The sequence below is a fragment of the Rana temporaria genome, chromosome 10 (assembly GCF_905171775.1).
Source record: "Rana temporaria chromosome 10, aRanTem1.1, whole genome shotgun sequence".
Taxonomy (NCBI): domain Eukaryota; kingdom Metazoa; phylum Chordata; class Amphibia; order Anura; family Ranidae; genus Rana; species Rana temporaria.
The window spans coordinates 27772859-27917037 of record NC_053498.1 but is presented as its reverse complement, the minus strand read 5'-3'; the positions used below and the strand labels follow the sequence as shown (position 1 = coordinate 27917037).

The following is a 144179-nucleotide window of genomic DNA, read 5'->3' as shown; positions in this document are numbered from 1 at the left end:
CAATGGAAGTGAATGGAGCCGTCTTAATGTACACTACTGAAGTCGCTCCGACTTCAGAAAAGTTTCCTGTACTACTTCAATCCAACTTTTAGGCAACTTGTACCCATTGATTTCAATGGAAGTTGCCTCAGAAGTCGGATCACTGTCTTAACTAAAGCAACAATACAGGAAGATAACATACATTTCTCAGGCAAACCCCTCCCTCCAGCTCCCTCCCACAGAGCGGATTGTTGTTTGGCCACTGGAAAGCCTCCTGTCCTGGAGGCAACTTGAAGTTGCCTTGTACTGTCCTGGAGGCAACTTGAAGTTGCCTTGCAAGTTGCCTGATGATTCATACTCAAGTCGTGTCCAAGTTGCCTCCCAAAGTCGTGCTGGAAGTCATGTTGCCCCTGTGTGAACCGGCTCTAAAATGCATACAGATACTGAGATAAAACATATGCTCAATTACATACAGTACATGCACATACTCAGATACATATATACACACTCAGATATATACAATCAGATACATATATACACACTCAGATATATACAGTACACATGCTCTGTATTTATACATGTGTGTTGTGTGCATGTATATACCGTATTTAACGGCGTATACACGCACTTTTTTGCCCTGAAAATCAGGGCAAAATCGTGGGTGCGCGGTATACGCCGATACCCGCTTTCCCGCGCCGAGTTTGAATACTGCGCCGACATATTCCGAGCGCAGTACACTCGTGTATTGTCGGGCAGTCTCGGGTCCTCTCGCGTTGAAGTCCTGGACGTACAGGACGTCAGCGCGAGAGTTGCCGAGCCTGCCCGACGATACACGAGTGTACTGCGCTCTGTATATGTCGGCGCAATATTCAAACTCGGCGCAGGAAATGAGCGGGGAGGACGCGAGGACGCCGCAGAAGGACGCCGGACCCCCGACGAAGAAGATACCCGAAGCCGCAGACGGACCCGACAAGGCCGCCGATGGACGCCGCGCAAGACACCAAAACTGTAAGTACAAAAAAACTTTTTTCCACAGGAATTCGGGGCAACATTAGGGGTGCGCGCTATACCCTGATAAATACGGTAACTAACACTAGACATAACCACAACATACTGTGAGATGGAAACTTACATATGTAGTCTAGTAATGGGCAACCAGCTTCTCTCCTCCCCTCTCTGCCCCCCTCTTTCCTCACTCACAGCTCCTTCCTCTTCCCGCCCAGCTCCTTCCTCTTCCCGCCCAGCTCCTTCCTCTTCCTGCCCAGCTCCTTCCTCTTCCCGCCCAGCTCCTTCCTCTTCCTGCCCAGCTCCTTCCTCTTCCCGCCCACACACACAGCTCCTCTCGATCTGTCAGAGTGAACAGTCCTGAGAGGGCTCCAGTAGCCAGAACTAGAAGCAGAGCATCGGCAAATGCATCCAGGAGGCTCTGTATCCCTCCACAAAGAGAAACAAGTCCCTTGTAATTAGGGCTGTTTCCATCTAGACAACTACAAATATGTGAAGATATGTGAACATTTGATACATGTTATGGAAGCACGATTCGAATTAAGCCTTAATGGGGTTGCTAGGGGGTGTTGGAAGAGTTTTTTGGGGGTGCTCTGGTGTCTGGGTGACAGGCAGTGAGAAACCTGGGCAGAGGATGAAAAAAACGGACTGTCTGGGTAAATCCCTGACAGGTGGCAACCCTAACTGGGGGCTGTCTATGAGACCGCATGTTATAGTCCACAGGAATTATGGGAAGCTACAGTACCTTTTTAAGCAACAATCTCTACCTACCTTCAGTAAATTATTCACAGATACCAATTATATAAAAGAGCCACTAGATGCCGATATTACAATGTATTTTACATACCATTGGCATATTCAAGAATTCACAATGAACATAAGAAAACCTTGCTGAAGGCATGACAGAGGCTATATTGGTCTCATGTGGCTAGCTCTGTCAAATTATACTGTTGTAACTAAGTATTGTTAAGCAAATACAGTATTTTGCAACCAAGAACAAAGCTTCACCATGAAGAAAACCTGAGTTACAGAGCTTCACCAAGAAGAACACCTGAGTTACAAAGCTGAACAAGAAGAACACCTGAGTTACAAAGCTGAACAAGAAGAACACCTGAGTTACAAAGCTGAACAAGAAGAACACCTGAGTTACAGAGCTTCACCAAGAAGAACACCTACGTTACAAAGCTCACCAAGAAGAACACCTGAGTTACAGAGCTTCACCAAGAAGAACACCTAAGTTACAAAGCTCACCAAGAAGAACACCTAAGTTACAAAGCTCACCAAGAAGAACACCTAGGCTACAAAGCTCACCAAGAAGAACACCTAGGCTACAAAGCTTCACTAAGAAAACCTGAGTTACAAAGCTTCACGAAGACTAACAACAAGGCTGCAAAATTTCACCAAGAATAACACCCTAGGGCTAGGCTACAAAGCTTCACCAAGAAGAAGCCCTGAGTTAAAAAGCTTCACCAAAAAGAAAACCTGAGTTACAAAGCTTCACAAAGAAAAAAAACGGGAGTTACAAAAAGTACGACATTATTGGACAACCAGTGCAAGAAGTGTTAGCATACAAGGTTTGTATTTAATGAGCAACACTCACTAAATGTCATTGCTGTGTGTCTACTACATTGTATGATCATTAGATGGCAGTGTTACGTTTGTGAGTTCATGTTTTGTCTATGCCTCATAAGTAATAAAAGAGTTCCTGTTCCTGTCGCAGTTTTATCAGAGAAACACCAGACTGTCTTGCTTGTACTTTGTTTAGCCCCTGAAAGATTATATCTAACAGGTTATGGGCCCAGGACATGTTACAGAAGCCCAGGATATAATACAGATTACCCCTGGATATAGCCAGATACAGTGAGCTAGAGCAATTGAGTGCAGGAGACAGCAACAGAAAGACAAACAGCAGAAATGGCTGCTGCCATCCCCTCAGCAAATTTCTCCATTGCAAATCTGACGAATCAGAACTACCAATCTTGGAAATTCAAGATGAAAATGCTGCTTATAAGAGAAGGTACGTGGAAATGTATAAATGAACTAAGACCTGCACAGCCCACAGAGGAGTGGTTAGACAGAGATCAGAAGGCCCAGAGCACGATCTCCCTGTGCATAGATGATCATCAAATCATACATATATGTAACTGTCAGACTGCAAAAGACATGTGGGAAGAGTTACAGAAAGCACATGAAAGAGTTAATCTCAGCAATAAACTGTATTTAATCAGAAAGCTCTATCAGACTAAGCTACAGAAAGACCAGGACATGCAGGACTATATAAGACAGACCTTAGAGATGGTGGAGAGACTGCGAGGGATTGGAGAAGAGATAAAAGATTTCCATGTTGCAGCGCTATTATTAAGTGGACTTCCTGTAAGTTATGAGACACTTGTAACAGCACTAGATGCACGTCCAGATGATGATCTAACACTAGAATATGTTAAAGGCAAGCTTGTGGATGAATACAAGCGCAAAACTGAAAGCATGAGTAATGTGAGTGTGTGTTCAGAGACGGCTTTAAAGACGAAATACAAAAATAAACACAGTAATGTGCAGCTAGAAAAGCGGGAATGCTTTGTGTGCAAGAAACCAGGACACCTAAAAGCAGATTGTAGAATCTGGAAAGCTAGAATGCAAAAACAAAGTGCATTGCAACAAGCTAAGAATGTCATAGAAACAAAGGAGTATGCATTCGGATCCAAAAATGGTGTCACCTCTGTGCAAGCATGGTGTGTGGACTCCGGTCATTTGTCATGTGACTTGTAGCACCTAAGTTTCTTCGCTCAGCTTGATGAAAGCAAAACAGAAGGGATAACTACAGCTAATGGACAATTCATGAAATCAGTGGGAATAGGAGATGGCTTTCTATACTGTCCTATCTCTCCAGATATCACTAAAAAGATCCATATGAGGAATGTTCTGTATGTGCCAGATCTTGAAAGCAACCTTTTGTCAGTAAAGAAACTCACTAACCAAAGCAATGTAGTCACATTTCAGGGTGACAGTTGTATCATAACAAAAGGGGATTGCTTGCTTGCAAAGGCTAATATCATAGATGAACTATATCAGCTCAACTGCAGTGAAATGGTTAAAATAGCCAAAGAGGATAAACATTCAAACTGCATCCACACTTGGCACAGACGATTGGGGCACATAAATTCTGATACATAGTTATTCTCAACTATTTTCTTTATTGTAAGTGGTATTAAGATTAATCCATGTGATCACATTATGATTTGTACCAGCTGTATTAAAGGAAAAATGGCAAGGACACCTTTTCCCAAGCAGACCAACAGCAAAGCTCAAAAACCTCTGGACTTAATACATTCAGATCTTTGTGGTCCAATGAAAACTATGACTCCAGGAAAGAAAAAGTACTTCCTGACCTTCATAGATGATTACTCCAGATATACCACAGTATTTCTACTTCACAATAAGAATGAAGTGCCAGAGAAATTAGAAGAGTATCTCGCTCAAGTAAATAATATTTTTGGCGGAATGCCCAGAGTACTACGAACAGATAATGGCTCAGAATATACAAGTGGTAAAACACAAGCCATTCTCAGGAAGCATGGAATTATGTTCCAGACAACAGTTCCATATAACCCGGAGCAAAATGGAGTTGCAGAGAGAATGAACCGCACACTGTGTGAAAGTGGGAGGAGTATGCTATTTGATGCTGATATGCCAACTACATACTGGGGAGAAGCTATCACAACTGCATGTTATCTTCAAAATCTCTTGCTGGGAAAAGCAACAACAAAAACTCCATATGAACTGTGGAACAAAAGGAAACCAGATTTAGGCCACATCAGGATTTTTGGAAGTAAAGCCTATGTACACATTCCAAAAGAAAAACGTACAAAATGGGATGCATGTGCAAAAGAAGGTGTACTTGTGGGGTACAGTGAATCTCAAAAAGGATACAGGATTTTACATCAAGACACGAACAAGGTAACAGTCAGCAGAAGTTTGATTATTGATGAAACTTCTTTGTGCTCAAAGTTTGAACCACAGACACAAACTATTCAAACTGAGAAAGAATCAACATCAATCACTCAAGAAAATAAGGAAAATGATACAGAAATAGAAATTACTGCAGAAGAATCAAAACCTGAATCTGAACCAGAAATACCTTCAGTCAGAAAATCAACCAGAATCAATAAAGGTGTTCCAGCTGAACGTTTATCTTACATAGCTCGCAGAGCTGTTCAAACTGAACCAGGTTCATGGAAAGAGATGCAGAAACTGCCAATGCATGAGAAACAAGTATGGAATAAAGCCGCTGAAATGACATCACTCGAAGATCTCCAGACATGGACACTTTCAGAGCTACCTCATGGTAAACATGCCATAGGATGTAAATGGGTTTTTAAAACCAAATGTAACTCTGAAGGGAAAGTCTGTCAGTACAAGGCAAGGCTGGTTGCTAAAGGTTACTCACATAAGTTCGGTGAGGACTATGATGCTACTTTTGCTCCAGTTGCTAAACAAAGTACTTTCAGAACACTAATGACAGTGGCTGCCATGCGTACAATGATTGTGAAACATCACGATATTAAGACAGCTTTTCTTAATGGTGATATTGAAGAAGAAATTTACATGTCACAGCCAGAAGGATATTTGAAAAAGGGACAAGAGCATCTTGTCTGCAAGTTGAATAAATCTCTTTATGGCCTTAAACAATCAGCTCGAGCATGGAACCTGAAGATTAATCAAGTTCTACTAAATGAAGGATTTACAAGGAGCAAAGCTGATCCGTGCCTATATGCTAAACAAGTAGACACTGAGTGGATGTATCTGCTAATTTATGTAGATGACCTGATCATTGCTCACAAAAAAAACAATGAAATTGCAAAGTTAACAGTAGTACTCAACAAGCACTTTGAAACTAAAGACCTAGGTGAAGTGACATATTATCTTGGAATTGACATCCAGCGTGAGAAAGATGGAAGTTTCCTGTTGAATCAGAGTGCAAAAATGTAATCTATTCTTCAGCAATTCAACATGACAGAGGCGAAAGGAGCAAGCACACCTATGGATACAGCCTATCCAAAGTTAGAAGGAGAAGATGATCTTCTCACATCCAATGAACAATATAGACAAGCAGTGGGGGCACTTCTCTACATTGCAACCACTACACGTCCAGACATTGCAGCCAGCATGTCTCTTCTGTCATAGAAAAATTAATAACGCACGTACATAATTAATAATCAGAGAAATATTAATATCGCACGTAAATAATTAAAATAAGCTATAAAAACCTTTTTGTCTATATAAAAATTAAAGCAAAGAATAGCGCTGCGGAAAAGAGAAAAGTATTACATTTATTGATACAGAGAAGAAACTTGTATTACTCCAATATATACAATCATAAAATAACCGATAACACCTTTAAAACAAAGATAATATCCAAGGCACACAATTATACAAACAGTAAGACGGCTAAAATGGATACATCAGTTCTGAAATGACAAGTTACAGGAAAGGAAAAGTTACAGAGATTAATCTTAGGTCCTATCTTAAAATAGGGGGGGGGGGGAGAGAGAGAGAGATGAGAGAGAAGGGAGAGAGGAATAAGGAGAGAGAGAGAGGGAGAAAGGGGAGAGAGAGAGAGAGAGAGGGGGGGAGAGAAGGGGAGAAAGGGGCAGAGAGAATACTTCACCAGGGTTCCCAAGTCAGATCATGATCCAGTCAGCTCCTCAGTCAAGCTAGTACTGTCTCTATATACCCTTCCGATGTAACTTTTCCCGCTCTAAGAATGCCCTTCAGATGTAACTTTTCCCGCTCTAAGAATGCCCCTCAGATGTAACTTTTCCCGCTCTAAGAATGCCCCTCAGATGTAACTTTTCCCGCTCTAAGAATGCCCCTCAGATGTAACTTTTCCCGCTCTAAGATGACAGGAAATTCCTATACTTCCATGAGGGGATACTTCTTTTCAGATCCCCATCCCTTTGAGATAACCTCCCTATGTTATTATAGGTTTATAGTCCTTTTGTTAAAAAAACAGGACAAACGACCAACGACATCCCAGTCTCATTAATAAGAAAAAAAGCCTTGTAAAAGAATTACATATACACCTTCATACAAATCTTATAAATATGGATTTGAAAAATCTCTACCACACTTCTTTGCAGGCGAGTTGATAAACCACGTCAAAGAGACTGGAATGCGATCAAAAGAGTTATGAGATATCTGAAACAGACAAAAGACTTAAAATTGAAACTGTCAGCAAGTGGTGATTTAAACCTTGTGGGATATGTGGACTCCGATTGGGCAGGTGATCACAGCACACGCAAATCCACAAGTGGTTACTTATTAAAATTGGGAGACAGTCCTATATCATGGTCCAGCAAGAAACAGATGTCAGTGGCATTGTCCTCTACAGAAGCCGAATACATATCTGCAGCTTATGCCAGTCAAGAAGTTGTGTGGTTACAGAAATTACTCAAGGATCTTGGAGAAACAACATCAGAACCTACCATCTTATTTGAAGACAATCAGGGTTGCATTAAGCTTGCAACAAGTGAGAAGATTAATGGAAGAACCAAGCACATCGATGTCAGACATCATTACATTCATGACTTAGTTGATCAAAAAGTGATTGAGCTTGTGTATTGTGAGTCGGAAAAAATGATTGCTGATGCTTTGACAAAGCCACTAGCTAGAAACAGATTTGTTAACCTTAGATCAGAAATGGGATTGACATAGATAGTAGTTGTTGAGTGGGGGTGTTGGCATACAAGGTTTGTATTATATAAGCAACAACCACTATATGTCATTGCTGTGTGACTACTACATTGTATGATCACTAGATGGCAGTGTTACGTTTGTGAGTTCATGTTTTGTCTATGCCTCATAAGTAATAAAAGAGTTCCTATTCCTGTCGCAGTTTTTCCACAGAGAAACAACAGACTGTCTTGCTTGTACTTTGTTTAGCCCCTGAAAGATTATATCTGAAGCAACTCTTCAAGACACGTAATTCTTTTTGACATTTATATTATGATTTGGAAACTGTTTTTTGTTAACACTTATCCCTCGAGTCATTTTACGTTCTGTCTGCTGCACCGACACGGTATTATGTTTTATTAAACAGGAACGAGTAACAGCAAGGGCTTACATGCGAAGAGCCATCCAAATCTTCACCTTCCAATCAAACCAAGCATAACCGAAAGGAAACAATTACAGAAAAGTATAACTTTCAGATGTCCAATTAATAACATGATATCCTCATATTCTTTGAAGATATTGACGTCAAGGTTTCGAATTGACTCAGGGGATCAGAGTGTTAACAAGGAACAATTTCCAAAGTGTAATATAGATGCCAAAGAGAATAAAATGTCCTAAAGAGTTGCTTCTTGCACATATTATCCAAAATGGCCCAGATTCACAGAGAGCGGGCGCACATTACGCCGCCGTAGCGCAAACAATGTACGCTACGCCAACGCAGCGCAGAGAGGCAAGCATGGAATTCACCAAGCCAGTGCTCCCAACGCTGCGCTGGGTTTCGAAGGCGTACGCCAGCGTAGGTTGAAGTGGGCGTGAGCCATGCAAATGATGGGCCGAGCGCCAGACAGATACGTATCACGAACTGCGCATGCGCCGAGATGTGGACGCATCCCCCTGCGCATGCTCACAACCACGTCGGAAAAACTGCCTAAACTACGCCAGATCACTGCGTACGGCGTGAACGTAACCTACGCCCAGCCAGACACGTCCAACGTAAAATACGCCGGCTTGTGTTCCCTGGTGCAGACCTTTGCATGTCTGCTGCTGGGTTGCACCTCCTTTATGGGGAATAACTTTACGCCGGACGTAAAACTTACGCGCACTGCGTCGGGCGAACGTATGTTCGTGAATCGCCGTATTTCACTCATTTGCATATTTGAATGGCTAATCAATGGGAGCGCCACCATGCGTCCAGCCTAAATGTGCGCCCACCATACGCCGGCGTAGGCAAGTTACGTCGGCGGGATGAAGCCTGTTTTTAGGCGCATCTTAGTTTGTGGGTCCGGCGCACAGATACGACGGCGCACATTTGCACTTACGTCGGCGTATCTTCTTATACGTCGGCGTAAGTGCTTTGTGAATCTGGGCCAATGTCTTCTTTTTTTGTAACTTGGCTTGTCAGGCAACCAGTTTCTCACTGTTCACAGAACTCCTAGCAACCTCCAGATGAATGCTGGCTGAGAGTTTGGATAAAACGTTTAGTGCAATGTAACACCTTTATTGGTTAAACAGTGCATTTATTTATAAAAGGGACAAATTACCGGTAATCTGGTTCCATAAGTGGTGAGTGACAGCTTCCCCATAAAAGGTGTTGTGATTGATCTATTGGGTTTGAATTTTGCAGCTAAAGGCTTATCTGTAGTTGTCATTGACATCTACAAATATACCCCTTTGTATTCTAAATATAATCTAATTTTAAGGGAACCTGAGAAAAATAGAAGTTCTTTCCTTGCAAATGTGTCGATTATCTTTTGATTTATTTTAATTAATTGTAGTAAAATCTAAGTGAACCTTCACCAGGAAAATAACTTGTTTTCATCTTCCCCCTTCTTCTCCCACAATTACATAAAGATGTTGCTGCAGCACAGCACTTATATACAGTCAGGTCCATAAATATTGGGACATCAACACAATTCTAATCTTGTTGGGTCTATACACTACCACGATGGATTTGAAATGAATTTGAGGGTATTTACATCCAAATCAGGTGAATGGTGTAGGAATTACAACAGTTTGTATATGTGCCTCCCACTTTTTAAGGGGCCAAAAGTAATGGGACAATTGGCTGCTCAGCTGTTCCATGGCCAGGTGTGTGTTATTCCCTCATTATCCCAGTTACAAGGAGCAGATAAAAGGTCCAGAGTTCATTTCAAGTGTGCTATTTGCATTTGGAATCTGTTGCCGTCAACTTTTTAATATGAGATCCAAAAAGCTGGCACTATCAATGAAGCAAGCCATCATTAGGCTGAAAAAACAAAACAAACCCATCAGAGAGATAGCAAAAACATTAGGTGTGGCCAAATCAACTGTTTGGAACATCCTTAAAAAGAAAAAAGCACCGGGGAGCTCAGCAACACCAATAGACCCGGAAGACCAAGGATGACCGAAGAATTATTTCCCTGGTGAAGAAAACACCCTTCACAACAGTTGGTCAGATCAAGAACACAGATGTATGTCAGTGTTGCCAACCGCCAGTATTTTTACTGGCAGCCAGTAAAAAAACAGGCAATTTTCTCCTGCCAGTAAAAGTAAAAGGTTGCCAGTAAAAAATATGGCTGTGACGCTCGGTTTGGTCCGGAGCCGGCTGGGACCATCCGAGTGCTTGCCACAGTGTGATCGGACGGCTCTGGTGGAGGCGGTGCCGGAACAAATGTCGTGTGATGTCATGGTGCAATGGAGCCATGCAGAGCCAAGCACGCTGGGACCAGTGCTGTTTAGACTGGAGTGGACTGGAGGGACAACTTGGCTTGGAGAGAGACTGTCACTGTGACTCAGGAGGGGACGTGTCGGTGAAGTCTCGTCATCATCTGTGCTGCTGCACACTGCTGTCAGTGTCACTGTGGGAGTCAATTTTATGTGTGTGTGCCTTCCCATTGTAATTGCTTGCCCTCCTGAGGCCTGTCCCTGAGCTATTTACTTACTATATCAAAAATAAAATAAGAAATATTTGTGTTGCCTTATTATCTACCTTAAATCATATTGCTAATTGCATATTGTATTTGTTTGTAGCCTAAATACTCTAATTTGCACTTAAAACTGTAATTTTTAGAAATGACAGTAAAAACTTGGCTGTGCCAGTAAGTTTTGGGTGTTGTGTCAGTAAATTTCAATCTGTAGGTTGGCAACACTGATGTATGAACAGATGTGCCACGAGTTCCTACTGGGTCCCAAGGTGTGACAGAGCCTTCGGCACATCTGCATATACACAATCTTTTTAACCACTTAAGCACCGCTTTAACTGACAATTGCGCGGTCGTGCGACGTGTGACGTGGCTCCCAAACAAATAGAGCTTTCTTTTGGTATTTGATCACCTCTGAGGTTTTTAGTTTTTGCGCTATAAACAAAAATAAAGCGCCAATTTTGAAAAAAAATGAATATTTTTTACTTTTTACCATAATAAATATCCCCCAAAATATATATATAAAAAAAATTCCTCAGTTTAGGCCGATACGTATTTTTCTACATATTTTTCATAAAAAAAATCGCAATAAGCGTTTATTGATTGGTTTGCGCAAAATTTATAGCGTTTACAAAATAGGGGGTAGTTTTATGGCATTTTTATTGATATTTTTTTTTTACTAGTAATGGCGGCAATCAGCGATTTTTTTTCGGTACTGCAAGATTATGGTGGACACTTTTGACACATTTTTGGGACCATTGGCATTTTTATAGTGATCAGTGCTATAAAAATGCATTGGATTACTATAAAAAATGCCACTGGCAGGGAAGGGATTAACAATAGGGGGCGGGGAAGGGGTTAAGTATGTTCCCTGGGTGTGTTCTAACTGTAGGGGGGGTGGACTCACTAGGGGAAATGACTGATCGCTGTATGAACAGACGGTCAGGCATTTCTCCCCTGACAGGACCGGAAGCTGTGTGTTTACACACACAGCTCCCGGTTCTCGCTCTGTAACGAGCGATCGCGGGTGCCCGACGGTGATCGCGACCGCCGGGCACACGCACGGGAGACAGGAGTGAGCGGGGGCGCCCCTATTGGCTGATGGGAGAGATGACGTAGATCTACATGCTCTCGCCCAGCAGAGCCGACCTGCGGCGGCTGGTCGGCAAGCAGTTAAAAATGGTGGCTCCAGAGAGATGAGGCAGGGCCATTGTGAGGGTAACTGAAGTTCCACTTTAACATGTTCTGAAAATACACGATGGCACAGTTCTTTCAAATTTAGAAAAATGATCATGAGAGAAATAATGTATAATATATTGTAAGAATGAGATCATATATTTGACATAACCTTAAGGAATGAGTCATATCTAAATAGATAATTGTTCTTACCATTCCAAGACATACATGCAGAAATATAAAGTACATTTGAAAAGAAAAATCATTCATCATGAGCAATTGAAGCGTATCTAAAACTCCTTTAAAGGATCCTTTAACTGTCTTTAATGATTTCTATTTGAAAATCAAACAAAATGTCTCCTTTCTCTCGTTAATGCCTTCCAAGAATGAGTTTCCGTCCTTTTGGAAAATCAGTTTGTACAACATTTGCCAGTTTATCAGCTCTTGAACATGTGAAGAACCAAGAGCCATAAAGAGTTATCACGTCTTTGTCAGGTCAGATAAAAAAAGTTTTCTTCCTATGGTTTGCATTGATATTTTTAAGGTAATCTGTCACAAGCCTGGGCAATTCAAACAGAGTATCTGATGAAAATGTATATCATCAAGGGTTATCTAACAAAATGATAAGGTGATAAAGAGCTATGGGCATAATGATGCAATCTTTACTAGGAAAGCTCAGTGGCTTAGTAGTTAGTTGTGCCTTGCGGCACCGACTCCATGCAGGTAGTGTTCTAACCCAGCTTCGAGTTTGCATGGTTTCTCAATGTTTACGTGAGAGGAAGTCTGCAAATACCTGGAGGAAACCCACGCAGACATGCTTGTAGGGTAATTGGCTCCTGTCTAAATTGGCTCTAGTATGTACCCCAATCAGAAATAACTTTATGGCCAGTGACAAGTTAAGTTAAAACATTGATCATTTAGTTACAATGGCATCTGGAAGTTGGCGGGATAAATTAGGCAGCAAGTAGTCCCTATCCACAAGTAGGGCAACCAGATAAAAGCTGGCAATTACATGCCAGTGAGTTTAACCAGTGGCTTTGCTATGGGGGTGCAGAGGGGAAGAGGGCGGCCCACAATGGGTAACACCGGAGGCCGCCGCTAAACACTATTCTACATTGCTTGCAGCAGAGCAATGCGAGCAGGGCATCCAGTTGTGCGGGGGAGGCGCCTGTAACTCTCCCCCGTCAGGTTAAGCTGTTACTTGGGGATCTCCAATATCAGTCCCGAGGCAGCCAGAGTTGGTAAGTGGAGCTGGGGGTGTGGCTGCCTCCTCCACTCCTCCCACAGACCCCATCACTCTGGCTGATCCCGCAGCTAAAGGAGATAGGGCCAGGACACAGAAGCCCTGCTCGGGTCTTCATCTGCAGGCGTGCTGTTAGTTACTACAAACTGTCCTGTAAGTTACTACATAAAGTCCTAGCCTGCCCTATACTACCCCAACCTGCCCTATACCACGGTAGTTTGCCACTGTACCACCCTATACTACCCTACCTGACACTAAACCACCTTATACTATCATTTACAGGGGCCATTTTGGAGGGCGCCGCCTGCAGGGCAGCCTAGACAGGAGGTAGGTAACACCATGTTTTATGGCACCAGGTGACATTAAACCCTAGTGACGCCACTGAGTTTAACATCAGTTGTAGTCACGTAGTCACGTAGTCATATCACTCCTAAAATGAAGGGTCATTGGTCACCTAAAAATACACAAGAATGGGTTGTGATGTGGATTAGTGACAAATACAAAAAGGCACCAACATCCCTGAATAGAAAGTAGATACAGAGAAGTTTTTTTTTTAGGGGATTTTTAGGAGAGAACCAGAAAGTTTGTACCTGTTAAAAGTTGAAAATTATAATTAGACAAAGAAAAGAACCAAATACAACTTGTCTTTTTGGTGTATCGCACATAAAATTGCTTTCTTATTCTAGACACAAAGGTGGTGATGTTTGAGGGTCTATCCCGACATGTTTTGCCATCAAGGGCTTCCTCAGGAGATTTTTTAAAGTCACTATTTAAAAGACAAAACACACTATAATATACTGTAATGGTATATAATGCCATATAAAGCCAAAACCAAACAAAATATATGTAGCGCCCCCTTGCTTTCAGCATGGGCACTACGCTTAAAGTTAGTGGGGAATGGGAGAGTTAACTTGCTCCCATTCGGTGTTTGTTTAAATTTAGGACTTCTGTCATTCTAGAAATGTCCACTGGGTCAGTCTGTGGTCAGGGGGTACAATGCCACCCCTGGCCAGCAGTTGGCGCCAGAGGGGTTCTAGCAGAGAAGGTCTTCTCCCAGCAGCCAATTAGAGGATGTTTCCCTCGCGGGGCATGCTAGGGGAGGGTATATCTGTGACAGGGGTCATGTGTTAAGAAATCTTTGTGGGGTACCCGTTCCAGGTGCGGTACCCACCTTCAGGGTACGCGCATCCATGGACCCCGCCGGCGCGGCCCACCTGGCCAAAGCTGAACTCTGCATCGAACCTCATCCTGAGGAGAGAAGGGACCCCAGTGCTTTGCTGGGTTCCAAGGTCTGTTGAGAGAATCCCAGTCTGGGATCGGGTGTCCGGACCACTGACAGGTATGCTTGCTGTCATCCGGGGACCCTTTATAGAAAAGTCTACTGGGAGGATTCTCTTTTCCTTATTCACCCAAGTCCTCTATTGAAATTGGCCTGTGGCAGGGGCCCTAGAGTCAGGTCTGTGTGAGAGACCTGTTCCTCCCAGTATTATCCAGAGTGACACTCCGGCTGCCAGGCCTATCATAGGGGTCTGTCCGGGGACACTTCACCCACTCCAAGTAGAGTGGCGACGAGTTACAGAAATTGGTACTATACAGAGCAGTACTGACTGCTCCATTTAATATCCAGGCCTGATACCGCATGGTTCTTTTTCTTCCTTCATCAACCTTGACCTTCCCAATGTATGTTGATGTTGGCCGTGTTTGGCCTGGACAATAAAGCATTGAAAACTCTTTATTGGATGTCTGGACCTCCACTCACTGCTGCTATTCTCACAGTTACACCCCTAGACACTGCCAGGGTAACTTAGTAGGCCGATCCCAAATCAAACCAGCGGCTTCTTCAGGGGTGAGTGCTACATATAATCAGGGGTGGACTGGGACAAAAATTTGGCCCTGGACTTCATCCAGATCGGCCCACTTAATTTTTGCAAACACACACACAAAAAAAGTAAACTATACGCAATTGTCGGCGGTAAAAATAGCGGCGTTTTATCGCTATGGGCGGCTCAGTGTGAAAGGGGTCTAATACATCAGTTACTATGACCAGCGGCAGTGCATTTACCCCCCCCGCCTTGCTGCATATTAAAAAAATCACAGACACATACACTGACCCCCCTCCTGACACAAACCCTGTCCCCCCCCCCTCCTGACACATACACTGACCCCCCTCCTTACACATACACTGACCCCCCTCCTTACACATATACTGACCCCCCCTCCTTACACATACCGCCTCACCAGTGCCCATCAAATGCAGCGTCACCAGCGCCCATCAAATACAGCCTCATTAGCGCCCATCAAATGCAGCGTCACCAGCGCCCATCAAATACAGCCTCATTAGCGCCCATCAAATGCAGCGTCACCAGCGCCCATCAAATACAGCCTCACCAGCGCCCATCAAATGCAGTGTCACCAGCGCCCATCAAATACATCCTCACCAGCGCCCATCAAATGCAGCGTCACCAGTGCCCATCAAATACATCCTCACCAGCGCCCATCAAATGCAGCGTCACCAGTGCCCATCAAATGCAGCGTCACCAGCGCCCATCAAATACATCCTCACCAGCGCCCATCAAATGCAGCGTCACCAGTGCCCATCAAATGCAGCGTCACCAGCGCCCATCAAATACATCCTCACCAGCGCCCATCAAATGCAGCGTCACCAGTGCCCATCAAATACATCCTCACCAGCGCCCATCAAATGCAGCGTCACCAGTGCCCATCAAATACATCCTCACCAGCGCCCATCAAATGCAGCGTCACCAGTGCCCATCAAATGCAGCGTCACCAGCGCCCATCAAATACATCCTCACCAGCGCCCATCAAATGCAGCCTCACCAGCGCCGATCAAATACATCCTCACCAGCGCCCATCAAAAACAGTGTCACCAGCGCCCATAAAATGCAGTGTGGGGTGGGGGATATTTTAATACACATACACATTTTAAAATTTCATGTCAATGATCATGAGAAGGGTTCAGGGATCAGGATACTCCAAAATAACACTAGCGATTAACAGGAGGACAATCTTCAACCTAAATCCTCATAAATGCAGTTACACAAGAAGTTGTCATCACATATATACAATATACAATAGTTTTTATTCACCACATCAGTGTCACCAGGTGACGGTTTTGGGCTCAGCAAACTTCTGACAATATGACAGGTGACCCTGTAATTGCTGCCTGTCCCTCGCTCGCATTATCAACTCTGCTGTACTGTGTGTAAGTGTACCTGCTGTTTGCTTCCTCTGTGTTTGTGCCTCTTCCAGGCTCCACCTGTCCCCAAACCCGGGAGCCGCTGCCAGGTGCCAGTGCCATGCTATATCCCATGATGCACCATCCATGGCCGCTCCAGACATGGGGGGGGGGGCGCTGTGCTGCTGGACACTGTAGAGAGAAGTGAGGGAGTCATGTGGACACAGGGGGGGGGGGGGCACGGCTGCCTTGTTCTGAACGGACAGTGTAAAGGGGGATTGCTGGACACATGTGAGTCACAGAGTCAGATTCAGAACAAGGCAGCCGCGCCCCCCCCCCCCTGCTCTCTGTCACAGTGTCAGAGCGGAGAGCTCAAGCCAGGGGGAGAGCGCTGCTGCTTGACATGTCAGGGCGGCAGCCCTGGTGGATAGTGCAAGCTCCGTGGAGGACAGTGCAGCCGGCCCTGACCCCCTCCAGCAGCAATACTCTGCAGCCTGCGTGCAGTAGTTACAACGAGTGCGGCCACCACCACCTTCCTCCCCAGCCAGCAGTCAGACTCTGCAGCCGCACGACCCGATACCAATGTGCGGGGCCCTTTCGTCCAGTACATAGCAAACACTGCCTGTATACACTCTGACTGTCAGTCAGAGTGTATACAGGCAGTGTTTGCAAATGTACTGGACGAAAGGGGCCCGCACATTGGTATCGGGCTTGCTGCTGCAGTGCCAGTGAGAGTGGAGCTGTCAAATCTAAGCACTGATGTCGGGGATGGGGATGCCCCCGCATATTGGCCCCGCCCATCCCCGACATCAGTTCTTCGTTTTGACAGCTCCACTCTCACTGCGGCCGCACGCCCCCGCTTGCCCACCAATCACCACTGGATGTTTACACTCAGGGCGGACTCCGGGCTTTTTGGGGACCCATTCGGGGCTTTAGCCACCCCCTCCCGACGCCCCTGAGTGACAACTGGCCCACTGAGCCATCGGCCCACCGGGAAACTCCCGGTAGTCCCGATGGCCAGTCCAACACATAAATAACCATTATTGTTTGCCATGTTTAGCCATGTCATTGCTTACCCAGACCAGCCTCCCAGTACTTCCGGACAGGAGCCAATGAGGCAATTCAGAAGACACCAAAAACACTGTGCAGCCGCAGAGGACACACAAAGGTCCAGATATAACATAATGATGGTTTGCATATTACTGAGTAAAAAAAAAAAAAAAAATAAACTATAGTGACACACCAAAAACATAAAACTTTAAAACATACTCACGACAAAAGTTGTTATTGTAGAAGTGACCGAGAGTGGCAGAGGCTTGCAAAGTGCAGACTGTGAGATACCAAGTTGATAGGCAGGATCTTAGTCAGAAGTCCAGGATCGAGGTTGGTAACAAAGTTGAACATTATACACAGTTACTGTATTCAAAGTTGAACATAGGCAGACATGGATAATTCAAAAGCAGGTCAGGTGGAAGCCATGTTGGTAATAAGGTCGGCATGATTTTCAGATAGAAGAATCCCAAGAGAACAGACTGCAGATAATCACTACTGAATAGTCTTTCAAAGCTCAGGTTTAAATAAGCCCACTTGGTGATAGTATCTGTAGTGCACATCTCCGCAAGCTTACATGCATGTGTGCTGCTCCTCAAAGTCACAATCTAGTTAGGTTTCTATGACCGTAAACATGTGCACACTTATGCCAGCCATCAGGCTAATGCACATTCACATATCCTTGATATGTTTACTTTGAAGAGAGGTTCACTTTAAAATTCAGTTAAAAACTGGCACCAGTGACCTGCAATATTGTAAAAGATTTTTTACGAAAATATCGGGACAGAGAGACCAAAACCAGTGGCAACGTCCACTGTGATCAGTGGGCCATATTCTTAAAGAAACTAGGCGGGCGGCGCGTAAGCCATTTACACTCCGCCGCCCCAACCTACAGGAGCAAGTGCTGTATTCCCCAAACACTTGCTCCATAGTTTGGGGCGGCGGAGTGTAATTGGCCCGGCGTATCCCCGCGTATATCCAAGGGGGCGGCTTCTATTTAAATTAAGCGCGCCCCCGATTCTAACGAACTGCGCATGTGCCGGGCTTAAAATAGCCCAGTGCGCATGCTCCAGTTCTCGGCGTAAAACGTCAATGACGCTGACGTGTGCGTCATTGACGTAAAGTCGTATTCAAGAACGACTTAGTAAAACGACGTACCCGACGGGAAAACACGACGCGGACCCGACGCCATACTTAACATGGCCTACGTGGGACTGGCGTAAGGTTACCCCTCATATAGCAGGGGTAACCTTACGCCTACGCAAGCGACGGTTACGCGACGCGAATTCGTTCGGGAATCGGCGTATCAGGCTCATTTGCATAAACAAATGAGACCTGAATGTAAACGCCACCTAGCGGCCGGCGGAGTAATTACATTTAAGATCCGACAGTGTAAGTGACTTACACATGTCGGATCTTCAGCGTATCTTTGCGAAAATGATTCTAAGAATCACTCGCATAGATACACTGGCCAAAAAAGAGAGATACGATGGAGTATCCTGAGATACTCCATCGTAACTTTACTCAGAATATGGCCCAGTGTCATTTGTGGTCTTCAGTTTTTTCTCTTTAATAAGTGAGAACAGCCCTCTAAGGAGTCTTAACTGCCATTTTGTGTAAGCTCGGACTCGGAGAGATTTTCTATTTACAGGATGCTGTAAAACGTCTTTAATTATTTATCATGAACTAACAAAAGAATCTGTTTATGAAGCCTCCTCCATTAACTGTTCACAATGTGTAATCAATGTCTGCTTTCTGATATAGAGTCAGGCTATATTCTATGTTATGCTTAATATCTTTTGCATTAAAGCTGAAGTTGCATGAGCTCTAGGGACCATTGCAGTTGGGGAGTTCAGAAACTAAGAGCTAAGATCAATATGAAAACTGCAATGCATATCAAAGAACACATTAAATACAAAGCAAATTTCTAAAGGTGTACATAGATATTAGAAGGGATTTGCTTCCTCCAACCTTTTACAGCTGGATAGGAAGGCCCAAAGCAAAAAAAAAAAAAGAAGCTTAGGGCAGACATGACAGGGTGAATAGCGGAGGGGGGGTTCAACGCTGTAAAGGGTTAAAAAAAAACTGTGCATAAGGTCTAAAACGTCAGAAAACCTACTGGATTGGTAGTGGGAAAAAAGTTGGGAGGGGGGGTCTTAGGACTTTAGGGGGGAGTGGTGAGCTGCAAGGGTTCTTTTCGTGTGCATCGAAAGAATAAACTTTCCATCCACCCTCGTTTTTTTTGGTTCTGGTTCTGTGGTCGTTATGGCAGCCTGGTGGTTATTGGTCTTTGGAGGAGGTAAAATTCAGGGCTAATAGAATGGTATGGTAATTGCGGGTATATTCCTGTTAAGCAGGGGTTAATTTGGAATATGGAAAATGGAGGTCATTGCAGATAGTGAGGATGGTCTCCAAACCAGTGTGGACTACCTGAACCAACCACTTACCCATATCTATGTCCTAGTCTCCCCCCTTTCCATAAATAAAAACTCCACACATATTATCCTTGAATGGACGTAGGGGTCGGCCACAGCTTTATTTGTTAAAACATAAACAACATCTGTTTAACCTTAATACCATCTTATGGTAAATTACCAAGGGGGGGGGAAGCAACCAGCCAGCCACCGGCCTAAACCGACGGGCATAAAAGCCTTCCCCCTTTTCCTTTATTATTATTACCGCCAGCTGTGACTTAACAATAAATATCTCACTTAGACACGATAACAAGGCCTGTAAAACCAAAGCCATAAAACGTAAACCGTACGGGATAACCACCGTCATAACACCACTGTAACATTTGTTACTCGCACATTTCCATATTTTTTTTTTTTTTTTAACAATATATATCCTTTTATTTCCTTTGTTTTTTTTGTTTTTTTTTTTAAAACCACCTAAGCTGTTTGATAAAACGGGAAAAACCAGGGGAGGGAGGGCGGGAATCTCACTTGCTGGGGGCTGCTGCAGGTAAGAGGAAGAAGGTGGGAGGGAAATCCCCCCTTAAAGCCTTGGTCACATGCTCCCCAAAACCCACCCCCTCGTTCTTGTTTAATTGGTCCTGTCTGCCTTGTAAAACCCACCCTCCCAGAGGGAGGGAGGGAGGAAGGGGGGGAACTAAAGGGGAGAGACACATTTAACCCTTTCCTGGACTGTCCCATTACCTCAGGCAGTCCGTGGCACCTAGCCCTACTTGGGCCGGTGCCCACCAGACTACCTGAACCAACCACTTACCCATATCTATGTCCTAGTCTCCCCCCTTTCCATAAATAAAAACTCCACACATATTATCCTTGAATGGACGTAGGGGTCGGCCACAGCTTTATTTGTTAAAACATAAACAACATCTGTTTAACCTTAATACCATCTTATGGTAAATTACCAAGGGGGGGGGGGGGAAGCAACCAGCCAGCCGCCGGCCTAAACCGACGGGCATAAAAGCCTTCCCCCTTTTCCTTTATTATTATTACCGCCACAGGAGGAGCACAGCCCCTCAAACTGGGCTCCGACCCCCACCCAAAATATAGAGGGCCTGTTCTATGCCGTCCTGAAGACCAGACAAAAAGATATCGAGCCCGATATCGTTAAGATGGACTCCATCCTGACCCATGAGCCGCCTGTTGTCCCCTTCCAGCTGCCTGTGCCTCACCACTACCCCTGATCTGGCCCTGACGTACCGGGACATGCGTGCGTTAATTGTCCTACGAGCCCTCTCAATTGCTGCCGCATCCCTATCCTCCTGCCAGGTGACCCGAGGGATAATTTCAGACCAGACCAACATCATTTCTGAAATAAGAAAAACCATCCGTTCCAAATCCATTCTCATCAGGGTAATGATTTCCGGAACCCGCAGGGAGCGAATGTCGTTCCCCCCTGCATGGATAACCAACACCACCGGCGTCCGAGACACGCCGCCAATTTGAATTGCTTCCATCAGTATCCGCGACCAGGGGAGACCCCCAATACCTCTCCAATGAACCTGCACCGGAAATCCCAGGGACCTGCCGCCCGGCCGACAAATGGCCCTCTGCGCGGCCCGATGGATATAAGAATGGCCCAGAATGTGCACCACCGGCGCACTAGGACCTGAAATAGGGGAAAAAACATTATAACAACAATTCCGGGCGAACATAGCCTGCATAGCACCCCGACTTCCACCTATCAATTCTTTGAATGTCACCCATCGCCAATCCGGCCCTTGCCGCTTCCGTAGCCGCGCCAATTCTGAACGAATGTGTGCCAAAATCGCTCGCTGAAAACCCCGCAGCCACAAGGCAGCGTTTGAAAACCGCACTGAACTGGTACCGCGTAAGGGGGGGGGCCCCAGAAGCATGCACCAAAAACTTTTTCCCAACAGGACTCACCTTCAGGAACTCCGTTACCATGGCAACTGGACAGAGCGTCCCCACCACAGTGAGAGGAAAGACAGAGGGGCAGCTTGAATATTTATGGGGACTCAGCCATGGGCGTCCGCTGAACTTTTTCCAGGGGGGGGGGCATAATTTTACGGTCACCTATGCTCCGCTTCTTTGACAATGTCATGAAGGGGAGGGGCTTAGTCATTATCCCATAAAGCGCAGGCATGTGCCCATGATATGCAGCCTCACTGTGCTGATCAAATGTACAATACAGAGGGTGTACAGTATGTGTATATAGAAGGGGTGGATGGTATTGTTATATAGAGGAAGGAAGGTGGGTATATACAGCTCTATATACAGGACAGATGATGTATATCTGCAGTCAGTGATGATGGAGGAATACAGGAAGGAAGATGGGTGTATATAGCTGTATACAGGACAGGACAGATGATATGATCTTTCCTATATCTGGCACACCCCCCTCCCTTCACTGATCATACCTGTATGCACTCAGCTGCCCCCCTCATCTGTATATATGTCAGCCCCCCCCCCCCCCCTGTACACAAACAGCCTCCTCCCTTCACTTGTACTCACAGCCCCCACTTGTAAGGTCACGGTGGTCTTCCTTCTCCAAGTCCTGTTTCCACATGTCCATTTGAAAATACATTACAGGCATCAAAGCAAACACGAGGGCGCACATACAGGAAGCGGCCAGAGGTGGCAGTAAAGAGCTCTGTAAGCTCCGTGACACTGATCTTGCAATAGCTGTGGAGCCGACGCACACAAACACAGAGAGAGTCAGCACAGCTACAGATAAGAGCATGGCAGACCCTTGTGGATTCCAGGGGGGGTCACTCGCCCCCCCTTAACCCTATGAGCGGACGCCCATGGACCCAGCCAATCCCTGGGGAAATGTATCCAGTGGGTGACTAGAGAGCTCATAAATAGTCTGAACTCTGGAGCAGCAGGGTAGTTGAGTCTTGGGTCCAGCTCTGCAAGAGGAGTCCCCTATCTAAGGGGCTCTGCCTCTTAGGGCAGTCTGCTGTAGATTCTGCTTGAAGATCATCGCAGTACCAGCTCTAGTCTAAGCTGAGGGGCCTACTTCCATAGTCTGGGCTATGATTTTCTTAGGGTCTGGAGAGCTCACTGAAGAGTACCTGGTGGAAGTTGGGGGAAAGAGTGTCCAGCTGTTCTGAGGTATTGTGCGTCTGTGTCTCCCTCACTGAGGAGTGCCTGATGGATATCAGAAGGTGGCAACTGATGATCCTGTGGCATTGTGAGTACTGACCAAAATTCTGTGCCTTAGTGACTGGGTGCAGTTCTCTGTTTCACTACTGGCTGGGACTTTCTTTTGTGGATCTTATGGGAACTCTCAGTCGGGTCAGTGTAAAGTAAGGTGACCAGATTTTTTTTAATGAAATCCGGGGCCATTTTTTACTAGTAATGGCGGCAATCAACGTCTCTCTGCCCGTCGCCGATGCCGCCAGCCTCACAGCCTGTCAAGTCTTACTCTCCGGGCCCCAGCTACTACTGGGTGGGGAGCGGAGGAAGATCACTCCACCAGGGAAGGCAAGGAGATAAGCAGGGAGGCCACTGGTCGGGACTTGAGCCAAGGCAGAAGAACATGCGAGTGGAGCTGAATGGGCATGCGCCCAAAACTGAAGAAATATTCCCTCCGCTCCGACCAGCACACGATCATCAGAAAGGGGCACAGATAATGGAAAATAATACACCCCCCTAAGCTAGTAAGAGCGGCGCAGTAGGGGTGTGTAATTCAGAGTTTTTATTCTGAACTGACTGTCTTTGAAAATACCCCAGCCCCTGTTCAAATCCAATCCAGGGACAAAACCAGGGATAGACTTGGTCCGGGGACAGTGTCCTCAATCCGGGGACTGTCCCCAGAAACCGAGGATGTCTGGTCACCCTAGTGTAAAGGAAAGTGTCCTTGGTCAATTCAGTTTCCTGGGGTATCCCATGCTTCCTCTCACCCTAGCCAGGTTTAATTCTTCAATAAAAATAGAAAAAGGCACCCCTAGGCTGTTCTGGAGCTGGAAAAGATAAAAAGAAAATGCTATGTGCCTGGTTGTGCATGCTCTAGAGAAGAGTTTTTCAACTCCAGTCCTCGGGGCACCTCAACAGGTCATGTTTTCAGGATTTCCCTCAGATAAAACGGCTATGGTAATTACTAAGGCAGTGAAACTGATCATATCACCTGTAAAAAATAATGGACAGCCTGAAAACATGACCTGTTGGTGTGCCTTGAGGACTGGAGTTGGCAAACACTGCTCTAGATTTTGGAGGAGAAATCTATTTGCTATCAGTTGCTCCTATGAGGGTGTTCTAATACTGAAAACATCATGTACAGTAACTCTCTGTAAGGTGCAAAACTCTGACATGTCTGTACATGGATGTGAAGTCAGGTACAGTTCTACAATGCATCACTTCAATGACAGCTGCTGTATGTTTGTCATCTAAATAACGTGTTACTACAATTGCCGCAGGATAGAAAACAACCCATTTTTTACCAGTCATAAAAACAATATCCTGATTAATAAAGCACTTAGAATTCAGCTGTCCTTCAGTATCAGGAACATTCCATTGCGTACAGCAAAAGTGTTATTTACTATCTAGAAATAGAACAGATCCACTCCAGTAATGCAAGGCTTTCTCCCTGGTGTGGAGTGTCGTGCTCGCCCCTCCTTTGGACTACAGCAGAGTCAGGACTCTCTCTACGTTGCAGATAGAGAAAGGAGCTGTGTGTTAGTGGGCATCCTGACTCTCCTGTAGTCCAAGGGAGTGGGCGAGCAAGACACTCCACACCAGGGAGAAAGCCTTGCATTACTTTGTGGAGTTACAGACAGAAGAACAAGAAGTGAGTATTTCTCAGAAGAAATAAGGACATTCAAAAGCAAAATGGAAGGATGAGGTAAGTGAAGGAGGACTACACTAAAGTAAAGGAAGCTATTCAGGGAAAAAAAAATTGTACTTTACAACCCCTTTAACTCTTCAGCTGGCTGAGACAATTTTTCACGTTTCAAATGCCCACAATAAAATGCACATTGTGGACTGGAGAGTTCACAAGAGACTTTGAAAACCACCACTTAGTTCCACCAATGATCCTAAAATTCCAGTATCTCTTGGCTAGTCATTCTCTGAATAGTCAGTAATAGTAAGTCTCTTTTTTAAGACATGGGGTGAGTCCAGTAAAAAGGGTCTCAAAAGGAGAAAGGGGGTCTACTCTTAGGCCGGGTACTAACGACCAAACATGTACGATGAAACCGGTCCGTCGGACCGTTTTCACCGTACATGTCTGCCAGAGGGCTTCTGTACGATGGCTGTACTAACCATCGTACAGAAGTCCGCGCGTAAACAATACGCGGGGCGTGTCCGCGTCATCACCGCGACGATGATGCGGCGATGACGCGGCGACGTGGGCGGGCCTGCCATTTAAAGGCTTCCACGCATGCGTCAAAGTCATTCGACGCATGCGAGGGACGGCGGGCGCTCGGACATGTACGGTAGGTCTGTACTGACGACCGTACATGTCCGAGCGGGCAGGATTCCAGCGGACGGTTTTAAAACACGTCCAGGAATATTTGTCTGCTGGGAAAAGGCCCGGCGGGCAAATGTTTGCTGGAATTCGGCCCGCTCGCGCCTACACACGACCGAACATGTATGCTGAAACTGGTCCGCGGACCAGTTTCAGCATACATGTTTGGTCGTGTGTACGGGGCCTTAGTTTTGCTAATGTAGCCACGTCATTTTGCAACTTAAAGCGGTCCTCCACCCTAAAGTGGAGTCCCGCTGATCGGAACCCTCCCCCCCTCCGGTGTCACATTTGACACCTTTCAGGGGGGAGGGGGGTGCAGACACCTGTCTAAAGACAGGTATTTGCACCCACTTCCGGCCACACGATACGGGCGAAAGACGGGCATTCCGTCACATCCCGTCTGTCGCCCGTTGTGTGCTGGGAACACTCGGCTCCCAGTACACAGCGTGTGAGCCAATCGGCGGGCGCAGCGCGACTCGCGCATGCGCCGTAGGGAACCGGGCAGTGAAGCCGCAGCGCTTCACTTCCTGGTTCCCTCAGCGTGGATGGCGGGGGGAGCAGCAGAGTGACGAGCGATCGCTTGTGCTCTGCTGCGATCGGCGCTGGACTCCAGGACAGGTAAGTGTCCTAATATTAAAAGTCAGCAGCTGCAGTATTTGTAGCTGCTGACTTTTAATATTTTGTTCCCATGGCACATCCGCTTTAATGCCCTAGATACTAAGGGCTCATGCAGACAAAACGTTAAAAAAACAGCGCTGCTATCAGGAAAAAGCAGCGTTCAAAATGTGCTTTTAGCCACAATTTGTTTAATAGCATTTATTCGCACTTTTTAAAGCGTTTTTACAGTAAAAACACCCCTTAAAATGTAAAAATTGCTAATGCGGCTAAAAGCTTGTTACAGCGTTTAGCCATGTTTTTTGGCAGTTTACGTTTTTACAGCCAAACAGCCTTCTGCTCCAGGCTAAAATTTTTTTTTTTTTTTACTGCCCCTAAATGGTTAGGGGCATGGACACATAGGCTAACATGGGGGAGAGTTAATGCATACCGCTGATGATCTCTGCCAGAGACAGATATATCCAGCTCAAGTTTCTACACAAAGCTTACTATACCCTTCAAAGACTGGCTAGGATATGCCGTACACAGTCGGACCGTTGCCCCAAATGTCTGAGTGACATAGGGACCTTCATCCATGTGATTTGGACTTGTCCTCTGATACAGGAATTCTAGAAAAAATGCAGTGGGATAAATCAATGAGATTGGAGGGCTACATATGGCTGTCGATCCAAGGGTTCTCCTACTGGGTATATGTGATACTGTTACCCCCAACAAGCACAAACAACTGTTTATTTTTTACAAAGCCCTCTATGCCAGGAAAACCATCTTGTTTGAAAAGGAAATTAGCCGACCCACCGACAGTCTCACAATGGAGGTCAACAGTTGACGCAGTCTTATCCCTATATAAATTGACACACATGAGCCGCAAATGTCCCAAAAAAAATGATACGATTTGGGGGGCCTGGGTGAGGGCGAGGCGAATCCCAATTAGAGCTCTTATTGGCCGTGAGCGGTGCTCGGAGTTGTTGTGGTCTTCTTAGACTGAGGCCCCATACACACCATTGAATCTATCCGCAGATAAATCCCATCGAATGGGTTTCAGCGGATAGATTCTATGGTGTGTACACTCCGGCGGATATTTATCCGCGGATAAATCTCCCCTGGGATGGATTTTCAGCAGATGAATATTTGCTGACATGCTCAACAAATCCATCTGCTGAAGTCCATCCCAACGGATGGATCCGCTCGTCTGTACAGACTCACCGGATCCATCCGTCCAAAGGGATTCCCCGCACGCGTCGTAATGATTTGACGCATGCGTGGAATTCCTTATATGACAGCGTCGCGCCCGTCGCCGCGTCATAATCGCAGCGACGGCGCGACACGTCATCGCCAGAGGATTTCGGCGCGGATTTCAATGCGATGGTGTGTACACGCCATCGCATAGAAATCTGCTGAAATCCTCGAGAGGATTTATCCGCGGATACGGTCCGCTGGACCGTATCCGCGGATAAATCCTCTCGTGTGTATGGGGCCTGAGATATATGTGGCTCCTGCTCCCCCCTCCCATCCCTGATCCTCCTTACCTTTCCCCCCCATCTGCCCCCCCCCATGCTGATTCCTGCTGATACTCTAATTTGATCCTCTTCTGGATATACCCCTCGAATGCCTTAGAACAGGGGTCTCCAAACTGCGGCCCTAGGGCCAGATGTGGCCCTTTGCTAGTCTTTATCCGGCCCTTGGGGCACAATTCTTCCCACTGATATAAGGCACTATTTACTCTCACTGATGCTGGGCCCATGAAATGTTATGCCCCTGCTGGCCACAATCCAGCCCTAAAGGCCCTTTGTTTGAAAAGTTTGGAGACCCCTGCCTTAGAATCTCAGGTTAATTAAATTTGTATGATTCCTCATTGAACCCTCATGTAATCATATACAGTTGAACCTCGGATTACAAGCATAATCCATTCCAGGAGTATGCTCGTAATCCAAAGTACTCGAATACCAAAGCAAGTTTTCCCATTGAAGTCAATGGAAACAAAAATAATTTGTTCTGCGTTGACTTCAATGGGATGCAATACTGAATGCGGCCAGAGGTGTGGGGGGGGGGGTTGCCAGAGAGCGCCAAAAACGGCCGAAAAAGTTCCAAGGACACTTCGGCTCGTTTCCTGCGCCCCCGTACCCCAGGTCAAATAAGGTACTGCAGGGCTATTTTCGGCTCTGCTTGGCTTCTGCGCCCCCGTACCTCAGGCCAAATGAGGTACTGCAGGCCTATTTAGCTTGAATTCTGCTCGTCTTGCGAGTCAGAATTAAAAAAAAAGTTGCTTGCGAATTAAAACGCTCTCAAACCAAGTTACTCTTAAACCGAGGTTCCACTGTACTGTTGATACCTTTTTATATACATACTTATGTACTGTGTACCTTTCTATTTCTCTTGTAATTTTGTCTGATAAATAAAAACTTTTTTGTTTTTTACTGCCTCTGAACTCTCCCCCATGTTTTTTTTTTATATAACAGAAAAGGCCAGACGCCCCCAAAAGCAGCTGCAAAAACGTCCTGTATGCTTCAGTGCATGAGTGCTTAAAGTGGTTCTAAAGGTTCGAGTTTTTTTTACCTTAATGCATTCTATGCTTTAAGGCTGGCTCCTAGGATCTCAAAGAGGCAACTGGCCTGTTTTCTAAAGGGTGGAAGCCTTTTTTTGGGGCGCACAGACTGTACTTCTGCATTTCTGGCCTAGGCCAGAGTCCCATACCCCATCCAGTGATCATAGTCAGGAGGTCGGGGACAACTGACCTCCTGATGACATCACAAATAAGATGGAGGTGTAGGACCGAATCATGGTGGAACACCACTGGATTTTCTAGATGGGTGAGAATGCTAATCCAGCTCAATCCCCCTATACAAGGATTACTATTATAATTACCGGGGGGGGGGGGATTGATGGGTAAAGTTCCTCTTTAGGTTACTAACCCAGATTTTAGAACTTCTGAAACTTCTGCACATGTGTCCTTTAAAACAGTTTTTAATTACCGCTGTGGTGTAATGGTGTCAGTGCGAGGAGATCGTAGAGCCTTAACAGAGGAAATCCATTCTTAACACGGGTTTAGAAGTGTTTATGAATGTGCAGTGTGGAATGTGTTACTAATTGAGTTGAGTTATGACCTTATGAACACAATAAATGGCTAGACTGTCCTATTCTGTTTTACTTGCTTTCAGCTTTGGAATCTTCAGAACCAAGGTGCTGGGAAAACTTTAGTACATTTTTATAACACTTTCCCAAGAGCAGGAACAACAAGTCAAGAATTTCACAGGTCAGTCCACTTATAACTAATATTTCAGCGATTTCAATTCACCACTTGGTACCTAAAGGCCAAGTCCATCTTTTGCAAAATAAAGCGCTAAATAAATTCACCCATATTTGCAGCAAAAAAATTATGCACTTATTGGGCCAGATTCTCAAAGGACTTACGACGGCGTATCTCCACGTACGCCGTCGTAAGTCCGAATCTGCGCCGTCGTATCTGTGCGCCTGATTCATAGAATCAGATACGCCTCTCTGTTGCCAAGATACGAGCGGCGTAAGTCTCCTACGCCGTCGTATCTTGGGGTGCATATTTACGCTGGCCGCTAGGAGCGCTTCCATAGATTTACGCATTGAATATGTAAATTAGCTAGATACGCTGATTCACGAACGTACTTGCGCCCGCTACGCCGTTTACGTTAGGCTTACGTCCGCCGTAAAGTTACCCCTGCTATATATGGCGCAGCCAATGCAAAGTATGGACGTCGGCAAGCGTATCTTTTTACGTCGTTTACGTAAGTCGTACGTGAATGGGGCTGTGCGTAGGTTACGTTCACGTCACAGGCATTGGGCCTGGCGTATCTAATGGAGTAAATTCGACGTGATACTGAGAATGCGCGCATGCGCCGTTCGTTAGGCGCGTCATTTACATGGGGTCACGATTGATTTACGTACAACACGCCCACCTCTTCCACATTTGAATTACGCGGGCTTACGCTGGCCCATTTACGCTACGCCCCCGCAACTTACGGAGCAAGTGCTTTGTGAATACTGCACTTGCCCGTCTAAGTTGCGGAGGCGTAGCGTAAATAGGATACGCTACGCCCGCACAAAGATACGCCGGGATACGTGAATCTGGCCCTATGTTTTTATATATGAGCCTGCAAAGCTTTGCAACCATGATCAGCGCAATGCCAGGCTCCTGCAAACTTTTCCTCCAGCTCTCTCTTTACTGAGATTTGGGCTTTCTGTTAGAGAGCTCAAGGAAGTTTCAAGGGACTAGCGCTGCACTTGTGTTCCAATGAAAACTACAAATCCACCTGCCACAGTGGAAGATGGAACTTGTAGTTAATTTATTCAAAGATCCTTGTGAGTGAATGACAAGGCTGTGTGGGTGAAACCCTGCACAGCCACACCAATATAAATTCTGACAGCTGCAGCAAGGAAGAAGATGCTGTGCATGCTGTTGAGGTTGGGGGAGAAGATCAGTTTTGGAGTGGAGAGGCCTGCTTTGGACCATGTTACATGTTCCACTTTAAATATGGGTGTAACATGTTTCTAGACATTTCTTATACAAAGAACTTACATCCCCCCTCTGCTAGAGTCCTTAAAATTATATTTTCTATCCCTTGAAAAAAACGGAATGCTTGCCAGCAAACCCACAAGTCTTCATTGGCGGTGAACACCTAGCCCACTTTATGGTCATGCAAATATTTATCAGGTTTACAAGGAAGAGTGGAAAAATGCAGCATGCGTCTGACAGATGAGACCTTCTTAGATATGAGGCCTCTTTAGATATGAGGCCTCTTTAGATATGAGGCCTCCTTAGATATGAGGCCTCCTTAGATATGAGGCCTCTTTAGATATGAGGCCTCCTTAGATATGAGGCCTCCTTAGATATGAGGCCTCTTTAGATATGAGGCCTCTTTAGATATGAGGCCTCTTTAGATATGAGGCCTCCATAGATATGAGGCCTCCATAGATATGAGGCCTCCATAGATATGAGGCCTCCATAGATATGAGGCCTCCATAGATATGAGGCCTCCATAGATATGAGACCTCCATAGATATGAGGCCTCCTTAGATATGAGGCCTCCTTAGGTAGAGTTAGCCGTTAGTAGAGTTGCCACCTCATCCCTTTAAAAAGGAACACATATGAATTACACAGGTTCTGAGGTTAATTTAATGCAGGTAAGGCACCAAATGAGTCTAATTACCACCTTAATTAGCCACAGAACCTGTGTAATTAATATGTGTTCCTTTTTAAAGGGATGAGGTGGCAACCCTAGCCGTTAGCCCATTAGAGAAACATGTTGAAATCTGGCAATTGGTAATGGGGTCGTTACCTGTAATGATAGTATTCAGTTAAATTCCTTCCTAAAGCCCCATACACACGGTCTGACTTTTTCACAACAAACTTCAAAATGAGCAGGTTTTCAAAAAAATCCGACCGTGTGTACGCTCCATAGGACAAACTTTTTCGGTTTTAATCGGACAAAAGTTCGCTCTGCAAGAGCAGAAAAACCACGTGATTTTGGCAAAGTTTATTGAAAAAGTCCTGCCGTGTGTATGCATACCAAGTTCACGGCCAATGCCCTTCAAACAAAAATCCACGGAAAAGTTCAACCGTGTTTATGATGCTTTATACAAAAAAATAAAATAAATGTGAAATAGTTGCATGCAGACCAAGCTGTCCAACAAAATAAGAACAAAAGATGATCAGGACAGCCGCACTCCGTAACTTTAATGTAAAAAACTGGAAACAAGGGGCCATATTCTCAGTGAAGTTACGATGGAGTAAGTCAGATACTCCATCGTAACTCCCTTTTTTGGCCCGTGTATCTATGCTCCTGATTCTCAGAATCATTTTTGCATAGATACACTTAAGATCCGCCATCTGTAAGTCACTTACACTGGCGGATCTTAAATGCAATGACGCCGGCCGCCGCTAGATGGCATTTACGTGAAGGAGTCATTTGCGTATGCAAATGATCCTTCTACGCCGATTCCCGAACGAGTTCGCGTCGCGTAACCGTCGCTAACGTCGTTTGCGTAAGCGGAAACTTACTCCTGCTATATGAGGGGTAAGTTTCCGCAAGTCCCGCGTAGGCCATGTTACGGATGGCGTCGGGTCCCCGTCGTGTTTTTTCGTCGGGTACGTCGTTTACGCAAGTCGTTCTTGAATACGACTTTACGTCAATGACGCACACGTCGGCGTCATTGACGTTTTCCGCCGAGAACTGGAGCATGCGCACTGGGCTTTTTGCAGCCCGGCGCATGCCCAGTTCTTTCGCATCGGGGGCGCGCTTCATTTGAATAGAAGCCGCCCCCTTGGAGATCCGCCAGGCTACGCCGGGACACTTACACTCCGCTGTCCCAACTTATGGAGCAAGTGTTTGGGGAATACAACACCTGCTCCAGTAAGTTGGGACAGCGGAGTGTAAGTGCCCTAAGCGCAGCAGGCGGATATTTAGAGAGAATATGGCCCCAGCACTATAAGTCACAGCAACGGAACCTAGGACAGCTAATTTTCATCGGACAATAGATTTTATAGACCCTGATATCACTCATACTTGCCAGTAGACACATTTCAAGTGACAAACCATCTTCTTCAGAGACAGAGATATTCTGTGTACAACATTTCGTCTTATATAAAAATACTCACTATACGCCCCTCCAATAAGGGAGGGGGAATGGGGGTTAGGATGGGAGGGGGAAAGGGGGGTTAGGATGGGAGGGACCAGAGCCCATCACAGCCACAGTCAACCACTTGAGTCAAGACTCTTGCAAGTGAAAACATACACCTCAACATCAGAACTTACATAAAATGGAAATAAAGATAGAAATATGTAGCGTGCGCTTCAACAGCCAATCAGAAGAGAGGAGGGTGGGGTCGAACGGCTGCTTTCTGTCTTAATGGACACACGGAGCTGCAGCTCAGCTTGGGTGCCCCCATAGCAAACTGATTGCTGTGGGGGCACTCGATAGGAGAGAGGGGCCAGGAGTACAGAAGATGGACCTGAGAGGCTGGGTTCACACTACTACACTACTTTCATCCTACTTTGCTCTGCTACATTGGTCCTACATCCATCCTACTTTCATGAACAGGATACTACTTTGGTCCGACTTCAATGATATTCAATGGGCCTGAAGTAGGATCAATGTAGGACCAAAAGTAGTACAGGGAGAATTTTCAAAGTCGGACCGACTTGTGTAGGACGCTACAAGACGCTCTCATAGGGAAACATTGAACACAGAGCAAAGTAGGATGAAAGTAGTGTAGTAGTGTGAACCCAGCCAGAAGAAGAGAATCTGGGCTGCTCTGTGCAAATCCACTGCAACAGAACAGGTAAGTATAACGTTTTTTTTTTTAAACAAGACTTTACAGTCACTATAACCACTTGCTTACTAGGCACTTAAACCCCCCTCAGACCAATTTTCAGCTTTCAGCGCCGATGCACTTTGAATGACAATTGCCCAGTCATACAACACTGTACCCAAATTACATTTTTATCATTTTTTTCAAATAAATAGAGCTTTCTTTTGGTGGTATTTAATCACCTCTGCGGTTTTTATTTTTTGTTAAAAAAGACTGAATTAAAAAAATATATATGTGTGAGTGTGTGTGTATATATATATATATATTATATTTTGTTATAAAATTTTGCAAACAGGTAATTTTTCTCCTTCATTGATCCACGCTGATGAGGCTGCACTGATAGGCCCTGATAAGGCGACAAGGGTGGGCACTGATAGGTGGCAGTGATGGGCACTGATCAGCACTGGTAGGTTACACTGATAGGTAGCACTGCTAGGTGGCACTGATGAGGCACTGATTGGCACCACTGGTGGGCATTGATAGATGGCACTCGTGGGCACTGGTAGGCGGTAATTGTGGGTACATCTGCCGCCTTCCGATGTCCCTTGCACATAAGTCAGCTATGAGCATGAGGTGAAAAAAAAAACAATTACCAAGGTTTTGTATACATCATGTGATCCGCTGTCATTGGCTGGACAGCTGATCATGTGGTAAGGGGCCAGGATCCGTCCCTTACTTGGATCTGTGATCAACTGAGTCTCAGTGACTCGGTTATCACAGCGAGCGCCATGTGTGGTGAGCTAGAAAAGGGGAGGAAGTCTATTGACGTCCTCCCAGAAATTCAGGTCCACGCTGTAGCCGTCATTTGGCTATAGCGCGGACGTCAAGTGGTTAAAGTGCAATGATCCACAAGAGTATTCAAAACAAGGTTACAAAAGGATGGATGCTTAAAGCGGGGGTTCACCCTATATAAAAAAAATTTTCCCTCTAGCATTAAATCCGGCATAGTAGCGGGAGCTACACTATGCCGGTCTTAATTTTTTTTCCCCCGTACTCACCGTTATATCCTACATAGAAGATTCTGGGGAATGGGCGTTCCTATGGACAGGGAAGGTGATTGACGGCCGGCCGTGGCACGTCACGCTTCTCCGGAAATAGCCGAAATAGGCTTGGCGCTTCACGGCGCCTGCGCATAGCCTGTGCGCAGGCGCCGTGAAGAGCCGAGACCTACTCCGGCTGTCTTCGGGGAGCGTGACGTGCCAGAGCCGGCCGTCAATCACCCTCCCTCTTGCTAGGAACGCCCATTCCCCGCGGCAGACGGAATCGTCAATGCACGATATAACCGTGAGTACCGGGATAAAAAAATTAAGACCGGCATAGTGTAGCTCGCGCTACTATGCCGGATTTTATGCTGCATTGTTCTTAAGGAGGGTGAACTACCGCTTTAAGTACCAGAATCATGAATCTTTGTAATGATGATAGTAATATTGGTATTAAAAGTATAAAGGCCAGATTCACAAAAGAGATACGACGGCGTATCTCGGCTGATTCATAGAATCAGTTACGCATAGATAGCCCTAAGATCCGACAGGTGTAATTGACTTACACCGTCGGATCTTACGATGCAATACTTCGGCCGCCGCTGGGTGGAGTTTGCGTCCTTTTCCAGCGTCGGGTATGCAATTTAGGTGATTACGGCGATCCACGAAGATACGCGCGTTTGTCGCTAGTCGGTTTTTCCCGTCGTAAAGTTAAGGGTGCTTTTTCATGGCTTATATTTAGAACAGCCATGTTTAAAGTATGGCGTCGAATTTCAATTTTTTTTTTTTTAATGCGTAAGACGTCCGGGAATACGAAATTACGTTACGCACGTCGCCGTTCAAAAAACACGTCGGGGCGCGTTAATTTTGCGCAAAGCACGGCGGGAAAATTGCGAACGGAGCATGCGCAGAATGTCCGGCGCGGGAGCGCGCCTAATTTAAATGGTACACGCCCCATTTGAATTAGGCGGGCTTGCGCCGGACGGCTTTACGTTACACCGCCGTAAGTTTACAGGCAAGTGCTTGGTGATTCAGGCACTTGCGCTGAAAACTTGCGGCGGTGTAACTTAAAGACGTTACGTTACGCCACCACAGTTGTTTATGAATCTGGCCCTACATTTTTTGACTCATTTTAACATATTACCATTTGGTAATGCACTGGGCTTTTGTGCCCTTTTGTTTTTTTATCTTAATGCATTCCCTGCAGTAAGGCAAAAAGCGCTCCACTACTTTTCTTACCTCTACAATCCCTGTCAGATCGCTACTCTTATTCAGAGTGTTGCTGTTTAATCTCATTATTATCCCCATGAATTCCAATCTTTTCTCTATAAAGTCGAATCCAATTAGCTTCACCTAGATTTACGTCCCTTTGGCACTTATGTATAAACCGTGAGAAGATTGTATTCTTGGGAAGTTCATGGACTTTTTGGAGTTAGACTTACTAGAGAAAGCACTAAACAGCATATCAGGGGAAAGGAGAACACTTACAAAGTGTGTTATTGGCATGATGTCAAATGCCAGAATGACTGCACAGTTTGTTTAACGTGATCTATGTGTGTGAAGTGCAGCTCCCGGTCTAAGCATCACTTTGTGAAGGGAAGAACAAGGTTAGGACACATCAGGACTTGTTTTCACATGCAGATTCATCATGAAGACGTTTCACTTTACAGATAGCTACTTTTTTCTTATGTCTCAAACTTACAATGTAGTGCAGGGGTGTTCAAACTTTTTTCAAAGAGGGCCAGATTTGATGAAGTGAACATGCGCGAGGGCCGACTATTTTGCCCCGACATTCTTTGAACTATTACATTTCGGTCTAAGTGTGTTCGTCTGAGCACTAATACACTGCCCAACAAGAATTATCTTGCCTTTGTGGCTGTGTGTGGTGAAGAGATGAGCTCGGGTGTGTAATTCGGAATACTGTCTATATTTCTTTTGTGGCCCCAACGAATCCCAGAGCGCTGCTCAGGACTAAGGATGAGCTTGGGCATGTTATTTAGATATACCGTATTTATCGGCGTATAACACGCACAGGCTTAGCATTGCCATGAATGCAGCCTCACCATTGCCATGAATGCAGCCTCACCATTGCCATGAATGCAGCCTCACCATTGCCATGAATGCAGCCTTACCATAGCAACCAATGCAGCCTTACCATAGCAACCAATGCAGCCTCTCATGTGCCATAAATGCAGCCTCACACGTGCCATAAATGCAGCCTCACATGTGCCATAAATGCAGCCTTACCATTGCCATCAGTGCAGCCTGATCTATGCCCATCTGCAGCCTCAGAGGGAAGAGGGAGGGGGGCGGGACGAGTGCCGACAGATTACAAATAGGAGAATCTCTTGTTTACTCTGTGGCCTCTTTAATACAAAGTCCCGCCTCCTATGATAGACAGAACAGTCATCCAATGGCATCCCAGGAGACAGGACTTCCAATACAGACGCTGCTGAGTAAACAGGAGATTCTCTTCATGTAATCTTACGGTGCTCGTCCTGCCTCCTCCCTGTCCCCTCCAAGGCAGCGCCGATAAATACGGTATACATCTTTTGTGACCCTGGGGGCCACAAACAATATATATATATCCAAATCCCCAGGGGGGCCATATTAAATCAACAGGGGGCCGCATTTGGCCCGCGGGCCGGACTTTGGACATGCCTGATGTAGTGGAAAGTACACAAAGCATTATTTATATAAAACTATTTTTGTAGCACCCTGATCCTAAACAGGATTGCTCATAAATTTAGTCTGATAGGTGGTAACTAGCCTGGCTAATTGTTAGGGTGATCTACTGACTTTTGCTCTAAACCTGAATTTGGTGTACCTCTCTCTCTTCTGTCATTAGGTGGCATTGCCACCTGAGGCTTTAGAATGACAAGGGCATAGTGAGTTTGGCTTAGGAGTGGATAGGTTGTCCCAGAAAAATTGGTAGGTGGCCCCATTGACTGCTGGGAGAGCCTATTTATTTGCGAGGAGTCAGGTGATCTGGGTTCTGTGTCACCCCGGATGGCTGTCTGGGTGGACGTGTGTTGTATTGCTCCCGGTTGCTAGGCCAGAAGCCTGAGGCCTATCCGGGAGCACCTGGCTGCTAGGCTGTCTGGGGCCATCCAGAACAGTGAGATGCAGCACAGGGCTGGGGTTTCAGGTCGGGAGCCTAACCAAGCTGCAGAGGTTCAGCCGGACAGGGAACCGAATGTTGTCAGTAGGGTTCAGTTAGTACCAGAACATGCGAACAGGCAAAAAATTCATTCGAACACGCAAACACCTTTAAAGTCTCATGGGACACGAACATGAAAAATCAAAAGTGCTCATTTTAAAGGTTAATATGCAAGTTATTGTCATAAAAAGTGTCTGGAGACCTGGGTCCTGCCCCAGGGGACATGTATCAATGCAAAAAAAGTTTTAAAAACTTCAGTTTTTTCAGGAGCAGTGATTTTAATAATGCTTAAAGTGAAACAATAAAAGTGAAATATTCCTTTAAATTTCATACCTGGGGGGTGTGTATAGTATGACTGTAAAGTAGTGCATGTTTCCCGTGCTTAGAACTGTCCCTGCAGAAAATGTAATTTCTAAAAGTAAAAAAAAGTAATTTAAAACTACCCGCAACTATTAATGAATTGTCGGTCCCGGCAATACAGATCAAAGTCATTGAAAAAAACGTCAGTCATGTCGTCAGGCAGAACAGTGTGCCAGGACCACTGCAGGGGCTTCAATCTAAGATGAGTATTTCAAAATGAGCTAACACGCTATAGGGTTTTTATTTTTGTTTTTGTTTATTAAAGTGGTTGTAAACCCACAAAAAAATAGCAAAACCTATTCATTCAGCTAAATCAATGTAAAAAAAAATTGCGAAATACAACATATATGTAGCAAGGTGTCCCTTTTGAACGTAGCTTATAGACTACAGTTTGTGCCTAATAAGAACTCAGCTCCCTCTGGTGTTGGTTTGAGTTATGTTGCTGCAATTTGTTTGGTTCAGCCATACGGGAACAATGCATGATGGACATTGTGGTACACAGAGACAGAGACTCTATTACTGTAGGTTGGAAATTGACTACAATGCCCACAGTGCCACTATGCTACCAAAGTGCATTGCGCCATGCACAGCCCGCTGGGAGGATTGATTTAAGGTCAGGCGAGGCCCTGTTCTGGTCTCTTGGGATGCCATCGCTCAACAGGCAAGAGGCCTACAGTGAGTGTGCTTAGGCCAGAGAAGCCTGGGCCTAATTTTGCGGGTTGCGGAGACCGGTTCGCCTGAAGGAGGGGTCCTTGCTACAGCCCTGCTGAACAGACCAGGGAGAGAGACCGGCCTACACTCCACAGCATCCGGAGTCGCCTATCCACCGGCACCTTGTAAGCGCCGAGGACCAGGGACCACAAGCTGCAGTTAGACTGAGCACCAAGAGGGTCCAGACGGAGAAAGGCCTTATTTGGTGAGAGGGCACCTGCCCACCAACATAACTAACTGTGCTGCAGGAAGGTGATTTTCATAGTTTCACTTGTACTGCTGGAAGTTGCCGTGCCACAAGTAGGGACACATTGCACCCGGGAGTGACATAGCGCTTTGAGAGAATCAGCGTCTCTCTTGCCATTACACTACGTACTATAGGAGTTTATTCTTTTCTTCACATCTCTTGTTGGATTACAAATACTCATGTGCACCAACAAAGCTAGCAGAAGATTACTTTAAGCTTGAGGCTGGGTTCACACTACTACACTACTTTCATCCTACTTTGCTCTGTGTTCAATGTTTCCCTATGAGAGCGTCTTGTAGCGTCCTGGTCCGACTTTGAAAATGCTCCCTGTACTACTTTTGGTCCTACATTGATCCTACTTCAGGCCCATTGAATATCATTGAAGTCCGACCAAAGTAGTATCCTGTTCATGAAAATAGGATGGATGTAGGACCAATGTAGGATAAATGTAGGACCAATGTAGCAGAGCAAAGTAGGATGAAAGTAGTGTAGTAGTGTGAACCCAGCCTCAGTTGACACAACGGGTCACATGTCAGCTGAACTGCCCAATAGAGGGCGCCAAGGAGCTCACAAACCTATAGGTGTGATATAGCTGTTTGTATTCACTTGTATTGTCGTCTTTGCTATTTCAGTGAGCTGAGTGGGGCTTGGTGGAGAGGTATCCCATTGCTGACATCATTGGATTGGGAGAATCCCTCCACCATGTACTCAGGTCTGACCTCAGGTTGTGTGATTAGGTTCTTTTGTAAACATCTTACCCTTGGTTAAACTACATCTTGTGTGGAACTCTGTTCCACACAAGATGTAGGCAGGTGACCAGCACCAAGGTACCAGTATTGAATTTAATATATATATATATATATATATAGTACTGTATGGTATCATTGTGGTTCCCTACTGCTAGTGGGTTCCACAATCACATTATTGTCCAGTTGTGCCAAGGGAGGGTTCGAGCCAAACTTCTGGGGTTGATGGGCAGACCCAAAACTAAATCAGCAGCTCCTACAGGGGTAGTGCTACATATATAGTTTTCTGTTTATTAGATAACAAAAAAATTAAGTCCAAATAGAAAATTGAAAAATGTAAAGAGACGGCAATATAAGCATGCACCCATGCATGTGCATCCTTAACAAAACTGTATAGATTGAAGCATGATGCCAAACATATTGAAAAATGGATTTTGGGTGTCCAGGTAATGGCCCAAAGTGATACATACAAAAATCTCTTGTTTGTTGGTTTGATGTCACTTAGGTTCATGCAGGGCTGGGGCAAGGATTTTTAGCCCCCTAGGCGAAACCTAATTTTGCCGCCCCCCGGCTCCACCCCTGACTCCACCCCCTTCCCCCATCCCATATAAAGCCTACCTTTTTAATGAAGCGCCCACCAAATGTAGCCCACCAGCACCAATCAATGCAGCCTCACAAGCTCCCATCAAATGCAGCCTCACCAGCACCAATCAATGCAGCCTCACCAGCGCCCATCAAATGCAGCCTCACCAGCGCCTATCAAATGCAGCCTCACCAGCGCCCATCAAAAGGAGCCTTTACCAGCGCCCATCAAATGCAGCCCCACCAGCGCCCATCAAATGCAGCCTCACCAGCGCCCATCAAATGCAGCCTCACCAGCGCCCATCAATGCAGCCTCACCAGTGCCCAGCAAATGCAGCCTCACCAGCGCCCATCAATGCAGCCTCACCAGTGCCCAGCAAATGCAGCCTCACCAGCGCCCAGCAAATGCAGCCTCACCAGCGCCCAGCAAATGCAGCCTCTCCAGCGCCCATCAAATGCAGCCTCACCAGCGCCCATCAAATGCAGCCTAACCAGGTCCCATCAAATGCAGCCTAACCAGGTCCCATCAAATGCAGTCTCTCCAGCGCCATTCAAATGCAGCCTAACCAGGTCCCATCAATGCAGCCTCACCAGCGCCCATCAATGCTTGCTTCCATTCATTCGGGAGTCGGGATACAGACTGATGCTCAGACTGAGTTGCTTGCTGCAGAGAGAAGAGAGTAAGAAAACCAATGGCCGGGCGCCCCTAAGCAGCAAGGCGCCCTAAGCGGCTGCCTAGTTTGCCTAGTGGTAGCACCGGCCCTGGGTTCATGATGATCTTTTGTGGTGGGTTCAGGGGCGGACTGACCATTGAGTCACTCGGGCACTGCCCGAGGGCCCCATGCCACTAGGGGGCCCCATCCGGGTTGCCAGGCTCAGTAAAACCAGGGACAGTATGTAAAAATCTGTGTTTTTTTTTAGATCTGTCCCTGATATGTCCGAAAATGACATGCTTTTAATGTGAATATCCCAAGATTTTAGCTGCCCGCCTCTGCACTACCTCCTGGCGTGGTGGCCATCTGTAAGCCAGAGGGGCCCCATACTCTTCTATTGCCCGGGGGCCCCATGAGTTGTCAGTCCGCCCCTGGGTGGGTTACAGAACTTTACACTTGCTGCTTTGCCCCTGCTTCGGTTTTTGAATAAGCCAGTAGCATGGTGTTCAGTCGTTTTGTCCATTTCAAAAACAAGACTAAGCAAGCATGTGTAAGTAAAAGTCTGCACAAAGATGTGCATATAAACACCAGGATTTATTAAGTTAGTGGTGCAATAACATCGATATTACAAGACAGCAGCAAGCCAGCCTTTCTTACTCTGCAGCTTATTTAAGTCTTGTAGTATTTAATCAATATACTGTAACAGGAACTTCCCACTCTCCATCCATTCCTCTGGGATGACGTCTATCTAATGTAAATATCTATAAACTAAGCACGCACTTGGTTTTATCTAGCTCTAGCTACACATACATTTCTTGCATTTTTTTTTCTCGCCTGATTTAACCATTTTTAAACAATAATGTTTTTTTTAATATGGTATACAGTGGTAAGTAATCAAGAGCTTTATTTGTATAACCATTTTACGCAGAAATGGAAGTAATCATTTAAGTTCACAGCTGAATGCTAAAAGTATTTTACCTGCCAAAAAATACGCAATTTTATTCATCTTGTCTTCTAATCCAGAAAGCACTGTCAGGTCGTGGCTCAACCTTTCCCGGCTGCCTGCAATGTTTAAGCAATTGTAGCTCCCTATATTATAGGTAGGTACAGATTCAGATAGAGATACGACGGCGTATCTCCTGATACGCCGCCGTATCTCTGAGTTCCGACGGTCGGATCTATGCGGCTGATTCATAGAATCAGGTTACGCATAGATATGCCTAAGATCCGACAGGTGTAAGTGACTTACACCGTCGGATCTTAGGCTGCAATCTCCCGCTGGCCGCTAGGTGGCGTTTCGTTTCTTGTACGCGACGAATATGCAAATGAGGAGTTCCGCCGATTCAGAAACGAACGCCCGCCCGTTGCTTTTTTTTTTTTACGTCGCTTGCGTTCGGCTTTTTCTGGCATATAGTTACCCCTGCTATGTGAGGGGTATCCTATGTTAAGTATGGCCGTCGTTCCCGCGCCGAGTTTTGAATTTTTAAGTCGTTTGCGTAAGTCGATTCAGAATACGGCCGGACGCAAGCTACGCTCACGCCGAAACCAATGACGTCCTAGCAACGTCATTTGGAGCAATGCACGCTGGGAAAAATCGCGGACGGCGCATGCGCTGTTGGATCGGCGCGGGGACGCGCCTGATTTAAATTGTAGACGCCCCCTAGCCGCAGAATTTGAATTCCGCCAGGGGATTTACGATACGCCGCCGCAAGTTTTGAGGTAAGTGCTTTCTGAATACAGCACTAGCCTCAAAAACTTGCGCCGGCGGATCGTAAGTCAGATAGATTACGCGGATCTAAAGATCCGCTAATCTATCTGAATCTACCCCAGTGTGTTTTCTGTAAAGTGTTGTGGAAATAGTCAGCACTGTAATCAACAATTTTACAAATTTTTAATTTTAGCTACTAACTTATCTTCCCATTTGCCACAGTGGATTTATTGATCGTTAATGCACAGCCATGTTTCCTGCCTCAGCAGGCATAGCTTCCAGCTAATGGCTGTACAAAATGAGCCGTGTCAGAAAACAACATGCTCAGGTAACTAGAAGAGCTTTTAATAGACTTTTATATTGTTTGAAGATAGCTGAGTAAGATTACATTTCTTTCATTTACTGCACTGTAGAACAAGTGTGTCTGACATCTGTTGTGTTGTCAATGACTGTAAATTAACAAATGAGCTGTACTGCATGCCATGAAGTCATGGTTAGTGAATGAAATGAATGAATGAAAAAAACTTATATAGCGCGGCACATGCGAACTGAATCGCCTCTGGGCGCTAATGAGGTGAGTGAGTTCACAAGCCGGTAAACTTTGTAAAGAAAGTTAAAGTAGAACTATGGGCAAAACTCTTAGGGCTAGATTCTCGTAGACGGTCGTAAAACAGCAGCGGCGTAACGTATCTCATTTACGTTACGCGGCCGCAAGTTTTACGGGCACAAAGCACTTGCCTGTAAAGTTGCGTCGGCGTAGCGTAAATTCTCCAGCGCAAGCCCGCCTAATTCAAATGATCCAGGTAGGGAGCGTGGATCATTTAAATTAGGCGCGTTCCCGCGCCAATCGTACTGCGCATGCGCCGTCCCTAAAATTCTCCGACGTGCATTGCGCTAAATGACTTTGCATGGACATCATTGGTTTCAACGTTAACGTAAATGGCGTCCAGCGCCATTCACGGACGACTTACGCAAACGACGTACTTTTTAAAATTTCGACGCGGGAACGACGGCCATACTTAACAGTGGTTGTCCCTCATATAGCTGGGGCAACTTTACGCGTCGCAAAAGCTACGGAAACGTCGTAAATTCTCTGCGTCGACCACGCGTACATTCGGGAATCTCGCGTAAATAGCTAATTTGCATAGACAACGGGGAAAACGACGTCGGCGACACCTAGCGGCGGGAAAAAAACTGCATCTAAGATCTGACAGCGTAAGAGCCTTACGCCTGTCAGATCTAATGGATATCTATGCGTAACTTACGACGGCGCAAATGGCGTTGCGCCGTCGTAAGCCTTTTAAGAATCTGTCTCTTAATTTTTTCATTTTGGATAGAGTAATGCCGCGTACACACGACCGTTTTTCGGGTTCTAAAAAATTACGTTTTTTTTATGTCATTAAAAACGATCATGTGGGGGCTCCAGAGCATTTTTCACGATGTAAAAAATGGGCATTAAAAATTTCGAACATGCTCTAATTTTTCACGTTGTTTTTAACGTCGTAAAAAATGGTCGTGTTTGGGCGGAAGCAAGATATGAGACGGGAGCGCTCGTTGTGGTAAAACTAGCGTTCGTAATGGAGTAAGCACATCCATCACGCCGTAACAGACTAAAAAGCGCGAATCGTCTTTTACTAACACAAAATCAGCTAAAGCAGCCCAAAGGGTGGCGTCATCCGCATGGAACTTCCCCTTTATAGTGCCGTCGTACGTGTTGTACGTCACAGCACTTTGCTAGAGCATTTTTTTTCACGATCGTGTGTAGGCAAAGCCGTTTTAATGATCGGGTTGAAAAAAATTTTTCTAGACCAGGGGTCCCCAAACTTTCTAAACAAAGGGCCAGTTTACGGTCCTTCAGACTTTAGGGGGGCCAGACTAGCGCCATTGGGAGTAAAAAATGTCCAGGTGCCCAGTGGGAGTAAATAATACCATATCTTTGGTGACAGTGGAAGGACTAGTGCCCCATCGTTGGTGTTAATGGAAAGAATTGATGGTGTCAGTTGGAGGAATAGTGCCCCATTGGTGTCAGCAACAAGAACAATGCCCCATTTAAATTGGATGGAATAATGCCCCAAGGGCCACATTAAGGCAAGCAAAGGGCCACATCTGGCCCCAGGGCCGGAGTTTGGAGACCCCTGTTCTAGACCCTTAAAAACGTAATTATTTAGAACCCGAAAAACGGTCGCGTGTACGCGCCATAAGGGAGGGATATAACCCCCGTTAATTAATTTTTTTCCATCTTTGTCCCATTGGGGAAATTTCCCTTCACTTCCTGTTCCATCGCCAAAACAGGAAGTTAGAGGAATTCCCTGCAAATTAAGGGAATCCCTCAGGGACCCCCAAGTCACCAGAACTTGTGTCCCCATGGGAAGACTTTTTCTTTGTCACTTTTCTGTGTACAGCCCAAAATTTTGGATTTTCTTTTACTTACACTTTCAATGCAAATGGTGAACAGGACAAATAAAGAGGATGATTCTCCCTAGCGGGGGAACAGACAGCGATACAAAATTACAGGTGTTCTAATCCCTCTCCACTCTGTCCAAAACCAAAGAATATGTTTTGCTTTTAGTCAGGGGCGTAACTAGAAATCACAGAGTCCCATAGAAAAATGTTGTATGGGCCCCCCCTGCAAACAGCCCCCCAGATGCCGCTACTGTGACCCATCAGATGCTGCCAGTGTGCCCCTTAATTGCTGCTACTGTACCCCATCAGATGCTGCAAGTGTGCCCATCAATTGCCGCTACTGTGCCCTATCAATTGCTGCCCGGCACTTACCTGTCTCGCAGCGGGTCAGCGGCGGTCTCCTGCACTTCCTCCGTGTCTTCTTCTGTCCTCTCTCAGGCGTCCAATCACAGCACCTGACATTTCAGGCAATCAGGTGACCGGTAACAGACCAAGCAACCTGTAACGTCTCACTAACAATTTGTACTAAATACAATTGTGCTTCTTTCCCAGTTAACTCTCATCCGTTACTTCCTTCCCAAACCTTCTTCCTGAAGAGTCTCTCACTTGAAGTTCAACTATAGTTACTTCCTTCTTTCTAATTAGCCTGTGACTTCCTGTTAAGCTGCTGGGCGGCCTATTTAAGCTCCTAGCACTAACCAGGAAGTGTTCCTTTATTTTGGCTGACACAACGCCTATGTCGGTTGGGTATCCAGACGCACCTGCTTTGAACTTCAGCTTCCTGACCTGGACCAGGAGTCTTCACTGCCTGCTTCACCAGCCTTACCCGTCTGGACCCTTGGAGCCTGACCTTATGCCTGCATCATTCACTTCAGTATTGCAAGTACCCTGATGTTGTTATGCCTTGCTATCCTATGAACTGCCCTGCCTGCTAATTATGTATGCTAACTATACCAGGAATTGCTGCAGCCATAGTCTCTCTGTTTGGTACTTCTAATAAGGATCCTGCCATGATTTCTACATTCTAAGTCACCAAGTATAAACGGAAGTCTTGCATGCCTGCGTACCTCCTTCTCAAATGTTATTTTGTGCACATATACTACCTATTACTTTGAGGACTTTGCCGTTAAGGTTATTTACATGCCACGCATGCTCGGCTACTTCTGCATTTAACTAGTATCAGTTCTACCTGGACTTTATACTTATTTGTTTGAGTTTTCACTGGCGCCTATGAAGGAATAAGCGCCATGTTTCTTGACTGAGACTGTGATGGTAGGATTCCAAACTCTCTGCACACAAGAGAGTGAAACCTGGGTCCGAAACTGAGTAGTCTCCGCAGTTGAGATCCTAAGGCCCCTTTCACATTGAGGAGTTTTTCAGGCGGTAAAGCGCTAAAAATAGCGCTGCTATCCCGCCTGAAAAACTCCTGCACTGCAGACTCAATGTGAAAGCCCGAGGGCTTTCACACTGAGGCGATGCGCTGGCGGGAGACAAAAAAATCTCCTGTCAGCAGCATCTTTGGAGCGGTGAGAGGAGTGGCATGTATAGCGCTCCTTCACCGCTCCTTCCCATTGAAAACAATGGGAACCGCGGCAATACCGCCCGCAATGCGCCTCTATAGAGGCGCATTGCGGGCGGTATTAACCCTTTATCGGCCGCTAGCGGGGGTTAATACCGCACCGCTAGCGGCCGAATCCCACGGCAATCCCGGCGGTATAGCGCCGCTATTTTTAGCGGCGTTATACCGCCACCGCAGCTCCTGCCTCAGTCTGAAAGGGGCCTTACTCTCAAATACTATCCGGCGTAACGTTACACAACCTGATTGGCTGAGAGAGGTGGATTCAGTGTTAGTAAAGCAAATTCATTCAGCTGAGCTGAGCTGAGCTGAGCATGGCGCCCGCTGTTTACATTTTTCTCATCCTCACCAGGCCCCATAGTGCCCATGTGGGTCGCTATGGCAGTAGTTCCGCCCTTGCCTTTAGTTATACTTTAGCTTTTCAATGTGATGGAGTTGTGCATATTTAGAATGTAGATTTTGATGCTCAGAACGTAGATTTTGATGCTCAGATTTTTCAATCATAGGCCTGCAGGTTCACATATTCGGCATTGGATGTTGCCAGAATGTAAGATTGTGTAAAAGATGTGTAATTGGCTGAATGATCAGACAGAGGATAACTGCAACTTTACATTTACTAAATTGGTGCAGATTAGGAAGCTGTCCCTGCCGGGAGAAGACAATGGCCCAGCAGGTGGAATTCCCACATCAACACTGTGTTAATGGGGGAATCTTGCAATATTCTTTTCTGCAACCCCCATGGCTTAAGTCTCTGTTATTCTAGAGCTCCATAGAGACTGTGCTGGAACGTAGTGCCTTGAATGAGGCACAAAGACGTGGCTTTGAGGCACAGCCTCATAATCGGTTAATCCTAATCTGCACCAATTTACTGATTATCGCTAGCGGCTATAGCAGTCACTTGTGATATTTGCAAGAACATCCGACAGGCTGGTTTACCCAAGTTGACTGACCCATTTGGTATATTGAGCCTGCCCATTAAAGCGGTGGTTCCCCCTTAAAACACATTTCTAACAATACATTTGGAAGACTGCTTACACTGCGGGTAGGCGGGCTTTTTTTTTTTTTTCGTACATACCTCGATATCGCCGTTTCATCCCTCGACTTCCGGGTATGAGTCTTGTGGCGGTGGGCGTTCCTAGTTGATTGACGTTCCTCCGACCGACGCATACTTGACGTCACGACTTTCCGAAAGAAGCCGAATGTCGTTGCGCAGGCGCCGTATAGAGCCGACTCTATACGGCGCCTGCGCAATGACGTTCGGCTTCTGTCGGAAAGTCGTGACGCGCAGTATGCGCCGGTCGGAGGAACGTCAATCAACTAGGTCCAGCAAGACTCGTATCCGGAAGCCGAGGGATGAAACGGCGATATGCGATATGATCGAGGTATGTACGAAAAAAATAAAAAAAACAGCCTACCTGCAGTGTAAGCAGTCTTCCGAATGTATTGTTAGAAATTTGTTTTAGGGGGAACCACCCCTTTAATGGTTTGAATTCTTGCTGAACCGGCTGAGATTCGAATGATGTATGGCCGGTTTAAAGGAAAACCACTACTTGCATTAACAGACAGTACATTAAAAAAATACTTGCACTTATCCTCACAGACAGCGTTCTACACAGTAAAGTCCATGCTAGGTCTAGCAACACAGGGGAGCACCTGGAAGGATCTCTGGGTTGTTGGCTGGAGGATTTTCTGGGATGGTAACACGCAAGCAACTTGAGAAATGTTCGCGTACCTCCCAACTTTTCTGAGATTGGAAAGGTGGACACCCTTTAGCACAAAGTGTGTAGAAAAAAAAATTACAAACCCTCTGCTATGCCTTCAGTCTTGTGGTCCATGAAGAATTAATAAGCAAAGAATGACTTGCTAAACACAACATTGCTTTTTAAGAGCTGGTTCACACAGGGGGGACCTGTCAGGACGACTCAGCTACCTGACAAGTCGCGGTCCGCAGTAGTCAATGGAACCGTTCTAATAGGAGCGACGCGAGTCGCTCCGACTTAGAAAAAGATTTCTGTACAACTTTGGGGGCGACTGGCATTGACTTCAATACAGCCTTGAGGCGATTAAGTTCGCATTTGTTGCGCTATACAAGTTACTCACTCAGAAGTCATTTTGCAAGTTGCCTTGCCGAATCGCCCCCAAAGTCGTGCTGCCTGTGTGTGAATCGGCTCTCATTACCATGTTTACTTTATACTGGCTTTTTAAAGCAATAATATAATAAAAAAGTTTGTATCAAATATTTAGTGTAGTGTTAAGCCGAATAGAGCCGAGCCGACCCAAGCTCCTTTCGGGAAGTCGTGAGGCGCTGTGTGCGCCGTCGTTTAGCATGTCAATCAATTGGCATGTCAATAGGAACGCCCACTCCTGCGGGATTCCCTACCCGGAAGCCGCGGTGAATTCTAAGGCTAAACGCTATCTACGGAAAAAAAAAAAAAAAAGGTCAGTGTCATTTTATTTGCAGAACTGGGCTGGATGTAGTGTTAGAAATTTTTTATAGGGTGAACCTCCACTTTAATAAGTGATTGAACAGTACTGACTGGCATATTCAAGGATATCTTTTTATACCTTTTTCCATCTTTGTAAAGTTTCATTACCTTGTTATGCAGGTCTTTTGACTGTTTTTTTTTCTACTTCCTCATGACTCAGTGTCTGACCTGCTTAGTGCATCTATGTGAGAGCTAACAAACTCATTGACTAATTTATACACAGACACTAATTGTGATTTAAAAAGCCACAAATGTGGAAAATTAACCTTTTAATTGTAATTTTAACCTATGTATGCCACCTTCTGTTTCTGTACCAAGGCCAAACATTCCAGTGTATGTAAACTTTTGATCAGGGTCATTTGGGTGATTTCTGTTTTTTGGATCCTTTTTAAATCATAATAATGTGTCATAATAAATGGGTTCATGTGATTGCTATCCTTAAATAAAAGACAGTTTTTGGCACGATGAGTCATATTTTCAATATTAATGCCAAAATTTCACAAGTTCGGCCAGGGTATGCAAAATTTTGAGCACAGCTGTGTGTATGCGTGTGTGTGTATGTGTGTGTGTGTGTGTATATATATATATATATATATATATATATATATATATATATACACACACAAACACACACAGTATATACACATTAGATAATATGCCTTTTACTTTTCCTACACCTCCCTCTGGTGGTACATGTAGAATATTGCAGCATTGCAGTTTGCAATGGTTAATAACTTATCAGATTTGGCTCATTCACAACTTTGTCATTTCCTGCATGTGGAAACCTTAGTGAGTGCAATAGCCTGTTGTCAGGAAGTTTATTTATACATACAATATAAATGCATTACATCACTACATAATGCATAAAGAAAGCAGATCCACCTACGTCTGTCGTTTTCCCCCAAAAACAGCGTACAATCTAATGTCCCTACCTCAATCATTCAAACACATTGCACACAATGGCCAGTTTTGCAAGACATCAATTCAGGAACAATATTTTATGAGTAAAATGAGTTACGGAATAAAAATGGCGTGCTACATGCAGATAGTATGTATGTCTGGTATGATTCAGCTTCAATTCCAGCACTTGCAAGGCAAAAATCTAAAAATGGAGTCTGTGCAATTACTAATTTGGTATAATCTTGAAAAGGTTTAAATTCAGTGACCTTTTGTTTTTAAGTACCCACAATGCCAGTAGAGTGGCACATGTGGCTTGCATGAATTACATATGTTAGGAAGTTGGTTGGAGCTTATTAAGTGGCTTATGGCATACGGCAGGGGTGCCCAACCTTTTGAAGAGCGAGGGCCACTTAAGCAACTTGGTAACCAGTCACGGGCCACAATGAGCGGTGCGGACGGACGACAGGTCACAGCTACTCAGGGTAAAAAGGAAAGGTGGAGGCGTCTATGTGAGAAGTGACCTCAAAGCAAGCGTGAAAGAGAACCTGGTTGATGGAGAGTGTGATGAGGCTGAAGCATTATGGGTGGAACTGCATACAGATGTGCGTAGTTCAAAATTAATCATTGGAGTTTGTTATAAACCACCCAATGTTAATGAGGAGGTGGAGACTCGGCTCCTTGCACAGATGGAAAGGGCTGCAAGGGCTGGGACGGTGATAATAATGGGGGATTTTAACTACCCAGAAATTGACTGGATTAATGGCACTTCTGGGACAGTTAAAGGACAAAAATTTAAAAACCTATTGCAGGACAATTTTATGGTGCAGTTTATTGAGGCCCCAACTAGGAATGATGCCCTGTTGGACCTGATAATCTCAAACCATGCAGAGCTTATTACTAATGTTCAGATAAAGGAACACCTGGGTAACAGTGATCATAACATGATTTCATTTAATGTTAACTATAAGCAAGAAATACATACAGGAAATATTAAAACACTAAATTTTAAGAGAGCAAATTTTCCAAGGATGAGGGCTGCTCTCCAGGACTTGGACTGGGAGGGACTATTGGCACAGCTGAACACAGAACAGAAATGGGAATTCTTCAAAAAGACTGTGTGGAACCTCACTGCAAAGTATGTTCCCATGGGCAATAAGTTTAAAAGGCTAAAAATAAAACCTATGTGGCTCACGGTCAAAGTTAAAAAAGCTATAAACAATAAGAAAGTAGCTTTTAAAAAATATAAAAATGAAGGAACACTAGTGTTGTTTAAATGTTACAAAGAATATAACAGGATATGTAAAAAGGAAATCAAGGATGCAAAAATTCAAAACGAACGACAGATTGCAAAAGATAGTAGGACAAACCCCAAAAAATTCTTTAAATATATTAATAGTAAAAAGGTGAAGTCTGAGCATGTAGGCCCCTTACAAAATAATCTAGAGTGGGTGACTGGGGACAAAGAGAAGGCAAATTTATTAAATGTTTTCTTCAGCTCTGTGTATACAATGGAGCATGGGGGAGCTCATGTCCAAAATGGGGGTGGGAGTGACACAGCCTCAAATCCACAATGGCTCAAAAGTGATATGGTCCAGAAATATTTAGACAGAATAAAGGTGGATAAAGCACCTGGACCTGATGGCATCCATCCACGGATCCTAGGTGAGTTGAGCTCTGTCATTTCAAAGCCACTGTATCTAATATTTAGGGTCTCATTAATGACAGGAATAGTACCACTGGATTGGCGCAGTGCCAATGTGGTGCCCATATTTAAAAAGGGAACAAAGTCTTTACCAAGTAACTATAGACCTGTTAGTTTAACTTCTATAGTTGGGAAGATACTGGAACGTTTAATAAAAGACCACATGGATGAGTTCTTGCTGGAAAAAAACTATTTAAGCAGCAGACAGCATGGATTCATGAAAGACAGAAGTTGTCAGACAAACCGGATTTCCTTTTATGAAGAGGTAAGTAAAACCCTGGACAGAGGCGTGGCTGTGGACGTGATATATTTGGATTTTGCAAAAGCGTTCGATACAGTTCCGCACACACGGCTCATGTGTAAGGTAAGGTCTACAGGATTGGATTTATCAGTTTGTAAATGGATAGAAAACTGGCTGAAAGACAGAATTCAGAGAGTCGTGGTTAATGATTCTTACTCTGAATGGTCCAATGTTATCAGTGGTGTACCCCAAGGTTCAGTGCTGGGACCCTTACTTTTCAATATATTTATAAATGATATTGGGTCTGAGATCAAAAGTAAAATTTCTGTCTTTGCAGATGACACCAAGCTATGCAGTGGAATAACGTCCTTGCAGGATGTCTCCAATTTACAAGCCAACCTCAATGCTCTGTCTAATTGGGCGACTAAGTGGCAGATGAGGTTTAATGTAGATAAATGTAAAGTTATGCACTTGGGGGCTAAGAATATGCATGCATCATACATACTAGGGGGAGTACAACTGGGGGGATCTGTAGTGGAGAAGGATCTGGGGGTTTTAGTTGATCATAAGCTCAATAATGGCATGCAATGCCAAGCTGCGGTTTCCAAAGCGAGCAAAGTCCTTTCTTGTATTAAGAGAGGTATGGACTCCAGAGACAGAGATATAATGTTGCCCCTGTACAAATCATTAGTAAGACCTCATCTGGAATATGCAGTTCAGTTTTGGGCACCAGTTCTCAAAAAGGACATCGGAGAACTGGAGAAAGTGCAGAGAAGGGCAACCAAACTGATAAGAGGCATGGAGGAGCTCAGCTATGAGGAAAGATTAGAGGAACTGAATTTATTCACTCTTGAGAAGAGGAGAATAAGGGGGGATATGATCAACATGTACAAATATATAAGAGGTCCATACAGTGAACTTGGTGTTGAGTTATTCACTTTACGGTCAACACTGAGGACAAAGGGGCACTCTTTACGTCTAGAGAAAAAGAGATTTCACCTCCAAATACGGAAAGGTTTTTTCACAGTAAGAGCTGTGAAAATGTGGAACAGACTCCCTCCAGAGGTGGTTCTGGCCAGCTCAGTAGATTGCTTTAAGAAGGGCCTGGATTCTTTCCTAAATGTACAGAATATAACTGAGTACTAAGATTTGTAGGTAAAGTTGATCCAAGGTAAATCCGATTGCCTATCGGGGGATCAGGAAGGAATTTTTTCCCCTGCTGTAGCAAATTGGATCATGCTCTGCTGGGGTTTTTTGCCTTCCTCTGGATCAACTGTGGGTATGGAGTTGGGTGTATAGGATTTTACTGTGTTTTTTATTTTGTTTTTTTATTTTTTTGTGGTTGAACTGGATGGACCTGTGTCTTTTTTCAACCTGACTAACTATGTAACTATGTAAATCTATAGGCCCTCCGATCCGCCCAGATGGAAGGGGACAAATGTTTTTCGTCTTGGAGGTAGATGGGCGTAAATGGACATCTGTCGCTCTGTAGAGGTTAATTGAGGGTCCCATTCGGTCGGGCTGATCATGTGAAAAGGGCCGAAGACTGCTTTCACACTGATGTGCTGCGTGTCTTTCCTGCGGGCTAGCTGAACTTTGCCATAGACTCCGCCTGTGGCAAAAGCCGGCGCTGTAGAGGAAGCATCGGCTTATGGGGCTCTGCTCCGCAGCCGCTTTCTTCCTCTACCACCAGCTTCATATCACAACACTGATGCTGCGGTATGGCGGGTCAGCAACCTGCGATCTTTGCATGCCAACCCGCCATTCCAGAGCAGGAGGTCGCGGGCCACATCAGAGGGTTCCGCGGGCCACTGGTTGGCCACCCCTGGCATACGGGGTAGAATAAGAAGCACTGGCGACACCATGGGGCGATTTATTCCTGATTACAGCCCATAATGACCCCAGTGAATGCTGCTTCTTCAACATGATGGCTGCCATTCCTGATCCGTATTTTGTTATGATGAGTGCAGGAGTGACCACAATTTGCTAGCTCTTGATTTTGAGCCATGGCATTTCTTTTGTTACCAGACACATTTTTTTTGACAAACAGATTCTAAAGCACAGCAATGAATAGACATAACAGTATTTATTATCTATATGATTGTTAGACTTACAAAAAACAAACAAGGAACTTTGTTAAAATAAGCAACCAATTGACAGCTGCTCTTGAAGTTTATGCTACTTGTTAAGCGATCGATTTTGACGGAAGAAATACTCTTGCTGGCAAAACTGGGTGGGCATGTGAGGTTGGATTGTTCCTGGTTGTAGCACCCTTGCAGCAGAGAATTGTGGCGATGCTACAGGTTCTTCCTTTTAGTTTGTAAAGGTTAACGATGGCCCTAATGTAAAATGTATTCCTTAGTCTTGTATTCCCTTTTTTAGTTCCTTCTAGCAGTTTTTAGTGCAAATTTAATGAGTGTAGATACAGTAACACAATAAAATGACTGTTTTTTTTTAGGGTAATATGGTACATTCTTTTTTGTTATGCGGAAGTATTTTTTTTTCCTATTATATGATTACATTGAAGTTCACAGTTTCACTCTGGTTTACATTAAAGGGTAAGACCAGTTAAACAAGAAAATATATATAGAAACGACTGTACCTGCCAAAAGGTTTCTAGGGTAATTTACATATCCGTGCTGTGCTAAGCATAAGGATCATAATAATACTTTTCAGAGCCTGAAGTTCTGCAGAAAATGTGCCAACTGCAGACTGTGCCACTGCTCAACCGACTGCAGACTGTGCCACTGCTCTAATGACTGCAGACTGTGCCACTGCTCTCCCGACTGCAGACTGTGCCACTGCTCTACCGACTGTACACTGTGCCACTGCTCTACCGACTGCAGACTGTGCCACTGCTCTACCGACTGCACACTGTGCCACTGCTCTACCTTCTGCCTGTTCTTTTTGCTCTTTACCTACCCTATTCCCACCCATCAGCTTATAAAGGAGCCACCTCTGAAAAATGTAATGACACTGCTTCTAAGGAAATAAAAAGTTGTGAAAAACTATATAGATAAATACAAGCAGCACATGAGGCTTATATCCAGAAGTCTAAATTTGCTTTGTATTTAATCAATAACATGCATTGTTCCATCTTTATTCTATGTCTCAGGTCACCATCCGTTGTTACACATGAAGATGGAGTAATGTAGTGGGTCACATGTTCTGCCTGATCATAATAATGAAATAAGTAGGGAGAGAGGGGCGCCCAGTGTTCTGAATAAGGAAATGTGTGATGACAGGCTGTTGGCGGAAAATCTGACTGTTTGTATGCCCCATCGGACAATTGTCAGATCTTCCACGGACAAATGTTTGATGGTATGCTTTAACATTTTCGTCAGATTTTCCGATCGTGTGTACAAAAGTCCATTGGACAAAAGTCCAAATTACAAACACAATAATAGCAGAAGGTGCCCAAAGGGTGGCTCTAAAGAGCTGAAAAAACACGTCGTTATGTGTTTATTGGCCGACAATTGTGTGCCGTTTGTATGCAAGACAAGTACATGGCCAATGTCCTTCGAACAAAAGTCCTACGCTTTGTTTGTCTGCTGAAAATCCAATCATGTGTACCTGGGCCCCTTTCACACTGATGGATCGATCGGGTCCACCTGTTCTCTTGACAGGCAGACCAGATCCGATCATTCATTGCTCTCTATGGAGCGGTGGATGTCAATGGACATGTGCCTGTTGACACCTGCCAACATCCGATCGGATCCTGCCTGCTAAAAACAGACTAACGGGAATTTGTTTCCCATCCATCCAGTGGATCAGATGAGTCGGATGGAAATGGACAGGTGGTCCGTATTCCATCTAACAGCAGGCTGTGTCCATGTCTGCTCTTGTCAGTGGAGCGGACATAGACCTGTCATCTTCCTGGCCAGCGGGGATCAACAGGGAGATCTGCTGGTGGACTCCGCCAGTGTGAAAGGGTGAAAAGAAGGAAAAAACATGTATACGTATTGCAATAAGCAATTATATTCTTCATTAAGAGTTTCCTTATGTTGGACGCCGAGTGTCCCTATCGTCCTATACACTAAATATGCTCCTCCCTTAATGCGCTCCTCTCTCCCAACTCAAGTATCTCTTCAGCTGAAGCAACAGCTCTGTTGCACCACTAAGGTAGCACTCCAAAGAGAGATTAACACCATCATTCACCCACAGAACCACCACGTTTCTGTCAGGAACTGTTCTACCAGTCCAAAGCGTGGTCTCTAGCTCTAAATAATGATGTAATAGAAAAGTTTCTTTAGACTTTTGGATACTTGTGCTGATGGCTACTATTGCATAGAACAAAATGATGGACAAACCCTTCTTATGCCTTGTACACACGATCGGTCTTCCCAGCGGTAAAAAGTCCCCCAGGAAAACTGAGAACCTGCTCGGTAGCTTTTTCCCCCTACACACGGTCGGTTTTCCTGGCAGGAAAACTGCCATGAGCGCTTTGGTTGGGAAACCAGGCCGTGTGTATGCTCCACCGCTGGCTTCCCCCATAGAAAAACTGCTGGCTTAAAAACCGCCGGGAATCCCGGTAGGAAAAAAGAAAACATGTTCTCATTTTGCCCGCCGGGATTCACGGTGGTTTTCCTGTCAGGAAAATTGAGATGGAGCCATAGGCGTGCGCACAGGGTGTGCCAGGTGTGCCTGGGCACACCCTAATCGCCCCATGTGCCACACATTCCCCCTATTTAAAACAATAAATAAATAAAAAAACAAAACAAAATTAAAACAAATAAAATTGTAAAAAGAAAATACAAAATAAAATAAAAATAAAAACTACTGACACCATCCACTACCCTACCGAAACCAATTTCTACCCTACTGACACCGTCCACTGCTCTAATGACACCGTCAGTATATATACACATACACACAAATATGTGTTTGAGCTTTGGGGTGCACACCCTAATACAATGGGCTGCGCACACCTATGGATGGAGCATACACACGGCCGAGATTCCCGGCCAAAAGCTCTCATGGCAGTTTTCCTGTCAGGAAAACCGGTTGTGTGTACGAGGCATTATAGTGAGACTAATGGTTTTAAAGAATACACAAGTGAACTAAAGTGTGATATATATTTGATATACAGGGTGGGCCATTTATATGGATCCACCTTAATAAAATGGGAATGGTTGGTGATATTAACTTCCTGTTTGTGGCACATTAGTATATGTAAGGGGGGAAACTTTTCAAGATGGGTGGTGACCATGGCGGCCATTTTGAAGTCGGCCATTTTGAATCCAACTTTTGTTTTTGGTGTATCCATATAAATGGCCCACCCTGTGTGTGTGTATATATATATATATATATATATATATATTTGATTGTATTAGATATGAGTAAATCTTGTTTAGAATGTGGGCCCTATATCTTCTATCATAACCCCTTACAGCTAGTATCATTGAAAACCTCTTTAAGTGTAGGAAAAATATGCAATGGCTTCATAATTCATAACTATAGCTTTGCTGTTTGGCGTCATATCGACATTGTCTCTTTGGGGATTGATTCAACAGGAACACTCCTGTTTTTCAAACATATTCTGATAGAAAACATATGGTGTAGCTTCACACCGTCCATGATTGGGTTAATTATGGCTTCCATTGATAACATCTTGTGCACGAAGTCTCCGAGACATTTGAAGTAAAGGGGGAAGAGGTGGCAAAGGAGGTGCTGATGGATTTGGAGAAGCAAAAGTAGAATGGCGGAAGGATGGAGGTACAGGGGGTGGAGGGAGTGGTCGGTTTCTAATCCAGTCCACTTCTTCTTCATCGATGAAGGTTTCAGATAATGTGCTGGCCAAGTCAGCAGAGGCAGCACACTCCTAACACAAGACAATGTCACGTTATAATGCCATACATGGAGTCACCAGTGAATGAACACATAAGGAAGGACAGTCTTCTACGGAGTCACCAGTGAATGAACACATAAGGAAGGACAGTCTTTTACGTGGTCAGACAACAGGACACAGCACTGCAGAGACAGGACAAAGAGAGACAGCCGAACAACGGACGCGAGTCACAGTGATCACTACTCACTTCATGAGGTGGTGGCTTCGGAAGGGTCTGGGGGCTTGAGGTCTGTGTTTGATGCTGAAAGGAAAATAGTGTGGCATGAAGAAAATCAGATCTGTCATAGCATACAGTGTATGGTACAGAATATTCGCAAGCAGGTTTTTCAGGAGAATTTTTTTAAAAACAGCCCAACACTGGTTCAAAGCCACCCAAAACCTGCTCTAACTACTGGATGAAAAAATAAGAAAATGCAAAAAATGAAAGAAAATATGTGTTAAAATTGTAAGGATTGCTCATTAAGACCTCTTTTAGCTTGGGTACGGTTGCAATCTTTACCAGGACAAAAGCAGAAGTAGGCTGCTTTCTCTTTTATGTTGCTGTGTATACCAACTACCAATAGAAACCACATAAAAGTTTATCTATCTCTTGTTTTCTTTCACTTTCCCACTCCTGTTAATTTAGTCAACTAAAATACGACTAAAACTAAAACAATTGAGATTTTAAAATCTAAAATATTTTAAAAATTCAATTAGTCATACAACTAAAACTAAAGTGGCAATTTGAAGTAAAAGTAAACACTGGTCTGTAGTGCATGTTCAAACCTTAAAGTGGAGGTTCACCCGGAAATGACAATTTTTAAGATTAGATTCATGCTCATTTTGTCTAGGGGAATCGGGTAGTTTTTTTTAAATCGAAGCCGTACTTACCGTTTTAGAGATACATCTTCTCCGCCGCTTCCGGGTATGGGCTGCGGGACTGGGCGTTCCTTCTTGATTGACAGGCTTCCGACGGTCGCATCTATCGCGTCACGATTTTCCGAAAATAGCCGAACGTCGTTGCGCAGACGCCGTATAGAGCCGCACCGACGTTCGGCTTCTTTCGGCTACTCGTGACGCGATAGACGCGACCGTCGGAAGCCTTTCGGAAGACTGTCAATCAAATAGGAACGCCCAGTCCCTAAGACCATACCCGGAAGCGGCGGAGAAGATCGCTCTCTAAAACGGTAAGTACTGCTTCGTTTTTAAAAAACTAGCCGATTCCCCTAGACAAAATGAGCATCAATCTAATGTTAAAAAATGGGTGAACTCCCGCTTTAATACCATAAATAATAACATATTAGATTTTTCACTCGAGCAGTATATAATGAGTTTGGAAATTGTATAGAAATGCTTAAATATTGCATTACAATTTAACTACACCCATTCGATTTTAGACGACTACAATTATTTTTAGTTGACTAAAATGTACTAGAGATTTTGTTGACTAAATACGACTAAAATGGGACTAAGACTCGGTTCACACTGGAACAGGGGCGGACTGACAACTTATGGGGCCCCTGGGCAATAGGAGATCCTGGGGCCCCCTGTTTTCCCCACTGATCACCAATGTAAGGAACATTCTTCTCGCTGATCACCAATGTAAGGGACATTCTTCTCACTGATCACCAATGTAAGGGACATTCTTCCCACTGATCACCAATGTAAGGGACATTCTTCCCACTGATCACCAATGTAAGGGACATTTTTCCCACTGATCACCAATGTAAGGGACATTCTTCCCACTGATCACCAATGTAAGGGACATTCTTCCCACTGATCACCAATGTAAGGAACATTCTTCCCACTGATCACCAATGTAAGGGGCATTCTTCTCACTGATCACCAATGTAAGGGGGATTCTTCCCACTGATCACCAATGTAAGGGGGATTCTTCCCACTGATCACCAATGTAAGGAGCATTCTTCCCACTGATCACCAATGTAAGGAACATTCTTCCCACTGATCACCAATGTAAGGGGCATTCTTCCCACTGATCACCAATGTAAGGGGCATTCTTCCCACTGATCACCAATGTAAGGGGCATTCTTAGTGTACAGATGACAGTGTTATGGAAAAGCACTCAGGCCCAGATTCACAAAGGACTTACGACGGCGCAGCGCCATGTACGCCGTCGTAAGTCCTAATGTGGGCCGTCGTATCTCTGCCACTTTTACAGGCAAGTGACAGCGGGAATGAAAGTGTGCTAAACTCGCACAATTTCATACCCGCATGTTAGTACAAGTTTGACAGCAATTTCAGAGACGTCTCTGCAGGTTGCTGCACAGATGTCTATGGAAATCACACCCATAAATTGCCAAAAGTTGTACAGAAACTACTTTTGGGAATGAGTGCGGCACCACAAATGTGGCATCGCACTAACTCGGGTAGTGCAATTGCTGCTGATTTACCATGCAATTTCAAATCGCATGGCAAATTGCTCCAATATGAACCAGGGCTAAGTGCTATTCCCTATATACAACACTGATATGTATACACTGAATGTACTGAGTGGCATTCAATGTACCAGATGTCAGTGTGTACTAGACTAGTGAATAGCACCTGCCACTTGGTAAATAGGCACAGCACAGGGCAAGAAGGAACACTAAGCAGCATTTTTCTTATTACAACACATACACTAACTGCTGCTGTATTTGTATTACACTGACCTGCTGTTGCACCCAAGGTAGGTCAGTGTGGGTGCCGTTGGGAAATTCCAACATAACTCTGCTCAGCCTCTGCGTGCACCCTGCAGCCTCCAGCTCCTTTACCAGCTGTGCCCCGCGGCAGTGAGGAATGGCCCCGCCCCTCGGCTGAATTCCCCAGGGGGAGAGGTGGCCGGAGCGCCTGTTACTAAAACCATCCCTGAATGGATGACGGCTCGCCTCTGATTGATGATCCACCCTGGCCAGCTCTCATATAGCCGCATCAACCGGGATTTAAAGGGGTTTACTGCTTCCTCGGGGATATCGTTTTCCAGATTTTTTTTACTGCCTATTAAGCTGCGGGCACCTCCAGGGGCGGACTGAGCTGGCCCGGGCCCTCCCACCACGGGGTCCTCGGGCAGTGCCCGACTGCCCGAATGGTCAGTCTGCCCCTGCACTAGAACCTGCTGCAGATCGCACAGGAATTCAGGGCTGAATCTGTGCTGAATTTGGCCCTGAAACAGAGCCAACGACGCACAGTTTCTGTGCAGTGCGCTCTGCAGTCGCCCCGGAGATATGTAAACCAGCTCCAGAGAGAGCTGGTCACATTCTCCTGCCATGTTAATTAGAAAACCTGCATCCAATTTGCATAGGTGTAAACCCAGCCTAAAATTAAAATGCCATTTTAGTCAAAAGCCTAATGCCGCGTACACACGGACGTTTTTCGGCATGAAAAAAAAAAACGTAATTTTTCAACATGTCCAAAAAACGAAGTTTTTCCAACTTCATCATTTTTTAAAAACGATGGTGTGTGGGCAACATCGTTTTTAATGATGAACAAAGCGCGGTGACGTACAACACGTACGATGGCACTCTGAAGGGGAAGTTCTATTTGCCTTTGGGCTGCTTTTAGCTGATTCCTTGTTAGTAAAAAACGATTTGCGCTTTTTTGTCTGTTACAGCGTGATGAATGTGCTTACTCCATTATGAATGGTAGTTTTACCTGAACGTGCGCTCCCATCTTGTAACTCGCTTCTGGACATGCGCGGGTTTAAAGCGTCGTTTTAGCCCACACACGATCATTTTTTACAACCCAAAAAACAAAATTTTAAAAAACGACATTAAAAAATGCAGCATGTTCGAAAAAAAAAATTGTCGTTTTTCAGAAGCCGAAAAACAATGTGAAGCCCACACACGATCATTTTAAATGACGCTTTTAAAGATGTCATTTTTTTTCATGCCGAAAAACGACCGTATGTACGCGGCATAAGACTAAAACTAAATTGAAATTCACTGCCAAAATTAACACTGGTTGTTACCCACCTCTTCTGACTTTGGTCGTGACGCAATGTGGACCTTCTCTTTACCTGTGATTTGACAGCGGCAGAATGGACATGTGCTTTCACTTTTCTGCAGAGAATAAAATACAGTTAGGGAATGGTGAAAAATAACATTTCAGAAGCTTTGCCAGGGTCCTAAATGGCACAGGACACCTTGCCCATGAGAAAAAGTTGGCACGGTGAACAACACAACTTCTAGTATTAATGTCCCCCCTCTCCTAGTACCTAGAGTATTGCTCACCCCTAGATGAAGAGAGATAGTTTGTCTGACTTTTGGAGTATTGCAGCAGACAGAAAACTTACGGTATACATTTTGGTCTACATTAGGGGTTAAGCAGCACACAAGGCTGTTTGTGAGTTTCTCAGGGCCAGCATTGAAGGGTTTTTCATCACTTCAAAATTGCATCTCTCCCAGGTCTATGCATTAGGGCCGAAAACAACTAATCGATTAATCGACAACTAATCGATTATGAAATTATTCGATTACAATTTTCATAATCGATTAATTGGCCAGTAACATAATGGGGTTAAAAAACTAAAATTAGCCCTTTATAGTACAAAAAAGCAAATCGCTACTGTACATATTACTTTCACTGTCCCACAGTAAAAAAAAAATGAACCCCTTACAGTAGCAATTATTTGCTCTTTTTGTACTTATTTTTGTTTTTTTAACCCCCATTATGTTACTAAACATCTCAGGCCGGGTCACACCTCTGTTTTTTGGTGCTTTTTGCAGAAACACACTACAGTTCATTTACATGTTTTCCTATGGGACACGTTCACATCCATGATTTTTTTTTCAGCTGCTGCGTATTTGGAAAGGGTAAGGACTTTTTAACACAAAACGGTGCCTTTTAGTTTTTCTTTGGTTCAATATACTTCAATGGAGAAGCTGCAGAAAAGCATGTAATGTGTTTTTTGCGGCAATTTGTGTTTTGTAATCTGCCCAACAAATTGGCCCAAAAAAATTGAAAATGCAAAATTTTTTTTAAGGCTATTATCAGATTAATCGAAACAATACAGTACATCAGCCAACTAATCGATTATGAAAATAATCGTTAGTTGCAGCCCTACTATGCATCACTGTAATTTTAAATCCTGGAGGGTAAGAAACCACTTGGTGATCCTTGAGTTTGTATCCTTATTTCGTGGCATTTAGTTAAAGGGGGCATTTTCTTACTTGAACTTGAAGGGCATGCCTAATAACTAATATCCGAACCCCCTCAATGCCCACTTTGTTCTTTTGTAGAAAGAGTGTCTTGCAAAAGTTTCCCCAGCTAGCTGACACAAGACCACACCCAGGCCTACTTTCAAAGCATCTGTTTGCGCCACAAACTCTTTCTGAACTTCCAGAGCTATCACTACTTGGTTCCTGGGGAAAAGCATGCTTCAACTGGCAGACTGCTGCTTCTGTCTCGGGATACTAGGGTTTTTCCATATGTGAGAACTGCCAAAGTGGTGGTTAAGCTACTAAAGATCGTAATAAACCTCTCTGAGCAATACACCTTCCTCCCAAAGGAGGAGTGGGTTTTTTTGTGAGGGGAAAGATCCATTTTTGGATGGTTTTCACCTATTTTAGCTGAGGTCCGTTGGTGTATCTGCCTACCACGTGCCCCAAACAGTGGGTTTCTTCCAGTCCACTTATAATTTTCCAAGGGTTTGTCATGAAACCTGCCTTTTATTGGGGAACCAGAACCATTTAAACGTTTTTTTTTAATAGGCTTTACCAGTCTTGGCTAAAAAGACTTAGGCCGCGTACACACGATCGGTCCATCCGATGAGAATGGTCTGATGGAGCGTTTTCATCGGTCCAAACCGATCGTGTGTGGGCCCCATCGGTTAGTTAACCTTCGGTTAAAAAAATAGGAACTTGCTTTAAAATTGAACTGATGAACGCCTAACCGATAAGTCAAAACCGATCGTTCGTATGCAAAAGCACCGCTTAAAAACATGTGCATGCTCTGAATCAAGTCGACGCATGCTTGGAAGCATTGAACTTCGTTTTTTTCAGCACGTCGTTGTGTTTTACGTCACCGCGTTCTGACCCGATTGGTTAATTAACCGATGGTGTGTAGGCGTGACGGACCATCAGTCAGCTTCATCGGTTAACCAATGACAGCAGTCCTTCGGACCGTTCTCATCGGATGGACTGATCGTGTGTACGAGGCCTTATAGGGATCTCAGGACAGTTTTTCGTTAGCCTCTTTGGAGAGTGCAATTTGTCAGAGAGTCTTTGTTAAATTAGGAGTGGTGACCTATCCAGCCAGACCCAACCTTTTAAATTAATTTGTCCACCCAGGGCATTGAATATACTCTAAAATATTTACAGAATTGAAAAAGTTGAATATAAAGAAATTAAAGCGGTTCTCCACCCTAAAGTGAAGTCCCACTGATCGGAACCCTCCCCCCCTCCGGTGTCACATTTGACACCTTTCAGGGGGGAGAGGGGTGCAGATACCTGTCTAAAGACAGGTATTTGCACCCACTTCCGGCCCGGCATTCACGGGCAAAAGACGGGCATTTCATCACATCCCGTCGCCCCACCCGTTGTGTGCTGGGAACATTCGGCTCCCAGCACACATTGGGAGCCAATCGGCGGGCGCAGCGCGTCTCGCGCATGCGCCGTAGGGAACCGGGCAGTGAAGCCAGAGTGCTTCACTTCCTGTTTCCCTCACCGTGAATGGAGGGGGAGCAGCAGGGTGACGAGCGATCGCTGGACTCCAGGACAGGTAAGTGTCCTAATATTAAAAGTCAGCAGCTGCAGTATTTGTAGCTGCTGGCTTTTAATATTTTTTTTCCAGGGAACATCCGCTTTAACTAGATTCCATTTAGCTTGGGGACTGGCACTATAGGACTTAACCATCCACTCAATGATCCCAAGATCTAACATTTTTAATCTCTACTGCTAAGATTTCCTGGTTGGCTTATGGAATTTGTTAAGGCTTGATGTTGACACACATAGTAGAGTCTATAAAAATATCATGCTCAGTTACATTGGTTGGGAAACGTGAAAAAATTCCAGATTTTTCTGCAAAAATTCCAAGAACTGTTTGTGAGTGGGCAAGATTCTTTGCTGTGTGTCGAGATGCTCCTGAACTGTCCTGCCCACTGTCAAAGCTTTTGCTTCCATGGTTTGATCAGATTAACATAATAGGTTTGGTAGGGCTTTCTCTTCGTGGGATGGTAAACCTTATAGTTAACACTTCCTACCTTTTCAACTCATAATGTGCCTGCCATTTTGGTGTAAACGTGCTCCTAACAGTTTTAACCTGTTGATCAAAGTTCTTGTATTGGTGCAAACGGTCTGACCCTGGAGGATTGGTTGCACAATCGGCTTTGAGTTGCTTGCATAACACACAAATTATGCCAATGCTCTGATAGGGCATTATCTCTTGTTTCTATGGTACTTTAACCACATTCAGTAATCCATGAGGGTGTCACCCAAAAAAACAAAGTCAAGGAGTGAGAACTCTATGTAAACAAGCCCCGTTATCACCATCTATCAATCACATTATTGGGCATCCTCTTTAGGGTTGAGTTCTTTCTTACCCTTGAACATAATTGGGGTCCCTTGATAAGTCAGAATTTCAGGGGGGAGCCCTGTTCTCAATCAACATTTGAAACAACCCTGGTGAAGAACCTTTGATGAGGTATGTTTTAAAGGAACTGCCTCCAAGTATTGAGTGGCATAGTCAAGAACTTCTAAAATATATTGATATCCCCAGAGGCTACAGAATCATATGATGCCTTTTAGGCCCCGTACACACGACCGGTTATCTCAGCAGAATCCAGCAAGAAACTCGATGGGAGACGTATTCTGCCGAGAAAACCGGTCGTGTGTACATTTTTCGCCGAGAAACCCGCCGGGAAACTCGTCGAGCCAAATAGAGAGCATGTTCTCTATTTCCTCGTTGGGCAATGGGAAAATTTGGCTCGACGAGTTTTCTGACAGCCGAACAAGGAACTCGACGAGCAAAACAATGTGTTTTGCCTGTCGAGTTTCTCGGTCGTGTGTACGGGGCCTTATAGTCTGAATCATTATCAGCAGACTCTTTATATGGGGTGTCAGTCTGGCTATTTGACAGGTTGGAACAGACTCACAGAAGGCCTTGATCCTCTGCTACCACCTCAGGCCAGTAAAAATATTGCAAAACCCATTCCTTCATTTTAGCATCCCCAAGATGACCCCAAGCACATGAGACTGTGGTTGCTTTACCTGCCAGGACGTTAGACACTTGTCACACAGTAAGTGGCCACAAGGCTCTATCCGCATATTCTTTTCATTGTCCGTGCAGATTTTGCACTGTTCGAAGGTGGAATCCATGTCTGAATACAATTCCCATTGTTCCTGCATGAACAGCACAGAAAGCTTTTACATTTCAGGTGGCTTGCTGAATTTAATGTGTAGGAAAGAACTCTGTATAAAGTTAAAAGGGAATGAGCAGTTTCACATACGTATATAATGCAACTAAAAAGAAAAAGGTTTTTAATTTTTTTTAGCCAGGTGAATGTAATATGTAATATATTTAAAATCAATATTTCCACCAGGGAGTTTGATTTCCTGACTATTTCACACTTAAAGTGGATGTAAACCCTCATATCTACCCAGTGAAGTGAACAGCCTCAGATGATACACAGAGATGAAACAAATCTTCCTATATAAGTTTTACATGTGTGATGGAAGTCACTAAAATGAATATTTTTGTGTTATGATTACTTTTCTCCTGAGCTACTCAAATGTTGCCTTTCTTTCATTATATCGCTTATTTGTTTTATTTCTTGATCGATAAAAGATATAATAAATATGTATGTGAGTGTATTAGAAAATTACTTTCCTTAAGAGACATTATAGAGTTAACCAACCCTTCAGGAAATGATTAAGTGAAGACAGCTGGCCCCTTCTACTGCACTCCTAAACTCCCTCCGTCCGGCCCATCCCATCGACTGAAGAATGAAGCCCCTGTAAGATTGAGAATGGAACCCTGTGTCTGGACACTCCATAAGGAACTTTCCTGTCTGTAATGACACGTGGACTGTTTGTGCTAATTAAAGACTTTGAAACGTGTGCAGTTTTAGGTTTAACATATCTTTTAGGCCCCGTACACACGGTCGGACAAAACCGATGAGAATCGGTCCAAACCGACTGTGTGTATAGCCCATCGGTCTGTTTTCCTTCGGTCCAAAATTTTAAAACATGCTTCACAACCGAACCGATGGACCACTGCCCGATCGGTCCAAACCGATGGTTAGTACAGAAAGCATTGGTTCAAAACCCGTGCATGCTCAGAATCAAGTCGACGCATGCTTGGAAGCATTGAACTTCGTTTTATTCAGCACGTCGTGTGTTTGACGTCACCGCGTTCTGACCCGATCGGTTTTTGGAACGATGGTGTGTACACACATCAGACCACTTCAGCGGTGAACCGATGAAAACAGTCCGTCGGACCATTCTCATCGGTTTGGTCCGACTGTGTGTATAAGGCCTAAGGCTGGGTTCACACCTATGCGAATCGGAAATCTTGCATCCAATTTGCATACCAGGAGAACGTGACCGACTCTCTATAGATCCGGTTCACACATCTCCGCAGCGGCTCCAGTGCGAATTGCACAGGAGCCCTGTGCGTCTTTTGGTCCATTTCAGGTCCAAATTCAGCCCAAAATTCGGGCTGAAATCGGACCTGAAGCAGTGAACGGAGACGCACCGGTCTCCTGCTGTAAGCCGCTGCGTGTTCTAGTGTGAATCCAGCTTTAAAGTGCTTACTTAAAGCAAAACTCCAGATTCAGACTGCATTCACACTTCAGCGGCAACCCGCATCACGGGAAGCATGTTGCCCAAAATTAGCTCCTGAACTTTTTTAGGGCGGCATGCTTCCCGCGATGTAGATTGCCGCACAGGTAAACTATAGCTTTATGAAAATATAATTGAAAACCTGTACTTGTCTCTGTTTTGTGTGTAAGTTCCTATGATGCTCTTACTAAAATAGGGGTGCTCAATACACCAGTAGAACTTCAATTGAACGTTCATATGGAAATTCAAAAAATGTATTTATCAGAGCACTTGCCATGTTTGAAATACCAAAAATGCCATTCAGATCTGCAACTTGAATGGAATCCCAGCCATATTAACCTCCTTACAACCGCACGCCGTCAAATGATGGCGGGCGGAATCTCCTGTTGTTCTGACAGGACGTCATATGACGTCCTGTCATTAGAAGCTGCTAGGGGGCGCGTGCGCTCCCGTCGCGTTACTGGGAACACAGCGCGCGTGCCTGGCGGCCGCCCAGTAACTGAGCAGGGACGTGGAGCTCTGGTTGTAAACACAGAGCTCCACGTCCTGTCAGGGAGAGAGGAGACCGATCTGTGTCCCTATACATAGGGACACAGATCGGTCACCTCCCCCAGTCACCCCCCTCCCCCCACAGTTAGAACACTGACTAGGCTACACATTTAACCCCTTCCCGGCCCCCTAGTGGTTAACCTTTCCCCTGCCAGTCACATTTATACAGTAATCAATGCATATTTATAGCACTGTTCACTGTATAAATATGAATGGTCCCAAAAATGTGTCAAAAGTGTCCGATGTGTCCGCTATAATGTCGCAGTCCCGAAAAAAAAAAAAATCGCAGATCGCCGCCATTTCTAGTAAAAATAAAAAATAAATCATAATTATGTCTCCCTATTTTGTAGGCAATATAACAAACCAGTCACTATACAGTTATTGCGTTTTATTTATTTTTTATTTTTTTTTACCAAAAATTCGTAGAAGAATACGTATCGGCCTAAACGGAGATAACATTTTTTTTTTTTTTTTTTAATGGGATATTTATTATAGCAAAAAGTAAAATATATTGTGTTTTTTTTTCAAAATTGTCGCTCTTTTTTTGTTTATAGCGCAAAAACTAAAAACCGCACAGGCGTTCAAATACCACCAAAAGAAAGCTCTATTTGTGGGGGAAAAAATACGTTAATTTTGTTTGGGAGCCATGTCGTACGACCGCGCAATTGTAAGTTAAAGTGACGCAGTGCCGGAAGCTAAAATTTAGTCTGGGCAGGAAGGGGGTGTATGTGCACAGTAGGCAAGTGGTTAAACAAGTTTCTTTTGTGCCTAGAACATGCATATTACAACATGTATGATTTTTCGCCCAATGAAAATAACATTCACAGTTAGAATTTTGTTTGAAAGAATTAGGATGGAAACATTTTCTCAATTTTCTCTTCACTAGGATCAAAAGCAAATATCGATTTATTTGCCCTCACTTACCATTAGAAAATTAAACAAACATTCCAAAAACAACGATTTTTTTTATTTGAATTCTAGTTTTTTGGCCAGCTTTAGTGTTGTAATAAGGAATAATGTACCCCTCGCATATCTCTTGATGTGCAGCACCCAAAAAAAAACAAAAAACATTCCTTTTAATATTCTCTAAAAAAACTAAAATAACTTAGAATTGAAGCCTAGCTGCAAGTTTTAGTTTAGTAACTCTTCAGTCACAACAGGTTATACTTCCTGGTCATGCTCTTTACCAGAAAAATATTTTCAGTGTACACTTGACATACCTGAGTCACTTGAATCATCATGTTTGGATTTGGTTTGGGGACAGATGATACATTGTGTTTGCAGCTCAACCCATTTGGATAGAGATATCTGCTTGATACATCACATATATGTTAAATACATAAATACATAAATAAATAAACAAATACATATTAAAAAGTATAGTCATGTATAGTCAGGGTACATTAATCAAGTATCAAATACAGTATATAAACATGTCTGTGTTGCACCCAGATCCTTTAAGTATTTAACATCGTGTGAAAGTGTACATACTGTAGCTTGTCACTTCATTGGTGACTTTTGAGATTGGCCAAGCTCATAAGTCCACCACTGGAAATTATACAGTCAGCCAACCAGGGCCGCCATCAGGGGGGAACCGGCATTACACCTGTAAAGGGCCTGATAGTCCCCAGGAGCCCGGCTGGCCCCCCTCTTATTTTTTGCATTACACCTGTAAGAGCCTGATGGTCCCCAGGGCCCCTTACAGGCCTGGCTGGCTCCCCTCCCGTTTTTTTTTTTTTCATTACACGTGTAAGGGGCCTGATGGTCCCCAGTGGCCCAGCTGGCCCCCTCTTATTTTTTGCATTACACCTGTAAGGGCCTGATGGTCCCCAGGGCCCCTTACAGGCCCGGCTGGCTCCCCTCCCATTTCTTTTTGCATTACACCTGTAAGGGGCCTGATGGTCCCCAGGGGCCCGGCTGTCCCCCCTCCCATTTTTTGCATTACACCTGTAAGGGGCCGGATGGTCCCCAGGGCCCCTTACAGGCTTGACTGGCCCCCCTCCAGTTTTTTTTTTTTTTTTTGCATTACACCTGTAAGGGGGCCAATGGCCCCCCAACCAAAATCATTATTTAATCACTGTCTATGACTGATCCTTGGTGCCTAGTCCCCTTTTTCACAGTTCCTGACCCATTTTCTTACGCTAACCAACATTTGTCCATTCCTTAATTTGGACCAGTCCTGACCAACCATCACCCTCAATAGCCCACTGTCCAGAGGTCTATGAGGGCTGTTGAGGAGGCTTTGAGTGTAAGGGGAGGTGAGGGGTTGTGAGGATGACCCTCACAACCCCTCACCTACCCTTACACTCAAAGCCTCCTCAACAGCAATCATAGTCCTCTGATCAGCCCTCATCCTGATAGACTTTTGACCAGCCTCCTGAATAGCTCTCACAGACCTCTCATCAACCTTCATCCTGATAGACCCTTGACTGGCCATCACGCTCACACCGTCCTGACTAGCTCTCACCCTTTAGCCCCCCCTTAGCAGCTCTTAACCACAGCCTCCAGAAAAGCTTTCACCATCACAGACCCTGACTATCCATCTTCCTTATAGCCCCCTGGCCAGCTCTTACCCTCACTTCAGAGACCCCTGATTAGCTTTCACCTTCACACATTCTTGACTATATCTCACCCTCAAAGCCCACTGAACCTCCATCACTTTAACAGATTTCTGACCAGCCATCACCCTCACAGACCTCTGACCAGCCACCAAGCTCAGTCTCCTGATAAGCCATCACCTTCACAGTCTTATGACCAACTATTACCCCCACATACCCCAGACCAGCCATCATGGTCAGTTTCCTGACAAGCCATTGCCCTCACAACCTTCTGTCCAGTCATCACATTCACAGCCTTCTGACCAGCCATCACACCTACAACCTTCAGCCTCATAGACCCCTGACCAGCCATCATGCTCATTCTCCTTACCAATCACCATTCTCAAGGCCTTCTCACCAGCAGTCATCCTTGCAGTACCTGACAATTCATCACCATTTTAGCTTTTCTCACAGCCTTCTGACCAGCCATCACACCTACAACCTTCAGCCTCACAGACCCCTGACCAGCCATCATGCTCATTCTCCTTACCAATCACCATCCTCAAGGCCTTCTGACCAGCAGTCATCGTCACAGTACCTGACAATTCATCACCATTTTAGCTTTTCTCACACTCACCAAACTAGCCCTCATCATCAAATCCTCATGCTAACAACCAATTTCCAACCATCGCCATCATAACCTCAGATCAGTCCGCACCCTCACATCCTCTGAACAGATCTCACTCTTACAGCCTTTAATCAGCCCTTTCCCTCACATCATTTGACCAACACTGACTCTAAGGCCTTGTACACACGATAGGTTAAACAGAGGACAACGGTCTGAAGGACCGTTTTCATCGGTCAAAACCGATCCTGTGTGGGCCCCATAGGTTATTTAACCATCGGTTTAAAAAAAGCCAACTTGCTTTAAATTTAACCGATGTATTCCTAACCGATAGGTCAAAACCGATCGGTAGTAGGCACAAGCATTGGTTAAAAATCCACGCATGCTCAGAATCAAGTCGACGCATGCTTGGAAGCATTGAACTTTGTTTTTTTCAGCACGTCGTTGTGTTTTACGTCACCGCGTTCTGACACAATCGTTTTTTTAACCGATGGTGTGTAGGCACGACTTACCATCAGTCAGCTTCATCGGTTAACAGATGAAAACGGTCCATCAGACCGTTCTCATCGGATGGACTGATCGTGTGTACGCGGCTTTACAGCCCCTGAACCACCTTCTGAGTTCTTTGTGTCCCACACAGACCCCCATAAAACCCCAAGATGCATTTCTGACTCACAGGCCCTCTTTCTCTCCTTCATTCAGAGCTTCATATAAAGACTTGTGAGGGATGGTCTGCAGGATACCGCCAGTAGAGGTCACATAGCCAATGGCCCACTGTCCGAGATGTGTGCAGCTTAACCGGAAGATATAGCTATGAGAAAACAGAGGCAAAGTATTAGTTAAAGTCTGTATATGTTCACCTTGAAAGTTCTGTTATTAGACAGCTACCTGTTCTGACATTGCCACCTGCTTCTAAAAATTAGAATTGCCTGGCCCTCATTCTGATCCTCTAGATTCAATATATTGTAAATCACTGACTGGGACAAATATGAAACTGAAGGGTTCAGATCATTCAATCTGCACACTCTGCATCCTGGATTGATTTCTCCTTTATTTTGTTTTGCCAACTCTTTTTAGAATCAATTTGATGATTGTTTTACTTTTTTTTTATATTTGCATGTCTTGCCTAACCCTAGAAAGCACCAGGAACCAGGAAAAAACAATACTGTTGTAAAATACGTCCTTGTTACAACACTTAATAACTTTTTCTAACCATATGCACACATTGAGGTGTTTCACAGTTCCTATTTGTCCTGGTAACCATTGCCACAAGAAAAAAGTGAAAGGATATCCAAAAGGTTATTATGATTATCACTGCAAACAAAGAGGGGACATTTTCTAATGGAGACACCTGTTTTGATGAGGTCTGTGTCAGAGAAAACTTCCCTTTATTTTATATGCAGGCATCCGGGGGAAAAGATGTCCACATAAACCTTCCTCCTCACTGCCATCAACGTCATGTCTTCCACTCTGCCCTCTACGAGCGCTTCAAGCCTCACTTTCAGATCGTTCTCCTGCAGGGTAGTCTTTACGATCGCGATTGCAGACTGACAGCGGTGAAAGGCGGCGGTGCGAGGGATGGTCTATGTGGACAACTTTAGTCCTGATGCCTGTATACTTAAATGTGCTATGTGAGTTGCTAAATGTTGGATCTTCATTAAAAGGGACACTAAAGGTTCCTGTTTAAAAAAAAAAATAACAAACGTTTTATACTTGCCTCCGCTGTGCAGCTCATTTTGCACACAGTGGCCCCGATCCTGGTCTTCTGGGGTCCCTCGGCTGCAGTTTTTTTAGCTCCTCCCCACATCAGCTTACCCCCTTCATGGGAAGCGCTCTCCCAAGGGGGTTAGCTTGCAGGCACGCTCCCGTGATACAGCCGGCGGTCATAGCTGCTGACTGTATCATACAGCCCCAGCGCACCGCATCATTGCATGTGATTGACAGCAGCGCAAGCCAATGGCTGCGCTGCTATCATTCTAGAACATCTAGCCAATTTATGGCCAGACTCCGAAGAGAAGGGGAGGCGCACAGCAGATTCGGGCTCAGGTAAGTAAAACGGGGGGGGGGGGGCCATCAGTTGCCAGTTTTTTTCACATTAAGGTAAAAAACAAACAAACAACCTTTACAACCCCTTTAAATGTAACCATATTGTACACACGGTCGGTCCAAACCGATGAGAATGGTCCGACAGACCGTTTTCATCGGTTCAACGCTGAAGTGGCCTTATGGTCTGATGTGCGTACACACCATCAGTTAAAAAACCGATCGGGTCAGAACGCGGTAACGTTAAACACACAACGTGCTGAAAAAAAAGAAGTTCAATGCTTCCAAGCATGCGTCGACTTGATTCTGAGCATGCGCGGGTTTTGAACCGATGCTTTTGTGTACTAACCATCGGTTTGGACCTATCGGGCAGCGGTCCATCGGTTCGATTTTAAAGCAAGTTCTAAAATTTTTGACCGAAGGACAACGGACCGATGGGCCGTACACACGGTCGGTTTGGACCGATGAAACTGGACTTCAGGCTGTTTTCATCGGTTTGGACCGACCGTGTGTACGCGGCCTCAGAGGCGCCTCTCTTCTCTTTTATACTCTGTAGCTTCTGCTAGATTTTGCTTATAATCCCATTGTGGAGGCTTCCATTTGTGGAAGGACATTTTATGGTTATACAACCTATCACATTGCTATAATCCTTTTATATGGACTATAAACTGAAAGCGGGGGTTCACCCCCAAATTTTTTTTTAACATTAGATTCAGGCGAGTTGTTAGAAGCACAATCGGGTGTTTTTTTTTTAACTACTGGAGACCCGCGCTATAGACAAAAGACGTCCACAGCGCGGCTCTCAAGTGCCGAGTGGACTTCTTTAGACGTCCTTTTATGTGCATTACACGCGCGCGCCACTGGGGGGCGTGCAGCGGGTAAACACTGTCCCGGCGCATCGCCGAAGAGCCGATGCGTGTACCTGGCGGCCGCGATGTCCGCCGGGTACACGCGATCGTCGGTAAGACAGCAGGGACGTGGAGCTCTGTGTGTAAACACAGAGCTCCACGTGCTGTCAGAGGAGAGGAGACCGATCTGTGTCTTTTGTACATAGGGACACAGCATCGGTCACCTCCCCCAGTCACCCCCCTTCCCCCACACAGTTAGAACACACCTAGGATACACATTTAACCCCTTCCTCACCCCCTAGTGTTAACCCCTTCCCTGACAGTCACATTTATACAGTAATTAGTGCATTTTTATAGCACTGATCGCTGTATAAATGTGAATGGCGCCAAATTTGTGTCAAAAGTGTCCAATGTGTCCGCCATAACGTTGCAGTCCCAATAAAAATCGCAGATCGCCGCCATTACTAGTAAAAAAAAGAATAAATTAAAAAAAAATCATAATTCTGTCCCCTATTTTGTAGGCGCTATAACTTTTGCGCAAACCAGTCGCTTATTACGATTTTTTTTTTTTTACAAAAATACGTCGAAAAATACGTATCAGCCTTAACTGAGAAAAAAAAAAAGATTTTTTTTAAAACAAAATGGGATATTTATTATAGCAAGAAGTAAAAAATATATATATTTTTTTTAAATTGTCGCTCTATTTTTGTTTATAGCACAGGTGATCAAATACCACCAAAAGAAAGCTCTATTTGTGGGGAAAAAAGGACGTCAATTTTGTTTGGGAGCCACGTCGCACGACCGCGCAAATGTCAGTTAAAGCAACGCAGTGCCGGAAGCTGAAATTTCGCCTGGGCACGAAGGGGGTTTATGTGCCCAGTAAGCAAGTGGTTAAATACATACCGTTTTATAGATATATGTTCTCCGCGGCTTCCGGGTATGATCTTCAGGACTGAGCATTCCTAATTGATTGACAGGCTTCCGACCGTCACATACAGCGCGTCACAAGTTGCCGAAAGAAGCCGGAGTGCGAGTCGGCTCTATAAGGCGCCTGCGCACCGACGTTCGGCTTCTTTCGGCAACTCGTGACGCGCTGTATGCGACGGACGGAAGCCTGTCAATCAATTAGGAACGCCGAGTCCCGCAGATTATACCTGGAAGCCGCGGAGAACATATATCTATAAAACGGTATGTACGGCAACGATTTAAAAAAAAACACCTGATTGTGATTCTAACAACTCGCCTGAATATAATGTTAAATATTTTATGGGTGAACCCCCGCTTGAAGGACTTATGAATAAATGGTTGTGGAACGAATCATCTGAGTTTCCCTTATTTTTGATGGGGAAATACGCTTTGATATACAAGTGCTTTGGATTACAAGCATGCTTTCCGGAACGATTATGCTCGCAAACCAAAGTTTTACTGTATCTATAATTATCTGAATAAACCTACCCAATCAAATCAGTATCAATTAATGATACTGGACTTGGGCCAAAAATCCAGCACTGAAATTTTTGCACTGATTAGAGCTGACCATACAGTAATGTTTGAAGTGCGTTTAACCACTTCCCCGTTCTTCACTGTGGCGCTGTCATTGATCGTGTGTTCCCTGATATAGGGAAGCACGGTCAATGACGTCACACATTCAGCACCGCCCCCCTACAGTTAGAAACACATATGAGGTCACACTTAACCCATTCAGCGCCCCCTAGTGGTTAACTCCCAAACTGCAATTGTCATTTTCACAGTAAACAGTGCATTTTTTTAGCATTTTTTGCTGTGAAAATGACAATTGTCCCAAAAATGTATCAAAATTGTCAGATGTGTCCGCCATAATGTCGCGGTAACAAAAAAAAAATCGCTGATCTTCGACATTAGTAGTAAAAAATAATTATTAATAAAAATGCAATAAAACTATACCCTATTTTGTAAACACTATAAATTTGGCGCAAACCAATCGATAAACGCTTATTGCTTATAGGTAGAAGAATACGTATCGGCCTAAACTGAGAAAAAAAAAATTTTATATATATTTTTGGGGGATATTTATTATAGCAAAAAGGAAAAAATATTGAATTTTTTTCAAAATTGTCGCTCTATTTTTGTTTATAGCGCAAAAAATACCGCAGAGGTGATCAAATACCACCAAAAGAAAGCTCTATTTGTGGGAAAAAAAAGGACGCCAATTTTGTTTGGGAGCCACGTCGCACGACTGCGCAATTGTCAGTTAAATCGACGCAGTGCCGAATCGCGAAAACTGCCCAGGTCCTTTACCTGCATTTTGGTCCGACTCTTGGTTAATTTTTGTGTTTGGCAAAAAGCTACAGTATGTACTTTGCATTTTATGAAAGTGATATTAGTTTGTATGTACACTCAGTACAGGTGTTCTGTCTTTATTATTACTGCCAGGCACTGTAAATGCATTTCACATTAATGTCACGTCCAGAAATAGGTGAACCTGGGGCAAGGAGTAAACAGAGAAGTATTCAAATTAAAGTTTAACCTTTAACAGTAATAATTTGTATCCTGGTGAGAGTTTTATCACCATCACATTTAATGCAATTCTGACATGAAGCATAATACTTCTCATAAAACGCTGATTCGAAAGTGAGGTTCTTCACTCGTGGGTCACGTTAGGGCAGTGACATCAGATTTACGGTGAGTGAATAAGATTGGCTTCACTCTTGGAACTGGTTTTTATGCATCTTGTCGGTTGTGCAATGACACCTTCAATCAGAGGCCGCTGAGACACGTGTTTTGTCAAAGCAGAATACTCCAACGTCATGATGATACCACAAAATCAATCACATTTTTTTTTTCTTGCAACCATACTCTCTAAGGGCCAAATCCACAAAAGGGATACGCCGGCGTAACTGCTGTTACGCCGTCGTATCCCTGTTTCTATATATGGAACTGATCCACAGAATCAGTTTCTCATAGATAGACAGAAGATCCGGCATGTGTAAGGGACTTACACTGCCGGATCTTAGGATGCAGTACCGCATCCGCCACTGGGGGCATTTCTCGTCGAAATGCCGCCTCGGGTATGCAAATTAGCACTTACGGAGATCCACAAAGCTTTTACGCTTCGTTTTTTCTCCGTAAGTTTTAGTTTACAAACGCAAAATTAGGGCTGCTTTTACAAAGTGTAAACTGTTTACACCTTGTAAAAACAGACCCTTCTGTCCAGGGACGCAATTTTTTTTTTGTTTTGAATTTTTTTTTTTCCGCCGTATCTTTTTTTTTCCCCGACGCAACTTTATTGACCCGTCGCAATCCACAAAGCTCGGCGTAACGTAATTTCGCGCTATGCACGTCGGGAAAATGATGTCACGAGCATGCGCAGTACGGCCGGCGCGGGAGCGCGCCTAATTTAAATGGGAATCGCCCCCATGAAAAGAGGAACGCCTTGCGCCGGCGGAATTTAGGTTACACAGCCCAAAATTTCTAGGTAAGTGCTTTGTGGATCGGGCACTTTAGTAGAAATTTTAAGGCAGTGTAACTTAAATGGGAAAAATTAAGTTACGCCGGATCTTTGTGGATTGACCCCTAAATGCCTAGAATCTTCCTCTCCTTGCTTCTGTAACTCACTTGTGGTTCATTCCAGAAGAATAAGCGACAACAAAGAATTATTGTATAAGTACATATAAAGCACAAAGTATTTGGATGTGCTGTTCCACTCCTGACCATCCCACCTGACTATGTAGCCCAGGGGTGTCCAAACTTTTTTCAAAGAGGGCCAGATTTGATGAAGTGAACGTGCTTGAGGGCCGACCATTTTGCCTGACATTTTTTAAATCATTAAAATTCGGTGTGTTCCTCTGAGCACTAATACACTGCCCAACAAGAATTCTCTTGCCTTTGTGGCTGTGTGTGGTGAAGAGATAAGCTTGGGCGTGTTATTTGAATATACTTTATTTATCAGCGTATAACACGCACCTTGGCCCAGATTCTCGTATATGGGCGTAAAACTGTGCGGGCGTAACGTATCTGATTTACATTACGCCGCCGCAAGTTTTACAGGCAAGTGCTTTATTCACAAAGAACTTGCCTGTAAAGTTGTAAAGTTGCGGCGGCGTAGCGTAAATCACCCGGCGCAAGCCTGCCTAATTCAAATTAGCCGGGTAGGGGGCGTGGAGCATTTAAATTAAGCGCCGAACATACTGCGCATGCGCCGTCCGGAAAATATCCCAGGGTGCATTGCTCCAAATGACGTCGCAAGGACGTCATTGGTTTTGACGTGAATGCATTTACAGTGCCTGGCAGTAATAATAATGACAGAACACCTGTACTGAGTGTACATACAAACTAATATCACTTTCATAAAATGCAAAGTATATACTGTAGCTTTTTACCCAACGCAATGATTAAACGCACTTCAAACATTACTGTATGGTCAGCTCTATTCAGTGCAAAAATTTCAGTGCTGGATTTTTGGCCCAAGTCCAGTATCATTAATTGACACTGATTTGATTGGGTAGGTTTATTCAGATAATTATAGATACAGTAAAACTTTGGTTTGCGAGCATAATTCGTTCCGGAAAGCATGCTTGAATGGCGTCCAGCCCCATTCACGGACGACTTACGCAAACAACGTAAATTTTAAAATGTTGACGCGGGAACGACGGCCATACTTAACATTGGTTGCCCCTCATATAGCAGGGGCAACTTTACGCGGCGCAAATCTAACGTAAACGCTGTAACTTCACTGCGTCGACCGCGCGTACGTTCGGGAATTCGCGTATCTAGCTAATTTGCATACTCGACGGAGAAAACTGTCAGATCTAATGGATATCTATGCGTAACTGATTCTAAGAATCAGTCGCATAGATACGACGGCCCAGATTAGGACTTACGACGGCGTACATTGCGTTGCGCCGTCGTAAGCCCTTTGAGAATCTGGGCCCTTCACTTTAAAAAAGGAAGAGATTCAGGAAAAAAAATCTTAAATTTTAAATAAAGAACTGTGAAGCAAAATAAGGGTCAGTGCCCTTCAAAGCAGCCTAATCAGCGCCTATCTGCAGCACCCTCCGTATTGCCATGAACGCAGCACCCACCGTATTGCCATGAATGCAGCACCCACCGTATTGCCATAAATGCAGCACCCACCATATTGCCATAAATGCAGCACCCACCGTATTGCCATAAATGCAGCACCCTCTACTTTGCCATAAATGCAGCACCCTCTACATTGCCATAAATGCAGACTTACCATTATCGTCAGTGCAGCCTGCAGAGGAAACAGGGAGGGGGCGGGACGAGCGCTAACAGACAAACAGGAGAAACTCTTGTTTTCTCAACTGGCCTCTTTAATTGAAAGTCCAGCCTCCTGTGATGGACAGAACCGTTGTCCAATGGCAGCGCAGGAGACGGGACTTCCTTTTACACAGGATGCCGTGTAAACAGGACATACTCTCCTGTATGCACGACACTCGTCCCGTCCCCTCCAAGGCAGCCAGCATACTATCTTTTGTAGTCCCTGGCGCTCGGGGATTCGTTGGGGCCACAAAAGATATACATGTCAAGATCACCAGGCGGGCCGTCCAAAACTGGAACGCGGGCCGCACTTTAGACATGCCTGATGTAGCCAAACATATGTGGACAACCCTCCAAGCTTGGGGGTTTCATATGTAGGGTACAGCTAATGCTACAGCATACAAAGACAATTAAGCTGGCCATACATGAATGAAAATGCAGCTCGTTTAGCAGGGACCGGATGAATTTCGATCCATGTGTGGCCACTGTGGTTGAACAGAAGCCGATCTACCGATATACAGCGAGTGGCAGTTGTGTGGATGAAAATGCCTTGTTGATGTCAAAGGTCAAAAGGAGGTTTGAGATGATAGAAGGCAACAGTAAGGCCCCTACTGATCCGCCCCGTGAACCTCCGCTTGCTCAGCGGGGATCGCTCCGTTGATCCCCGCTGAGCCGACGGATGACAGGGCGGTCCCCGCACACTGTGCAGGGACCGCCCTGTCTTTTCTCCGCTCTCCCCTATGGGGGGATTGGATGAACACGGACCGTCTGTCCGTGTTCACCCGATCCGCCAGATGGATGGAAAAGTAGGTTTTTCCTCCGTCACACTTTGGCGGATCGAAGGGGGTCGGATGTCAGCGGGCATGTCACCGATGACATCCGGGGGTCCATAGAGGAGCGCCCGTTCAGGTCCGCCAAAAAAACTGTCAGGCGGACCTGAACGGGCCGCCCGTGTGAAAGAGCCCTAACTCAAATAACCACTCGTTACAATCAAGGTATGCAGAATACCATCTCTAAGCGCACAACACATCGAACTTGAAACAGATGAAGCGGAAGATCACACCAGGTGCCAATCCTGTCAGCTAAGAACAAGAAACTGAGGCTACATTTAACACAGGCTCACCAAAATTGGACAATACAAGATTGTAAAAACCTTGCCTGGTCTGATAAGTCTCGATTTTAGCTGCGACATTCAGATGATAGGGTCGGAACTTCGCGTAAACAACATGAAATCATGGATCCACCCTGCCTTGCATCAGTGGTTCAGGCTGGTGGTGGCGCTGTAATGGTGTGGGGTTTATTTTCTTGCCACACTTTGGGCCCCTTAGTACCAACTGAGCATTGTTTAACCACCATGGCCTGCCTATTGTTGCCTAGAATCCTCATCTCCTTTCGTTCTGTAACTCACTCATGGTTCATTCCAGAAGAATAAGCAACAACAAAGAATTATTGTGAGTACACATAAAGCACAAAGTATTTGGTTGTGCTGTGCTATTACACTCCTGACCTCACCATATAGCCAAACATAAGTGAACAACCCTCCAAGCTTGGGGGTTTCATATGTAGGGTACATGTTTAGACAATGAAGCTGACCATACATTTTTTTTAAACTTAGCCGGTTCAGCAGGAACTGGATGCATTTCAATCCATGTGTGGCCACTGTGGCTGAATAGAATCTGGTCTGTTCAACCACACTGTTACATATTTTCAATTGATCCGTGCCGCAGGCAATAGGCTGCAGCGCTGATCTGTGTATGGTGATGGTGGGGAGGTCTCACCTCTGTCAGAATACAATGACACAGTGGGGAGGATTCCCCCATCCACACTGAATGAAATTTAGTCCGTTTTTTTTAATTCAATCTGCTATGCTGACCTTTGTATAGTCTGGCCCCCTTTATTGGAATCACAAGTATTTCTATGTACATTTCACAAGCAACATTGTCCTTCTTTAGGTGAAAGCTCTGATCAATAGATCGTTTTTGCCTGAATGCATTTTCGTCCGAATTTCTGGGATTTTCACGTTCATTTAACGAACGTGCAGAATCCAAAATTCGAAAGACCCGACATAAAAAAATGCTTTATTTTCGTGTTTTTGCGACAACAGTTCGATGTGGATAGAAGATTCTACATTACGGTGACAATAGCAATCTGTGGCCCAGATTCAAGTAGCAATTGCGCCTGTGTAACCATAGGTTACACAGCGCAATTGCTTACTTGCCCCGGCGTTACGAATGCTCCTGATTCAGGAACATCGTAACGCCGACTGCAGCCTAAAATCTGCGTGGCATAAGGCTCTTATGCCACGCGTATCTAGGCTGCATTCTTGCGATGACCGCTAGGGGGCGTTCCCATTGTGGTCAGCGTATAGTATGCAAATTGCATACTAACACCGATTCACAATGTTGCGCGAGCCCTGCGTATGCAATTTACGTTGTTTCCGTACGGCGTGTTTAGCGTAAGGCTGCCCCTTCTAATAGCAGGGGCAGCCAATGCTAAAGTATACCCGTCGTTCCCGCGTCGCAACGTTCGAATTTTACGTAATTTGCGTAAGTGATTCGTGAATGGCGCTGGACGCCATTCACGTTCACTTTGAAGCAAATGACGTCCTTGAAAGTTTCCCGACGGAGCATGCGCTCTACGCTCGGCGCAGGAGCGCGCCTAATTTAAATGATTCCCGCCCCCTACGGGATCATTTACATTAGGCGCCCTTACGCAGGGCAAGTTTACATAGCGCACACGCAATTTACGGAGCTCCGTGAATCGCGGGTAGGGGCAAATCTACCTGAATCCGGGCCTGTGTCTATCCAACCTGTGGTTGAATGGGCCTAACCTTAACTCTATTAGTCCAAGATTATTCGACATAGAGAGGAAAGATTCGACATTATAGAGATATGAAGATTCGACAAAGCAGCTAAAAACATACAATGGCCGCGAGCGGACATTTATGGTCAAATGCTTCGCCCATAGGCTATAGACGTTGGTTGGCTAGTAATAATAATTAATAAATATAATTATTACTAGTCATACAACATTAGAATTCTACTAGAGCTTGTGGGCGGAGCATTCGACCGGAAATGTACGATCGCGGCCTTGTACAGTTTAGCTGCTTCGTCGAATCTTCTTAGAACATTCGACAGACACCATAAGCCTTTAATTGACAGATTTGACCTTAATTAATTCGGATTTTTGGACTAATGCATTTTTTAAACAAAACAAAATAAATAAAAACGAATTTCAGGAGTAACTAAATTAATTTATTTTTTCGGACAAAAACAAAATTCTGAAACAAAATATTTCAGTGTGCACATGTCTACTGATCAAGGAAGAAGTTACCTCCAAACCATTCACAATGCTGCTTGTTCTTTTCCTAAAACTCTTAAAATCATGAATCAGCTTTTTCCAATTGCAGTAGGAACCTCACTTTAACTTTCTCTTTTTCACAAAAATGTAGTCCATATGAAAATTTCCACTTGGCTATTAAACATTTTGACATTAAAATGGTTTCCTACAGTGATTGTAAACTCTTGCATATAATCACTGAAGTGACCAGCCTGAGGTGCTACATAGAGATGAAACAATTCCTCCTACAAAAGTTGAACCTGTTTATCTGTGGCCCTCTCTTTTCTAGTCTTCTAAAACACACAGATCAAAAGCTATTTCTCAGCTTTAGCAGGCAGTGGGCAGGGATTTGAAATCACACACTGCATAGCATCATGAGGAGAGCTGGGTGTAAACGGAGACCTGAGTGGAAGGAAAGGACCCTCCCCCAGCCACACACACAGTCTTATTGAGAAATATGCACAGCAGGAGCTGTCAATCACCATCTGTGTGCTGGAGGGGGGACAGGCCATCTCCCGACATTCTGTGGTCAGGACCCATAAGAAGTGTGTCATGCTCATGCAGATAGCAGTGGGATGACAGAAATCACACTAGGTGCTTTAGATTAAAACAAGTACACACTATAGAGCAGGGGTGCCCAACCAGTGGCCCGGGGGCAACATGTGGCCCGCAGAGCCCTCTGGTGTGGCCTGTGACCTCCTGCTCTGGGATGGAATACAATAAAAGACTGTTATTAAAGGTCAGTTTATTACTAAAATTACAGTGTATATATGGGCATATCTTTTCTGCTGTGGTTACTGGGCTTTCAAACTGATCCACAGGTGCAGAGCTGTTTACATGCGGGTTACCTGCACTGAGCCATAGACTTCTGTTATTACCTGCGAGTTTGGTGAGCTTTCTGAAGGTGCACCAAACCTGCAGAATGTAATAGAAGTCTATTGCAAAGTGCAGGAAAGCCAAAGGTACATTGCGTTGCAAAACGTGGTGCGGGTAAACCGCAGCACATCAGTGTGAAAGTAGCCTTAAGCCGCTTTTACAAGGTCTGTCTGACAGTCCGACCAATTGGACCCTCCATTCACCTCTGGCTATCCTATCGTGTGTACAAGGCCTTAGGCCTCGTACAGACGGACGGACTGTCCGCTCAAAACGGTCCGCCCGGAGATTTCTGTCTGATGGTTGTACACACCATCAGACAGAAATCCCTGCGTACACGATACGCGGGGACGTGGCCGTGCCGTCGTGGCGACGTGCGCGGCCCTGAAAGTTCAAAGCTTCCACGCATGCGTCAAATCACTTCGATGCATGCGAGGGATGGCGGCCGATCGTACACGTACGGTGAGTCTGTACAGACGACCGAACATGTCCGACCGACAGGCTTCCAGCGGACATGTTTCTTAGCATGCTAAGAAACATTTGTGCGCTGCAAAACGGTCGGCTGGACAAATGTCCGCTGGAAACCTGTCCGCTCGGCCGTACACACGACCGAACATGTCTGCTGAAACTGGTCCGCGGACCAGTTTCAGCAGACATGTTCGGTCGTGTGTACGGGGCCTAAGTTTAAAAAAATGTATGGCCAGCTTCATTGTCTAAAATGTCTTTGTATGTGGTAGCATTAGCTGTACCCTACATATGAAACCCCCAAGCTTGGAGGGTTGTTCACTTATGTTTGGCTATATGGTGAGGTCAGGGGTGTAATAGCACAGCACACCCAAATACTTTGTGCTTTATGTGTACTGTAATAATTCTTTGTTGTTGCTTATTCCTCTGGAATGAACCACAAGTGAGTTACAGAACGAAAGGAGATGAGAATTCTAGGCAACAATAGGCAGGCCATGGTGGTTAAACAATGCTCAATTGGTACTAAGGGGCCCAAAGTGTGGCAAGAAAATAAACCCCACACCATTACAGCGCCACCACCGGCCTGAACCACTGATGCAAGGCAGGGTGGATCCATGCTTTCATGTTGTTTACACAAAGTTTTGACCCTATCATCCGAATGTCTTAGAGGACAACGGTCTGAAGGACCGTTTTCATCAGTCCAAACCGATCATGTGTAGGCCCCATAGGTTAGTTAACCTTAGGATAAAAAAAATGAGAACTTGCTTTAAATTTTAACCGATGGATAGGTCAAAACCGATCGTTAGTATGCAAAAGCATCGGTTAAAAACCAGCGCATGCTCAGAATCAAGTCGACGCATGCTTGGAAGCATTGAACTTCGTTTTTTTCAGCACGCCGTTGTGTTTTACGTCACCGCGTTCTGACACGATCGGTTTTTTAACTGATGGTGTTTATGCACGACGGACCCTTCAGACCGTTGTCCTCTGGCTATCCTATCGCGTGTACGAGGCCTAAGTAGTGGCAGACATAAACCGACTTGTGCTCTACCTCCAAACCGATTCGCTAAATGTATCATGGGCTGCGTCCGTGTCGGCTCTGCATGTGCAGAGCAGATACGGACATGCCATCCACCCGCTCCGATCATTGTGGACTGCGACCGTTTACCAAGTCGCTTAAGTGGCCCTCGCTCTTCAAAAGGTTGGGCACCCCTGCTATAGAGGGATATGCTCTGTTTATTTTCAGAGGTTTGCAACTTTAACTCAACAATGGGACTAGTTAAGCGACAATAGTTAAGTATAAAGCTCCCACTTTAGCATTTGTGGTTTTAAAAGATTTACGTAAGTAAACTGGAATAGCTTGTCTAAACAACACATGCAAGTAAACCTGACCGTAAAAAAATAATAATTCAGGAGGGACTTTTCTAACAGCATGACTGCTGAATCAATGCATTACAGTTGTAGGGTAAAGGTAAACAGAAGTGTACATTCTAGAACTTTCATGTGGTTGAGAACTTGAGATCTCTACCTGTACCTTTCAAACAAGTCTACATACATAAAATATCAATAAGCAATACGAAGACTTCAAAATGGAAAACCCATATAAGGCAGCTTCTCAGATTTCCTGAGAAACCAAGCAACTATGCACCCCTAGGCTTGGGGAAAACAATTTAGTGTAAAGCCCAACACCGGGCATACAGCCAAACACACAGATGAAATATGTAAAACGTGACAAAGGACTTAAATTTTGTCCAGCCAGTCATGTTAACCAAGTGCCCCACAGCTAAATCCGTAGCTTCACTTTTTTTATTTTACTGCAGTTAAGAAAAGAAATTGTGCTCAGTCTGCTGTCACCAACCAGTGTAGTACTGCAATAGTATCCTTTTGACTCACAGTGGTGGCACGCAAACACAGAACCTGTAAATTAACAAAAAAAGTGCAACAAACAAACTAAAAATCACACCATAAGTGCAATTTTGTTTCACCCCCCCCCCCCAAGGGGTAAAACTTTACCGTGACCTCCAGGGCGCAAGGCTCCTGACATGGGCAAGTTTTGAACATTAACCACCTAGCCAAAAAGCTTGGTGGACTCCTCTCCTCATGGTCAGCTGAAGCTGATCACCGAGTACTAAGTGAGGGGCTCTCCCGAAATGAGACCCCACAGTTCAGGAGAAGACGGAAACTAATGGCCACACATTCTCCCCCTAGACTTCAGGGTAGGCCCGAATGGCCCACTCCCTCCATCCTAGTGAAAAGGCCACAGACAAAAATGCAAAGTGACAAACGCGAAAGGAAACAATAGTAGCCGTGCTAGTGAGTAGACTAGGCCCTGAGGTCTGGTAGCTAAAATAATTGCCCCGGACTATCCTAAAGACGACGAGTGCAGAAAAAAGCAAGAAAGAAGTGATCACATGGTCATGGCACATATGCTTTTTTTTCTGCAGCGCTTCTCTCTATGCTTCAGCAGTGAACTGTCCCTTGGCATCCTCATGTTCAGTGCAAGTTAATGAGCTCTGCCTTGGTCTTTATGTTAGAAGATCTGCAACCGCCGAAGCATAGGGGAAACGAGGATGTGGGAATTAGTATAGCAGCTTGGTAGAGCCTGTAAGAGCAGAGGATCGGGTAAGCAAAACTGTGGTACCTGGTCCCTTAGACCAGGTTGTTAACCCTTGTTGTCGGAAATCCGATCGTGTGTATGGGCCTTTACAGTACTCACTTGCAGTAGGGCTGCGCCTGCACCACAACGGTCCGACTGACATGTTTTAGCGGACAATCTGACCGTCTGTATGCTCCATCGGACAATTGTCGGTTTTTCAACGGACAAATGTTCGCTGTGAATGCTCTCAAACTTTCCGACAACAAATGGAGGATCATCCAATCATGTGCACACAAGTCCATCGGACAAAAATCCAAAATTCAAACATGCATACTCAGAACCAATGCTAACCATCAGACAATAGCAGAAGTTGCCCAAAGGGTAGCGGGAAAAAGCTGAAAAAACACGTGGTTTGGTGAATGTTGGCTAAATAAGTTCTGCCGTATTGTGATGGATTATGCTAAAATTCCTATTTTTGAGTTAAGCTAATTATTCTATTGAAACCACTAAAATGTTTTCTCTTCTTATATTCTTTTGATTTCTTTTTATATTCTTTTATATTTTCATATTGTTTTTATATTCATTATCTATATATGCATGTGTGAAAAATATGTATCACAATAGTGTTTATTTTCCTTAAAGAGGTTGTGTCAGATATTAAGTTTTAAAAGTTACCATTTGAAATGAAGGACAAAGGACTGAAGTCGAGAGCAGATGTTATTTTTCCCCTCATGCTCCAAATGTGTTCAACCCCCCCCCCCCTTCTGTCCTCATTTCACTGAATGAACTTTGTGTCCCGTGACAAGAATTGTTTATACCATATATGGTTAAACCCTTGCAGAGCTGACCAAGGACCCCTGAACAAATGGCCCTTACATGTGGGCTGCATGTGCTAAGAGAGCCCCATACCTTATATGGGGCTCACAAGGAGAATGTGTCACGATGCCAAGTACAGACGTCACAGGGGGGCGTGTAAATGGGAGTGAATTATACAAGCTAACCAATCTGAATGCATATGTTTTGTGATGTCATATTGTTAATAAAGGCGGCCGCCCAGGCTCCAGCCCCTTCTCTTTCACATTGGGAACGAAGCAACCAGACTGCGTGTCAATTCTTGCCATACAATTTGATCCAGTGGGCAGTACAGATTTCCCTGATTTGAGTCAGGGCCCCATCCTCATCAGTATGTATGCAGAACAAGATTCACGGTCAACACCCCTTCGGACAAAAATCCATGAAAAAGTCAGATGGAAGTCCAATCGTGTGTATGAGGCTTTTGTTTTTTTGGAGTTCAGCTTCAATACTGTAATATTTTTATGTTTAATCTGTTTATTAAGGTTTCCGAACATACAGGTCAAAGACGTATTGTATACTTGGTTGTATTGTATACTAACATCAGAATGAACATGAAAATTTTAATGTACATTAGTACAGCACTTATCCAATAATTCCAAATAGCACATTAGAATCACGAGGAGAAGGATATTCAAGATCATTCAAGAAACCACAAAGACCCCCCTCTCAAAAAAATTCTCCTGTGTAGTGTGGGCACAATTAGGCAGTCGTCACGTTGACTGATGAGGGGGAAGAAGCATGCCATGGATAGATATGGAAGGCAAGGGAAAGGAAAGTAGGCTAGGCCCTGAGGTTTGGTAGCTAAAAAATTGCCAAAAAGAAGAAAAAAAAAGAGGGAGGAAGGAAGAAAAAAAAAAAAAAAAGAGGGAGGCAAACATGGAGATCTAGGAAGTAGCCAAATACTCAAGCCCTGCTTGATATGAAGGATGTCTAATTAGAGGAATAGCGAAAATGGAACCCTACTGTCCATGTGAGCTGATATGACTCTTTTCTATCTTCCTCTCAGGCTATCATGTGTTCTAGATGGTCAATTCTGTCCATTTCAGAAGTGTTTGGCCATTACAGATCGAGCAGCAATAAGGAAATGTCTAACCAAGCTCTTTTTGATTTGTTTATAGGAACCTGGAAGCATACAGTAGACAGCACAGTAAGTTGGGGAGTTAATCACCCACAAGTCTTGTCATATAGTTGCAACATATTGTCCCAAATGGGGGTGATCTAGAGGCAAGTGCCCCAAATGTGGTTCATAGTGCTAGGGGCCTGCAAACATTGCCAGCATGTATTTTTAAAATGATGTAAAGTTGTCTTTCATATTATAAAAATATTACAGTCACCTAGAATCAGGAAGCCATAGACTCCCCCATGAATAATAAATCAGTTTCCTTGTTTGTCCATGCAGGGCAACAAGAGTAAGGCCCCTTTCAGACGGATGACAGTTTTGCTGCAATTAAAAGTGTAACGGAATGACCCGGGACACCCAGAGACTTTGCAAGGATGAGGGGTACTCCTGTACTGGCGTCACCAAGGAGTCTTATGTCTAGGGTCACCTTATGTCCGATAGGGCCATAGGGTGACTGAGAAAGTATGTCCTAAATTACAGGACAGGGGATATCACTGAAAGTTCATATTGCAGGATTTTGAGATACTGCAAGATGTTGGTATATTGTGACCCAACCAGTCAATAGTGACTCATTCTATGATTAGCCCTGACTAGTGACATGCTAATTGAGTCAGGGCCTGGAAGACATTTCATTGTCCATCGTGTAAAGGTGTTAATCCAGGTCTGCTCCGAGACCTCTAATTATGTATGCTAAATACTGTTTATGTGTGGAATGTACTGGAATGAGCGTCTGTCTGGGGATGTGGATTGGAAGGAGATCATTGTGTGATGGTGTTTTGTTTGAGTTCTGTTAATGAAGGAATGTGCAGTGATTAGATCATGATAATTATAGGCCGGCGCCGACATGTCTAGAATGTTTAGTAATTAGCTCAAAGAATGTGATTGAAGCCCCCCAAGGTGTGATGTGTGGGTGGGGACAGTTTGATTGTTCCTGTGATTTCTGTAACCTGTGTACTGCATATAAGCAAGCTAAGTGTACCATTAAAGTTGTCATTACATTCGGAACAAGTACAGAGCTGCGTGTCTCGTCTTGATTCTGGGCAAATGGGATGGATCGGGTCCTGTTGCTTGGAGTGTCGATAAGCTGTCTTGGATGTGATGGAAGGTCGTAAACGGTGGTGACCGTTACAAAAAGCATGTACTTTTTCAGTGAAATTCAAGGCTATGGGCACTGCGATTAGCTGCATTTGTACATTGCGATTACGCGCGGGTTACATGCGGCCGCGTTTAGGTGCGGTAAGCATTTCCATAGCAACCCTTTTTATTTTTTTAGATTATGATGCGCTTCCTGTTCTTTTTTTTTTTCTCACGCTGCTATCCGCAGTTGACACAAAAGACTGCGATTACCTGCGGTTAAGTGCATATAGCTGCGCTAAATCGCACCTGGACGCATTCAATTCTTTTTTTTCTATTCGCAACAAACCGCATGCAACGAAATCACAGCAAAACGTTGTGTGTGAATGGGGCCATAGGAAAGCATTGTGTGCTTTTAGCTGCGGTAGAAAACTAGAAAACCTGCAGCTAAAAGCACCATTCTATCCGTCCGTGTGAAAGGGACCTTACGTCTTTAAACAATTTAAAGAAAATTTAATTCAGCTGTCCTTGTAAAGAAAAGAAAATGCCCTGTTTCCTTAGATGAATATAATATTTTCCAAAACTGCAGGTGCCCATTAATAGATTAATAAAAGTGCAGAGGGTGCCATACCTTCCAGGCTTGTGTGTGTGGCCCTGTAGAAGATCTTTAACTTCGTCATAGGTGAGAAATGCCATATAACCAGGATGGGTGACGGCAAGCAGCATCCAGTTCTGCAACAGGGTTTCCCAGGGCTGTTGGATCATAGACAACGGAGAAATCATTTTAGGAAACAGAATGAGTCCAATTTATCCAATTACATTTTAGCTGTCATATTTCCAGAACAAAGGGTAAAGATACAAGGTGCTAGAACTTTACACAACGTCTCATCTCAATATCGAAAAAGAAAATGATTAGTGGAGCTCAATGGCTCTTATACCCTGGGGAGCCCCAAAAGAGAGCCCTGGGTGGAATCTAGAGTTTAGGAAAGCAATGAGAGCATTTTAGCAGTGTTCAGAAAAAATGTATTACTTCATGATTGGAATAACACAAGATAAAGCTGTCAAAGTGTTATGCCCTGTACACACGATCGGACCTTTGTCCGACCAAAATCACATCTTAATTTCCGACGGAATGCCATTGGAGGAAAAGAGAACATGTTCTCTATGTAAACTCCGATGAAATTACTACGATGGGGCATACACACGGTCAGAATTTCCGAAGGAAAAAGTCAGTCGGACCTTTTCCATCAGAAATTCCTATCCTGTGTACGGGCATTACAGGGAATACACCAGTCTTCCTTTATCAGGGCTACAAACAATGAACAAGAAAAACTTTTTTTTTAGGACAAAAAAAAAATATATATATATTTCAATGGAGCATGCCTAATAATTTCCTTTTATTGGTGAAATGTACTTTTTGAATGAAAATCTATAACACAAGGGCTTTACTAAAAGTAATACAGAAGTGGGCATAGCTTTTTTTTTTAACTTGCATAGCTTGTTCAAATTTCACATTTAGTAGTGTAAGGTTGGCCAGGGCCGTCTTTACCGCAGGGCCTTAAGCCGCAGTCCGCCTGTCGCCTGACTGCACTTTCTGCGCACAGAAGCCGACACCCGGCCGGGCCTGGCATCGGCGCACTGTGCAGTCTCTGCTGAGGAGAGAGGAGTCGGCGGGGCCTTGAGCTCCACTGACGCTCTGACCCCGCCCTTGCTGTGAATGGTGTGTGCGCTACACAGCGGGAGGCCTCGGGGAGGTAGGAGTCGGACTGCGCAGTGGGTCCGACAGCAGTGTGCTCCTGTGAGTGAGGCAGCTCAGGCAGCCACTGATCAGAGCTGGCCAGGACCAGACAAGGTAGGTCTTTCTCCTCCCTAGGCTCCTGTCCTGCTCCCCATATAGGTAGTTAATCCAGACAGTTAGTTAGTAAATCCTGATCAGTCCAGGCTGTGGCTGTGTCCAGAAGGATTTATTTGCATGGCCTGGGCCACCACCAGACCAGACACTGCTTGATGGGCCTACTTTAGGCCTGATTCACATGTATGCAGGGAATTGGGGGCCACATTTTCAAAGGCACAGCATTCTATGCATTAAGGTTAAAAAAACTTCTGTGTGTAGCAGCCCCCCTAATACTTACTGGAGCCCCTTCTCTCTCCAGCGATGTCCATGAGTGTCACTGTCTTAGCCGTCCGGGACTCTCCTCCTGATTGACAACCGCGGGAGCCAATGGTGCCACTGCTGTGTCTCAAAGTCAGTTAGCCAATCAGGAGAAAGAGGGGGCAGTGCCGAACAGCAGCTCCGTCTTTGAGTGGACACACTGAGCTGCAGCTCGGGTCAGGTGCCCCCATAGCAAGATGCTGTGGGGGCACTCGATAGAAGGGAGGGGCCAGGAGCACAGAAGAGGGACCCAAGAGGAGGAGGATCCAGGCTGCCCTGTGCAAAGTCACTGCATAGAGAAGGTAAGCATTCATTTTTTTTAAAGACTTTACAATCACTTAAACTCTTTTTTGTGATAACCGCAAGGTCAGGGAAGCAACACTGAGAAAGTATGAGCCAGCAGGGTTGAAAGTTGTTAACTGCAAGTTTTGGGGTAAGAAATGTACAAATAGTTTACTGGGGAACTTTTTCTCTTATGGGCTCAGTGTGTTATGCTAAAATGCATTAAGGGTTTAATACAACTACTAATAAAAATAACACTTTTTCAAAGAATTATATCAATCACATGGTAACATGCTGTACATATAATTAATTACCTGGAAAAGACGTGTGAAAATGTCAAACTCAAACACTGAGATGTGATCATTGCATGTTAAATCCATCGTACTGCGCAGTGCAGATTCCAGAGGCCCCGCCTCTATGTTGTGCACAGGATGCAGTCCATCCCTAAACTCCTCCCACTTCACCAGACACCTGTAGAACATCAAAAAAGGCATGTTGATAAATAATGGATTAAACTTAGCTTTGGTTGTGTTGTTGCGTCACTTCTATGTGCACCGCTACTACCAAGTGCCAGTTGGCAACGGATGGATATTGTAAAGCGGGATTAAATGTTATCTCGGGATCTCTCATAAATTGCAACAAGGACATACAAAACCAAGCTTCTAATTAAAGCGGAGGTTCACCCTAAAATTCAACTTCATCTAAATCAAACCACTACCCATCGCCTATGCACAATCCTCTGTTTTTTTTTTTTTTAATCAGCTTCTTTACCTTTGTAATGCAGCCTTCAGTGTTGTGTCAGTGATCCTTTCCCCGCGGGAGTGGGCATGTATTCTCTTTTCCCCCGACAAGCGCGATGTCTCCTGGGAGTGAGTGATGAGAATCCCAGGAGACAATCTGTACTGTAATCCCGCGATATCTCACGGGTCACGTGACTCAGGAAGAAAAGGTGGATGTCGTCACAACGGGGCGTGACCTCAGTACGCCGGCCGTTGTGATGGCAACTGTGCAGTGTTGCCGGCGACGCTCGCCGTCAACACTGCACATGCACGGGATAGAGCGGTGAATGCTGGGATGTCAGCATTCACCGTATCCCGGAAGGAACTCCTAGTGGGCTTCAGAGTGCCCACAATCAAGATGGAAACGTCCATCTATGAATTATCTAAAATATCTTTTGCGGGACAAAGATAATCGTGGCGGCTAGGAGATTAGGACACATGAGGAGCAGATTACTACAGGTAAGAGCAGCAGAACGATAGAAAAAAAAAAAAAATACCCACGGAACCCCCGCTTTAACCATTCACAGCCAAGCTTGCTCGGGTTTCCACCCATCTGCATTCATTGTTAATAATGGCATGTCTCCAATGTTTTTTTTGACTGTGTGTAAGGGTGGCATTTTTCTTACTGACCAGTGACCACCAATGCAAGGGAATCTCTTTCATTTCTGGCCATTATTACACTGCCACATGGACATAAAAGTCTAAGGGCCAGATTCATGTACAATTGCGGCGGCGTAACGTATAGCATTTACGTTACACCGCCGCAAGTTTTGCAGGCAAGTGCTTGATTCACAAAGCACTTGCCTGTAAACTTGCGGCGGCGTAGCGTAAATCCGTCCGGCGCAAGCCCGCCTAATTCAAATGGGGCGTGTATCATTTAAATTAGGCACGTTCCTGCGCCGAACGTACTGCGTATGCTCAGTTTTGAAATTTCCCGCCGTGCTTTGAGCGAAATGATGTCGCACCGATGTCATTTTTTGAACGGCAACGTGCGTTACGTCCTTTCCTATTCACGGAGGACTTACGCAAAAAAAAAAAATTTTAAATTCGACGCGGGAACGACGGCCATACTTTAACATAGCTAGTCTAAATATAAGCCACGAAATAGCAGTCGTAACTTTACGCCGGGAAAAGCCGACTAGCGACGACGTAAGAGAATACGACGACCGCGCGTAACTTCGTGGATCACCGTAAACAGCTAATTAGCATACCCGACGCGGAAAACGACGCAAACTCCACCCAGCGGGCGCCGAAGTATTACACCTACGATCCAAAGGCGTACGAAGCCGTACGCCTGTCGGATCGAAGGCAGAAGCCGTCGTATCTTGGTTTGAGAATTCAAACTAAAGATACGTTGCGGCAAATTTGAAAGTACGCCGGAGTATCAGCAGATACTCCGACGTTCTTTTTCTGTGAATCTGGCCCAATGCTTCTAAATCAAACATTTTAATTTAGGACCTTTTAGTGATACAATTGTGATCCATTAACGTCCAATACTCTAGGAAGGGCACTTAGGGAACTGCTGATAAAAATTAACATAGGTGAGCTGTATGTTTACTAAGACCCATGCTTTATTTCAAGGGTTCCTCTGGGGTAGGAAAAAAAAGCGCTAGGAAAGCGTGTTCTAAATGGCTAAATAAGCTAACATGGTATTGCTTTCGTTTAATCATTGGGTTGGGTGATGGTCCTTTTTATGGACATATCCATGACTTGCTATGTCACACTGAAGTCCTAAGGTCCATTTCATGCTAAACACATTTTCGTGCACTTTTATATAACTTACTATTAAAATGTATTACTTTGTGTAAGCTTTGTTCTCACTACCATGGACCTGTTCAAGCCAATGTAATAGAATCCTTTAAAACCACAGTGCAATGCTGGAGAACACATGGTGATGCTTGTTAACCCAATGTGCCATAAACATAGTTACATAGTCAGGTTGAAAAAAGACACAATCCAGTCCATCCAGTTCAACCACAAAAAAAATAAACAAACAAAATAAAAAACATAGTACAATCCCATACACCCAACTCCATACCCACAGTTGATCCAGAGGAAGGCAAAAAACCCCAGCAGAGCATGATCCAATTTGCTACAGCAGGGGAAAAAATTCCTTCCTGATCCCCCGAGAGGCAATCGGATTTACCCCGGATCAACTTTACCTACAAATCTTAGTACTTAGTTATATTAATGTACATTTAGGAATGTATCAAGGCCTTTCTTAAAGCAATCTACTGAACCACCTCTGGAGGGAGTCTGTTCCACATTTTCACAGCTCTTACTGTGAAGAAACCTTTCCGTATTTGGAGGTGAAATCTTTTTTCCTCTAGACGTAAAGAGGGCCCCCTTGTCCTCGGTGTTGACCGTAAAGTGAATAACTCAACACCAAGTTCACTATATGGACCCCTTATATATTTGTACATGTTGATCATATCCCCCTTATTCTCCTCTTCTCCAGAGTGAATACATTCAGTTCCTCTAATCTTTCCTCATAGCTGAGCTCCTCCATGCCTCTTATCAGTTTGGTTGCCCTTCTTTGCACTTTCTCCAGTTCCCCGATATCCTTTTTCAGAACTGGTGCCCAAAACTGAACTGCATATTCCAGATGAGGTCTTACTAATGATTTGTACAGGGGCAAAATTATATCTCTGTCTCTTTAGTCCATACCTCTCTTACTACAAGAAAGGACTTTGCTCGCTTTGGAATCCCCAGTTTGGCATTGCATGTTATTATTGAGCCTATGATCTACCAAAACCCCCAGATCCTTCTCCACTACGGATTCCCCCAGTTTTTCTCCTCCTAGAAGGTATGACACATGCATATTCTTAGCCCCCAAGTGCATGTATGATGCATGACCCCTAAAGGCCAGTACACACGATCGGATATTCCGACAACAATTGTGTGATGGAAGGGTTTTGTCGGATAATCCGAACGCCTGTATGCTCCATCGGAAAATTGCTGTTGTAATTTCCGACAACAAATGTTGGATAGCCTTGTCCGACAACAAATGTGTTCTGTCGGATTATCCGATCGTGTGTACATTGTACACAAGTATGTCGGACTAAAATCCAAACATGCATGGCCCGAAAACCAATGCTAACCATCAGACAACATTAGCAGAAGTGGCGCTAAAGAGCTGAAAAATAACATAGTTTTGTGTATGTTGGCGGATTTGTCCGATGGAAGTCCGATTGTGTGTATGAGGCTTAAGTGTACAGCAAATAATAGACCTCAGTGTGTTTCGAAAAACATTCTAACATAATTACCTAGTCCCAAAGGCTTGCGACCAGAAGTTGGACGCCTCCAGTTTTGTGATACGATATGCGTTTCCTTGATACCGTCCACCAGGGCACAAAGCACGAAGTTCACACAGGATGTGACTGAAGATCAGTGAAAGCTTGGTCAGTGTTCGCCTGAAAAATGGAAAAATTCATGAGTCAATCAATAAATGAACACAATGGTATAGCAACAGTCAAAAATTATACAGTAAGACCTTGGATTGCAAGCATAATTTGTTCCAGAAACATGCTTGTAATCCAAAGCACTTGTATATCAAAGCATTTTTTTACAGGGTATAAAAGAGAAGAGAGGCCCCTCTATGTGTAGCAATAAGTTGCTAAATGTTGTACCTTCATTAAATGTAACCATATTGCTACACTTAGGCCGCATACACACGGTCTTTCCAAACCGATGAGAATGGTCCGACGGGCCATTTCCATCGGTTCACCGCTGAAGTGGCCTGATGGTCTGATGTGCGTACACACCATCGTTCCAAAAACCGATCGGGTCAAAACGCGGTGACGTCAAACACACGACGTGCTAAATAAAATGAAGTTCAATGCTTCCAAGCATGCGTCGACTTGATTCTGAGCATGCGCGGGTTTTGAACCGATGCTTTCTGTACTAACCATCGGTTTGGACCTATCGGGCAGCCGTCCATCGGTTCGGTTTTGAAGCATGTTTTAAAATTTTGGACCGAAGGACAACAGACCGATGGGCTATACACACGGTCAGTTTGGACCGATGAAACTGAACCTCGGTCCATTCTCATCGGTTTTGTCCGACAGTGTGTACGGGGCCTTAGAGGCTCCTCTTTTCTTTTTTTTATACTCATAACACTACTCTTATATCAAGAAATCGCTTATATATCAAGGCAAAATGTATTAAAACATTTTGCTTGTTTTGCAAAACGCTCTCAAACCAAGTTACTCTCAAACCAAGGTTTTACTGTAATTGTAGAGGTAATGGGATCAGGTTCTTTTGTGCGGACTGTGGATGTTAGCGGATAATCTGACTATTTTGGAAGATAGGCCCTAAGGCTGCATTCACACTTGAGCGTTTTGTCGCCTGAAGCGCGACGCTCAAAAATGCTAGAGGGGAAAAAATACATTACTCCCTATGGAGATGGTTCACATCTCCACTCCAAAACGCCTGACACCGAACGCCTTAAGCTCAAACAAGTTCCGGACCCTTTTTTGTCGCACGTATTGGGCGGTTTGGGCGTTTTTGAGCGTTTCCATTTCCCATAGAAAGTAATGGAAACGCTCGATTCAAGCGACTAGCGCGACAACGAGCGTTTGCTACGGGCGTTTTGTCGCTTTAATCAATAGAACTTTTCACCCAGGCAGAAGATAAAAAAAATCTACCGGGGAGCTGCGGTGGCACGACGCGATTGGCACTGCGCCGACAAGCCATTCACCTCTGCAGCTAGAGGTTCGGATCCCGGTCTCATCTACATGTGAATTGAGTTTGGTGGTCTCAGCCCGGCTCCCGGTGGGTGTGCTATGCGAGGTAAGCTTGCGCTTAGTACGCCCACCCCCCGTCCCACAAAAACCACCACACTTACACGCACTCGAAATTGGGTTAACATGCACGCACTTTGACCACGCGGTCTCTAAAAAGAGAGGGGAAGGACTAACGGGGCTGGTTGAGCGGGCTAATCCTCTCACTCCCTTATAGGGAGTCCCTCTGCCCCGTTGGGCTTCAAAGTGGAGCAGGTAGGGTGGGCTGTGTAGGAGGACACCCTCACACACCCACCATTGCCACCTGGGGCATGGAGAAAGGTGGCAAATTGCCTCTGGGGGAGGCCTGCCTACTCCCAACTCCTGCAGTACGGCTCCTCTCTCGAGTACACGCACAAAATACACTTAAAAAAAATAAATAAACAACCAAGTAAAAAAAAAAAAAAAATCTACCAACATAGCAAGCATAAGTGATGAAAAGATGATAATTTTTCATATTGGCTAAAATAAAAAACGTCGGACGACGCTGTATGCAAACGCGCAAATAAGCATGAATACGCGCGACAAAACGCCGGAAAAAACCTGACCTACGCTCAGATGTGAATGCAGCCTAAAGGTAGACACTTCCACATACCAGTCAGTTTGAGAAAAGTACTAATACCTCAATAACAAAAAAGTTTAAAATATTAATAGTGTCTGCAAAACCTTTGCAGTGCAAAACCTTTGCAGTGCATATAGTTTACCTGGAAGATTATTTTTCTTTTCTTATCTAGAGAATGATCAGTAAGAAAGGTCAAAGTCATTTATAAAAATAAAGACTCCTATCTTTCTGGCTGTCTCAGTGGATGAGATACAGTACTGTATGTGCTATTTTAGAACCATTGCAGTGTGTATAGTTTATATAAAAAAATGTCAGATGGTGCAAGATAAGGTAGATTACAGACAACAGTGGTTCATGAATATGAATACGATGGTCATACAAAATGTTATTAAAAGATTAGTGGCTGATGAGTAGAAATAGTCCTTATCTCAAAGGGTTATGAAACACAAAAGTTCATGAATAAGTCCATAAACTCCTAGCGGCAGCAATCCCAAAAAGCAGAAGCGAGCTCTGAGGCCTCGTACACACGACAGAGTTTCTCGGCAGAATTCACCGAGAATCTCGGTCAAAACCCGGATTCTGCCGAGAAACTCTGTCGTGTGTACACTTTTGGCTCGATGGAGCCGCCGAGGAGCTCGTCGAGAAAATAGAGAACATGTTCTCTATTTTCTCGTTGTTCTATGGGAGAAGGCGGCCCGCCGAGCTCCTCGGCGGCTTCATCCCAGAACTCGACGAGGAACTCGACGTGCTTGGCACGTCGAGTTCCTCGGCCGTGTGTACGGGGCCTGAAATGGTACACCAGAAAAACAAGGATGCGCCAATCCAAGTGCAGTATGGATCTAAAGAAACAGCGGAGCTGTGAGGCGCGTCGTCCCATTGGTCCTCTCCCGCGTCACTTCCGGTGCGACGATTCCTGGCTGCGGTCCACACTGAGACGCACGCCGCTTTGTATGACGGATTGCTGTCTCCCTGGATGGTTGTTTCGACTACCACAGCGTTCCACCTACAGCTCCCTCCATCCCGTGCTGACTTCTCTCTGGACCAGGACATATCGGCCACCAGTGACCCCGGACCACAGTCACCATACATGCCTGTTATCTTTTAGCAATTGTGAGTAGCCATTTGGCTGTGTGCTCTATTTCATTCCATTTTATTAAAACCTTTCATACTGCACTTAGATTGGCGCATCCTTGTTTTTCTTGTGTATAGTTTATATAGGATGCGTTAAGGTGAAAAAACAGGAAGGTTTACAACCCCTTTAAGCCACATAGCTGGTGTCAGTATGAGGAGCAGTGCCCTACTGTTTGTGTCAGTGGGAGGAATAATGCCTCAAGGGCCGGATGTGAAAATGCAGTAATATGGATATTAAGGTTCCCATTAATATCCATATCAGACCTGAAGGGCCTGTTAATGGAATTTGGGGGGACCCCCAGCTTTTTGTATTTTTATTTTTTATGAATAAATCATCTCTTTATTGCCAGAGCCGACAATTCATTAGAGCCGCAAAGCCGGTTTTAAATGCCTTTTTTTCTTTCAGAAATGACACTTTGTGCAGGGACAGTTCTATGTACAGGAAACATGTGCTTTTTCACATGCTGACTTTACACCCCCCCTAGGTACGAAATTTAAAGTAATATTACACTTTTATTGTTTCACTTTTAGCATTATTAAATTCACTGCTCCTGAAAAAACGGCCGTTTTTAAAACTTTTTTTTGCATTAATACATGTTTCCTGGGACAGGACCCAGGTCTCCAAACACTTTTTAGGACAATAAATTGCATATTAGCCTTTAAAATTAACACTTTAGATTTCTCCCATAGACTTTAACAGGGTGTTCCGCCGCTTTTCGAATTTGCCGCGAACACCCCTAATTGTTCGTTGTTCACCGAACATGCAATGTTCGAGTCGAACATGAGTTCGACTCGAACTCGAAGCTCATCCCTATGCGCCACCTAGGGAGCAGCTTTATCTTTATGCCAGCGTATCTCTTACGTAAACGGCGTAACTAATTGCGACGGGCGCACGTACGTTCGTGAATCGGCGTATCTTGCTCATTTGCATATTCGACATGGAAAACAACGGAAGCGCCACCTTACGCCGCTCGTATCTTAGCCTAATTTAAGCGTATTTGGTTTCCAGAATACGCTTAAATTTCCGACGGCGTAGATTCAGAGTTACGACGGCGTATCTACTCATACGCCGCCGTAACTCTCTCTGAATCCGGCTAAGTATGTCCGTATTTCAGCAATCCGTTTTTGGATGAAATACGGACATGCATGTATCCCTATGGGATGAATATCCGCTGACACCCAATGTCATCAGTCCCCGCTATGGTCCGATTCTACAGACAGAGAAAAATCACGGACGGTCCGTGTTCATCCGATCCCTGCACAGTGGGGATCAACAAAGTGATTCCCGCTGAGGAAGCGCATAATAACGGTACGAATCCTCACAGGATCCGTACGTGGGAAAGGGCCCTAAGGGAGGGGGGGTGCAGTTTAGAATCTTTGCCCTGGGCACTGGATGACCTTGTCCCGGCACTGGCTGTAGATGTTTACAAGCACTTCTGGGTTTCTGCTCTTTATACTTAACTTAAGGTGACCAGATTTTTAAAATAAAATCCGGGGACATATTTTTTCTTTACTAGTAATGGCAACAATCAGCGACTCTCTGCCCATCGCCGCCCGCCTCACAGCCTCTCAAGTCTTATAGCCAGATTCAGAAAGACTGGCTTAACTTTGTGCAGGCGTAACATATCTCATATACGCTACGCCGATGTAAGTCAGGACGCAAGTGCTTTGTGAATACAGCACTTGCCTCTCTAAGTTACGGCGGCGTAGCGTAAATGGGCCGGCGTAAGCGCGCCTAATTCAAATTGTGAAGAGGTGGGCGTGCTTTATGTAAATAAACCATGACCCCACGTAAATGACGTTTTGAACGAACGGCACATGCGCCGTCCATGGACGTATCCCAGTGCGCATGCTCCAAATTACGCCGCAAGGACCTATTGGTTTCGACGTGAACGTAAATTACGTCCAGCCCCATTCTTGGACGACTTACGCAAACGACGTAAAAATTTCAAAATTCGACGCGGGAACGAAGTCCATACTTAACATTGGCTAGGCCAGCTTTTTAGTGGACTAACTTTACGCCTGAAAACGCCTTACGTAAACGGCATATCTTTACTGCGACGGGCAAGCGTACGTTTGTGAATAGGCGTATCTCGCTAATTTACGCATTTTAGGCGTAAATCAGCGTACACGCCCCTAGCGGCCGGCGTAAATAGTCATCTAAGATACGACGGCGCACGCTGTCGATTCTTAGCTAGATTTAAGTGTATCTCAATTTGAGAATACACTTAAATTTACGACGGCGCAGATTCAGAGTTACGACGGCGTAACACTACCTGAATCTGGCTAATACTCTTCGGGCCCCGGCTACTACTGGGTGGGGAGCGGAGGAAGATCAATCCGCCAGGGAAGGCAAGGAGATAGGCAGGCGGCTGGCCAGAATTTGAGCCAAGGCAGAAGAACATGCGAGCGGAGCTGAATTGGCATGCGCCCGAAACTGAAGAAATATTCCCTCCGCTCCAACCAGCACATGACCATCAGAAAGGGGCACTGATAATGGGGAAAAATACAACCCCCTATGCTAGTAGGCACGGCGGAGTGGGGGGGTGCAATTCAATTTTTTTTATTTTAATTCTGCACTGACTGTCTTTGAAATTGCCCCCGCCCCCTATTAAATCCAATCTGGGGACAAAACCAGGGACAGACTTGGTCCGGGGACAGTGTCCTCAATCAGGGGACTGTCCCCTGAAACTGGGGATGTCTGGTCACCCTAGTGTAACATTTTTTGGTGACATTGTTGTTTTAACCCCTGAAACTCTGAATTCCTAAATATAACACGAACCTAACCTTAAAGCAAAGTCATCACACTAATTAACCCCTGAAACTCTGCTTAAGGGTTAGGTTAGTGTTATAATTAGGAATTCACAGTCATCACACTAATTAACCCTGATTCATATTCACCTCATCTTGTGTCAGAGGCCTCAGCACAAATATCTCCTACGGTAAGTTAAGGATCTAAACCATGGAGAGCGTGATTCTAGAACCAGCAGAACCGGTTTCCGTATTCTATATCTGATTTGTTTTGGCATTCTTTGCATAATTTCATTATTTTACAAACAAACATTTACTATAGGGTGATCCCATGCTTTAGTAATAGTGCATGTCTAATAAGAAAGCCCAGCACTAGGTCTGCTCTTGTTAACCAGCCTCGGACCATTTTGTTGCTAAATGACCCGACCACTTTTTGCGATTCTGCACTGCGTCGCTTTAACTGACAATTGTGTGCGACGTGGCTCCCAAACAAAATTGGCGTCCTTTTTTCCCCCCACAAATAGAGCTTTCTTTTGGTGGTATTTGATCACCTCTGCGGTTTTACAAAAATACAGCGACAATTTTGAAAAAAAAACGTGGCCCGGATTCAGAAAGAAGTTACGCTGGCGTATCTATTGATACGCCGCGTAACTTCTAGGATGCGCCGGCGTATCTTTTTTCTGTATTCAGAAAACAAGATACGCCGGAATTTTGCTAAGATCCGACTGGCGTAAGCCTCTTACGCCGTCGTATCTTAGTTGCATATTTACGCTGGCCGCTAGGTGGCGCTTCCGTAGATTTACGTAGATTTCCGTAGAGGAATATGCAAATTAGGTAGATACGCCGATTCACAAACGTACGTACGCCCGGCGTATTTTTTTACGTCGTTTACGTAACGCTTTTTCCGGCGTAAAGTTACCCCTCATAAAGCAGGGGTAAGTCATGTTAGGTATGGACGTCGAAAACGTACGAACAGTGTCGTATTTTACGTCATTTGCGTAAGTCGTCCGTAAATGGGGCTGTACGTAAGTTACGTTCACGTCCGAAGCATTAACTATTTGCGACATGATTTCGAGCATGCGCACTGGAATACGTCCACGGACTGCGCATGCGCCGTTCGAAAACAGCGTCAATTACGTGGGGTCATGATAGTTTAACATAAAACACGCCCACTACCAGCCAAATTTAAATTAGGCGGCTTACGGCAACACATTTACACTACGCCGCCGTAACTTAGGGCGCAAGTTCTTTCTGAATACGGAACTTGCACCCTAAGTTACGGTGGCGTAGTGTATCTGAGATACGCTACGCCCGCCGATAGATACGATAATGTATCTGAATCTGGCCCTATATTTTTTACGTTTTGTTATAATAAATATCCCCCAAAAATATATATAAAAAAAATATATTTTTTCTCAGTTTAGGCCGATACGTATTCTTCTACATATTTTTTGTAAAAAAAAAAAAAAAATCGCAATAAGCATTTTTTGATCGGTTTGCGTAAAAGTTATAGCGTCTACAAAATAGGGGATAGTTTTATGGCATTTTTATTAATAATTTATTTTTTTACTAGTAATGGCGGCGATCAGCGATTTTTATCGTGACTGCAACATTATGGCGGACACATCAGACACATTTGACACCATTTTGGGACCATTGTCATTTTTACAGCGATCAGTGCCATAAAAATGGGGGCGTGGCTGCACGTGACGCGTCACTGATCGTTGTTCCCAATGACAGGGAACACGATCAGTGACAGTGTCACTAGGCAGAACGGGGGGGATGTTGTGTTTACACACAACATCTCCCCGTTCTTGAGCTCTGTGACCCGATCGCGGGACACCGGCAGCGATCTGGTCCGCGGGTCCTGTAGGCGCGGTCACAGAGCTCACGGCAGGGTTGCCACAAGGCAGCAATTTAAAGGGAACGTACCTGCATGGGCGTCCGCTCCATAGGGCAAGGGGGGGGGCAATTGACCCCCCCCTGGAAAATCGAGAAGGTGTTGAAGAGTTTTGCGGCTGCGGGCTGTCTGAGCGGTCCCGGGCCGGATGTCACACAGGCACAGCGAGCAGAGTGAAGCCACCTCCCCCGCCAGTGTTTATGTGTACACAGGGGGAGGGACCCTGCTGTGCCTGTGCCGCACTGATGGCTGATCTGAGGTACTGAATGGGGTGGGGGGGAGGAGGGTCCATCTGTGCTGAAGGGGGGGGTCTGTACATTCTCTAGGCTATATTTATATGGGCATGGAGTGAAGATGAATTATCTCAAGCTATTTCAAACTGCCAGCTGGCCGCGTTATCGGTAAAGTGCCGCTAAAAAGTAGCGCTTTACCATCGTTTTATCTGCGCTATTCGGACGCTAGTGGGGCACGTTTAACCCCCGCTAGCGCTTGAAGAAAGGGTTAAATGCGACTGTGTATCGCTGCTGCCGAAGCGCCCCTCCCTGAAAAAATTTCAGCAGACGCCCATGCGTACCTGTACGCCCTTTTGTCTTTCTATGCCATTTTGGCGACGTATATCAGCGCGTGCTGGTCGGCAAGTGGTTAAGGCAGAACGATACGTATTCTAGAATATACAAACTCCATGCAGATAGTGTCCTGAACAGGATTTAAACTTGGGACTCCAGCAAAGCAGAAGAACTAACCACTAAGCCACTATGGTAGAAAAGACGTGTTGCAATTTCCTATGCACTCTGTAGTATTATCAGTACTATATAACCTAGGAAGGATGTGTTCTGCGGTTCACAAAGATGCTCCGTAATTCTAATGCACTTGCTTTGTAACACGGCTACTCCATAGCTAATGTCATCCTAGGACAGGAAGTCTGTTAATGGCAGGATCTGTTGTCTAAGCTGTATTGCTTGTTATGCTGCGTACACACGACCATTTTTAATGTCCTAGAAAAAACTACGTTTTTTTCTACGTGATTCTTGTCAAGCCTGCCTTGCATACACACGATCGTGAAAAAAAATGCTCGAGCAAAGCGCGGTGACGTACAACACGTATGACAGCACTATAAAGGAAAAGTTCCATTTGGATGGCGCCACCCTTTGGACTGCTTTTGCTGATTTCGTGTTAGTAATAGTTTGGTGAGAGGCGATTCGCGCTTTTCAGTCTTCGCGCTTTTCAGTCTGTTACAGCGTGACGAATGTGCCATCTCCATTACAAACACTAGTTTGACCAGAACGAGCGCTCCCGTCTCATAACTTGCTTCTGAGCATGCACTTTTTTTTACGTCATTAAAGCCTACACACGACCGCTTTTCACGACGTGAAAAACGACAACGTGAAAAACATCGCGAAAAAATAGAGCAGGTTCTAAATTTGTAATGCCCATTTTTCACGTCATGAAAAATGCTCTGGAGCCCACACACAGCGCCACCTTCAGGGGGGTACAGGCAGTACACCTGTAAGGGGCCCGGATGGCAACCCCCTTAAAAAGGGCCAATTTTTTTTAAAATATTATTATTATTATTTTTATTATTATTAAAGGGCCCAGAGGTCCCCAGGGCCCCGGATGGCAACCCCCCCTTTTTTTTTATAAAAAAATGTATATTATTTAATTTAATCTCAGTATAAATACAGCTGTTCTGTGAAGCCCTCAGAAGTTTGTTAGGGAACCTTAGTGAACAAACAGCATCATGAAGGCCAAGGAACACACAAGACAGGTCAGGGATAAAGTTGTGAAGAAAATTAAAGCAGGGTTAGGTTATAAAAAAATATCCCAAGCTTTGAACATCTCACAGAGCACTGTTCAATCCATCATCTGAAAATGGAAAGAGTATGGCAAGCCCACCAATAAATGGCTGTCCCCCTTAACTGACAGGCCAGGCAAGGAGAACATTAATCAGAGAAGCAGCCAAGAGGCCCATGGTGACTCTGGAGGAGCTGCAGAGATCCACAGCTCAGGTGGGAGAATCTGTCCACAGGACAATTATTATGCCGCGTACACACGATCATTTTTCAGCATGTCCAAAAAATGTTTTTTTCATGCTGAAAAATGATCGTTTGTACATGGCATTAGTCATGCACTCCACAAATCTGGCCTTTATGGAAGAGTGGCAAGAAGAAATCCGTTGTTGAAAACCATAAGAAGTCCTGTTTGCAGTTTGTGAGAAGCCATGTGGGGGACACAGAAAACATGTGGAAGAAGGGGCTCTGGTCAGATGAGAACAAAATTGAACTTTTTGGCCTAAAAGCAAAACTCTATGTGTGGCGGAAAACTAACACTACAGATCACCCTGAACACACCATCCCCACCGTGAAACATGGTGGTGGCAGCATCGTGTTGTGCAGGGGTCAAGTCCTGGGGAAAAAAGTGTGGGAACTCCCACCCAAGATCCACTCCCCCACCAAAAAAAAAAAAAATGATACGCTCATATGCATAATTACTAAACAGCATGTTTTTTTTTTTTAAGCAAGTTCTTTCGAAATCCCGCGATAACTCACGGCAGACCTCCGCAATGTCTCCTGGGAACAATGATAAAAGCTCCCAGGAGACATTGCGGCATCGAGGAAGTGACGGAATACCCGCACACTACCTGATGAATCCATATACAGGAAGCGGCCAGTAACATAAAAGATTACTAAGGTTCGCCTGCCCCTGACAGTGAGTCGAGCTGGGCATCGCCGCTTAGTGAAGGATTGGCTCGGGCGGCTCGGCTGCTCTAGTCCTGCAAAGGGAACTGAGTTCCTGCTGTAAAAAAAGTGCAGGAACTCCGTTCCCACGCATTCCTGCAGGACTTGAGCCCTGGTGTTGTGGGGATGCTTTTCTTCAACGGGGGGAAGCTGGTCAGAGTTGATGGGAAGATGGATGGAGTCAAATACAGGGCAATGTTAGAAGAAAACCTGTTAGTCTGCAAAGACACTGGGGCAGGGGTTCACATTCCAGCAGGACAACCCTAAGGCCTCGTACACACGATAGGTTAACCAGAGGACAACGCTCTGAAGGACCGTTTTCATCGGTCAAAACCGATCGTGTGTGGGCCTCATAGGTTAAAAAAAAAAGACAACTTGCTTTAAAATTAACCTATGGATTCCTAACCGATAGTTCAAAACCGATCGTTAGTAGGCACAACCATCGGTTAAAAATCCACGCATGCTCAGAATCAAGTCGACGCATGCTTGGAAGCATTGAACTTCGTTTTTTTCAGCACGTTGTTGTGTTTTACGTCACCGCGTTCTGACACGATCGGTTATTTAACCGATGGTGTGTGGGCGCGATGGACCATCAGTCAGCTTCATCAGTTAACCTATGACAACGGTCCTTCAGATCGTTCTCATCGGATGGACTGATCATGTGTACGAGGCTTTAGAGCCTGCAAAGACACTGGGGCGGAGATTCACCTTCCAGCAGGACAACCACTCTAAACATACAGCCAGAGCTACACTGGAATGGTTTAGATCAAAGCATGTTCATGTGTTAGAATGGCCCAGTCAAAGTCCAGACCCAAATCCAATTGAGAATCTGTGGCAAGACTTGAAAATTGCTGTTCACAGACGCTCTCCATAGAATCTGACAGAGCTTGAGATATTTTCCAAAGAAGAATGGGCAAAAATGTCACTCTCTAGATGTGAAAAGATGGTAGAGACATCCCCAAAAAGACTTGCAGCTGTAATTGCAGTAAAAGGTGGTTCTACAAAGTACTGACTCAGGGGGCTGAATACAAATGTTCCCCCCACATTTTTCACATATTTATTTGTAAAATATTTTGAAAACCATTTATAATTCTTCCTTCCACTTCACAATTATGTGCCACTTTGTGTTGGTCTATCACAGGGGTCTCCAAACTTTCTAAACCAAGGGCCAGACTACTGTCCGCCAGACTTTAAGGGGGCCGGACTGTGGCCATCAAGAGTACAAAATCCCCTATCATTGGTGTCATTGGGAGAAAGTCTGCCCCATAACCCGGAGAAATTCTGCCCCATGATTGGTGGTATTAGAAGGAATTCTGTCCTATCATTGGGAGGAATTCTGCCCTATCATTGGGAGGAATTCTGCCCTATCATTGGTGTTATTGGGAGGAATTCTGCCCTATCATTGGGAGGAATTCTGCCCTATCATTGGTGTTATTGGGAGGAATTCTGCCCTATCATTGGGAGGAATTCTGCCCTATCATTGGGAGGAATTCTGCCCTATCATTGGGAGGAATTCTGCCCTATCATTGGTGTTATTGGGAAGAATTCGGCCCTTCATTGGTGCCAATGAATAAAAAAGCACCCCAAGGGCCAGATAAAATCAAGCAAAGGGCCACATCTGGCCCCCGGGCCGCAGTTTGGAGACCACTGGTCTATCACATACAGAAAAGACATAGAACTCCTATAATTGTTTGTACTGTGACCCTGTTATGATAGAAACTGATAGAAAACAATTGCTTTTTCAGTATTATTATGACTTTCAGTATCTTCTGACCACTTTGACAACTTCTCCTTTCACTTTCTGACTTGCTGTTACAGGCGAGGAGACAGTCATAAGAACGTGATCAATTATTAACTAAAACGTTTTTCTTTCCCTTAAAATAATTACATTCCTTTTTTTATGTACAGCGTCTGTCTTGATATCAGCCTCCTGCCATCCCTCAGACTTAGACCCCTTTCACACTGGGGCATTTTTCGGACATTTTCAGGCATTTTGGCATTAAAAAAAAAGCCTGTAAAGTGCCTGAAAGAAGCTTCATCTGCTTTCAGAGCCCTTTCACACTGCCAGCGCCCGAAAAACGATGGTAAAGCGCCGCTAAGACCGCTTTCACACTGGGGCGTTTTTCAAGCACTTTGGCGTTAAAAAAAGGCCCCTCAATGGGAAGGGGGCTTTAGGAGCGGTATATTCAACGCTCCTAAAGCGCTGCAAAGAAGCGGCTTGCAGGACTTTTTTTGACGCCCTGCCAGCGCAGCCCCTCAGTGTGAAAGCACTCGGGCTTTCACATTGGGATTGCAGATGCGGGCTTCTATTAGGTGCTTTTTTAATGCTAAAGCGCCTGAAAAACACCCCAGTGTGAAAGGGGTCTAAGGCCAAAAAAGGGTTAATACCGCACGCAATGCGCCTCTGCAGAGGCGCATTGCCGGCGGTATTACCGCAGTGTCCTATCGTTTTCAATGGGAAGGAGCGGTATACACACCGCTCCTAAGGCCTCGTACACACGACCGAACATGTCTGCTGAAACTGGTCTGCGGACCAGTTTCAGCAGACATAGTCGGTCGTCTGTACGGTCGACTGGACAATTTTCCGGCGGATCGGACAGGTTTCCAGCGGACGAATGTTTCTTAGCATGCTAACAAACATGACCGCTGGAAGCCTGTCCGTCGGACATGTTCGGTCGTCTGTACGACTCACCGGACATGTCCGCTGGGCCGAAAGCCCTCACATGCGTCGAAGTGATTCGACGCATGCGTGGAAGCATTGACCTTCCAGGGTCACGCACGTCGGCGCGTCATCGTCGCGGCCACGTCACCGCGTATCCTGTCCGCTGGGATTTCGGTTTGATGGTGTGTACAACCATCAGACCGAAATCTCCGAGCGGACATGTCCGATGAAAACGGTCCGCGGACCATTTTCATCGGACATGTCTGGTCGTGTGTACGAGGCCTAAGATGCTGCTTGCAGGAGATTTTTTTTTCTCCCGCCAGCGCATCGCCTCAGTGTGAAAGCCCTCGGGCTTTCACATTGAGAATGCTGGGGCAGGAGTATTTCAGGTGTTATTTATGCGCTATTCTAAGGCCCCATACAGACGACCGAACATGTCTGCTGAAACTGGTCCACGGACCAGTTTCAGCAGACATGTTCGGTCGTCTGTACAGCCGAGCGGACAGGATTCCAGTGTACATTTGCCTGCCGGGCCTTTTTCGAGCGGGCAAATATTTCTAAACATGTTTAGAAACATGCCCGCTGGAATCCTGTCCGTCGGACATGTTCGGTCGTCTGTACAGACCTACAGTCATTGTCCGAGCGGCCGCCATCCCTCGCATGCGTCGAATGACTTTGACGCATGCATGGAAGCATTGAACTGCCAGGGCCACGGCACGGCCTCGTCGCCGCGTATCGAGTACGCGCGGATTTCTGTATGATGGTGAGTACAGCCATCATACAGAAATCTCCGGGCAGACATGTACGCTGAAAACGGTCAGCAGGCTGTGAGCAGTAGCTGACACCACTGTTTTCCTTAACGTGGTTGTAAAATATGAACAAAGGAGCATATCCCTCTATAATGCAGTGTCATTTCTGTCTGCTGCCTCGTTTCTTTGCTATCTACACTTCTGACACAAAGAGAAAAAAAGTTTACGGGGAGGGAGCTCCAGCACACAGTGGCCCAGATTCAGGTACATTTGCGCTTTATTTGCGGAGGCACAGGGCAACGATTTTGCCCTGCGCCCCCGCAAATATTTTGCGCTGCCCTCGATTCACGGAGCAGCAGCTCCGTAAATTGCGAGGGCGCGCCGGCAAAATTGCCCGGCGTAAGCGTGCGCAATGTAAATGATCCCGCCGGGGGCGGGAATCATTTAAATTAGGCGCGCTCCCGCGCCGAGCGTAGAGCGCATGCTCCGTCGGGAAACTTTCCTGACGTGCATTGCGGCAAATGACGTCGCAAGGACGTCATTTGCTTCAAAGTGAACGCGAATGGCGTCCAGCGCCATTCCCGATTCACTTACGCAAACGACGTAGATTTTAAATATCGCAACGCGGGAACGTGGGTATGCTATAGCATTGGCTGCGCCTGCTATTAGGATGTGTAACCTTACGCAAAACCCGACGTACGCAAACTACGTAATTTGCGTACGCAGGGCTCGCGCAACGTTGTGAATCGGTGTTAGTATGCAATTTGCATACTATACACAGATCACAATGGGAGCGCCCCCTAGCGGCCAAGGCAAGAATGCAGCCTAAAATCTGCGTGGCATAAGAGCCTTATGCCACGCAGATTTTAGGCTGCAGTCGGCGTAGCGAAGTTCCTGAATCAGGAGCATTCGCTACGCCGGAGCAAGTAAGCAATTGCGCTGTGTAACCTATGGTTACACAGGCGCAATTGCTTCTTGAATCTGGCCCAGTCTGTGATTGACAGCCTTGGCTCTGTTCATGTGTGCTGTGTAAAGGGGGGGGGGGGTGTCCCTTCTCTCCAATCAGCTCTCAGAGCTCTCCTTACTGAGTTCTGCAGAGTGTAACTTCAGCTCTCCGTCTCCTTTTTTCTGACAGCTCAGATAAGCTTTATCTACAGTCTTCTCTTTTCTATATCTGTTTATAAAATCTGGACTTTAAACAAGTACAACTTATGTAGGAGGATTTATTTCATCTCTGTGTATTTACCTGAGGATAGTCGCTTCATAACGTATATGTAAGGCTTTAACTCACCCAAAAAAATAATAATTTGGCGCAGAGTGGCAAGTCTACATGTTGTCAATGGTGGAGCAATGGTCACGGCACTGTACTACAAGTACATATACTAAAGTATTTGTAAACCCCAACAATGAGCCTCTTGTATTTGCCACTACCGTGTTTCCCCGAAAATAAGACCGGGTCTTATATTAATTCTGGCTACAAAAAACACACTAGGGCTTATTTTCAGGGGATGTCTTATTTATTTATGGTATGTACAAAAAAGTTTCTCCCCCTGTCAGCTCTGGAGTCAGCATTGTGAAATTCTGTAATCCCAAAAATAAACCTTTGTTTAAAGACCTCATAAAATTATGTAATCCGTTCTGTAAAAAGATAATATCATGTGCAGTGTGTCTCCTTGTGTAACATTATTGTGGAAAATACCTTATTTACAGTGCCGCTTGCCGTTCACGTGACCCGCTGGAGCTCTTCTTCCTATTCCAAATAGTGCCGAGGGAGCGGCCAAGATCCCCAATGACGTCAGCCCCACTCTGAGTACTGCAGTGGGTAGGGGCTTAATAAAGTTTTATTGAACAGCTGACATCAGCCCGGAGGAGAGGAGAAGAGCTCCGGCGGGTCACGTGAGCGCCCAGCAGTGCTGTAAATGAGGTATTTTCCACAATAAAGTTACAAAAGGGAGACACACTGCACATTATAGAATCTTTTTACAGAACATGTTTTTACAAGGACTTTAACTAGGGCTTATTTTTGGGGTAGGGCTTATATTGCAGCCATCCCAGAAACTCACGCTAGGTCTTATTTTCGGGGTAGGGCTTATTTTTGAGGAAACAGGGTATATACACCACTGAAAACATTTTGTTCTATCTGTTCAATAAGTGCAAAAAAAAAAAAGACAAGAAAAACAAAAACTCTTCATCCTGCCTGTAATCTTGGGAGTTGATAACTACCTGTACTGCATTGTTTGAAGCTTTTTCTGTGGTCTACAAATCACCTCCCTCCTATATTATGAAGAAGGGAAGGTGTGCTGTAGTCTTGCATTAGGATAAAAGAGGTGCTCCGCTATAGTTAAAGCGGGAGTTCACCCATTTATAAAAAAAAAATTTTTCTCCCCTTAGCTTCCTGCTCGTTCGGTCTAGGGGAATCGGCTATTTGTATTAAAATATGAGCAGTACTTACCCGTTTTCGAGATGCATCTTCTTCCGTCGCTTCCGGGTATGGGTCTTCGGGAGCGGGCGTTCCTTCTTGATTGACAGGCTTCCGAGAGGCTTCCGACGGTCGCATCCATCGCGTCACTCGTAGCCGAAAGAAGCCGAACGTCGGTGCGGCTCTATACTGCGCCTGCGCACCGACGTTCGGCTTCTTTCGGAAAATCGTGAGGCGATGGATGCGACCGTCGGAAGCCTCTCGGAAGACTGTCAATCAAGAAGGAACGCCCATTCCCGCAGCCCATACCCGGAAGCGACGGAGAGGATGCGTCTCGTAAACGGGTAAGTACTGCACATATTTTAAAATAAATAGCCGATTCCCCTAGTAAAAACGAGCAGGAATCTAAGGGGAAAAAGTGTAATCTATGGGTGAACCCCCGCTTTAAAGTATATTCAGGGAGTGTGATCACCTTAGGGAGGACAGAAGGTGTGTTATTGGAAGAATCACCAAAACAAAACTGATTAAACGTTGTTTCAGCATTCGTTTTATTTTAAGTGGACTTTTACTTAAAACAATCACATCAGCAGGCACAGCTGAATGCTGGTGTGAATTTTTGTAGAATGGGGTGAAAGTCCACTGTAAATGCATTGTCTGCATTCGTTTTTGTCCTATTTTTTATTGCTTATCTTTACTGCATTCCCACTTCCTGGTTTCTCGAAGGAACTGGTGACAAAGGTACGTCACCAGTGCCTTCCAGGAAGATCTTAAAGGGTTTGTAAAGGATTTTTTTTTTTATCTTAATAGCTTCCTTTACCTTAATGCATTGCTGTTTTCATGTCCTCATTGTTCGTTTTTGATCTCAAGTTGCTGTAATTCTTCTCTGATCTCCACACTTCCTGGTTGTCTGTTTCCTGATAACCACAGTGGTGGGAGCTTTCTCTCTGTGGTCACTAATCAAGGAGGTGTGATTACCATTAGCTAGATTCACACGGAATCTGCGCCGACCTAAGTTTAAGTGTATTCTCAAACAGAGATACACTTAAACCTATCTAAGATACGACGGCTTGCGCCGTCCTATCTTAGGGTGCAATATTTAGGCTGGCCGCTAGGTGGCGCTTCCATTGCGGTCGGCATAGAATATGTAAATCACTAGATACGCCTATTCACGAACGTACGCCCGGCCGACGCAGTACAAAGACGCTTTATCAGGCCTAATAGTTGGAATAGTAATGTTAAAGTATGGCCGCCGTTTCCGCCTTGAAATTTGAAAATTTTACGTTGTTTGCGCAAGTCGTCTGTGAATAGGGATTTATGTCATTTACGTCCACGTCAAAATCAATAGGATTGTGCGGCGTACTTAGCCGCAATGCACACTGGGAAATGTAGGCGGACGGCGCATGCGCCGTTTCAAAAAAACGTCAATCACGTCAGGTCAAACCAAATTATCATAAAACACGCCCCCTCAGCCTATTTTGAATTAGGCGCGCTTGTGCCCGCCGCATTTACGCTACGCCGCCGTAAGTTAGGAGGCAAGTACTTTGTGAATCATGTACTTGCCTCTCTGACTTAAGGCAGCGTAGCGTAAATACGATACGCTACGCCACCTTAAAGTTGCGCGCCCCTACCTGAATCTAGCTATGTGTCTAAAACCCCACAGCACCAATCAGTTTCGTTTTACAAACCATCACTGCCCTGTATTGGCTCTGTGGCTCTGTACATCACAGAAGCAGGAAACAACATGCAAAAACGAAACTAAAACTGCAGGTACATTATATGATTGATTTTTATCTATTTTTAATCATTTTTAAAAGAAATCAGTTAACTATTATGTCTCTATACCCTGTAAACAGTAATTTCAGCAAAAAAATATTTTTCCTTTACAACTTCTTTTAAGTCCAAACTATGAGATCTCGTGAGATGTGGGAGCAGCGGTGGCGCAGCCATACGGGGCGCAGCCCCTAATCTTCATGCAGGGCACTAGACGCATGGATTCCAATTTTTTTTTTTTTTAGAAGCACGTGATTAGAGCCTGAGGCTCTAATTGGCTTAAAAAGAGGGTGGACTCAGGGCGCAGATCTCTATGGAAGGGAAGGCAGTGACCAACGCCTTCTTCCCGTCCGCCGCCTCGAAATATTTAGCACCAGTCGCCATTGTCTGGGAGACAAAAAAAGACTTTTGAGATCTCAGGGGAAAGTTTTTCTTTTTCTTTTTGTTCCCTACCAGCAGGGTAATCTGGTACGGCACATGCACAAGATGAGGCACATGACATCATCGGCGGCTGGCTTCTTTCTTCTATGCCTACCTATCGATGACCTCATGTGCCACATGACATTACAATGATCTGTTTGTTTGTTTTTTTCAAAAAGGCTTTCACCGGAGATCTCATGAGATTTGGGGTAAAGGATCCCCCCCCCCCCCCAAGCAGTGTAATGTGGTATGGCACATGTGCAAGATGAAGTGCATGATGTCATTGGTGGTCGGTTTTTTCCCTCTCTGCTAGGCTATTGATGACATCATGCGCCTCATTTCGCCCATGTCTGGTAACAGTGGCGGCTGGTGCTCAACATTTTTGGGGAGTGCAAACGGAAAAAAAAAAAAAGAAAAAATTGCAGCCTCACTGTGCCCATCAAATGCAGCCACTGTGTCATCAATTGTCACCACTGTGCCATGCCATCAAACGCAGCCACTGTGCCATGCCATCAAACGCAGCCACTGTGCCATCAATTTTCCCACTGTGCCATGCCATCAAATGCAGTCACTGTGCCATGCCATCAATTTGCACCACTGTGCAATGCCATCAAACGCAGTCACTGTGCCATGCCGTCAAACGCAGCCACTGTGCCATGCCATCAATTTGCACCACTGTGCCATGCCATCAAATGCAGTCACTGTGCCATGCCATCAATTTGCACCACTGTGCAATGCCATCAAACGCAGCCACTGTGCCATGCCGTCAAACGCAGCCACTGTGCCATGCCATCAATTTGCACCACTGTGCCATGCCATCAAAACGCAGTCACTGTGCCATGCCATCAAACGCAGTCACTGTGCCATGCCATCAAACGCAGCCACTGTGCCATGCCATCAAACGCAGCCACTGTGCCATCAATTGTCCCACTGTGCCATGCCATCAAATGCAGTCACTGTGCCATGCCATCAAACGCAGCCACTGTGCCATGCCATCAAATGCAGCCACTGTGCCATCAATTGTCACCACTGTGCCATGCCATCAAACGCAGCCACTGTGCCATCAATTGTCCCACTGTGCCATGCCATCAAACGCAGTCACTATGCCATGCCATCAAATGCAGTCACTGTGCCATGCCATCAAACGCAACCACTGTGCCCCTCAATTGTCGCCACTGTGCCAATTGTCACCACTGTGCCCTTTAATTGTCACCACTGTGCCCTTTGATACCACTGTGCCCTGTAAAATGCACTCACCTTACTCTTTCCACGTCCCTCGATGTCTTGTCCCGCCTTGGTGACGCTTCAGCCAATCAGGTTACCGATAACCCCCGTGCGTTCCGAGGATAAGACATCCGGGAGCCGAGGGCTCTGATAGGCACTTCCACACAGCCAACCAGCTGCCGTTATTTAGGCCATCTCTGAATAGACCAGCGGCAGCTGGCAACAATAACATACATTCATGCAATGCATGAATGTATGTTATTTGCGAGATCCAGAGGGGGCGGTGCTGAAGCGCCCTCTATAGACGGACCACCATCACTGCAGTTAGTATAAGTAAAAACAACATTTTAAGGAAAATAAAAAATTCTTAAAGGGCACGTTTTTTTTTTTTGTGACTACAGGAGGGGGGGCCCCCGGGCGCCCCCTATGGACGGGCCGCCACTGTCTGGTAAGGGGTTTGGGTTCCCGACCAATGGGGGATAGAGAGCGCTGAGACTTCTATTGCTTTTTACTTAGGCAAATGTATTAGGGAAGATAGGTTTATCAGGTTGGGGGAAGGGGGGTCTGCTTTACTGATTGAGGGCTGCAATATAAAATATTTGCTATACTCTTTAATGTATCATCACATACTGTATACCCCCTGGAGCCCTGACACTGACAGAGACACCAGGGCAACATTACATGACTTGCCCACATCAGCAGTGGCTCCCAGCCTCAGGTACCAATCAACAGGTTAAAGCAGATAAGGGGTCTCCAAACTTTCTAAACAAAGGGCCAATTTGCTATCCTTCAAAGGCGCCCTTTCACCCTAATGGTATAATGCATCTTATTACCACTCTGTTTCCTGCATATCCCCAAGTAAACAGCCATGCCCAACATGCTTACATCCTCAGCTCGCCCAACTGGCCTTGAGCCATATTAAATACATTATCATAACATTTCCACAACACAGTACATAATGCCCCATTTTTGGTATTAGGGGGAGGAACAGTGCCCCATCACTGGTGTCAGTGGGAGGAATACTACCCCATCATTGGTGTCAGTGGGAGGAATACTGCCCCATCAATGGTGTCAGTGGGAGGAATACTACCCCATCATTGGTGTCAGTGGGAGGAATACTGCCCCATCATTGGTATTAGGGGGGAGGAACAGTGCCCCATCATTGGTGTCAATAGGAGGAATACTGCCCCATTATTGATGTCAGTGGGAGGAATAGTGCCACATCATTGGTGTCAGTGGGATCGAGAAATAGTGCTACATCATTGGTGTCAGTGGGATCGAGGAATAGTGCCACATCATTGACGTTAGTGGGAAGAATAGTGCCCCATCACTTGTGCCAGTGTGAGAAATAGTGCCACATCATTGGTGTTAGTGGAAGTGGACAGTGCTCAAATCTTTGGTTTTAGGGATAGGAATAGTGCCCCATTGTTGGAACACTATTCCTCCCACTGACACCAACAATGGGGCACTATTCCTATCCCTAATACCAAAGATTTGAGCACTGTCCACTTCCACTAACACCAATGATGTGGCACTATTTCTCACACTGGCACAAGTAATGGGGTACTATTCCTCCCACTAACGTCAATGATGTGGCACTATTCCTCGACCCCCACTGACACCAATGATGTGGCACTATTCCTCCCACTGACACCAATGATGGGGCACTATTCCTCCCACTGACACCAATGATGGGGCATTATTCCTCCCACTGACACCAATGATGGGACACTATTCCACCCACTGACACCATCACTGGTGTCAGTGGGAGGAAAAGTGTCCCATCACTGGTGTCAGTGAGAGGAATAGTGCCTCGTCATTAGTGTCAGTGGCAAGAACTATGCTCCACTATTGCTGACAATGGGGGGGGGGGATACAGTCTTAAGGGCCAAATAAAGACAAATAAGGGGGCCACAGTTTGGTGACCACTGTAGTCACCGTACCATTGTCTACAGTGAATTCCAGTATACACAATACAGGTATGTTGCACTTACCTGCCAACAGCGTCACATCTATTGAGCACTTGTATGCACTGCTCGGTCTTGTTCAGTAGGCTGTGAACGGTCACCTGTAGGTACTGGTTATGTCCCAAGTCGGCGCTCTTATCTAAGATCTGACGCAGGTGCTCCTTGGTGTCCCGAGCGATGTCCGGAAGGTAAGGGTGACCCCTCTGGAAATAAGATGAGCCGCTATACCCCAACAAAACCTCCAACTTCTGGATGACCTTCTCCACCGTCTTCTTGTCCAGGTGGACACTGCGCCCTCCATGCATCCCGTGCATGGGGACGAGATCAGCAGCCAACGAGTAGAGAAGGGCTGATCGGCAGCAGAGACTCGAGTGTGTAAAAGGTCAGCGGATCGGATCCACACACTGAAAGCAAACAAGGAAATAGGATTGAATATCAGGAAACTAGTCAGAAAATAAATTGTGGTCAGAGGAGAGTTGGAGGCGGCTGCAGAGATTGCAATCTGTGAAGAAACAGAGAGGGGTTTAGTAAATAGAGTCCAGAATGAAGGGTCTAGTGTAGGGCAGGATGAGTCCTCTGTGATCTGATAGCAGAGAAAGTACAGACCTGCCGTGTTATCTCTTCCTGTTCTCAGGGGACACGCCCACTACACGTGAGCTACACCTGAAATACAGGTACTTGAATACTTGCAAGAGTTTCATAGGAACTTTGACACTGTGTCAGATGTGATCAATGCAGGAAGAATCTGACCGCGGACGCAGAGCTGGTATCGCATACTGGCGAGAGGGAGGGCATTGGAACTTTAAAGGGCAGGAAATAACGGCAATGTGCATTTGGATGTCATCAACCCCTTCAATACCGGCCACTTTCACCCCCTTCCTGCCCAGGAACATTTTCAGCTTTCGGCGCTGTCGCACTTTGAATGACAATTGCGCGGTCATGCAACACTGTACACAAATGACACTTTTTATCATTTTCTTCCCACAAATACAGATTTCTTTTGGTGGCATTTAATCGCAGCTGGGTTTTTTTTATATATAAAACATTTTTTTTTATTTTTATTTTATTTTTAGGCTGTCAGTAAATTTTGTAAATAAGTCATTTTTATCCTTCACTGATGGGTGCTGATAGGTGTCACTGATGAAGCGAGACTAATGCCGCGTACAGACGGTCGTTTTTTGTGATAAAAAAAAACGACGTTTTTAAAAACGTCATTTAAAATGATCGTGTGTGGGGGAAAACGTTGTTTTATGTCTTCTGAAAAACGACAAAAAATTTTGTGTCGTTTTTCAAAACGTCGTTTTTTGTTTCACAGAAATTGACCGTGTATAGCAAAAAACGACATTTAAAACAACGTTTTTAAACCCGCGCATGCCTAGAAGCTAGTTTCAATGGAAAAAAGTGGTGAAACGTAACCTCGCTTTGCTAGAGCATTGTGAAAAAACGATGGTGTGTAGGCAACGTCGTTTTTGAAAATGATGTTTCAAAAACGTCGTTTTATTTCATGATTTAAAACGTCGTTTTTTTTTCATCACAAAAAACGACCGTCTGTACGTGGCATTAGGCCCCTTTCACACTGGGGCGGTGGCGGTATAGTGCCGCTAAAAATAGCCGCACTATACTGCCGGGTTCGGCGGTATTAACCCCCGCTAGTGGCCGATTAAGGGTTAATACCGCCCGCAATGCGCCTCTGCAGAGGCGCATTGCGGGCGGTATTGCCGCGGTTTCCCATTGTTTTAAATGGGAAGGAGCGGTGAAGGAGCGGTATACACACCGCTCCTCTCACCGCTCCAAAGATGCTGCTGGCAGGAGATTTTTTTTTTAAATTACGCAGCGTAATTTCAAAGTTCCCGCGTCGTATCTTTGTTTTGTATCTACAAAACAAGATACAACTGCATCTGGGCTCGATCCGACAGGCGTACGTCTTAGTACGCCTGTCGGATCTTAGGTGTATTTTTCCGCTGGCCGCTAGGTGGCGTTTCCGTCGAATTCCGCATCGAGTATGCAAATTAGCTAGATACGGCGATCCACGAACGCACGTCCGGTCCATTTTTTTACGTCGTTTGCGTATTGTTACCCCTGCTATATGAGGCGTATCCTATGTTAAGTATGGCCGTCGTTCCCGCATCGAATTTTGCATATTTTACATCGTTTGCGTAAGTCGTTCGCGAATAGGGATTTGCGGGATTTGCGTAGAATGACGTCACCGTCGTAAGCATTGGCTTGTTCCGGTTTAATTTCGAGAATGCGCACTGGGATACCCTTACGGACGGCGCATGCGCCGTTAAAAAAAAACGTCATATACGTCGGTTCACAACGTATTTACGTAAAACACGCCCCCATCACATCGATTTGAATTGCGCGCCCTTACGCCGCCAAATTTACACTACGCTGCCGTAACTTACGGCGCAACTTCTTTGAGGATAAGGAAAATACGCTGTAAGTTACGGCGGCGTAGTGTATCACAAATACGCTACGCCGGCCGCAACAATGCGCCGCGCTACGAGGATCTGGCCCACTGTATTTAAGCATATAAGCTTTGTTTTGTGTTGAAAATAACTGTGAAATCTAAAACTCTGGTGGGTGTAACAAAATGTCCGCTTTCCCCCTTCACACTCTATCATTACTGTGCAATGGTGTGGGGTGTAGCAAGATGGCGGCGATGGAACGTCACTTCCGGAGCATTCTGTGATAGGGAGCGGAAAGTGACACTACACAGGCACTGAAAGGCAGCACTGACTGGCATTACTGATGGGCACTGATTGGTGGCACTGATGGAGCTTCACTGATAATCAACGCCCTGATTACCTGTACACACTCTGCTGCGAGGAAATGCCGCTGATTGGCCCTCCCCACCTCACACTGATAATCAATGTAGATTAGCAGCGCTAATCAATGACAAGGTATCTAATGACAGATAACAAAATTATAAATAAATAAATATATTGCAGACAAACACCACATGTGTCCACCGCAGTGAAAAAACTCATAAAAAAAAGGGGCATATTCACATAGAATCCGCGGCGGCGTAGTGTAAGCCATTTACACTACGCCGCCACAACTTACTGGAGCAAGTGCCATATTCTCCAAGCACTTGCTCCATAATTTGCGGTGACGTAGTGTAAATGGCCCGGCGTATGGCCGTGTAATTCAAAGGGGGCGGCTTGTATTTAAATTAAGCGCGCCGATCGAACTGCGCATGCGCCGACCATAAAAATAGCCCAGTGCGCATGCTCCAGCTCACGACGGAAAACGTCAATGAAGCCGACGTGAGCGTCATTGACGTAAAGTCCTATTCGCAAACGACGTAAACGACGGAAAAAGACGACGCTGACCCAAAGCCATACTTAAAGCGGATCTCCACTCTAAAGTGGAGTCCCGCTGATCGGCACCCTCCCCCCCTCCGGTGTCACATTTGACACCTTTCAGGGGGGGAGGGGGGTGCAGATACCTGTCTACAGACAGGTATCTGCACCCACTTCCGGCCCTACGATACGGGCAAAGGACGGGTTTTTTCTCCGCTTCCCGTCCGTCCCCCGTTGTATGCTGGGAACACTCGGCTCCCAGCACACAGCGGGAGCCAATCGGCGGGCGCAGCGCGACTCACGCATGCGCCGTAGGGAACCGGGCAGTGAAGCCGGAGCGCTTCACTTCCTGGTTCCCTCACCGTGGATGGAGGGGGGAGCAGCAGGGTGACGAGCGATCGGCTCGTCATCTGCTGCGATCACCGCTGGACTCCAGGACAGGTAAGTGTCCTTATATTAAAAGTCAGCAGCTGCAGTATTTGTAGCTGCTGGCTTTTAATATATTTGTTTAGTGGCACATCCGCTTTAACATGGCATACGGCGGACTGACGTAAGGTTACCCCTCATATAGCAGGGGTAACCTTACGATTACGGAAACGACGACGAGGCGGCGCAAAATCGTTCGGAAATCGGCGTATCAGGCTCATTTTCATATGCAACGCTGAAATCGACGTAAAAGCCAACGAGGGGCCAGCGTAGTATTGCATATAGGATCCGACGGTGTAAGTGACTTACACCAGTCAGATCCTAGCCTAATTCTGGCGTATCTTGTTTTGAGAATACAAAACAATGATACGCCGGCGGGATTTTCGAATTACGCCGGTGTATCTGTAGATACACCGGCGTAATTCTTTTGAGAATCTGGCCCCAAATATGAAACAAAGTCTATAGGACATTCCAATTAATACGTCAATAAACACATTCTAATTGTGACTAAATGGGGAAAGTTGATAGAAGATCCACCACCGAATGCCATAAGACTTACCGAAAAGTAAGTAACTAGGTCAATCAAACTTTGAGGTCAAAAGAACCACAGGAGGGATGTCACAGCCAGCTCAAACGCCAAAAGATCTCGATGAAGCTTCTAGGTCACTCGGGGCTTGTAAGATCCGTACACCACAGGAAGGAAATCCAGCAAGTACAGGTACCAGAAACACCACGATGGAGCTCCCAATAATGTGTCATATATTATAACACCCAATCGATAATGTAGGTAAAAATGTAAAAAAAGAGAAGAACAGGGGGCGCACATAGCGTAATTCTGCAGGATATCGCACAGCATTTATTAAAAAAGAATAACACTCACATTTGCGTTGATATAAAAAGCGCTTATAAAATCGATAATAACAGTGGCATCATTAGTCCTCCCTGACGCGTTTCGTTCTAAGGAACATCATCTTTTTGCTGTGTCAGCTGCTACACCTTTCCATCTTAAAGAGACAGTGCGGTATTGTTTCCAATTTTGTACTGATTATCAATGCCCTGATTGGCTGTACACTCTCTGCTGCAAGGAGATGCCACTGATTGTCTCTTCCCACCTCACACTGACAGAGTGTGAGGCAAGGAGAGCCGAAAAACTTACATGTGATCGGCTGTGATTAGACACAGCCAATTATATGGTTAAAGAGTCGCCATGGCTCCTTTCCCAGATCAGGGATCTCGCCCTGTCCCCCTGTCGACGTCATAGGATGTCGCCGCAGCACAAAAAGGGATCCCACCCATCATCTTGTTACTGTATGGCGGGCGGTAGGTGGTGTTAAATTCAAAACCAAAATTATTTTTGCCGTTTGTGTTCCCACAGGGAAGATCTCCGACTTGCTATTTTTTTTTTATGACAGATGTCAGATAGGACAAAAAGTGAGGAAATATCTTCCGGGGAACGGAGACAAACGTATGTACACCGTCTGCAACCAAAACCCGATAGAGGTTCTGTTTGTGACTCCATCGGGGAGATTCTTTCAACTTCCTGTCTGACAGTGGTAAAGTTTTATCTCCCAAAGAGGATACAGCCTTTAAAACCGGACTGAGGTTTGTGTTTCCCATTACCATGGGTTCATAGAAAATCCTGCAGGTTTAACCACTTGCTTACTGTACCGTGTTTCCCCGAAAATAAGCCTGGGTCTTATATTAATTTTGGCAACCTAAAACACACTAGGGCTTATTTTTTGGGGGTGTCTTATTTAACTATGGTATGTACAATGATCCTAAAGTGGTTGTTATCCTAAAGAAAATAAATAAATAAATCATTGCCCTTTAAAGCATGATAGATCTCCTGTGTCCCCTGTCTTCTCCCCTCCCCGTCACGTCAGGAGTCAGTATTTTGATGTAAAAAGCATCTTAAAATACGGTACCTTTCTTGCAGCTTCCCTGGCTGTCGCATTGTCTGCCTGGGCTCTTCTCTGCTCCAGGATCCCCGCTGGCGTCGGCCTGCTCCGTGCACCGGGGAGGGGGCCGCGGGCATCGGGCGGGAGGAGAGCAGAAGAGGGGGGAGCCGGTGTCCTGCTGGCGTCGGCCTGCTCCATGCACTGGAGAGGGGGCCGTCGGCGTCAGACGGGAGAAGAGCAGAGGAGGGGGGAGCCGGTGTCCTGCTGGCGTCTGCCCACTCTGTGCGCTGAGGAGGTAGGGGCTGCGGGCTTTGGGCGGGAGGAGAGCCAGTGTCCCACTGGCGTCTGCCCGCTCCATGTGCTAAGGGGGGATGGGCTGCAGGAGGAGGGAGGAGAGGAAAGTGGATTAAAAAAAGTTAAACTAATTATACTAGGGCTTATTTTCGGGGTAGGGCTTATATTGCAGCCCTTCCCCAAGAATCATGCTAGGTCTTATTATCGGGGTATGTCTTATTTTCGGGGAAACACGGTACCCCCTTCCTGCCCAGGCGAAATTTCAGCTTTCAGCACTGTTACGCTTTGAATTGCGCGGTTGTGCAACATTGCTCCCAAACAAAATTAACGTCCTTTTTTTCCTACAAATAGAGCTTTCTCTTGGTGGTATTTGATCACCTCTGCGGTTTTTATTTTTTGCGCTATAAACAAAAAACAATATTTTTTACTTTTTGCTATAATAAATATCCCATTTTTTTTTTAATACTTGTTTCCTCAGTTTAGGCCGATACGTATTCTTCTACATATTTTTGATAAAAAAAATCGCAATAAGCGTATAGTGATTGGTTTGCGCAAAAGTTATAGCTACTTACAGAGTCCCCGAGTGAACGGGCTGTGTTAGCCGGCCAGCTACACAATTTTCACATGCGATTTTTTATCTACTTATTGTAAGTGCGATTTTAATTATTTTTACATTAAAAAATGTTTTACTGAATTACGCTATGTCCGCCTTCTTTCCTTCCTCACCTTGGCTGTAATTATATCTGATCATCTGTGAGCGGTGGGAGATTTGTCTGATACCGGAGAAAGGATATCCTGCTATAGACCCCTAGGCTGGGTTAGAAAGCCACACGCCAACAGAAGATCTCTGGTTGGGATCTTCCCTTTCGGTAAGAGGCAGTTTGTTTGGAAGGTGGAGGATTTCCTTTCTATCTCATCACTGTTCTGTGGTTCCTTTTGGTTTGATGTCACCATTTTACTTGTGGAAGAGCAGTGTGTTTCCAGCTATCAATTGACATTGATTTGCTCACCTCTTTTCACTGGGACTCATTAGAATGTGTCGCAAATAGGGCAACCTATAATAGGGCAATCACTATAACTAGTGATTCCAAACATATCAATAGCACTACGAATTGAATTATGCATGCTAGTTGGTTTTTTGTTTGAATTATCACGTTATTTGCGCAGCTTGTTTTTTCTATATTGGTCCATTTTGTGTGTCTCACATTTAAAGTTGCAGCATTTGTTTTTGTTTTTTTTTGTTATTTTACTTGACAGCGCAGTATTACCACAATTCTTACACTTAGCAAAAGTTATAGCGCCTACAAAATAGGGGATAGAATTATGACATTTTTTTATTCCAATTTTTTTTTTTACTAGTAATGGCGGTTATCTGTGATTTCTGTCAGGATTGCCATATTACGGCGGACATATCGGACACTTTTGACACATTTTTGGGACCATTTACATTTAGGCTCCATTCACACTAATGCTTTTTTTGATGCATTTTGCATTTTGCAGAAATGCAGGGAAATTTTGTAACATGGTTTCCTTTGGAACATGTTCACATTAATGTTTTTTTGTGCCTCTGCGTTTTTGGAAAGGGTCAGGGACTTTTTTTTTATGCAAAAAGCAGCGTTTTGCATGCAATAGAATTTAATGGACCTGCACTTTCAAAACGCAAAACGATTTGCGTTTTTTTTACCTGTTTATAGCTGGTTGATAAAGGAAATGTAAAAAAAAAAAAAAAATTACTGGCTAAAAAAAAAAAAAAAAAAAATCAAAACGCAAATCGCGGTAAAAACACACGTCAAAAAACGCAGCAAGCACCGCAAAAAGCATTGCAAAAGCAACATGCATAGGTGTGAATCGAGCCTTATACCGCGAACAATGCTACCGTATAAAACTGCACTGGTTACTGTATAAATGTGACTGGCAGGGAAGGGGTTAACCACTAGGTGGCGGTGCAGGGGTTAAGTGTTCCCTAGGAAGTGATTCTTACTGTTAGGGGGCGTGGCTACACGTGACACGTCACTGATGACCGTTTCCGATCACGGGGAACGGTCATCAGTGACAGTGTCACGAGGCAGAATAGGGGAATGCCTGGTTTACAAAGGCATTCCCCTGTTCTGCTCTTGCCGACCGCAATCGCGGGACTCCCGGGAACATCGAGCGGCGGATTTAAAGGGACGTACCTGTACACCAATCTGCCTGCCCGTACCATGTTGTCGACGCAAATAGTCGTGCGGCGGTATTGTTTCCAATCAGTGCCGATCCTGACCTCCGTGGGGCCCTAAGCGAAATGACATGTCACATTAAAGTTGAAAAGCGCGCGGGGGCGCTGCCGACAGTGACATGTGCTGTCGGAAATTACATCTTACAGTAAAGTGAGAAGCGGGGGATGCTGACTTACCTCTTCTCCCATGCAGCCAGCGAGTTGGGAAGCGGGGTGAGGGGCCGAAAATTACTTCTCACCAGGCGGGGCCTCTAGTAATTTGGGGGGCCCTCCGCAACTTTGCAGGGCCCTAAGCGGCTTGCATAGTGAGCCTATAGGGCGGATCTGCCCTGTTTCCAATTTCCAACAGCTGCTCCATTCACTCCAGTGTGAAAGCCAGAGGGCTTTCACACTGGAGCGGTGCGCTGGCAGGGCGCCAGAAAAAGTCCTGCCAGCAGCTTCTTTGGAGCGCAATAGGAGCAGTGAACTCACCTCTCCTAATGCGCTCCTGCCCATTGAAATCAATGGGCAGCGCCACCGTACCGCCGCATTGCGAGCAGTTTTAACACTTTTTCAGCCACTAGCGGGGGTAAAAGTGCCCCACTAGTGGCCGAAATGCGCCGCAAATCCGACGGTAAAGTGCCGTTAAAAAAAAGCAGCGTTTTACCGCCGATGCTCGGGGTGGCACAGTGTGAAAGGGCTCCAAAAGTAGTTCTAGTGAGTCTATATAGAAAGAGGGAGGTTTAGCGAGTAACCTAGACTCTCTCAGAAAAGGGTGGACTTTGTGAGCACAACATGAGGCAGTACGTCTATAAAAATATATATTCTTTATTACAAAACTTGTTAAAACCACACACAATAAAATCATAACAACACCCTCTACTAAACAGTAGGTCAACAGATACCCAATTCCAGACATGCAGGCTTAGATACATGCAGGCTTAGATACTTTCATATGATATATAGGGAGTCCATCAATATACAGAAAAAGCGTACATAGGATTACCAAATGGTCATGCCAAAGCTCCTCCATATAGAAATTGGTGAGACCAAATACTTAGGGGTTCATTACCTAAAACTAGAGTTCAAAATCTGGTGCAGCTGTGCATGGAAGCCAATCAGCTTTTAACCACTTAAGGACCTTGGGTGTTTTTCAGATTCGGCGTTTACAAGACTAAAACAGTTTTTTTTTTTGCTAGAAAACTACTTAAAACCCCCAAACATTATATATATTTTTTTCTAACATCCTAGAGAATAAAATGGCGGTCATTGCAATACTTTTTGTCACACCGTATTTGCGCAGCGGTCTTACAAGCGCACTTTTTTTGGAAAAAAAAAACACTTTTTTGAATAAAAAAATAAGACGGCAGTAAAGTTAGCCCATTTTTTTTATATATTGTGAAAGATAATGTTACGCCGAGTAAAATGATACCCAACATGTCATGCTACAAAATTGCGCCCGCTCGTGGAATGGCGTCAAACTTTTACCCTTAAAAATCTCCATAGGCGACGTTTAAAAAATTATATAGGTTGCATCTTTTGAGCTACAGAGGAGGTCTAGGGCTAGAATTATTGCTCTCGCTCTAACGATCGCGCCGATACCTCACTTGTGTGGTTTGAACACCGTTTTCATATGCGGGCGCTACTCACGTATGCGTTCGCTTCTGCACGCGAGCTCGTCGAGACGGGGCGCATTAACATTTTTCTTTTTGTTTTCTTATTTATTTTATTATTTTTTACACTGAAAAAAAAAAAAAAGAAATGTGAAAAAACTACATTTAGAAAATATTGCTTTAGAGTCGGTTCACACAGCAGCGGCACGACTTCGGGGGCGACTCTGCAAATCGTCCTGAGGACGACTCCAGAGGCGATTTGCAAAACGACTTCTGTATAGAAGTCAATGCAGGTCGCCCCGAGCCGCCCCCGAAGTCGTACAGGAACCTTTTTCTAAGTCGGAGCGACTTGCGTCGCTTCTATTAGAACAGTTCCATTGCATTGAATAGGACGCGACACGTCAGGCGGCTGAGCCCCCTGTCGTGTTGCCCCAATGTGAAGCGGGTCGGAAGTGATGTTTTGACGTCACTTCCGCCCTGCTATGCTATGAGGACGGGTGGGGGCCATCTTGCCCTCACTCATATCCCAACTGAGGAGAGGAAAGTACCCGATCGCCTCCGCCGCTACCGACGGCTCCGGTAAGCGGCAGGAGGGGGGGCCCTCTCCCTCTGCCGATAACGGTGATCTCGCGGCAAATCCGCTGCGGAGACCACCATTATCGTTTACAGGACCACTCACAGTAAAGATAGATATGTCGGTTGTGGCAGCAGCAGCTGCCGTTACCGAGATATCCATCTTTAAAAAAAGGACGTATCGTCACGCCGATTCTCAAAGGCAGTTACGCTGAAAAAATAGGCTTCCTCCACCGACGTAACTTGATTGCGGCGGCGTAGAATTGTGTGCAATATAACTTTGGCCGCTAGGGGCGCTTCCGTTGTTGTCGGTGTAGAATATGCAAATTTCCTAGATACGCTGATTCACAAACGTACGTGCACCCGGCGTTCGTTTTTTACGTCAAGGCTTTTTCGGCGCAACGTTGCTCCTGCTATTAGGAGGCGCAGCCAATGTTAAGTATGGACATCGTTCCCGCTTCGAAATTTGAATTTTTTATGGCGTTTGCATAAGTCGTTCGCGAATAGGGCTGGACGTAATTTACGTTCACGTCAAAACCAATACGTCGTTGCGCCGTACTTGGAAGCAATGCACACTGGGATATGTACACGGACGGCACATGCGCCGTCCGTACAAAACGTCAATAACGTCAGGTCATCATAAATTTACATAAAACACGCCCCCTTCCACATTTGAATTACGCGCGCTTACGCCGGCCCCTTTTACGCTACGCCGCCGCAACTTACGGAGCAAGTGCTTTGTGAATACAGCACTTGCTCCTGTAAGTTACGGCGGCGTAGCGTAAATACGATACGCTGCGCCGCCGTATCATTGCGCGGACATACGTGAATCTACCCCTCTCTTTATACCTACAGGTAAGCCTTATTATAGGCTTACCTGTAGGTAAAAGTCAAAAAGTGGGGTTTACAACCGCTTTAAGTGGTTAATGTCAGCATGTTCAATTAAACCTAAACAAAAAAAAATCTGGAAGCTGATTGGTTTGTCTGCACAGCTGCACCAGATTTCGCACTCTCCAGTTTTAGTAAATCAACCTCCCTGTAACCACAATGCACTGCCTGTTTTTTTTAACTTAGGTCAGGTGACTTAGAAAGGCCAATAAGGGGGCTTTTTAATAGACCCACCCCCTCAATATAAAAGGGTGCGGTCGCAGTCATTCCTGACAATGTATTTTGTCTGTGATAGAGAAAGCATAGGGAGCTCTGCTGATTAACGTCAATAGGGAGAGATTAGTATAGACTTGTGTACACACGATCGGGCTTTTACCTGGCCAAATCACATCAGAAAAAAATAAAACATGTTTTATATCTAAACTCCCATGGAATTGATCGGAGCTTGCGATGAAAAACTCAGATGGGGCTACGCACCATTGGAAGATTGTGTCCATTGGAAATTCCGATCGTGTGTACGGAGCATTAGGCTGGCCGTACAATTTTCTTCTATAGATTTCCTTTAAGGCTCCATTCACACTAATGCTTTTTTTGATGCATTATGCAGGGAAATTTTCTAACATGGTTTCCTATGGAACATGTTCACATCAATGCTTTGTGCCTCTGCGGTTTTGGAAAGGGTCGGGGACTTTTTTTCATGCAAAAAGCAGCGTTTTGCATGCAATAGAATTCAATGGACCTGCATCCAAAATGCAAGTGCCGCGATTTGCGTTTTTTTTACCTGGTTGGTAAAGGAAATGTAAAAAAAAAAAAAAAAATACTGGCTTACAAAAAACCTCAAACGCAAATCGTGCGTCAAAAAACGCAGCAAGCACCGCAAAAAGCATTGCAAAAACGCTCAAAAGCAACATGCATAGGTGTGAATCGAGCCTTAGATTTACCAAAAGCATGTAATAAAAGGTCAAATCTAAGCGCTTGCAGTGTGTGTGTAATCAGGCAGGCCCTTGTACTATACAGTGGAAGGTAAATCTAAAGGAAATTGAAAGTCCTATCAGAGTTTACAATCTTTAAAGCTGGCCATACACCAGGGCTCAAAATTTCAAGTCCTGAGCTACTAGCCAGGCCTCAAGAGTTACTCGCCACCAGTTGCCCCACCTAATTCATACACTGCCCTGCGCCTAATTGCACCCGTAAACACGCCCTCGTAGATTATCTCATGGAATGACAATGTTTTATGCAGAATCAAGTTACAAAATTAAATATTACCAACAACAACTTTAACAAAATGGGACAGGGCACTGGGGGCAAACCAGAGGGACAGGGCACTGGGGGCAGACCAGAGGGACAGGGCACTGGGGGCAAACCAGAGGGACAGGGCACTGGGGGCAAACCAGAGGGACAGGGCACTGGGGGTAGACCACAGGGACAGGGCACTAGAACTGGGTCTCTTCCCCATTCTCTTGCTGTCTCCTCTGCAACTCCCATCCATCCTCTCTCTCTCTCCCATTCATCTCATCATCAGGAGCCTCCACATGTACTACAGTGATTTTTTTATGGCATGTTTTTATATAGGCACACATAGGTGTGCACAGCCTATTGCATTAGGGTGTGCACCTCAAAGCTCAAACACATATGCATGTGGTGGGACATATGTACCGGCCTCTTCCCCACTATCCATCCTGAAACAACGGAGGGGGGGCAAGGGGGACCCGGGCAGCAGAAAGAAGATGAACAGGGAGAGGAGAGGTGGCGGCAGGGGTTAATCAGCTTAGACACAATGTGGGTGTTTCACTCACAAGACAAGCGTATATTAAGGCTGCTTCCACATCTGAGCATTTTGAAACGTGGGCCAAATCGCCACGATTCTAACCGAGATTTTAAAACGCTCTGCTAAAGTGATAAATCGCACAGCGTGAATTTCAGATGCCATTATTTCACTAACACCTAAAATCGTGGTGTTGCTGTGCCAAGACTGCCGCCCTAAAGAAGCTACTGATCCTTTTTTGGGCGACAAGCTTCATGTGATTTATCGCGGCAGAACCACGGCATGTTTTTAGGTGCCAATAAAATGAATGACATCTGAAATTTGCATTATACCAGAATATTTGGAAATCACAGGCAGAATACAGCCTAAGCCCTGGCTCACACTATGGGGCATGGGCGTCAGCTGAATTTTTTTTCAGGGGGGGCGCTTCCGCAGCGGCAATACGCATTTAACCCTTTCTTCAAACGCTAGCAGGGGTTAAAAGCACCCTGCTAGCGGCCAAATAGAGCAGCTAAAATGATGGTAGCGCAGCCAGCTGGCAGTGTGAAATAGCTCTTGAGATAATTCAGCTTCACTCCATGCCCATATAAATATAGCCTAGAGAATGTACAGACCCCCCATTCAGCACAGACCCCTTCATTCAGCACAGATGTACTCCCCCTTCAGCACAGCCCCCCCCCATTAAGCACAGACCCCCCCTTCAGCACAGATGGACCCCCATTCAGCACAAACCCCCCCTTTAGCACAGACGGACCCCCCCATCCCATTCAGTACCTCAGATCAGCCATCAGCACGGCATGGGCACAGCAGGTTCCCTGTGTACACAAAAACACTGGAGGGGGAGGTGGCTTCACTCTGTTCGCTTTGTCTGTGTGACATCCGGCCTGGGACTGCTCAGACAGCCCACAGCCGCGAGACTCTTCAACACCTTCTCGATTTTCCAGGGGGGGGTCAATTACCCCCTTGCCCTATGGAGCGGACGCCCATGCTATGGGGGGTTATTTACAAAAGGCAAATTAAATTTGCACTACAAAGTGCAGTCACTGTAAATCTGAGGGGTAGATCTGAAATGAGGGGAAGCTCTGCTGATTTTATTATCCAATCATGTGCAAGCTAAAATACAGTTTTTTCTTTTTCTTGCATGCCCCCCTCAGATCTACAGCGACTGCACTTCCTAGTGCAATTTTAAGTGCAAAGTGGATTTGCCTTTAGTAAATAACCCCCTATGAGTTGCATGGCATTCCTGTGCAATGTGGTGCAATTTGAGCCCATTTATTTTGTACCATGCGATCAGCCACAGGTAAATACACTGCTGTGTCATTAACATTGCACTGACACCCGCTGCAGATCGCAAGGGCAGTGTGTTTTGAGCACAGTGCTGGAAGCATGCAGAGATCGCAGGTTTCCTGCACTAGTGGTGTGAACCCAGGCTAAGAGGCATTTCTGAAAAAAAATCGACCAGCAAAAGGGGTGAATGCATCGTGTAGAAAAGTTCAAACTGTGCAGACATAAGGGCCCAGATTCACAGAGAACGGGGCACGCACATTACGCCACCGTAGAGTAAACACTATACACTACGCAAACGCAACGCAGAGAGGCAAGCATTGCATTCAGCAAGCCAGTGCTCCCAACGCTGCGCCAGCGTGGCGTGGGTTTCGAAGGCGCACGTCGGCGTAGGTGGAAGTGGGCGTGAACCCATGCAAATGAGGCGTGACCCCATGCAAATGATGGGCCGAGCGCCAGACAGGTACGTATTACAAACTGGGCATGCGCCGTGACGTGGACGCACCCCTATGCGCCTGCTCACAACCACGCCGGCAAAACTGCCTAAGCTACACCGGATCACTGCGTACGCCGTGAACATAACGTACGCCCAGCCAGACACACGTCCAACGCACAATACGCCGGCTTGTGTTCCCTGGTGCAGACCTGAGTATGTCTGTTGCTGGGTTGCACCTCCTTTATGGGGAATAACTTTACGCCTGACGTACAACTTACGTGCATCTCGTGTACCATGCGCCGGGCACACGCACGTTCGTGAATCGCCGTATTTCCCTCATTTGCATGTTTGAATGGCTAATCAATGGGAGCGGCACCATGCTCCCAGCCTAAATGTGCGCCCACCCTACGCCGGCGTAAGCAAGATACGTCGGCGGGGTGTAGCCTGTTTTTAGGCGCATATTTGCACTTACGTCGGCGTAACTTGTTATACGTCGGCGTAAGTGCTTTGTGAATCTGGGCCAAGGAAGGCAAGTGTGCGTGTTCCACAATAAAAACGACGGTGTATTCGTGCAAACTGTCAATTTGGACAGGAATCAGATCGCATGGGTGGGGACAAAAAATGGGTCCTGCACAATTTTGGTCTGAATGTGATGCAAATTCAACCATAAAATCCAAACGGCTGAGTTTGCATTGCACAGACATCGCATGTAGTCACATGTCTGTGATCGCGCTGGCGTGAACCAGCATTAAGTCTTGGTTTACATTCCAGCGATGTGGCATGTCAAATCGCATGCCAAATCGGCGGCCATTGCTGGCAATTCCCAAAAAGTTGTTTCTATACTACTTTTGGCGAATTTGGGTTTCTGCACAGATATCTATTGAAATCGCAACCCGAACAGATGTCTCTGAAATTTGAAATTGCCTGACACGTGGGTATGAAATTGTGCGAGTTCAGCTGATTTCGCACAATTTCATTCCCACTGTCAGTGTGAACCTTGGCAAAAAAAAAAAAATCTAAAATGCATGCATTGATTTCTCAGTATTCTCCATGGTGGGTGTATGGTAGTTCTATGTGATCTCGGTCTGATTAGTTTTAATTAAAGACAGCTGGCCAACAAAGGTGAATTGCTAATCAGAACTCTATGCAGCTGGTGTTTGGTTGTCCTATGTGATCAGGTCTGATTTATTTGAATAATAGTCAGTTGGTCTAAATTTTGTTCACAAAAAACAATTAAGCCCTTGTTCACACTGAACACGGGTTAAAAATCGTGCAAGTTCAGCTGAACTCGGACGATTTCAAACGCGAATTTCAGTGCGAGTTTGGGGGGCGATTTGAAAGGCATCTGTGCGGGTTCCTGCCCAGATGTCTATTGAAATCACCCCTGAAGTCACCAAAAGTAGTGCAGGAACTACTTTTGGAAATCAGTGCAGCGCCGCAAAGTCGGCGTTGCACCAATTGAGACGGTGCCGTTACCAGCAATAGGCTGTGATTTGGCATGCAATGTCAAATCGCGCCGATGTGAACGGGGGCTAAAAAAAACACCACTTCCCTGGGGGTAAACACATACATGGGCGTCCGCTCCATAGGGCAGGGGGGGGCAAATGACCCCCCCCTGGAAAATCAAGAAGGTGTTGAAGAGTCTCGTGGCCGCGGGCTGTCTGAGCAGTCCCGGCCGGATGTCACACAGGCACAGCGAGCAGAGTGAAGCCGCCTCCCCCTCCAATGTTTATGTGTACACAGGGGGAGGGAACCTGCTGCCTGTGCCACGCTGATCTGAAGTACTGGATGGGGAGGGGGGTCCGTCTGTGCTGAAGGGGGGGTTTGTGCTGAATGGGGGGGTCCATCTGTGCTGAAGGGGGGTCTGTGCTTAAAGGGGGGGTCCATCTGTGCTGAAGGGGGGGGTCTGTGCTGAATGGAGGGGTTTGTGTGGAATGGGGGGGTCTGTGCTGAAGGGGGGTCCATCTGTGCTGAATGGAGGGGTCTGTGCATAATGGGGGGGTCTGTACATTCTCTAGGCTATATTTATATGGGCATTGAATGAAGCTGAATTATTTCAAGAGCTATTTCACACTGCCAGCTGGCCGCGTTATCGGTAAAGCGCCGCTAAAAAGCGGGATTTTACCATCGTTTTAACTGCACTATTCGGCCGTTAGCGAGCACTTTTACCCCCGCTAGCGTTTGAAGAAAGGGTTAAACACGACTGTATCGCTGCTGCCAAAGTGCCTCTCCCTGGAAAGATTTCAGCAGATGCCCATGAACACATACTGGATATTTCAGTAAAATTATTTTCTGTTGGGCTACTTTCACACTGAGGTGATTTTCAGGAGCTAAAGGGCTAAAAATAGCGCCTGAAAAACGCATCCACTGTGCTTTCACACTGGAGCTTTGCCTTTGCGCTTGCAGGACAGGAAAAAAGGTCCTGCAAGCAGCATCTTTGGGGGGTTGAGGGAGTGGCGAATACACTGCTCCTAAAACACCCCTGCCATTGAAGTCAATGGCCAACGCTGCCGAAGCGCCCGCAAAGCGCTTCAGCAGCGGCACTTTGCGGACACTTTTAACCCTTTTTCAGCCACTAGCAGGGTTTTTCTTCTTTTTTACGGCCCCATCTGGGAGGACATCATATAACCAGGATTGATGAAAGTCTAGAGAATTTTTTTTTTTTTTTTTTTTTCATTTGCATCCATCAAATTGCAAAAAAATTTAATTTACCTATAGGCAACATATAAGTTTAACTAGCTTACAGCAAAATGGCAGCCGGGTGGGAACTGGTTAAAGCGGAGCTCCACCCTAAAGTGGAACTTCCGCTCATCGGAACCCCCCCCCCCCCCTCCGGTGTCACATTTGACACCTTTCAGGGGGAGGGGGGTGCAGATACGACGGCTTCTGGCTTCGATCCGACAGGCGTACGGCTTTGGATCGTAGGTGCAATACTTCGGCGGCCGCTGGGTGGAGTTTGCGTCGTTTTCCGCGTCGGGTATGCAATTTAGCTTTTTCCGGCGATCCACGAAGGTACGCGTGGCCGTCGCATTCTCTTACGTCGTCGCTAGTCGGGTTTTCCCGGCGTATAAAGCTGCTATTTTGGGACGTATAGATAGACTTGCCATGTTAAAGTATGGCCGTCGTTCCCACGTCGAATCTTGAATTATTTTTTTTTGCGCAAGTCGTCCGTGAATAGGAAATGACGTAACTCACGTCTAAGTTCAAAACATGACGTCGGTGCGACGTCATTTCGCGCAAAGCACGGCGGTAAATTTCAAAACGGAGCATGCGCAGTTCAATCGGCGCGGGGACGCGCTTCATTTAAATGAATCACGCCCCCTACCCGCCGATATGAATTGCGCCGCCAGAAATACACTACGCCGCTGTAACTTACGGCGCGAAATCTTTGAGGTTTTCCAAATACGCCATTCTCTCTGAATCTGGCCCAAAGTTTTTAGATAAATGTAAGAGGAAATACTAGCTTGTGGGAATATTTTACTGCTAGCCTAATAGAAATCACTTTTCTTTCTTTCTTTCGTTATGTCTGATCAGTGTTGGGTCATGTGATGGTGACGAGAAGTTGTAATGAGATCCATCAAGTCACATGACTTCTCCAAATTCCTCAGTTTAACTAAAGCCTCACTGATTTATAATATTCAGGTTTATTTTTATTGCAGGTGATTTCTAACCAAAGCAGCACTTCCTTATCAGAGCTCTAGGGGTTGAGGTTTCGTCAAATTGTGTTTAACATAAGTAAAAGTGATTTACTGAAGTAGAATAAAACAGGGAAAAATAAATAAAAAATTAGTTGGGGTTGCATCAGCATTTTTTTTTTTTTGCTAGAGAGAAATTGTACTGTGTTTGTTTTGTTTTTTGGTTAAATTATTTTCAGATCCTTTTCTTTACTGTCCTAGATTATGTTTATTCAAAACGAACATGTAGCTTTGAAGCTGTACCCAAAAAAAGACACGCACACCAGGGCCGTCTTAAAGCGGGGTTCCAACCACAATTAGCATTAGTTTTTTAACCACTTAACCCCCGGACCATATTGCTGCCCAAAGACCAGAGCACTTTTTGCGATTCGGGACTGCGTCACTTTAACTGACAATTGCGCGGTCGTGCGACGTGGCTCCCAAACAAAATTGGCGTCCTTTTTTTCCCACAAATAGCTTTCTTTTGGTGGTATTTGATCACCTCTGGGGTTTATATTTTTTGCGCTATAAACAAAAATAGAGCGACAATTTTGAAAACAATGAATATTTTTTGCTTTTTGCTGTAATAAATATCCCCCAAAACATACATAAAAAAAACATTTTTTTTCTTCAGTTTAGGCCGATACGTATTCTTCTACATATTTTTCGTAAAAAAAAATCGCAATAAGCGTTTATTGATTGGTTTGCGCAAAAGTTATAGCGTTTACAAAATGGGTATTTTTATTAATATATTTTTTTTTACTAGTAATGGCGGCGATCAGCGATTTTTTTTCGGTACTGCGACATTATGGCGGACACTTCGGACACTTTTGACAAATTTTTGGGACCATTGGCATTGATTACTATAACAAATGCCACTGGCAGTGAAGGGGTTAACACTAGGGGGCGGGGAAGGGGTTAAGTTTGTTCCTTGGGTGTGTTCTTACTGTAGGGGGGGTGGCCTCACTAGGGGAAACACTGATCTTCTGTTCATACATTGTATGAACAGAGGATCAGCGTTTCCCCCCCCCTGACAGGACCGGAAGCTGGGTGTTTACACACACAGCTCCCGTTCCCCGCTCTGTAACGAGCAATCGCGGGTGCCCGGCGGCGATCGCGCCCGCCAGGGAGTCACGGATGAGCGGGGGGCGCGCGTGTGCGCCTCCGCCCCTAGTGGCCACTAAAAGAGCCGACGTATAGCTACGGGCTCTCGCCCAGGAGAGCCGACCTGCCGCTGTAGAATGACGGCGGCTGGTCGGCAACTAGTTAAATGTATGTCCTTTCATCCTGCGTTTTTTATAATATAAATCCGGTCACTTACTATTTTACAAGCCGCCGCTCCGCATAGTTATTCAAGTTATTCATAGTTTTTCAAAAAAGATAGTTTATAAAACTATGTCCACACCGTTGTCATTTTGCTTGTGGGCATTGTAAAGACCTTTTTTAGGTCTAATGAGCACAATAATGAAAAAAAAAAAATTCCGGATGGAAACTCCACTTTAATAGCATCATAGGCCCCTGGGCAAAGTAATGCTCTGGGGCCCCTACAATGATGACAGTGCAGGTAAACAGACATCAAATAGGTAGGAGCATAGGCGTGCGCAGAGGGTGTGCCGGATGTGCCTGGGCACACCCTAATCATCCCATTTGCATTAGCATTATCCAAGAGCAGCACCAGGTGAGTGGTTGGGGGTGCCAGTGTAAATGCCCCCAATATATTAAAGTCTAGATTCAACTTTGGGAACAGGGTGTACCGTAATATGCTCCCAATCAACTGTCTCCCACCATCAAAGCCCCCTTCCTGTGACAGCAGGTAGGGTACATGTGTGTTTGAACTTTGGGGTGCACACCCTAATGCAATAGGCTGTGCACACTTATGGGTAGGAGGCAGACTGCCTCCCCTGTGTATCTTTTACTCTCAGTGCCATCATGGGGCCCCCAATTTCGGGGCAGCATGGGCTCAAGGACCAGTAGCTTTGGGGAAAGTGCAGCGGCCCCCCATGCAGCTGGGGCCCCTGGGCAGTGCCCAGGTGTGCCCTCTCATTAAGACAGCCCTGACGCACACAAGGGTGGAAGGGGGAGATCTGTTATTTCTGGGGAGGTAAAAAATACATGTAAAACTGGCCATATGTGAGCAGGTTGAAACAGTTAGGTGCTGTCCTGGCCATAAGAGAATGGTTTATTACCATGGTGGGTTCCTGTCTGGGTCCTGCCCACTTGTCCAGTAATATAAATTGGGTCAGTGGTCCGGCTCAGAGAGATTGGGGACAGGGGCGAGTGAGCTCAGAGCAGCTGTAGGTTTGCAAAACTCGTAAGGGAATTGAGATGTTAGATGAGAGTAGCAAAAGGATGTTGTGTACCACTGTCCAGGACCGGACTGGGCATAAAAACCAGCCCTGGGAAAAAATGTCATACCAGCCCCATAGAATTATTATACCAGCGCAACAGCATTATGTCATTATTTTCTTGTTCATGAAAGCGAAAACCATACATTTTAAAGCACATTTGAAGAGTGTACTATATATACCGTATTTATCGCGGTATAACGCGCTCCCGCGTATACCGCGCACCTCTAATGTTGCCCCCGAAATTCCTGTTAAAAAAATAAGTTATATGATTTTATTACTTACAGTTTTGGTGTCTTTCCATCGTCCGGTCCGGCGTCCGTCTGCGGCCTCGATGGTGTCCTCCCGGCTTCTCCAGCGCGCGCCTCACGTCGAGTCCCCGCTTCCCGCGCTCAGATCGAACGCCTCCGCCGACATATACCGAGTGCAGTACACTCGGGTACATTCGGCAAGGCTCGGCTTAGCTCGCGCTCTGTGACGTTTATGCGTGAGCATGAGCAAAGCCAAGCCTGGCGGAATGTACCCGAGTGTACTGCACTCGGTATATGTCAGCGCAGGATTTCAAACTGAGCGCGGGAAGCGGCTATCGGCGTATATCGCGCACCCACGATTTTCCCCTTATTTTAAGGGGAAAATAGTGCGCGATATACGCCGATAAATACGGTAGATAAGACAGATATGAACTCGCATAGCTTTTATATATAAAAAAAGCCCTAATTCCAGTTAAAAGTGGTCAATCATCAAGGGGGGCCCCAGGAACTCAGAACGTGGGGGGGACCACCTTCCGCAGAAAGAATACACTAAGGTAAGGGGGTGGGTTACTGATATAAGGGGGAAACCTTTATATACATGCCCCCTTACATTATTGTATTCACTCTCCCCTACATCAGTGACCCCCTCAGACTGGCCTAGCGGTGATGTCACTGACCTCCTCTCAAGTGCACCTTGCAGGGATCAGTCAGTTGGCTCCAGTTCGGTGGCTCTGGTTTTATCCTACAGTCTCCCCACCACAGTTCACACACGTCTGACTTCTCCTGTGACCCCAATCTTAGCGGTGCTCTCACTCTTGTCTCCTCTCCAGACTCCCTCAGAGACTGCAGACATGATACAAGAGCTTAATGCAGCCTCACTGTGCTCATCAAATGTAGCTTTACTGTGCCCGTGAATGCAGCCTCACTGTGCCCATCATTGCAGTCTCACTGTGCCCATCATTGCAGTCTCACTGTGCCCATCATGGCAGTTTTCAGGAAGGTGTGTTGTTGATGCTCAGTACAGTACCTTCCATGCTAGCAGGATATCCATGATGGCCAGCAGCAGGCAGGGTCTGTTCTCGTTTTGGATGGGGACATTGCTCCTTCCAGAGGATCTGTTTTCTGTGAGATGGCGTGGTCCCTGGCCACCTGCACCTTCAGCCATTGTCATTTTCGGGCCCCAGTCAACCTGTCCTCTGGTCCTGGGGAAGTGGAGAGCACTGGATGGGAACTGGAGAGAAGGGGGAGCGGAGAGCACTGGTGGGGTTGGAGAGCACATGGGTGGGGGGCAAAGAGTGCTGGGGGGGGCAGAAAGAACAGGAGTGGCGAGCACTGGGGGGGGTACAAAGAGTAGGGGGGTTGTGGAGAGCACCAGTGGAGGCCAGAAAGAAGGGCTAGAGAGTGATGAAGAGAGCTGCAGAGCACTGGGGGGAGTGGAGAGCACATGGGTGAGGGCTGGAGAGCACTGGGGGGGAGAACAGGGGTGGAGAGCACTGGGATGGTGGCTGAAGAAGGATGGAGAGAGCAGAAAGAACAGGGATGGAGAGAACTGTGGGGTTGGGGAGCCAGGGAGCACAAGGAGAACTGTGAGGGGCCAGCAAAAGTTGGATAGGCGGGGGCAGGGCCGGCCCTATGATGGGACCGGGTGGTACCATGGGTACCAGGCAGCACTTTTAGGGGGGCAGCATACTAATGCCCACCAGCCCGTTCCGCCAGCTCCGCTACCCAAATAAAATTGATGTCCTTTTTTTCCCACAAATAGAGCTTTCTTTTGGTGATATTTGATCACCTCTGCGGTTTTTATTTTTTGTGCTATAAATACATACATTTTTTAACTTTTTGCTATAATAAATATCCCCAAATATTTAGAAAAATAAACAATTTTCTTCAGTTTAGGCCAATATGTATTCTTCTACATATTTTTGGTACCAAAAAAAAACACAATTAGCGTACATTGATTAGTTTGCGCAAAAGACATTGTGGCCGCCGGCAATTCACAGGTCCCTTTATACTCCTGGATACTTGTATAGAGCCATTGGCAGGTCCTTTTATATGCCTATAGGCATGTATAGAGCCATGACAGGCCCTCGTTATACATCTATAGAGCCATGACAGGCCCTCTTTATACATCTATAGAGCCATGACAGGTCCTCTTTATACTCCTATATACATTTATAGAGCCATGGCAGGTCCTCTTTATACTCCTATATACATTTATAGAGCCATGACAGGCCCTCGTTATACATCTATAGAGCCATGACAGGTCCTCTTTATACTCCTATATACATTTATAGAGCCATGGCAGGTCCTCTTTATATTCCTTTACATGTAAAGAGTCTCGACAGGTCCTCTATATACATGTATAGAGCCATGACAGGTCCTCTTGATACTTCTTTATACATGTATAGAGCCATGACAGGTTCTCTTTATACATCCATAGAGCCATGACAGGCCCTCGTTATACTCCTTTATACATGTATAGAGCCATGTAAAGTACTCTTTATAGTCCTATATACATTTATAGAGCCATGACAGGTCCTCTTTATAGTCCTATATACATTTATAGAGCCATGACAGGTCCTCTTGATATTCCTTTACATGTAAAGAGTAATGACAGGTCCCCTTTAGTTATCATGATATAAAATAATGAATGTGGGGGCCTTTTGGTTGGCGTGATTTTTTTTCTGGGGGGGGGGGGGGCAGCATTTCATTCTTGGTCCCAGGCAGCACAATGTCTTGGGCCGGCACTGGGCGGGGGGCCCGCATATAGAGGAATTGAGCTTTCTATAATCCTCCATGCAGCCGCTGAATACCTGATTCTCCTCCTCTCCCTCCTGAAAGCATCAGCAGCTGCACAGAGGAATATAGAAAGCCCATTTCCTCCTATATGCGGCCCCCCTGCCGATTTCTCCTATCCAGGCACACAGGGCGGGTTGTACGTGCGGGCATCTCCTCCTGTTTATCACGGAGCTTGCTGGGTCTGTGTTCGGCGGCGGTGCTATAACAAGGTCCCCGCCCCCCTAGACCGGATAGTGTGAACAGCGATTCTAACTTCTAGCACACAAGCCAGTCTAGGGGGGGTGGGACCTTGCTACAGCGCCGCTGCCGAACACACAGACCCCCACCAAGCTCAGTGATACACAGAAGCAGGAGAGAGGTGAGCACCACAGCCGCAACTCAAAGCGGCCCCAGGGCAGGCAGCCCGGTAGGCCCTGCCACTGTCCAGTTGTAGAGACTTTTTAAATTGGGGTTCACCCTGAAGACACCAGCACTGGAGTATGTCTTCACGAGAGAGCCTATGACGGACTAGACTACACTTCTTCAAGTATGCCGGGGGCAACACCCGGCCTGTAGTTATAATTGGGGAATTAGTGTAGCTGTACCCCCATGGGGGCTGCTGATTGACTCTATACCCGACTGGCCACCCCGACTCTGCCGATCCTCTCTTACCTCTGACACCTTGGGTTCCATTCTGAAATGTCACGTTAATGAGAAATTCACACAATATCACTGAACCACTCAGAAATGTTTACTAAGATAAAGAATAAACACAATAAAAAAAGATATGCATAAAAGATGAATGAACACAGGTGATGATTGACAACAAGCATTATTCAGTGCACATACATAAATGTACCTGTACCCTGACGATAACCTCAAGGGGTATATGTGAACAGGTGAGCAGAGGGATAAATATCCAATACCTTTAACACATATATATATATATATATATATATATATATCACTGAGGCCTCATAATCACAACTTGCACTGGGTTATTGTATTCATTGTTGTATATTGTGTGCTATCTCACTTAAAAGCTCTGAACTATAACATAGGGGGAGCCAAACTCCAATGTAGAACAGTAAAGCTTAGTAGAAGAAGAAAGTGGTGATTGGTGAATGTCCTTTAAATTCCGGATGTCTTCAGCTAGCCTGATATTATACTGCAGTGATGATTTTGTGTTTGCTTGTAATCCAAAGAACACAAAAAAGGGCTGCAGAACAAGATGCTGACAATTGCTCAACTGAAGAATTATCCCCACTTGTAGATTCCTTCTTACATGTGTAAGTAATACAATACTGAACTTACAGCTCAGGGGAGAAATACAAGGCACCAAAGTCTAGCTGTATGATTCCTGGAAAGCAGCAGATCCACAGCCGTGGAACTACAAGTCTCACCAGCAGTCTGTAGGAAAGAAACTTACTCAGCAATACTGTAGTCACTACTTGGATGGGCAAGTGCCCTCTCACCACAATGGATACCAGAAGTTGGACTCTGTCCGAAATCTCCTCCTTGTGCCTCTGTTAGTGAAGATGGTATTGCCGTGCCGTGCTGCAACTCCCGGTGGGCTGGAATGCAGATGGCTTCAAATGCTCTGAAACACCTGCTGAATTAGGAAGGGCCATACTCTGAGGCCCCGTACACACGACCGGATCGATCCGCTGCGACCGCTGCCGGATTTCTGTCTGATGGTTGTACACACCATCAGACAGAAATCCGTGCGTAAACAATACGTGGGGAGTGGCTGCGCCGTCGCCGCAGCGAAGTGGGCGGCCCTGGAAGTTCAAAGCTTCCACGCATGCGTCGAATCAGTACGACGCATGCGAGGGATGGCGGTCGGTCGGACGTGTCCGGTGAGTCTGTACAGACGACCGAATACGTCCGACGGACAGGTTTCCAGTGGACAGATTTCTTAGCATGCTAAGAAATTTTTATCCGCTGGAAACTGTCCGATCCGCGGGACAATTGTCCGCTCGGGCCTACACACGACTGGATCTGTCCGCTGGAACTGGTCCGGCGGACCAGTTTCAGCGGATCGATCCGGTCGTGTGTACGGGGCCTTAGATCCCTCTGAGGCGGACGATCTGACTCTCCGATACACAGGCAGCAGTCTCTCACTCCTGGTCACACATAGACCTGCTGGCAGGTGTTGAATGGCGTCCAGAGAGGCTGAAAGCAGGCCGCGCCTGTCCTTTTATCTCTCCTCCCAGCAGGCTGTTCTGTGCGCTTTGCATTGTGTGTCCTGTAGTCCAGAGCTGATTCAGCCAACAGAGTCACTTCCTCATCCAGACTACATATCCCACAATGCATGGCTCTACTCAGAAAGAAAGAAAATCCTAACAAAGTTCAATAGACACTAGGGGGAGCCAAACTCTTATTATAGAAACAATGAACTGTTTAACAGAAAAACTATAGTAGCAACCCCAGGGCTACATTAGGGGTGAATAATGCCTTGCCTGTTCGACTGTGAAATGTCTATCTTGCACTTTTTTAGAGTATTGAAAAGTTTTCCCTGCCTTGTCTGAGGTTACTAAAGGGGTATATCGCAAGTAACCGGGACGCATACAGTTAACAGTTGGGTCTTAGCACTTTGGGTTATAAAGACATCAATATGGAGTAAGTAATGTGAAGACGTAAGTGTTTGCCAAGACTAACAGAAGTGTAATAAGCAACCTGTCGGGAGCATAGGGAACGACGATCAGTGAGGTCACACGTCCAGCCACGCCCCCTTACAGTAAGAAACACACAATAGGACACACTTAAACATTCACTGCCATTTTCACAGTAATCACAATG

At 45.3% G+C, this 144179-nt stretch overlaps 1 protein-coding gene across 2 annotated transcripts; it reads right to left on the bottom strand.

The window, feature by feature from the left end:
- Positions 1-57036: 57036 nt before the first annotated feature.
- On the bottom strand, positions 57037-118329 carry CBLC (Cbl proto-oncogene C). 2 transcript variants are annotated; one of them, XM_040327452.1, is made up of 11 exons: positions 118260-118329; positions 117681-118155; positions 95849-95995; positions 92118-92274; positions 90001-90122; positions 71577-71711; positions 68959-69046; positions 65618-65749; positions 61385-61471; positions 57625-57678; positions 57037-57410 (listed from the first exon to the last, which is right to left on the bottom strand). In XM_040327452.1, the coding sequence occupies exons 2-11, from the start codon at positions 117965-117967 to the stop codon at positions 57174-57176; spliced, it is 1446 nt and encodes a 481-aa protein (XP_040183386.1). In that variant the 5' UTR covers positions 117968-118155; positions 118260-118329; the 3' UTR covers positions 57037-57173. The 2 variants fall into 2 exon arrangements, with proteins under 2 accessions (XP_040183386.1, XP_040183385.1); XM_040327451.1 differs by lacking the exon at positions 118260-118329 and having other exon boundaries at positions 117681-118249.
- Between the last annotated feature and the right edge of the window lie 25850 nt (positions 118330-144179).

Bases quoted from the DNA above. Each gene is read 5' to 3' on its own strand.
- CBLC (XM_040327452.1), bottom strand. From the start codon at position 117,967: ATGCACGGGATGCATGGAGGGCGCAGTGTCCACCTGGACAAGAAGACG. The intron at 90,123-92,117 runs GTAATTAATTAT...ATGATCCAACAG, and splicing joins TTTTCACACGTCTTTTCCAG to CCCTGGGAAACCCTGTTGCA. The intron at 57,411-57,624 runs GTGAGTAGTGAT...GTCTTGTGTTAG, and splicing joins CGAAGCCACCACCTCATGAA to GAGTGTGCTGCCTCTGCTGA.